The 143,096-nt window shown below is 44.5% G+C and overlaps 7 protein-coding genes across 8 annotated transcripts; 3 read left to right on the top strand and 4 right to left on the bottom strand.

Annotated features, from left to right (window-relative positions):
* Positions 1 to 26,058: 26,058 nt before the first annotated feature.
* On the top strand, positions 26,059 to 28,569 carry irak1bp1 (interleukin-1 receptor-associated kinase 1 binding protein 1). The gene is made up of 4 exons (XM_068753765.1): positions 26,059 to 27,474; positions 27,919 to 28,000; positions 28,072 to 28,202; positions 28,290 to 28,569. Exons 1-4 carry the CDS (start codon positions 27,203 to 27,205, stop codon positions 28,549 to 28,551), a joined length of 747 nt encoding a protein of 248 aa, XP_068609866.1. The 5' UTR covers positions 26,059 to 27,202; the 3' UTR covers positions 28,552 to 28,569.
* A 109-nt stretch (positions 28,570 to 28,678) lies between these two features.
* On the bottom strand, positions 28,679 to 30,867 carry si:dkey-261l7.2 (uncharacterized protein LOC569751 homolog). Of its 2 annotated transcripts, none has more exons than XM_068753763.1 (7): positions 30,747 to 30,867; positions 30,364 to 30,490; positions 29,950 to 30,039; positions 29,698 to 29,792; positions 29,301 to 29,461; positions 29,101 to 29,220; positions 28,679 to 29,028 (listed from the first exon to the last, which is right to left on the bottom strand). In XM_068753763.1, exons 2-7 carry the CDS (start codon positions 30,486 to 30,488, stop codon positions 28,912 to 28,914), a joined length of 708 nt encoding a protein of 235 aa, XP_068609864.1. In that variant the 5' UTR covers positions 30,489 to 30,490; positions 30,747 to 30,867; the 3' UTR covers positions 28,679 to 28,911. The 2 variants fall into 2 exon arrangements, with proteins under 2 accessions (XP_068609864.1, XP_068609865.1); XM_068753764.1 differs by having other exon boundaries at positions 28,694 to 29,028; positions 29,101 to 29,217.
* Positions 30,868 to 34,002: 3,135 nt separating this feature from the next.
* On the bottom strand, positions 34,003 to 56,709 carry phip (pleckstrin homology domain interacting protein). The gene is made up of 40 exons (XM_068753455.1): positions 56,616 to 56,709; positions 56,442 to 56,500; positions 56,314 to 56,343; positions 56,104 to 56,163; positions 53,329 to 53,479; positions 53,037 to 53,135; positions 52,682 to 52,842; positions 49,598 to 49,819; positions 49,112 to 49,212; positions 48,812 to 48,882; positions 48,420 to 48,520; positions 47,897 to 47,937; positions 47,329 to 47,427; positions 46,193 to 46,349; positions 45,699 to 45,833; positions 44,628 to 44,756; positions 43,796 to 44,021; positions 43,400 to 43,534; positions 42,667 to 42,850; positions 42,462 to 42,564; positions 42,222 to 42,359; positions 41,896 to 41,993; positions 41,600 to 41,807; positions 41,381 to 41,491; positions 40,949 to 41,056; positions 40,220 to 40,344; positions 40,032 to 40,114; positions 39,814 to 39,925; positions 38,129 to 38,190; positions 37,877 to 38,032; positions 37,354 to 37,474; positions 37,143 to 37,268; positions 36,959 to 37,034; positions 36,488 to 36,565; positions 36,203 to 36,355; positions 35,838 to 35,990; positions 35,525 to 35,733; positions 35,187 to 35,428; positions 34,806 to 34,949; positions 34,003 to 34,703 (listed from the first exon to the last, which is right to left on the bottom strand). The coding sequence occupies exons 1-40, from the start codon at positions 56,653 to 56,655 to the stop codon at positions 34,003 to 34,005; spliced, it is 5,508 nt and encodes a 1,835-aa protein (XP_068609556.1). The 5' UTR covers positions 56,656 to 56,709.
* Positions 56,710 to 59,699: 2,990 nt separating this feature from the next.
* hmgn3 (high mobility group nucleosomal binding domain 3) lies at positions 59,700 to 64,964 on the bottom strand. The gene is made up of 6 exons (XM_068753927.1): positions 64,809 to 64,964; positions 63,482 to 63,535; positions 63,210 to 63,239; positions 62,075 to 62,125; positions 61,615 to 61,716; positions 59,700 to 60,472 (listed from the first exon to the last, which is right to left on the bottom strand). Exons 1-6 carry the CDS (start codon positions 64,821 to 64,823, stop codon positions 60,431 to 60,433), a joined length of 294 nt encoding a protein of 97 aa, XP_068610028.1. The 5' UTR covers positions 64,824 to 64,964; the 3' UTR covers positions 59,700 to 60,430.
* Positions 64,965 to 69,572: 4,608 nt separating this feature from the next.
* On the top strand, positions 69,573 to 74,618 carry enpp5 (ectonucleotide pyrophosphatase/phosphodiesterase 5). The gene is made up of 3 exons (XM_068753636.1): positions 69,573 to 70,456; positions 70,886 to 71,062; positions 72,306 to 74,618. Exons 1-3 carry the CDS (start codon positions 69,586 to 69,588, stop codon positions 72,710 to 72,712), a joined length of 1,455 nt encoding a protein of 484 aa, XP_068609737.1. The 5' UTR covers positions 69,573 to 69,585; the 3' UTR covers positions 72,713 to 74,618.
* A 4,915-nt stretch (positions 74,619 to 79,533) lies between these two features.
* Positions 79,534 to 86,350, top strand: clic5b (chloride intracellular channel 5b). The gene is made up of 6 exons (XM_068753482.1): positions 79,534 to 79,665; positions 82,186 to 82,295; positions 82,379 to 82,504; positions 83,132 to 83,238; positions 83,467 to 83,648; positions 84,994 to 86,350. Exons 1-6 carry the CDS (start codon positions 79,615 to 79,617, stop codon positions 85,156 to 85,158), a joined length of 741 nt encoding a protein of 246 aa, XP_068609583.1. The 5' UTR covers positions 79,534 to 79,614; the 3' UTR covers positions 85,159 to 86,350.
* Positions 86,351 to 94,096: 7,746 nt separating this feature from the next.
* Positions 94,097 to 129,273, bottom strand: runx2b (RUNX family transcription factor 2b). Its single transcript, XM_068754172.1, has 7 exons — positions 129,216 to 129,273; positions 111,627 to 111,886; positions 110,230 to 110,386; positions 108,222 to 108,326; positions 99,595 to 99,762; positions 97,014 to 97,175; positions 94,097 to 94,575 (listed from the first exon to the last, which is right to left on the bottom strand). The coding sequence occupies exons 1-7, from the start codon at positions 129,271 to 129,273 to the stop codon at positions 94,097 to 94,099; spliced, it is 1,389 nt and encodes a 462-aa protein (XP_068610273.1).
* Between the last annotated feature and the right edge of the window lie 13,823 nt (positions 129,274 to 143,096).

The following is a 143,096-nucleotide window of genomic DNA, read 5'->3' as shown; positions in this document are numbered from 1 at the left end:
TTCCCGTAGCACGTAACCATGCATTGCTGCACGCCCAAAAAGGTGCCGTGAGGCCAAAAGTCTCTGAGCTATAAGCATCGTCTGTAAACCGAAAAGTCTTAAAAGGATTATTATAAACACAAACAAGATGCCTAAAATGCAAGCGCGTGTGCAAAATGCAGGCTTTTCTATTTGCATGTGCAAGAGCAAAGCCTCGGAATTCATTTTGACTAAAGGGGTCTCATTATCAAGTTCAGAGCAGATGTATTGTGCACAGCACTTCCCAGTGTGCAGAGGTGCTAAGTGAGGCGTCCTGGAGGGATCAGACAAGGCCTAGTCCGAGCAGCCCGTTAATACCACACATTCTCCCCCCCCCCCCCCCCCCCCCCCGAGCCCCGAGTAACTTCTCCAAGTCGCCCTGTTGTCTTTGTCTGTCAGCAGCCTCCCCTATGCACACAGACCAGCACTACTGGCACAGGGGCACAGAAGTAGCCATAATAAAGTTATCTTGAGGTAAACAAAGGCTGAAGGAGGGGGGGATGAAAGAGGAAAAGACAGAATAAGATGGAGGGAGGTGTTATCTGTGGTCATCGGTTAGAGAGGGAAGGTGTTGAAAGGAGAAAGCCCCAAATCCTAGACATCTGTATCTGAAAGAACAGGAAACGCACATTGACACAAGCAAAAACCAACAACCCCCCGTAACAGACACAGCATCATCAAGCACATCAGCCCCCCCCCCAAAAAAAAGTCAGGACTGATGCGATGTGCGTGTAGCAGCAACAGCAGCCACTGAGGCGTGGAGGTGACATCGCACAATCTGGATCTCTGATATAAACACAATCAGATTTTACACTCTGTGTGTGTGTGGGGGGGGGGGGGGGGCTATAAAGCCAGTGGAGGTAGAGGTGGAGGTGGAGGCAGGAAAAGGCCAAATCACTCACATACTTTAACGACGGCAAGGAAAAGGAAAAAAAGAGGAAATGAGTGGAAAGGTCTAACAAGAGCTGTTTGTCAGTCTGTGAGTGTGTTGCAGGGGTGACAGCACATTGGCAACACCTCCAGAATTAACACCTTATTATTCACACATGCATAATTGTCTGCGTGTGTGCGTGCGCGCGCACATGCTTGTTTGCTTTAGAGGCAGGATTATGAGACGGACAAAGAAGGAAGTGTGTATGAAGGGCAAACATGTTGTTTGTCATTTACTCGATTCACAACTTCTTTAAAGTCAAATTGTAGTATTTGTTTTTTACTTATAATTAGATGTTTCTGTTATAGAGGAGGTATTTATATTGTAATTATGATTGCACGGTCTACAATGCTACGTTCTCACTGGCCGGACCAGGAATCTGGAAGTCCACCGTGGGATCTCCCAAGTCGACCTCATCATCCCCTTCGGCATTATTTGGATCGTAAAGGCACTACATACAATCACACATAGATACACCTACAATCACACATACACATGCACATACAATCACACATACACATGCACATACAATCACACATACACATGCACATACAATCACACATACACATGCACATACAATCACGCGTACATGCACATACAATCACACATACACACACACGGTGTGTTGTGCATGCCGGCTAAACAGGCTCAACTTTCATTAAATGAATAATTAAATGTGGGATGAAAGGTCATGAATCCGACCTGCTGCCACTTCCTCTCACCCTGAAAGCCATTCATAACAGCAACTCAACAGCCCCCCCCCCCCCCCCCCCCCCCGCCAACTCCTTCCTTCTCGTCATCTATCTCTCCTCCTCCCTTCTGCTCTTTCTCCTCATCCAACAGCAGTTGCGTCTGTGTGTGTGTGTGTGTGTGTGTGCGTGTATCGCGCTGGTCTTCCTGCACACAGAAGATAGGAGTGTGTAGGTGTTTTGTGCATGCTTGTGAGTCATGAAGGAGTTTGCGTGGGTGAAGCCGTTCTGTCGGACGGTCATCTATGTGCATAAACAGTCGTTACCTTAAACGTGCACCAAGGCAGACAAGCAGCTGACCTCTTAATTACACACCATTACAGAGACAAATACACACATCCATCTGCTCCCTGTGTTTCCTGTCTGATATCACAAAGTGTATCCCGAGTCCTGATTATTACCCCCTCACTTCTGCTCTTTCTCTTTGTAGTCAGCTGGCTCTGACCAGTCGCTGTCCGGTCAGAGAGGCCGCGGTTATTTATCACCCGACAGTAAAATGCGGCGGACTTGCCGGGCACTCCGGTCCTTATTAGTGAGATTTACAGTGTGCAGGAAAGGCTCTTAAGGGGGGGGGGGGGACTCTTCTCTAAGCACCATCAGCTGTTCATCTGATAACACCCGCATGACTGAGGCGGTACGAGAGAACTCAAACACACATGGCCAAAGGAAGAGCGGAAACGTGCCAATTTCCTCCTGGGTTTGAAACATGGTCTGGACTGACCTCACTGGCTGTACTGGTATTTGGTCAGAGTGTGGTATTTCAGGTCTATTTAAGGAGCTCACTCCCAGTGCCACAGTGTTAGAGGGCAGAGAGCAGATTTAGCCTTAAGGGCCTTACATTATTGCACAGCATCTCATTTTCTTAAAAACAATATTTAATTGTTTAAAGCTATCTAAATAAAGCCAGTAATCAATGTGTATGTTTATTGATTAATCTAATACAAGATAATTAGTTTGGAAATATCAGAATCATGTCAAACACTGATGGCGTTTGGGGTAGCAATCACAGTCGGAATTTCAGGATAAGGGGACTGGACATTTTGCCAACGCGCCCATTATAATTAAGAGACTGAGTTTACAAAATGTCAAAATCTATTTACAATATATGTATTAATTTCACCAATAATCATAATATCAATTTTCTGCATCATTATCATTGAAGAAACAAATTAGTGGAAGCACTGATGAGAAACGAGGGTGAGACATTATTCTTAATCATAGCTATATTAAGTAATGACAAGAGTTGAGAACCAATGTTAGTGTTATAATAAGACACACACAACTCCGACTCAATACTATTTTCCATGTCATAAACATGCTTCTCTCATTTTTTGCTAGCCTCGCCTCCAGATGCGCAAACAGTCCGACGCTAATGTGCCGGCGTTGGCAACATTAGATCCTCGAACAGTGCGAGTGTCAAAGATACTTGGTGTTCTTGTCATATCTCGTGTCACTGAGCAGCAGACCTGCAGGCCTCTTATCGGGGCTCTAAGTGCTGGAGAGGGTGAGAAAAGATGAACAGGATCTGCCGTGTGTCTCTGACACGGCCTGGGGGGGTTCAGGATCTGGCCTGATAGCAGCAGATACCATCCTTTGTCACTTACTGCATGTGTAAGTGTTGTTTGACATGGATAATACAGTTGCAATAATTACATGCTGGTTTACCGCCATGCATAAGAAAAGTCAAGACCGCCATACCTTCCATATATCTCAATCATAGTCCTCACAAACGTCAATTTTTAATGCACACATATTTTATGAAACCTCAAGCGTTCCGTCCTCTGGATCTCATCATTGCATGACTTCCTGACACAAAAGTGACCCTTTATCTGCACCGTTCTGCCAAAAGCGATAAGCAGAAATACAAATAAGCTAGGTTTCATGATTTTGAATTCCAATCAAAAGGCTAAAGTCGTGTAGTCGCTTTAGTAATATTTATTTGTTTGGCAGAATGAGTTCGTTGAGAAACTGAAAAGCTCTGCTGCGGCCAGCGTGGTGCTGCTTTCATCGCAGCAATAGCCCAACTGGACAGGGAACTATTCCAGGACGTGAACTTCATTCAAGAATTCTGCTGCGATGTTAAATGCATGAGGCCACAAGTCCAATCTTGCGGTGCCATTTTTTGCCATCATCCATATGCAGGAGCTTCTTCCGTCCTCCCGGGCGGCAGCAGATGTGGACTCCAAACGACGAGATCCGTTCCTCGGAAGCCGAAAGAGGAGTGTTCAGGATCAATTTCTCAAGTTGTTTTCCTGGCCTCGGCCACGGGTGCGAAAAAAGGACTTTTATGCGAGTCGGCTGTTGCTTATGCGTCCCGTATTTGCATTTGTGCGTGAATGCATTCATGCGTGCGTGAATATGATAACTACAAAGATTATTATCTCAGATTCAGTTCCTCAGCTCCACTGAGGCTGTCAAAGAGACAGAGAGACAGGATGAAAGGGCAGGGAGAGACCGCAGAGGAAGAGTAAGTGTGTGGATGTGTAAATACAAGCGGCCTACATTTACATGGCTGAAGTTAATCCCTACCCCTTTGAAGCCTGGAGTATCAGTGTCTTAGGAAAACACTCTGAGGAAAGGACGCCCGACTGCGTATCGGTGCGTCCCAGGGAGAGAAAACAGACAAAGATGAAATCATTAATAATTCCTTTATCAGAGTCCCTCCTCTCCTCCTCATCCTCCCTCCATCCTTCTTCTGCCTCGCTCAATCTCCCCCTGTCAGGCTTTCTTTCACTACTTGTCTTATAGCGGCAGAATGATGAGGTCTGGCAACTCCAGCCCTCATACATTTGATAATGAGGCTCTTCATTAATGCGATACCGACTCCTCTCCTCCTCTTTGGGTGCATGTGTGTGTTTGCGTATGCTTTCCCCTGTCTTCACTCTTATCGCCCGCGGAAACAAAAAGGCCACGTCTCCTCGGAGAGAGAGAGAAGATTATACATCAACATGAAACAGCTGAAGGAGAAGAAGAACAGAGGACAAATGAGAAGAGAGTGAAACAAGTACATGATCGCTGGGCTAGAAAAATGGAAGGTCTTAGCATTAACAAAAGAAGACGTAGTTGCTGTCAATAAAGCTTCAAAATTCAATTTCTCGGTTGATTATTGACCGATGTTTATGGAATTTGACACAGGGTGTGAGGGGGGGGGGTCTCTATCTCACCACTGAATTTCATCTGGATCGGATCCAGAAGCAGGTCTGGACACACACTGCCTGCTTGAGAACGGAGACATTAGGGACAACTCTGAAGTAGTTAAAAAGTTTGAGTTTTGACGTTTAGCGTTTAAGTTATTTATTTGTGTTCAAATAAAGACTGTTGCTCTGGAAAATGTCATCTGGGCCGCGGCTGCTGAGAGAAACCCACAGAGCCGCGACACTGATGAAACTATCAAATGTTTAATGACAGATTCACCAAGTCAAGTAAAAGCATGCCGTCATCTGAAAAGAGCAGGCGTTTCAGTTTCAACATTTCTTTGGCGCTGTTCTGGTCTACTGCTCCTAACCGCATCGGCGACCTTTGACCGCAGGACCTCCACGTCACCCAAAAATGACGGTCCAAAAAAAAAAAAAAAAAGACACGCGGGACCGTCAGACAATGCCATAAGGTTAGATTTTCTTACCTTAGTCCGTGTTCAGACACAAAAACACAATCGTGTGCAACGACACGCAACGTACGCAGCGGTTGAACTAACTTTAAGACGCCTCGTGACATTTTTTTTATTTAATGCGTGAGAGGGTGCAGAGAAAGAGGGAGATAGAGTCAGAGGGAGACAGACAGATGGAGACAGAGGAAAATACTCCATCGCCATCGTGTCTGCAGGAGCTGGTATCTCCAGATAAAATAATCTGGCTATTCTCAACAACACTGGGAGGAGGGCATACCTTTGAGGTGACACGCTCCAGTCAGTGTGAGAACGCGTGCATGTGTTAATTACATATAATGGATGAAGATACGGTGTATTACGTCACATTAAAGATGCTTCTCTTATCGGAAACCCGAGAGACGTGAACCACGAGATGAAGAAAGACAAGACTGTTTGGCCAAAATAAGAGAGGTGGTGTCATTAAGTGTGTGCGTCCCCCCCCGGACCTGAACACACGCTCGACTCAAATGCTTCAAAAAGCTCAGCTTGGTAATTTTCACATTGCACAAATACACTTTTGCGTTGATTATATATACATATATATGATTCAGTCACACAAAACATGAACAGGAGACTTTGGATGCTACGGCCTGAAAGGCTGAAATGAACCCAGTGTCAGGACATCACTGGAAACTGGCTGCCATGCGCGGTGGTTATTTCTGCACTGTTAAAAAGGACGGAGAAGTTCTTTCCTTTGTACAGCAACAGTATCCATGCGGTGAACTAACACTTGTCTTGATTGTTTTAAAAGGATTTGGGCTTATGTAACACGAGTTAAATGCTTTCTGATTTACGCTCTATGGTATAATCTTGAGACGAAACCTCACGGATTCATATTCTTTTAGTAGCGAGCCCCCAAATCTGGTTAACCTCATGTTGGCCCGGGCAAAGATCGGTCCATCTCTGATGTTTTCGGAGAAAAACAAGGCTCACTGGGAAACACGAATGCTGAATGGACTATTTGTCATGACTGCCACCGATTTTATGGGATATGAGAAGAACAGCATCAACTAGCTTTAATCTTATAGGCTTTTATTACCGCCGCCGAGGCAGAGGTTATGTAATGGCCGGCGTTTTTCTGTCCGTCCGCCCGTCTGTTTAGCAAGATAACTCAAAAAGTTCTGGACGGATCTTGATTGAATCTTCAGGAAATGTGAATGTTACCATAAACAGATGATTACATTTTGGTAATGACCCAGAAGAGATCCTGAATTATGGATCAGTACTTTATTGTTTACTCCTTGCCATCTACGGTCTTTGATATAATATTCTAGCCATTTGCCAAAACAAAAAAATTCTAAATAATGGAACATTGTATTTAACAAAAAAAAAAAGCTGTTTATTCATTTTAAAATATTCCTAAAGGTCTGTTTAAAGGATTCACAGACCACATTCAAATACATTCAGATGAAATAAAAAATCAATTTCTAGCTTCAGGACCCAAACGAGGCCTTTGGCTGCAGCTGTTGCTTGGCGACAGACCAACAGAAAAGGGCCAGTGACCTATTTTGGATGCTGAGCCACAGCTTAAACAACCGCCGTTGCTGCCGGCACCCACCAGCTCCGTTTCCAAGTGTTTTAGTGGCTCAATTTTCTCTGTCCCGTTGCAAACAGAATGTGGGCTTAAGGCCAGGAAAATAGTCATATGTTGAAGTTGTGTCCAACTGTTTTAGAGCGCCGAGCTTTGATGGAGATGGTCAAACTCTTTATGACTCCACTTCTGTCGGCATGAATTATAAAGATGAAAGGTTCTCTTACTGTTTTGGTAAAAAAAAAAAAAAAAAAAGCTTCTGTATCAGTGACGTGTACGAAAGCAACGGATATCTTTGGTGCCTCCATCACAGACACTGGTCTTTGTATCAATGGAATTGTTGCCGTAGCTTCAGGCATAACCAGTTTCACTTTTCAGTGAACAGTCGAGACCTTTTTTGGTCTTGAGAAGCTGCAGCATTTATTAGCTCCGTCTGGCTGCCTATTGAAAAATAGAAATAGAAAAATGTTCCCCTCTGTTCAGTTCACCTTTCTGCTACTCACTGTTTCTACTAGAGTGGAATGTAATGTGTTAACGTATATGCCAGCAATAACCACGCTAATGCACAATGAACTGAACCAAGTCAGAGCCCTTGGAGGAATAAAAGGTCTGCATGTATACTCTTACTCCCCCTGTGGGAACTAGTTAACTGCTAGTCAGCATCAATGAAGTTGTTACTAATTCTCAGCTGCTACACTGACAAATCACAGGGTTGAATTTTACTCAGATAAAATCACAGATGATTTTAGAAACATGGGCATCAGATGCCAGGAGAGGGCAGTGCACGCATCCATCCACTTACTGCAACTCGAATGCTGCCTCCTGCCCGGTATCATAACAGGACGCTGGGGGGCAGGAGGCAGGCTGCGCCCTGGACAAGGATGTAGCCTAGAAGCATACGTATTTGTACATTTTATTCATCGTTTCTGAGTGAAATCCAGAACTTTGACATTAAGCTTTAAATTCAAAACGGTCATATTTGAGCTGCGCAGAGCAACGAAGCAGACAAACCAGCTCTCTACGGGTCACAAGGGAGATGAGCAGCAGTTCAGATAAAGATCAAACAGATCGCAATTATAATTAGGATGACATCCCATGACATGAATTGAACGAGTCATTCTTGCAAATCCATTTACGGAATAATCCTCTTTCTTGTTCGCTCTCTCCCGCTGTTTGTCCCTCTTTCTCTTTCAGGTCCTTCTGTCCGTGGTGCTGCAGAACCTGGACCTGTGTCCCTCAACACTGAGGTCCACGTCGCTAGCATTAGCATTTTGTTTTTGTCTGCTCCTGCTCTGTCTCGCTATCACTTCCCTATCCATCTCCTTGACTCGTCTCCGACCTGCCATTCTCTCTCTCTCTCTCTCTCTCTCTCTCTCCCTCTCTCCCTCTCAACCCAGCCGGCCAGACAGATGGCCGTCCACCATGAGCCTAGGTTCTGTCCAAGGTTTCTGCCCGTTAAAGGGAAGTTTTTCCTTGCCTCCGTTGCTCTTGTGGGTCAAGTTGGGTTCTGTGTTTCCCTGCAGGTCTTTCCCTGCTAATCCTGTAAAGTGCCTTGAGATGACTTTATGTTGTGATCTGGCACTATATAAATAAAACTGAATTGAATTGAAAATAGTAGCACACTCATCTGCAGGCACTGGACGGCATGTGTGTGTGTGGGGGGTGGGGGTGGGGGGTTGCTCCATCTGTGTGTCTGTGCAAGAAAAAACACACACAAATGTGTGTCGGTTAGTGTAGGCCTGGTTTTACCATCACATTTCTTAAAAATGCTCCGCTCTGTATGTGATGGTATCCGAGCCTAATATTAACAAACCATCCACATCTGACCAATCACGACTCACCGCGACCTCACCATCATCATCCTCATCATTATTCTGGTGTCCTCTCGTATGAACTGAGCTCCTGCAGCTTTGAGGTTACAGAATGAAATGATGAATTACAGACTCAAACCGACAACCTCTGATGTGCATATGTGAAAATGTTTAGTTTCTGAAGTGATCAGAATCTTTGGAAGCCAAATGTTTAATCCTTAGTTCTTCAAGGTTAGGATGTCATTAAGTGGAAACACAGAGCAGAGACATCATTTAAAGGAAGTGGGGGCGTTTAGTAGCTAAATAACCAGGCTTGATCATTAAACCTGGAGAACGGAACTTTCAAATAAACGAACATCCATTACACCGGAGCCCTTGCCAGACTGTGGCGTCTTTACTGTGCCGGCGCGCTGGTGGCAATTCAAAGATGGGTTTGCCAGGAGAGCTGGAAAAGTCTATAGTTCGATTATCTGTGCCGTCAGGAGGAGGAAAAAGTTTAGATCCCTTCAAAAATAATGTCACAGTGGCCATCAGAATGAAAGAGAACTGCCCACCAGAGGTCAAAGTGACACCCACAGCCAGAATTCTATGAGGGAGCTCAAACAACAACCTGATTACCCCCTCCTATGAGACAGGGGTAAATCCTCCTTTTACAATACTGCCCCCCAAGGGTGGAACTGCTTGACTCCTGCCCTCAAAACATGCACCTCTTTGGCCTCCTTCAAAACGGCCCTAAAAATCTCATCACGACTCTCTCCGGATCAATCCCCCACCCCACGTCTACCTACGTTGTACATATTATGTGTCTTTTTAATTTATTGTTATTTTGCATCAATGGAGTAATTTATTTTTATATTATTGATATCGTTTCATGTCGATGAATTATGTCTAAATAAAGCCGCCTGACTCAAACGTAGTGGAGTGGATTTCCTGAGAAGCTTAAAGTGGAAATACTTCAGTGAAGTGGCCGGTGTCCAAGTGGCTCTAAATGGCACTTCAGCCGAGTCCTTTCATTATTCTATTATTGAGTGATAGAATAATATTCCTGCCCTCGGCCGAGGTGGCGACGCATGCAGAGGAATGTGCACGGAAAACAAAATAAACCGATTTGAAGTCGGACTACAAAGTGGGAATCGTCACATCGGCCGAACCGCATGAAACAATAACTATTAAGTCATCCTCCTGCTCTCTTAAAATCCGTAATATGTTGAGTCTGTTAATAGTTTCCTCGCTGAGAAGGGGACACGATGAAATGTGCTGACAATCAAAGTAGCATTTGGTTTATTTTCTCTCCTAATGGTTACCCTGTATGCATGAACGTAAAACATGAAATGAAAGTCACGGCAGTGGCTTTAGTGCCAAGCAGTGTGTGTGTGTGTGTGTGTGTGTGTGTGAGAGAGAGCATTTTTACACTGTTGGGTTTCAGATCTATCCTGATTGTTTCCTTCCACAGCTTCCCTTCAAAACGTTTTCATGTTTCTCGAGGGTGAAACTTTATGTTGATTGTGGTCTCGAGGTTTGGTTATTTTTGAGAGCAAATGCGGAGGAAATATCCCAAACATTTTAATGGCTTTTCTTCAAAGGAAGTGGACTCTCTGTTGAATTTAATTAACAAACAGAATTGAGATTGGCCTCAAATGGCTTGGTTTTTACTGTGCTTCTCAGAACTAAAACACAAAACCACATTTAGCAGTCATCAAGTCCATGAATCACCACATCACTTTATTTGAGTGCAAAATTAGGCTAAAATGAGAGAAATCTTTATAAACATAGCGGGACATTTCTGGGACAAGCTTGACTGAACTGCAGGAATTCACACCCAAGACACGGCCCGAAGCTCCAAGAGCTTCTATTGCAAAAGATGCATATGGAAATTAGACCGTTATATTATTGTTTGTGCTTTGAGGCACAATAAAAGCATTGCATGAGTGAACAACTCCTAAACCAATAATAATGTTATCAAAGTCGCTCCAATTGCTAAAGGTTTGTTTTGTAAGGAATCTAGAAATACAGATAAAATAAACGTAGGACCATCATCTTTGGAGTAAATCACAATATAGGGGGACTGAGGTGCTCGGCGGGGGTCTGAGTGCTTTATGGGCATACAAGCAAACTGAATAGTTACTGTACCTTATAAGAAACATTGCTATAGTGATCAGATCTCTCATCTAGTTTGGGAAAGTATTGGGATTCCCCATGCAGGCGGAGCTAACCCCTCTGTCTGTTGCCACTCTCTTCCTGCTAAAACTACCTTAAGTCCCTGTTTTCTTTCTACATAAATCAACTCTTTTGAACTAATAGTAATCAATATTAAGTTTATGTGCTGCTGATTTCTCTCCCTCACGCTCAACATGAAATCTATCCAGGTGTGGAAGAGTTGAGTGAAAGAAGAAGTACAGTAACGTGGCTGCACGTGTGTAAGATAGTGACACCTGTTTGTGATGTCTCTATTGGTTCACCACAGCATTGACCAATGTCCTCGTGGGCCGTAGATTTAAATAGAACACGGATCACGATTACTGTTCCTCAGAGGGTTAAGTTTAGGTGAAAGAAGTGAAATATCTCTCTCTCTCACACACACACACACACACACACACAAGCGCGCGCGCACACACACATCTGCTTTGTTCCTTTAGTGCAGCAGCTGAAATTCCCATTAGAACTCAAATCGTAAAGCCCCATCATCATCATCATCACCGCTGCCTCCCTTTGGTTTTTTCCTTTGTTCTGTTTCACTCTATTCTTTCTTCTATAGGTCACACACTATCCTCTTACAATTTGTATAAAACAGAATAGAAATGTGTTTACGCTTAATTCCTTAAAGCAAAACTGGACGTATCTTCAGGCATGCGCAGTAAAAACAACAGCTAGTAAGAATTGAGTTTGTCCCTTCAGGGCTACGTCCCAGAACAAAGATGGGAAACGTTTTATTCTCCAACACACAAAGCCCACTAAAAGGTCCTAATCCATGCAACAGCATGAGAGTGTTACTGAAATGTGTTAGTGTGCAATGGAAACATCCACTATATGGCACATTCAAAGCATCGAAACTTCAGTGGATGTTTTGCACAGAGGCGACGGCAGTGATGCACAAAGCAGAAATCACATCAGTTGGTGACGCAAGGACACATCTTGCCAGCTCGTTACATTCACTTGGTCAGTGGCGTTTAACACACAGAACCACCTAGTGAGGAACATGCCCCCCCCCCCAGAGTGATGAGCAGAGGAGCCGAGAGCAGGTCAAAAATAACCTGAAAGACAAGAGAAAGAAAAGTATTTTATAAAACAAACATTTAGAAATGTGACAAATGGCACATTACAGTAAAAAAAAAAAAGAAAAAAAAAGGGTACGGATGATTTTGCTTGTTTGTGCATGTGCACATTCCAACTCCTGAAGTGGTGTTAGGGTCAAAGGTGAGGATTGCAGCCCCTCAACAGCCCTCCTAGGGGGCTACCCTCACCGTCACACACACACACAGATACTACTTTTACCATTTACTCTATTTAATTAACACACATGAGCAACATACAGAAAGGATCCCTTCATTTCAGTGCGTCTGAGCAGCCTGAGTCAGCAGCAGCAAGTTCATCAGTTTAGATCGATCTCTGTCTCCAACACGCCAACCAGCTCCCTGGAACGCTCGCTTGGTTTAATATATGATGTCGTATTGTTCGCATATAATATTCTAACTATTAAGTTTTATTTTGAGATAGTTAAGTAATTCACTGAATTAAAAAATGATTGGCAATATGTTCAGGTATTGGCTAAATTAATGTTGGATTGATTTCTGTCCATGTTAAATTGACTCAAAGCGCCACCTGCTGTTGTGGAGGGAAACTGCTTGGGGCATTTGGAGGGGGGGGGGGGGGGGGGGGCAGTCTGCAACGCTGTAGAGAAATTGTGAATTTATTTTTCTATTCTGTCGTGCTTGTACTGTGTTCTATATTTGCTTCTGAATGGCACATGTTGCCTTTTCCATGAGAACGTCTGTGTTTGTTACTTGTTACTGTGATTGTGAGAGAATCAGATGAAAGAATGTTTTTATTATTCATATCTATTTTTGGCAGGGAACCTCCTCCATGTTAAAGTGCCACAAACTACAGATGCTTATACATATATATATATTCAGAACACTATCCAGGTAACTTGAGCCCCGCCCTCCACCAACTGTCACCTCAACCTCTTTCCCTTTGATTGTGTGAACTTTCAGAAAGAAACACCGTTTCCATGTCAGCTGCGAAGTGAAAGTCCCACCAATGCTTTTCATTCATTCATCCAACTCGCTCACTTTCCTACCTTTCATCCTGTACCTACACAATCTTACACACACACACACACACACACACACAACCGACTCCCCTCTGCTCTGCTTTAAAGCGCCGCCTATCCAAACAGGAAAGTGGCCTCTGCCCCGGCAGCAGTGGAGGCCACAGCAGTGAAGATTTCATTAGTCACGGCTAACAGGCTAATTATCCGCTTCAGCGCACCTGTAAAACTTAACTGTGTGTCAATCTCGCACAATCACAGACACTGCATATGGGTGCGTGGGTCTGTGGGTCTGTGGGTGTGAAGCAACGGCGTCTGTTCCTGTGCTCATACGTGAGAAACCGTGTGCCAGCCAGGCTTCTGAGGGCGCAGGAGCATTTAGAGACGATGGTGACGATCATCAGTTAGCCCAAGTCTCTCCCATGCAGTTGCTGCTCGGTCTTTGTTTTCCATTCGGAGTTGAACAGCAGGTTGTGGTACGTTCCGTTTCAATTTGTTCAGGGCTTATGGTTCCTCAAAAGTGCACGTCACGGTATTTTCAGGATGTGAGATTTGCGTACAGCTTTTATGTTGCTGGTTTGGCTTCTCTTGATTAGAGAAGAGGATTAGGAGACGAAAATAGCACCAAATCAAATTTATTCTCCCTTTTGATGGGTTCTGGGTTTCTGCCTTTAAAATACCCTAAAATAGAGCGATGGAAAGCAGCCGCTGCTGATGTGCACGAGGCTCTTTGAGGTTCAGGGAATTTCTCACCATTTCACTGCAAGTGCCAAAAACCCGCATCCTGCCACACACACACACACACACACACACACACACACACACCGACGCCGGTACCCCCTGCCTGGCCGTCTCTTTGTAGCCGTGTTGTGATTGTATCAGATGGAGCGATGGAGGTTAGGCGTACGGGGGCGTCAGAGGGGCATGTGTGAATTAGTAATGTGCCCATGCCGGCACCGCAAAGGCTGGAGAGATAGGGGCAGCAGAGCTGTGCTGTATTCACACACACACACACACACACACTACCACGCTGTAGGGAGTGGAACTCTAGCTCCCTGAACCTCTTTCATCCCACTGAAGGTGGAAGTGAGTGCAGCCACGGTTTCCTGAAGTCACAGCGAGATTCAGCTCTATATCCTCCACACAACGGCAGGCCCACCGGCACAGAGTGTGTGTCTACAGTGTGGTTCAAAGGGTCGGAGCACACAACGTTGAGCTGAGCCGTCAGCGTGTGATCGCTGAGGCCAGATGTAAGACGCATCCCAGTTTGAATTATTTCATTCTATTATATATATCGCCCCGTGGACGTCTGGGTATTCAAAGCCTGGCTTATCCTGGAGGCTACGACTCGAGGGTCCTTCAGGATCCTATCATTGAGTCTCCATGGGTGGGGTGGTTCTAGACAAGGGTCAGAAGGAGCAGCAAATGGTGTCACTTCCTCTAATGCCAGGTTAGAGGTCAAAGGGCGGCCACAGTGGACCACTGGACGGGTATCAGGCCATATACGTACAGCAAACTGCACAGTTATCTCCATTTACAGAACTGCTGAATACTTTATCCGTTAACTTGTTTGTTTGTTCATTCATTTAAATTTCGACCATATTAATTGACTGTAAAAATATTTTTTATATTTATGTATAAACTAGGTTGAAAAAAGGACTTAAAAAAAATGCTTTGACCTGTGTGAAATCTGCTCGGTTTCAGTAAACTTCATCCAATGTTCAGTCAAGTCAGGAAATCTATGGATTCAATCTAGCGCCCCCCGCAGACCTTCATCTTGTGTGTTCATCTTCCTTACAGAGTTTGAACCTCTAATCTAAAGCACAAACCTGTTTGTTGCTTTCTTATTCATAATGTGCATAGCAAGGATTTAGTGGCAGTGTTCACATTTAAACAATATCTGTCTGTTCCCTGTTGTGCCACTCGGGTAACCTTTATTTAAACAAACAACAATCAATCCTTCATTTATAAACCCAGGTTGAGACTCGAGGAATCCACGAACCCCAGAGCAGGTTGAAGTCAGCAAGTTTAGGAAGAACAATAATCCTTTAGCGATTCCTCAATGGGGAAATTCTCTTTACACTTAACACACACACACCAAGTTCAGAGGACGTCCTGCTGCACAGTGTGGTCCTGGCAGTGTAAGGGAACTTCCTGGCAGAGAGAGAGAGAGATATTTATCTCCATCTCCCTCACACACACACACACAGGGGTGATGAAGGATCCTACCTCACCTCGCTCTCGTCTCCATCTGATTCCGGTAGAAAACACCTGAGAAAACACCTCAAACACACACACATGCACAGTGGCCGGAGTTGCTTTGCCGCTGCTGGGCCAAGGTAACCAAAAGCCCACACAACAGAACTGTTGTGTTAGAGGTGGCCGTGGTAGCACTATGCAAATAAATAATACATATACCTGAACTTTTGGTGTTTCATTCGTCTGTGCCGCTTTTCAATTAAGGCCCTCCTCTTCCTCAGTCCCATCCATCCATTTTCTCGTTTTCAACAATCAAATTTATTTTTGCAAGGTTGCATAATAAATCTGACCCAATTTTCGCTTGACTCCTCCCTCTGCCAACAGGAAGACACCAGGCGTCCGACAAAGTGACTGACACAGCAGAGCTAATAGTTCAGGGGGGGGAGAAGACAAAAAAAAAAAAAAAAACAACCAAGAGGTGATGTTTGGTTTAGATTCAAAGTCGGCAAGGTGTACAAATATCTCTATCTGAATCTGAGCTTTCCCGTTCTGTGTGTTAAAGTATACGGAATGTGTAGGAGAAGAGAGGTGGAAGAGGAGATGAAGAAATAACAAGATAAGGCAAAATACAGTCGAGTCATTCATAGAGCTTGGCTGGGAAGGCGGTGCTTTGTGCAGAGGTGAGAGAATCTGAGAGGCACACTTTAGGATCAAGACGTCTTAGAATAGCAGCAAGAATCACATATTTATTTATTTTAAATCGCCAACGATCTATATGTAGATACAGATACAATATGCAGTGTGTGTGTGTGTGTGTGGTCTCATCCTGTTTAGGAAGGAGAGAGAAAGATTCTTATTTCCTTTGGCTGTGAACCCTTTCTTTTAACTACATTTACCCCCCCCCCCCAAATTCACCACCCTGGTCCACATGTCTCCCGTAGAAACCCAACTAGCCAAATCCATATTCAAACACCAGGCTTTCAGCATTCACCTCTCGAGCTTTAGAAAACGTGAAATATTGTGTCGCTCTGCTGTCGCTCCAGCAGTCGGACAGATCAGGTAACAATGCAAACACACTGTGTAAATATACTGTATAAATAAACTACACAACACAGTGGCAATGTGAAACCGGAGGTTGTTTTACACTGCAAAGCCACAAATGTGCTCCACAGACTTGTTTTTTGTTACTGCCAATATTTCTCCAGCACTCTGATTTTGTTGAGATGTGTATAAGTTAAGAAACCGCCACCACTAATATTAAAACAAACAAGTGAAACGGTTTCCTGGTGAACAACAAGCAGCTGCAGGAACCACCTGGACTCTTTTCTGCACAGTGAAGCTGCTAAGCTGATGGATGACCTGTTATCTGAGAAACAGTTATAGAATGGAAAACTTCCCTATATATATATATTTCCCGACAATAACCTTCAAGCTACTTTCCTACTTCTGTTCTTACGTGACTCTTACATCTGGGTCGACTGGGATATTTGCTAATTGTGAAAGCCAAAGGCAGCCCATGCTGCAGTAGTTAGTAGCTACCAGAACAGGTTCAAGGAAGGACAATCGGTGAATCGGCCAAAAAAAAGGTCACCGGTGACCACGACTCATTGTTTGCAAATGGAGGGAGTGAAGGCGAGCGTTCAACTCGATCTCGCTGAAGAGATATTGGACCACAAACCAAACACAAACGGAGTGCATCGACTCTCAGCCGCAGATTGGTGGCTAACCCAGTTCACCAGCAGAAGATCCACCAATTAGTATTACAACTGGACTGGCAATGGAAAATGGTCGCCTGGTTTGATCAATCGCGTTTCCTTTTTGCATGATGCAAAGGGCCAGATTAGGATGTCCTTGAAGGAAGGCGGGTCTTCTGCTGCATTGTGATGTTTTGCTGTCGGCCCTCGGGTCCTGCCATTCATGTTGATTTTGCTTTGACATGCACCACCTACCTAAATATTGCTACAAAACCATCCACATCCCTTCACGGAAATTGTATTCCCTGACGGCACGGGCCTCTGTCAGCAGCGTAATGCGTCCTGCATCGCTGCAACAAGTTCAAGGCGTAGACACGGCCTCCAAAGTCTCCAGATTTCAATCCAGCCTGGCAACATCCAGAAAAAGATCATCCATCCCTGGCACCAAAAGAGGGAACCACAGAAATGAATTGTTGCCATGCCCGCAAGGGTCCGCATGACTTCTGTGGTCATTCTAGCATTCTAGCAGTTGTAGATTACAGCAGAATGGCAGCTGTGATGTGACACAGATGTTCCTTTTGTGTGTGCCCCCCCCCCCCCCATTACAACGTTAATAAGGAACGCTTTTAAAGTAACAGGCACAATACAATCTTTGTCATATTGGTGAGACCAATAGGATGGATACATACAGAAGAGAGAAAGAGCAAAAGCTGCAGTTTCATTCCCGCCATCCCAGCTGACAAATCCGCCAATCGCTTCTCAAATCTCAAATTAAGCCTCCATTGGAAGCATGAACACACACAGGCTCTCACAGACTTGCACAAACATCCCATAACCAACACAAGCAAACATCTTCAGCCACCTTTCCTGTTTCGGAGCGTGTCGCGAGCTCTTCAAATAATCTGGCAAACTCAGACATGATTCCGCGCCGAGGTAAGTTGCTCCATGGGTCGTGAACTGCCCCCCCCCCCCCTGTACAAGGAGCGCTCCTGACCTGCGTGGTCAACTGTCAGCGCCTGTCACACTTCATGTCCGGAAGCGTGTGCAGATTCTGGGCCTAGCGTTGCACCTGATGAGCCGCGGCCCCCCGCGTGGAGCACACGGGTCTCATTCTTTCCACGCATGCTTGTTAACATGTAGAATTGTCTTTGCAGCGGCCGTAAAGAGGAGCGCGCAGGTAACACAAGCTGGCCAACATTTTCTCTGTCTGGCAGCTGCTGGCGAGATTTGCCTCATAATTTAGTAACATAAACCCCAAAAGTAAGACATTGCTATAAAAAGGACAATTTCACCCGTCTTCCTTCCTGTTTCCGTGTGGCCCCTCCGGGGACGCCTGGCCGGTAGCGATGGGTGAGAGATCGAGGAAGGAGAGAGTGAATGGAAGACTTGATATGAACTCCATCAACATAAACCAGTCGTCGCTTGGTTTCCAGGTGGACGGTGGTGTTCAGTAGAAGATGACAAGGTGCATTTATGAGCCATGTCCAAGCAATGAATAAAAGGCGTTTCGGAAAACCCAGGAGGAAGCGGGGGCGAGTGGACCGAACCCAAACTTCAGGACGTAAGAGGAAGTGGCAACAACAAGTCAAATTTGGTTCTATTAAACACAGCCAATGGATCGTTAGACGATGCTGCCGATTCTCCCTCATTTCACAAAACCTGGCGATTCACTCAGCCATAAAGTTCAGCTCTGGGACACCGACTCCCTCCCAGAGCGATTCCCTCACACACGCCACACTTTTACTCTGCAGACGTTTAGTTTTCATTAATACATGCAAAATGACTTGTGAAATCAGATCAAGTAATTTGACTATTGACTATTTGACTATTGACATCGCCGCCATAGTTACGTCGACAACCGGATAAAGAATGTATTTTTATTGTTTAGTTGTGTGTTTTAGTTTTCAGTGAAATATAAACTGAGGATCTATAGTTCTGACTCCTCCTCCTCCTCCTCCTCCTCCTCCTCCTCCTCCTCCCTCCTCTTATACCTCCTTTCTCCACTCTGGAATTCTACTCTCGCTCTATTCTAATAAATCTGAAGGGGCCTTTTCCTCTTTTACAGGAACAGCAACTCATTAAATGGTTGATTTCAGATGGCAGAGTGTGAATGTTTTGAGTTAACTTTATTGATCTGTGAGCGGGTCTGCGATCCAGAGAGAAACGGACGCCCCCTCAGGCACATGGGCAGTAGATTTACACCTCTGTCATTTAAAGACGCAGCTAAACCCAGATGGCCACCGGCCCACGCTCTCCCCGTTATTGTGGTCATTTCTCCTGCACACATATTCGCTTAAATATAAATGCTTGCGGAAGCAATATTTTATTCACCTACCTGCATGAATTCTCCTCCGAGGAGTGTAGGGCGCCCGGTTTGATTCGCTTCAGCCAACTTGGGGCTTAACTGTGGTTCTCTGTAGCACATAAAAAAAGGTTGCACGGCAGTCATACAGAGCAAATAAAAATCATTCACAGGCTTTTCTGTTTCACTGGACTATACAGTATTTATATATATATATACATCCAGAAAGATGGACATGCTACAGAGTCTTGTGTGGTTTAAAGACAGGCATTTTTGATGAACTCCACAAGCCAAATTTGAACATGGAAACACAAAATAGCTGGTGAAAATGAAACCTGGCTGACTGGACTGTAAGAAGAAAGACCTCTAATCTTGAAATATGGAAGAAACCTTTCCAAGCTCTTTGAGCTCAAGCTAACGAGAACTCAGGGGAAATCGAGGGGCCTTAAAGACGTCAGATTAATTAAGGAGCCTTTGCCTTTCAGATGCCGCAGCTCGAATGTTGCCCCTCCCTTCATCGTATCAGTCAGAGAGAGCTTGGTCTGGTCATATGACATCACTCCCCGAGTATGAGACGTTTTCCCATAAACCTCTCTGTTCCCCAGGGTTTCCAACCCATGAGATCAGGGAATGGGCTGCGTTTCTTACCGTATACTGCTTGTTTGGAGTCAGGAGTACGTTGGACTTTGTCTTACCAACAGGTCTCTGGGAGTCCAACGTGCAGGACATTTATTTGATTCATCCAAACTCTCGCTCTATCCTATTAAACTGTTTATATTCTCTCCACCCTCTGCCTGGATGTCTCCATCTTCCCCCTCAGGGCTGAAACCGTCCAGGCTGTAAGGTCCCTCTCTTCCCACAACTGCTCTCAATAGCCCCTGTGATTGCTCAGCTGTCAATCACGTTATCATCAGACCCACACTGAGCCAATCGGACCTGCCGGCATGCACACACACATACACACACACACAGTGGAGTGGAGAGATGAAGGGGGTCCTGTCAGCACCTGCTGGGCTTCACCGGACAATCTGACACGCACAACCCGCGGGGCACTGGCTGTAAAGGTACCACTTTAATTCTGCCCCTATTTACTCAGCCTCCCTCCAAGTTGCCTCCAACCATGTTGAGTTAGCGGGAGGCTCTCTGGCCTTTAACCGAGGGACGCACGGGGCAGCTCAGAACCACGATTTAAAGCACACATGCGGAACAAAGGGACACAGAGGGCCACGCATATATAGGACAAGCCAGGGGAAGCCTGAGGTCATACGGTTTGTCATACGTGTACAGAAACACCAACATATCAACACACACCTAAAGTCAGGTATTTTCTCTCAGCGAGGGAATCTTACAGAAATATATAGACTCAATTTAGAAGGTCCCGTCTTACGAACGCAAAGCCCTCTCAATTAATTTCATCTGTTCCTGTCCAAAACCGCATTCTCTCCCTCTCCCTCACACACACACACACACACACACATACGCACGCACACAAACACACACACACACAGTCCATTAGGCTCATGTGTTGGGCCCAAAGCACAGCCCAGAGTGCTCTTTCATGGCTCCATCATTACATCAATAAGTCTTCACATTAATCTCCACCCAGCACACAGGCCATTACCAGACCAGCCCCTCACCACAGAGGCTCTCCTCGAGGCCGACGCCGGCGGAATAGTAGTCAAGTATATTCAGGATACTCGATAAACACACGAGGCGTGTTCGGTTTGTATCGTTTTTCCGAGGGATGTGACTAGTTTTGAGACCGGTTAAGTGGCAGGAGATGAATTACGTACACCCCCAAGTAGGTCAAATGCATGAAACTATATCTTGATACATTTTGCCATGTGTGCTCTGAAAAGCCCTCAGACGGCCGTTTCAATACGGAGCCCGGAATTATTTTTGAGGAGCCATAGTTTCAATGACGACTCGCCAAAGTGTTTGCAAATCTGTGTAACGTGAGTTCAAGCCATTTTAACGAAGCCCATTAGAGTAGAAAAATACCCGCAAACTTCGAGAGCTCGTTGTTTCTGACTATATCAGCGTTCTGGTCTGTAATTAGAGCTCCGGTGAAGAAACGGCCAATAATCAATAAGACGAGAGGACAAAAGGCGGCTGCCGACAAACGCAGCATCGCATTCCAAAACGAGCAAAAGGAGACAATACTTTTCTGCAGTCAAAAAAATATCAAGCAGCAGCAAAGCAAAAGAGAAAGAGGGAGGCTGGAAAGGAAGAAAGAAAAGTGGAGTGGAAGTGAGAGGAGGGAGTTTTTAAGCCCTCATCCGTCTGGACAGGAAATGGGGTTCTTTAACCTTTGACCCAGAACCACTACACATATATACGTTTATCCGCCTGCCTGTTGCCTGAGAACAGGTTCTTTCAGACCCCAGTTTGATGGACAGATGGTCCTTGTTGTCATGGCAGTCCTTGCAGGTGTGCGTATGCGGGGTTCCCTGTGCCCCCAAGGTGCGATGGGGTGAGTGCTTTTATTCGGTGCCAACGGGCAGCCACTGTTCTCCCAGGAGATATAAGAGGAATGATGGAGAAGAAAAATAGAGGGATGAATGAAGAGAAAGGGAAGGAGAGGAGCATCGGCCTGGATCTGACAACAGCTGCGAGGTTTCGTCCTGATAGGAGAATAAAATATTTTTAACCTCAGAAACCTCTGCCGTTGGAGAAATGGCAGCCTCAGCTGGGATGACCTCAGATATCATTCCATCGCCTTCTTTTTAATACTCCTTTCAACGTCTCCGGCCGTAAATGAGGAGGCGGAATGAGGAGGTACAGCATGGAGTGAGTTAAGCGTTAGGGCCATGGGTCACGGCTGGAGAATCTCCCCTGAAGGCGAATCGGCTGCAAACGAGGTAATAATGTTTGGAGTTTCTGAACCCCACATATTTGCTCGTCTGCAGATTCTGTTCCATACCACACACATCTACATTTACACTAAGGATGCTTAAATGCAGTCTGTGGTTTGTTATTTGAAGAAGAAAAAAATAAATAAACAGTAGAAGTATAAAAAAGAATCCTAAACTCTTTTTATTTCAGAAGAATTTTCAAATCAAATATTTTTGTGTGGTGATTTGAAGCTAAATGGATACATTCTGTCAACTGTTCACTTTATAGGTGCTGCTTTAACTTCAAATTAATGAAAGTTTTTTCTGACAAAATATGTTTCATAAGAATTAGTTTTGAATATTAAAAAAAAGACTATATTAACCTAAAAAGGTTTTCTGAAAAGAAGTCGCTGCTAAAGCCGAAACGGAAAGGAAGTGAAAGAGAAACAAATCAAATATTCTAAAACGCGCACCCACACACAGCCTAGAGTGTGCGTGTACAGAGACATGTCTACAGCAACCATCCAATCCCAGGCCTTGCTGTCTCTGTTTGTTTTTGTGTTTATTCTGGAATGTCAGACATCCGAGGACAAAGCAGAGATGAATTCTAAAACCGCAGAGCGCCCAAATCTCAACACACATTATTCAATTCTAATGCGTTATAAAAGGTCTGCAGAGGCACTAAAACCGGTGCCGATTTTCAAGGCCCTGGTGCACTTTAAATCTGAGACGTGCAGAATCGACTGCTTTTGTGTGCAAGCCGTAACATTTGGTTCCAGGAAGTGATGCATTGCTATACAAAAGCTGAACATGAAACTAAAAAGAAAATGCAGGCTTGAGGGCTTTAAGGCTTTTCACAGTTTAAGAAAAGATCAAGAACCTTCTCATGGTCGTTTCACGTCAGAATTTAAAGGAAAAGATGACTTTGATGCTTTTTCAATAAAAAAAAATCTATTTGTCCAAGCATGCAAGAAATAAAGGATTTTTGTGATCAGGTTACTCTATCTTATGAAACGGAGTTCCATATAAAACCATACTTAAAGTAGTTCATCTGTCGGCTGAAATGTGGTGAGGAAGAGGAGAAAATGGGGGGGAAGACAGATGAGGGCAGGGTGTCGAAAGAGTTGTCTGATTTCTGGCTCTGAAAAAACTAAACATAATTTTATAGTAACAATGAACTTTGTGTGCAATATCACCAGAGCCTCCATGAGGGGAACATGTGTCGCAGTGCGGGCATTTGTTTGACTCTTGAACGTGTGTTAGCTGCGCACTCATTAGGGAACAGCCTCAGTGCCCGACTAGCTCCAGTTACAGTAGTAAATGCAGCCTTTGAACTTTTAATAGAGCCCTGAAACTCCACCAGCCCTAAAAAAAAAAAGAAGAAACATACAGATCTCCTGGAAAAAAAAGAACAAATATATAATAGACTGAGGTGGAAACGGTGCAGATCAAACCGAACTATCACGTTTAGACGCGCATACAAAGGCGAGAGGAAGAGCCTGCATGAGAACTACGCTGATGTAATCCAGTGTCACACCGTTAACACTAATGAAGCGCAGCATATATAAACACACACCTGTTGACCTGTTGACCCGGATGACTTGGAGCGTTCTGCGGCAGAAAGCATTAACGGCATATCGAGTATCATCTCAAAACGCGCTCTGGTGCGCTCCTCATTAGGGGGCGCCGCTCGCACACCTGCGTGCGTCCGAACGGTCAAACGAGCGCACCGCTCTGCGTGCGCGTGATAAATGTGGGTGGGCGTTATCACGGCGAGTGTCTCTGTGCGTGTGTGTGCGTGCGTGTGTTGCAGAATCGGGCTGGTATTCCCTTGCAATAAACAGATCTGGGGGCTTTACGAGGTACTAACCATGCGTGGGCCTAACATGGAAACCTCTCATCAGTCAAGCGTAAAATGTGCCACAAAGTGGGAGCCGAGCGGGAAAGGTGCGCCATTGCGCCCCGCGCGAGCTCAGTGAGCGTTCAGGGCCTCGAACAAAGAAGCTGCGGCAACAACGATATAAGCTACTATAGGCGGAATGCGTCACGAAAAGCGCACAGGTGCCACTAATAAATGACTCCAAATAGTCACGTGACACGATGCGCTATCTTTGTGTGCGTAATTCCTTTACGCGCTCTTTGCTTAAGATGACAAACTATCCGCTGATTGGAAGGTCAGACGCAGCGCTGGGAACGAGGAGGGCCGCGGACAGGACTGTTTATTTGACTACGAGCTGCTTACAGAGACGGACAGTCCGCGACAGCATGAGAAAACACATCCGATAAAACACCGACACGCAGGGCACGCAGAGCCCGCAGAGCCCGCAGAGCCCGCAGATCCTTTCCCAGGACGTGCGTAATGCGTAATTCTTCTGTTTCCGGTTCAACACAGCAAAAAGGAGCGACTTGATTTCCTCTTATCTAACATCATCTCTTTGGGGGGTTATTTTGTTGTTATTATTATTATTTTATTTTATTTATTTATTTATTTTGGGGGGGGGGGGGGTGTTTTTGCTCACCTTGTTCTTGACATATTCATTAATAGGACGTGCCATGCTATTTTGTTTTAATCAAAATCACAAATGAGTGTCTCGTAATTCTCTTTGCAACATAAATATAAAAGGAATCGAGACGATTCGGTCAAGACACCGGGAGATTTAGATTTTTAGTAGTTAACTTTAAACAAGAGATCCTGTATTTTCCTCTCAGGTTTCTGTGTGTTGAGAGAACGGCCTCTGGAGCCACAGCGGAAGAGTCAATAAGAGCACCTGGAAGGGATATCCGGGTTTCTTTTTATAAATATAACCTCGTTCATGAACAAGTAAAACAAAAACTTAAAACTATGAAAAACAAATGCTGGAATAAAACAGATTTTAATCTCATTTATCTAATGACCAGGAATTTGTAGCTGGAGCGTTCTGAGCAACTCCTGCTGATGAATCAATGATCGCACCTGAACTTTTTGTTAAACGGAATGCTTGTGTGTGGGGGGGGGGGGGGGGGGGGCAATAAAACTGCTCATTGGAGGAATGCGGAGATGTAAACAATGAAAACCTCCGTTTATTGTGTTTTCACATTATTTCAGCATCTGGTTGTTGTTTTTAGTGGGGGGAGATTTGCAAAGGGAAATAAAAAAAAAAGTGAAACTTTGCTTTTCTTCCCTCGTTTCACAATAAAATCCCAGACAGATGACAGCTATGGACAGACAGAATGCTCGCTGCGTGTTTGTATCGCCTTCGCCCATAAATAAGAAGAATAGAGAGAGAAAAGTCATGGCAAGAAAATAAAACCGTGATAATAAAACTGCGTCGGCTTTAATTGCGGGCTTCGGAGAGACGCAGAGGGACTCCAATTATGGCGAGCTTGATTACTTCATCTGAGAGAGAATGAAATGCATCAACAGATTCAGATACCATTACGATTACATCATTCTTTTTTTTTTTTTAAGTGGCAATACTCAACATCAAAGAGTCCCAGACTCTCGTCGCCCAACATGCAGGGACGCAGCGCAGAGCAAATCCTCCGCAATTCAGTCGCCTCAGTTTTTTAGTTTTGCAAGTAACGCTTCTTTTTTTAGGGTTTACATAAAGCTTTAGAACACGATTACATGACATGCACCACAGACAGGGCTATTAAACTGATGCCATTGATACAACTGTTGGTGCATGCAGGATGAATAACTTGTATTTGGCGATAAGCAGCTGTACTAAATAACCCCTCTTATAGATTTAGTGTCATTATGAGAACCATATTCCTGCAGAACTCTCCATGAAAATGTTCTGGCCCTCCACAGAGATTTAACTGCAGCGCCATGCGTCTCCTGTTCCCGCATCTTTCTTGGCTGAAGTTGCTCTTCGGATCTCGAGTTTTACAGAACATACCAAGGTGCCGATGAAACCAGAGACAGTAACAAACAAATGCGGACTTGTATTTTTATCTTGTGATTATATAAAGCCCATTTATATTTATATTTCACAGACGATTACTCTGGGGAAAACAAGCACAACTTTGTTGTTTAAAGGAAACCAGCTTCCACAATTGGGTCTCTTTATTTTCTTTTCTTTTTTTTACAGGTTTCATAATAAAAAAAGAGAGCAAAGGATACAATTTGTCAACTTTGGTTCTGTATGTTTATTTTATTTTACTGTTTTTTTGAGTATACCGTTATTACCGTAATATTATAACCATTGCTTATTGGTAAACATACGCACATTTGTATAAGTCATAGACACATGTCTATTCAGTTTGGTTGAAGACCACAGCATGGAGGAGTCCGAACCCATCGCTTGGGACGCGCTGCCCTGTTTTACACGTTTTTCCGGTGTACTTTGGTGCCATCTGCTGACCAAACACTGACACTGATTAACCCAAGTTATTTATTCTGCTCTGACTGGGAGAAAAAATAATAAAATATTTCACATTCAACATTTTGAAAGCTGAAGATGCAACGATCTGCACAAAAACTCACGCACCAGTTCACCGCTGGTTATTCGTGGAGCAGCTATTGGCTTCTTTAAATGCAGGAAGGTGTTCAAGCGCTCCTGACTTTCATTTTTTAAATCTTGTGCTTTGCAAGTTGCAAATATCTAGGATTGTTCTGTGGAATGCAAAATGTTAAAATTAGATAAGCAGATAAATACACTAAAATTAGTTCGATTTATTTAGGCCTTTTTAGTGTAAAATTACTATTTGAAACGGAAAAAGATATATACACACATACACATACTGTTCTCCACTACCCAGCAAACCATTAATTTTCTTTCTGTCTTAGACATTTGCTGTCACTTTTTTCAAAATAAATCAAATGTGTCTTTCAAGAACTGCAGAAAAAACTAAACTGGATGTTTTAAATCTTCGACGTTCTTTACCTTTATTGCACCAGGACGTGCCTTGAGTATTCTCTCTTTTGCAAAGGATATCATTTATTTTGGAACTTGCGTTGTGATGTCCAGTGAAACATGAAATACTACTTTTTTTCCCTTGTTTTTTTTTAAAATCAGCAAAATGTAAGAATCAAAAAGGCTCCATAGATCACAATGCAGTGTTCTCTGTGGACGGTCCAGTGCGCGTTTCAGATAATAACAAGTTAATACCCTGACATGATTCCAAGAGGATTTGGTGTGCTTTGTAGTTCTTTGACAGAAGTAGCCTACAAATCCCGACGAACATTTCGCCCATCGCCGTAGCAGCGGGGGGGAACTTTGGTTTGCCTCTCCGGTCATGGACAACCGGAGTCGAGTCTACGCCGCGATATTACCGGAATTATCAATCGAGCACGAGAACGAGCACGAGCAGAGGCTCGGGGTGCGAACCGGCAACCCTTTAGGTCCCGTTAGCCGGGTGAGGGAGCTCCAGGTCAGCGGCTCGGCCGAAGCTCGTTGCCCGGCGGACCGGGCGTCGGTGCGGTTCGGTGTGTGCAGCAGCAAAGAGTCCGTTAACGAGGTGACCGACAGCGTCTCACGGCGACTCGACTACATCCTACAAGCCGTCAGGTGAAAACGCAGACACGGAACAACCGGAGAGTCCGGTAGAACAGAGCGCTTTAAGCTAGCGCTGCGTCTGCGGTTTAACGTGAGCGTTCCCATTCACGTAGGGCTTACGCCATTAGCGCCAGAGGAAGCGTATCCGCAGCCGGAAGTATCGCCGTCGTTAGAAAATACGGTTTATTTACGTCAACTTTCACGTTTATATCACCTTCAAACAAATGTCAAGGTCATAAATAGTTTGTTCATAAAGTATGAAATATTTCACTAATAATAATAATAAAAAAATAGGAGCAAAAGCTAAAGTTCGGCATCCAAAAGTTATTTCTTTTTTTTTTTAATTAGCAACGTACTTAAAATGTAATCTCATTAAGATGTGAGTGTCGTCAGCGTTTGTGAACATAACGTCCCGTCTCCTCTCCTCGCTTTGACCCTTCCCTTCCTTCCATTCAGACAACACGGCGTCCCCGACGAGGACGCCTCGGTCAGGAGGCGTCTCCGCCGTGACGCAGGCCAGTATCGTATGGACGCAGAGGTGGAGCAACAATCCAGATGTGCCGCCGGTACCTTTACCGTCTCACCGAGCCTAACAAAATGTCCCCGCAGGCCGTGGTCACCTTCTCCGACTTTGAGAGGATGGAGCGAGCGTGCGGCGTCCTGCTAGAGAAGCTGGATCAGCGCGTCTGCGTGGGAACGCCGCGTTTCTACCACAGCGACAGCGGCCTGAGTCGAGTGAGGTGTGGGGACGCGCGCGTCTCGTGCTGCGGTCGCGTGTGGACATTCGGCTGCTGTGATTATGACTGGCGTGTCCGTCTGCGTTCCAGACGGCGTGCTTTCGTGTCGGCAGTGGAAAACGCTCAGCAGAAGGCCCAGGAAGTCGGTCGGCTCCTCGGGCAAACTCTGGGATCCCCGCTGCTGGTCAGAGAGGAGGAGTCGAAGGAGTGGAGGAATGAGGAGGAAGAGGAGGGTGGCGGGGGCCACGGTGCGGCGCCCGCTCCTCGCGTTCCCGGGACACCCACAATTACAGTCTTTTCACGGGTGTCTGTGTCCTTCAGCCTCAGAGACGGAAGCAGGAAAAAACTCTGAAGCCAAAGAACGGGTCGTCAAAGTTCGACATCGTCTCAAGTATTCGTTTTTTGCGACTTTTCAAACGCTACTAATAAAAGCTACGTGGAAGAAATGTACATAGATTTAAGGAAAAACGATGTTATTTAAAGCATTTGATATATTTTAATAAAACGAAACAGAAAAATCTAAAATTGCTTTTTTTTTTTTTAAATCGGTTTTATCAAATTAAAATACTGTAATTTTTATTTTTTTACATCTCGCAAAAAAAAGAAAATAAAAGCGGGGCACCCGGGAGCTGCAACTCCAAATCAAGGGGAAAAAAAAAAAAAAGACTTGCTCACATCAAGAGTAGAAAAGTCTCGGTCTGGAGACATTGCATCAAAATTCCTCGTCTTGGTTTTCATCCTCGGGGAAGAGCTCTCTGAGCCAGGGCTGCATGACAAACCGCTTCCCGTCAAAATGGGTGAAGTATTCCTCCAGGCTGGGGATGTCCGGCTGGAAACATCCAACGGTGAGACCGACGTACAGGTTGAACGTCATTTACGTGCCCCGGCCTCCGGTACCTACCCTCGTCCCGGTGACGCGCTCTAGCTGCGTCTGAGGCAGGTACGCCACCAGCACAGAGGAGGCCCGAGGCCCGCTGAACAGCACTTTGTAATGGGGCGTGTTCTCCGCTTTGAGGCCCTGCTGGATGAGGACATGTTCACTGGTTCATGAAACGAAAGGTTAAACGAGGAGGACTCGTTCGTAGAGTGTCGGCCGCTGACCTCAGAGTTGGAATACACTCGTTCAACCCACGCCGAAGGCGCTCGTAGCTCGGGGTCCCAACTCACAATGACCCCGATCATGTGGCCCCTCCTCTCCATCACGACCTCCCCGACCCGCAGAAATACAAACGGAGGGCGAGGGCTGCGCGCTTCCTTGGACGCTGTGGGAAGACAAAAGGAGGAGTCGAACCTGCGGGTTGTTTACCGTTGCGTCATATTTGATGTTTTCACGACTCGTTGGTTTTGACGGAAAACGAAATTTGGCCTTTTAATTTAAACTCGGGAGAAACTTCAAAAAAATACAAGTTACTTTGACAAGTTGGAGTAAAAACTTTAAAAAGGGTGATTGTAACGACTAAATTGATTTACCGGTACCCTTATTCTGAAAAGCACAAACCTCCAAAGAAGCCCATGTCGTTTTCAAAGATCATGCTCTCTATGCCATTCGGGTCTTCTTCCACGTCGCCTTCCTGATCCAAGCCTACAAATGACCTTTGGAAAACAAAGCCAGTGTCGTACAAATCACCAGCTTGTGTGTCTTTTATTTTTATTAACACGTCAGAAAGCACAACGCAGGAAGCAAAGCTTGATGGGATGTAACGGGTCCAGACATTCAGCCATTTTCTAATCACACACGTCCCGTACTCACTGGACTTTGGACATCTGCATGCTCGCCCAGTCCATCCAAACAGTCGCGTTGAGGAAAGATTTCCTCCATTCTTTCCAAATGTGAAGCAACCTGAAATTAAAAAAATAATGCAATCATTCTGGACCTACAGGATAAATAATCACTACCCAACTCCAAAAAAAACGTCCCACAAAGTCCTAGCAAGTTACCAGACCCATAAATCACAATACTGACTTTTATATATATATATAAACAAGCTATAGAGTACTGTATAGCTAATCTATTTGTTGTTCTGGCACGGTTTTAATGAATGACGTCATTCACTTGACCGAGTAGAAACCCAATCTGTAACAAATACACCACAAAACATAGATTTTGTATGTATAGTGATTTTACTTCAGAACAGGGGGGGGGGTCCGGGGGGGGGGGTCCTACCGTGCGGACGCGTGGAAGCGCTGCACCGCCGTGGAGCCGCTCCACCTGCAGATGAGATACTGGGCGGGCACAGCGGAGAGGAGCAGCGCGATTTGAAGCAGCGCGGCGCCCGTCAGCTCAGGCATGACTGCCGGGGACAGAAATGCGCGTCAGGCGGATGCGGGGGGGAGGGGGGAGGGGGGGGGTGCAATCATATCTAAATCAGTCCAAAGTTGTTGGGTCAGCCACAAAAGTCGGATAAAGCGCCACGGAAGCTGCTTCTGATGTGAGATTAGAATCCCGGACAGTTGAAATTACTTTATTTGACAGGTATGAGGTGAGTCCGGTCGGAAGTGCGTGAAGTGACGCGTCATACGCCGGTCAGAAGTAGTTATGACGCTTACCTCGTTAAAGCCGTTTCTCCGGTGAACTGCCAGACATGGCGAGTCTGCGCCTTCTGAGCAGCTTCTGTTTTATTCTACCTGACCCGCGCGCCACCTGTAATGTTTACATGTTTGGGGCAACGTGTCAGACAGACGGGCTGTCCAATCGGCGCGGCCCACGGGGCGAGCGGCGGACCTATCGCTGCTCGCCACGTCAGGACGAGGGAGTGGCTTCTTCTTCTTCTTCTTCTACCGCAGTTACCGCTCCGAAACGCAAGGAGGCAGGAGAGTTCAACTTTAAAAATCAAACATGGCTGACAGAAGAAAACATTTGTTTTTATTTAGAAAAACAAAACACAGTTACTGTAACTTAAAATGTTACTGTGATGAATAAAATGATTTTTTTTGTGTGACAGTAAACAGCAGGAGGGGGAATGTTTATAAGGAAACACAACTGTTTATTTACTTAAAATATTTGTATGAACTAACAGGACAGCAGTACAGTACTCCCCTACACATACATTCTAGCCATAAGCTTCTCTTTTTGCATTAATTACTTTATATATATATATATAAAAGTATGCAAATTAACAAAGACATCCTTTTCAACATGAAATAGAACTCTTTCTCCTTCCTGTTCTGTTTCCCATCCCTCACCCAATTAAATCTTAAAAACGTCCCAGAACAATTCCTCCCACTGCGCACGCACACACGCACACACACACACACACACACACACAGGAATAGCACATCTCTGCCTCACTAACACACAGCCCCCTGATAAATGTATGTATTCATGAGCTCTGCAAAGAGCAGCAGTCGTTCAGATTTGAACTGCTGAGATGGAATTTCTCAATAAAATTATTTTTATTTCACCCTGCCCTGGGATCAGATGCGTTTGATTTGAAATGACTGGAAACACCAATTCTTGCTCATGAAACAGTGACGTGCTTTTAAGGCCCATTTGAAATCGAAGTTGGCCGAATGTGAGCAGCAATACTAAAATCAGCTCTTTTACTTTGACATGTTTGGTAAACGGGCGACGTGAAGAAGAGGGGCGAACCAGGCTGACGTGTGTTTAGATATAGTCCCCTTATCAATGATGCAATCATGTCTTCCACAACCTATTCATGATAATCTGTGCATAATCCTAAATATGTTGGTTGTGATAGACGCCACTCAATATATTATATTTATGCCCCTGTGAAGTTTGTCTTTTGTTTCTACTTTTGTGTTTTCAGCAGTCTAAATCTGGAATGAAAATCTTTAGATTCACCAAATTAAAGAAACGTTTGTGATGTAATATTGAAAAAAATAAAGTTGTTAACAGTTCTCTCAAAGCAGTGTGAGGAGCGTAAAACGCCGAACTTCACAGATCTAGTTGCTGAAACGTCGTCCTGTGTGGGAGGCAGACAGAAAACACTCAACGCCTTCTACGTAAGAGATCTACACACTAGAAAAGTGCTGCAGAACTTAAAACACATTCACAAGCCAGATTCCAGAACTTCATTAAAAGAGAACGTTTGGCTTTGACGACCTCCGAACGATAAAAACAAAGTAATCATAAACAGTTTGATGTTCTATAATATGCGACAGGAAGTGAACCGTGTGTATTCGGTCAGACAAAGGAGAAGTGGCAGATTTTTGGCTTCCAGGCTGCCTGAATGAAACCGAAACATGGTTGAGTGTTCAGACAGAGAACAATGTTAAATGTCCCTCATAAATCAGATCGCTCATTTTCCAGGTCAGTGAGGAGCGAGCAAGGAAAAATAAAGAACGGGGGGGGCAAAAACCAAGGATTCCGTATGGCGGAGTAGCAAAAGGCACGAGACCAGAAAGACAAACACAAGATTAGCCGCTCTCTGCTTTCCTTCCACGTGTAGTCTGATCCGGTTTGAGCTGATTCCAGCTCCCGTTAGGCGCGAGAAAGTGCCAGAACATGGGACAAAATAGTTTGTGGTCGCCATAGAAACAGATTCACATGTAAAAAGTAATTGTTTTTTTGTTGTTATTGTTAAAAAATTTAAAAACGACACTATATGCCTGCATCTCGAAGCCCCCCCCCCCCCGGCTGTACCTCAGGTATAAACTGTCGGTTATCGGATAACGTTTTGACATGAATGAGGGTTTTTACGACGGCGTCCTTTTTATCGACAGCTATAAATAGAATTTCTTTGAAAGGTTTCTGTATGCCGCTGTTTGCACGCTGAAAGTGAACGACACACTCATTTGTGTTACAAAAACACACGTGCTCCTTCTATCACGCACCCATTCGCATTGTCACAACTTCATACACACACAGGCACGTGTACTTTACAGGGCAGGGGGGGGGGGGGGGGGCAGCACACACATCCAATACATAAAGGCACAAGGTATTGCTAATGTTGAGGATGCGTGGAAACATGATCTACCGAGACGTATAAATAAACCGCTTTCAACTGTGCATCCTTTTTGTTTTTTGTTTTTTGTCCTCAGCACAGCAAGAACTGCTCCTCGAAATAAAAGACGCTTTTCTTTCTAATCAACATGCAAAAGAAACCCGCCCACACATCCACAGTAAACAAAAGCTACAGGTCTACAGTACCGACAGCGGTACGCCATTTTGGTATTTTAGCGCAGACGGACGCTCAAATCAGCCGACGTGTGAGAGTTCTGATCATCAAATCTTAGAAAAAAAGAAGAAGAAAAAAAAAGAAAAGAGTGGGACCAATGGAGAAGAAGGCGCAAAAGACTCCAGCAGTGTTTAGTTCATCACAGACCAAACCATTTCAGCTCAGTGGGCATGGGGGGGGGGGGGGGGGGTTCTTGGTAAGTCCCAAAAACAAATAGCAACAGGGAGACAAAGATACATCCAGTTCTCCTGGTGGCGTTTTCTTTTTCTTTTCCGAGTACTAAAACTCTGTTGGACTGCTGTTTGGTGACACAAACAGTGTTTAAGGTGAGACGAGGGTGAAGAGCGGTTCAGGGGACAGTCTCCGGACCTCCGGACCTCCGGACCACCGGCCTCGGACCCGGCCGGCTCCTATGGGATCCAACATGGACCAATATTGTCAAGAGGAGTTGGACTGAATGGATGCGTGCCGGCCGGTGTAGCAACATGCTAACTGGGCCGGGAGGAAGGAGTGGACCGATGACGATGCTCGTTTCTCCTTTTTTGGCCACCGTTGATTTCTCCTCCGACCAGCCTCTCCTCCTCCTCCTCCTCCTCCTCCTCCTCCACGTGAGCCCCGATATCGCAGCCTCCTCCTCACGTCGAGTGGCCGCTCCGTTGCCTCCTTTACCAGCCTATCAGGTTGGCTTTCGCTTTTTCTGTCAACTTACGAACGCGTCCCTTTGAGGAGGTGCCAAAGGTGATTGATGAGTCCTCAAAGAGTAGCTGCCGCTGCTCCTCCTCGGAGTCCTCCTCCATGTACCAGGCAGACCGCCGGCCCTGATTACGTGTGCGCATTGACCCACTGGCCCCCTCCCCTGCCTCCTCCTTTGGAGATTCCTTCTGATTGGGACGAGCAGGGACAGGTTGGGGAGGAGGCGTGACCTCCTCATTGGTTCTCCTGCTGCTCCTCCTCAACGGCAACGGCTCGGGCGATTCAGCAGGAAGGGCGGCTTCATCGGTTTTTACCACTCGGGGGCGGCCGCGCCGTCTGGGCGGCGATGCCACGGCGGAGTCCAACAGCATAGATGTGTCCTGCGACGTCCCGCCTTCATCCCCTGTTGATTGGTCGAGATCATCGTCTGGCGTGCAACTCCTGCGGCTCCCGCGCCTGATCTCCTCCAGGTCCTGCTTGCTCTTCCTGCCTCTTTTCTTCCCGGGAGGGCGACCCCGGGGTCTGGAAGGACTCCCGGGAGCCGTGGCTTCGGGGGAACTCGCTTGAAGGTCCGGTTTGGGCTTTCGCCCCCTCTTTCCAGCTCCGACGGTCACATGACCGCCGTGGCCATTCAGGTGGACTGTGCTCTGAGGGGAAGGGCTACTGATAGAGTCTGAGAGGGAGGACAAAAGGGGAAAAAAAACACGCATATTTAGAGCAGAAAGGTGACATGAAAGGGCTTTTATGGCTTTAATCATGAACGTATGGATCTCACCTGGGGTGTGTCGTACGGGAGTCTTTAGCTTCCTTCGGGTGCTTCCTCCGCTGCTGCTTTCTGCCGTTGGTGAAGTCCCCTTTTCGGGCGCCGGCGGCGATGAGGCCGACACAGAGTTATGAGTCCTCAGCGAGCGAGTGGACTCTGTGACAACATGTTAGACGCGGTTAAACGCTTGATGATCCCACTCTTGTTTCAAAGGTAAAATAAATAAGTAAGACAAACATTTCCACTCATATCTGTTGGGAGCTACATGCTACACTGTATCCTGGTTAGGATTAGCAACAAGCTAGCTGGCCAGAGAGAGTGCGGTGGGTGAACTAATGCTTGAAAAACACGAGTTGTTTTAGTATTATTGCTCCACGTGTAACACGAGCTCACCTGCTACGCTGGCTGCGTTATTAGAGGCGCTCTGCGAGGAGGATGACGAGGGTGGATTGTGCGTAGAATGGCGTGCTGCACTCCTTGTTCGCCCTGCAGCCGCGGTGTCGGCTTTCCCGTTGACCAGCTGAGGGGGCTGTTTGGGGGAGATGCTCTGCCTCAGAAAGGAGGGCCGTGAAGAAGTCGGCGATGGCTCCCTTTTACTGGTCACCCTGGACGACACGCGTCTCTTCCTCTCTGGGCTGTCGACAAAGGGCGCGTGGAAAGAATGCAAATATTCACACCTGGTAGGAAACGAGAGAGCTCAAAAACAGAAAGAGCCACTCCGTTTCCTCTACCTGGATGAAGTGCTGCTGGCTGGAGATTCGCTCCTCCTCCTCCTCTTCACGGCGTGCCGCGTCTGTCTGTCCGTAGCGTGTCGCGTTCGTCTGTCAGTCCCTTGCCTGGTCAGTTTATCCGTCAGGCCGTGGATGGCCTTGTAGTCGTCCAAGATGGAGCTGACGTGTTCTTCAAACAGAGCCGAGAGCCTCAGGCTCATGCTGTAGATCTGCAGACGCGATAAAGGATCAAGAGATGCTGATTCAAAGGTCAAACTAAAAAGGGATGAAAGCCTCAAAGTTGTGTGTGCGTGTGAGGATGCGTGTATCTCACCCGAGACTTCTTACTGGGCGTGTAAGCTTTGGAGTTGCTGAAAATGAGCCGAACGTCTCTGCAGAGCTCGATGGGAGACTGGTACTTCCCTTCCGTCAGCGCGCTGAGAACGGTGCCAAAGTCCATCGGCGAGTCAACTATCTGCAGGTAGTCCTGGGAGAAGCGAACGGGAGTTTGAAGACGTTTGTAATTAGATGTTTCAAAAGACTCATTAAGGAGCGGAGGAGAGTGAGAGACGGTAGGAGTACAAAGATGAAAGCGATTCAGGGGGTTGGGGGGATTTTTGATTTGAATTATCTGGGGAGTGTCAAGTTCACAGACAAGCGACACTGGGAAAAGGAGGCCAAGCGTTTGGGCTCAGGTACCGGGTACTCTTGTAGATCCACAGGTTCTCTGAAGGGCTCCGAGTCTTCACACTGGAAGATGAGATCCAGCAGCTCCTTACAGCGCCCTTTCCATGCGTGAGGGTTGTATGAATGGGGGCGGGCCCGCAGTTTCCGCTGCATGGGTTGGCGACCCTACAAAAACAAGAAGGATGCGCATACAACGCTAGAAGCCAATTCCAAAACGGTTTGATTTAGACGCTGGATTACGGGACAGTGACCCGAGAAAGCTGAACGACGTAGATGGAGTTGCTGCCATAATGTTACCTTATGGTTTCGCGTAGATGTTCCAGGAGTATTGGTATCTTCATCCTCCTCCTCCTCATCATCATCATCATCATCATCCTAAATAGAAAATATCAACAGAAACCATTAATTAGAGCAAAAAGATATATCTGCAACAGTTTTTAGAGAAACTAGAAAAGTACTTGGAGAGCGCAATCCTCCGCCAAGCGGCTCATTCTCCTCCTAATTTGCATGATAGTTCATATCGGACCCCTTTATGACTGTGATTTTTGGTGAGCGAATTCAATGCATATTTGACAAGATATATATTTTTGGAAAAAAAACTCATTTTTGTATCCAGACAAGTATCCGGATCGCTCTCAAAATTGAATGGGATCTAAGTTAGACCAAAATCCATCTTTAGATTTTTTTCCCCTCCATCAAAATCCATTCAGCAGTTTTTCCCGTAATCCTGCTAACAAACAGACAGAGAAACACAGGCAAAAAGCTCACCTCATCTTCAGAGTCAGAGAAGGTAGCCTTCTTCAGAGTTTTGTAGAGGGGCCTGAGATCTGTCAGACTTTGGTCCCTGAGGGGGGGGAAAAAACAGGAATAAGATGCAGAAATGTCTTTTGGCAGAGCAAATGTCGTGGGTTTAAGTTCTTGACCTCTTTAGAATTCAAGACAAAATACTTACTTAATGAATTGCAGCATGAGATCAGAGACAAACTTGGCTGTGGTGACGATGAACGATCCGGGCTCGTTGAACGTTTGCGTGTTGTGTTCAATGTAACGCACCTCCCACATCAAGGAGGACAACCGTCTGGAAAGGAGAAAAAACAAATGTGTTGACTGCATATTTACTTCAGCCTCTCACACAAACGCGCACGCAACATGATGGGACTTACCTGTAAAAGCGGTTCACAAGCCTTTGGCGCATGGTGCTGAGGTCCGTAACGTAGGCCACCACTGTGCAGTATGTGGGATACGCTTGTAGGTCCACTGGGAAGGCAAACGGTGCTGCGACATCTGTGATTGTGGGATGAAGTGAACACAGGAAAAGAGGAGTTGTAAAAGACAAAGATGGATATGCTATTTGGGATGAAATCTAAAATATTAACCTCACGCATTTATGCCTTTTTTTTTGCCCAAGATTTCCTACTCGCAGATGAATTCATATTCAAGGCTGATGATTGTGTAAGCGTGACTTGCTCTTACAAGGATTGGCGCTAGATGTCGATGCTTGCCACTAGAGGGAGCCCTCACGTCAACGCTGTGTGTCGTTACATCACTTAACAGGAATTTAATATGTGGCTCAACGTGTGAGCAGCTCATTTCCTGTAACATGTGATCTGCGGCCACGCCGGGCTCCGGCTGACGAGCTCAGATCCGACTCTCGTTGATTTTCACACTGGCTTTTTGACATCATACCGAGTGTACAGAGCTGGTCGATGGCTTTGATGATGCGTTCACACTCCTCTGCTCGTGTGCGGCAGCCCCATTCTCCATCCAGCGGGACGTACAGCAGCTCCTTCTGTTCTTCTTCTACTAGCGGGACGCTCAAGCCCAACTCGTCGGGGAACGTGGCTGCACAGGGGCGAAGAGACGGAAACTCCCATCATAAAGGAAATTAAAAAAATAATTTGAATAATGTGGATCAGACAGTGGATCAGAGTGACCTACCGTCATCGGGGATGGGCTCCATGTCCCAAGGACTCATCTTCTCCGTGTCTCCATTATCCCAGCTGGATGAGAAACAGCACTAATCATCATCATCATCATCATCATCATCGCATCCTTGAGTTTACGTGTTTGTAGCTTTTATACGTGATTTGTACCAGTAGTTAGCTCAAAGCACGGTTATCATTCTCTATCCCGTTTCCCAAACAATGTGGGAGAATGACCACTGAAAAGCAACTTAAACAGACATTATGGGATGTCACCGATGACGAAAGTCCAAAGGCAGCAAAGCAAAGGGCAGTGATACTCAGTGTAAATATCTAATTCAAACTGTCAGGCAGGACTGTTTCATCACATCTCTTGAGTAATTCAAATCATGAGGTGTGTGTGTGTGTGTGTGTGTGTGTGTGCAGATAATGGAGACATCAAGTAGCTCCACAATTGTCTGGAATTTGTCCCCGTTACTTGTGAACCTTTTGAATGAAGGTGACGTCAGATTACAAAGTCGTTCGGTGCCAGGGACCAAAGGGAACAACTCTAAAGTAGACAACGTGGGAACAAAGGTTTTATGGCTTCGTAATGTGGAGCTAAAATAAGTGTCTCTGTAGTCATTAAAGTTGTGGTAAATATTAGTATCTCACTCACACACAATTGTGCATCAAGAGGGTATCACGATTTTCTCACTATTCTTTGAATCTCAGCCAAACGGTGCGATCTATCCTTGGAACCTGGTTCCTTGGTTGCTTGTTTTGTCAGTAACCATGCCAACCTTCTAGTCCTGCCACCATAGCATGTCTGTGAAGGCTTTGCTTATACATGTTTAATGTTCAGCAGGTTTGACAAACACTAAATATCAAGCTGACATTTCTTTTCTGACGTGGTTTAGCAGCACTTCAAAATGAGTTTATGATTTTTATGTTTATGATTAATATAGTATTCATGTCATTATGTTAAAAAATAACGCATTAAAATCATCCCATAGGTTGGAAGAACTTGTAATTAATCAATCAACCCAATTGTGTTGGTATGGTGAAGTTACAAGGGCCACCGTTTTATTGTCATGCACAGTGTGAGTTAATCCCACAGAGGACGCTTCACAAAAGGAATTTAAATGCGCTGCTATTTTTACTTTATGAACCATTAAGGCATCAGTTCCGACATATTTTTTGTTTTCTTTCAACAATTCTGAAGGTGTAGGTTGTAGATAAGAGAATTTACAAGAACAATCTTCCTATTTGGTCCAAGTCCTTCAATCAAGAGTCAGATTTGAACTTTTGTGGTTTTCATTTATGACCACCTCTCCCCAGTTTATATATATTCAGTATATATATATATATATATATATATACTGAATATCAAAAGCAACCACAAAGGAACACGATGGATTTCTCGGTAGCTCAGTAGTTACTATATGCTAACTTAATTACTGCTTATCAGCTGATGTTAATCAGTCCAACAATGATGAGTTTCTCCAGACATTTTCAAGCTGTGGGAAAAGGTGAATGCAGAAATGACTGGTCACTCAAAGAAAAATGTATTTTTGCGACTGGGAGAAATTAGTATCTCTTTGTTTAATACAAAATAATTCCTTGTTAATTCAAAAAAACGTTTCACAACTTACAGGTGTGAAAAGAAAATTAGTGTAGTGAATTGTTGCATCTTTAATTCCATTCGAGTTGTGACCTTACCAGACGTTGTAGCATTGAAACAGGCTGTCAGGGTACTGCGGCTGGAAGGGCTCTTGGCTCTCAATGGTTCCGAACCACCAAGCATCATCAATCACTGACCGAAATCTGTCACCTGCACACATCACAGGCCGTTCAGAAATAACAAAAGACATTTGTAAAATGTGACGGAAAATATATGTGATAGATTTGTTTTTTTCAGCCAAAAAATAGTGATTGACCTATACTCCACTGCCTCCTTCTGGCATTGTCGAACTGCTGCCGCAGTACCAGGAAGTCGATGACATCAGGCATGTCGTGATATCTGCAAGAGAAGAATGCACACGCTAAGGCAAAGTCATCTTGGACTTGATCCGTTTCATGAATGAGAATCGGTTTAGGGAGAGCTATGTCACATTGGGATGCTTACTTCATAGAGAAGGATCCTCCCGTCAGTTTGCCAGTGTCGGGGTCCAGGAAGGAAAGTTTCAGGCAGCACAGCGTGGGCAAGCCGACCTCGTACTTGATGCCAACGATCTTCATCAGTTCCTGCTCCTGAACGCAAGCACAAATAAAGAGACGAATGAAGAAGTGCCTTGTATCCATTTCAGTGCTGTGTTGCGTTGCGTTTCCTCATCTGAGACAGCGGGAAAGGGAAAGAGTTATCGTTCAGTGTTACCAACAGATTCAAGCGCATAAGCTTGTGAGGACAGTTTCATACATATGAAGCTGTCGTCTCTGCATATTTTAGCTAAGGTGCATTTCTTTTTTTAGGATGGAGAAGGTATTAAAGGAAACACGACAGCAAAGCCAGACGATTATCTGCGATACAGAATAAATGCCAGTAAAATGTGCGCGTAGTTTGTTCATCAATGTTTTACTGAGGATGACTGACCATTATTTTAGAAAACGAGCACTCTCGAAAGAGAAACATCGCTCAAACACTTCACACGCTTCAAAATGACAGTCAAGATGTGCAAATCCAAACGAGGGCCGGCATCTGGCGTCGGCCACACGTCTATAAATAGGATCTAAAATTGCACTTTCTTAATGTAATGCCAGTTTGTCCTGCAGTATGTCCTTCTCAGCATCTGTGGGTGAATCCAAAGTGTTTCTCTGCAGGCAGTCTTTAGTCCGTCTGAGTCAAACTCTTTCTTACCCGGAGCTCCATCTTGTGCCAAGGCTGCTTCTTAGGATTGATGCTGTAAATCTTCTTTTGTTTGGCCATTTCAACATAGGCTTCATGGCCTTGTCTGAAGTAGTATAGCTGCACAAACACACACAGACACACACATCAATATGTCAATTAAAATATCACAGAAAGCTGGTTCTTGTTTATTTCTCCAGTGCAAAGATGTAACTCTATCAGAAAATGTAAAACTTTAAAATATTTAAAAGCCCTTTTCAGCTGCGAATGATAGTCGAGTCCGTCTTGTGAGACTTGCGATTACAGCCTCGTGGGGCCGCTAAATTTAGAGCAGACTCTGTAACAATTTAGAACAGCTCAGTTAAACAGGAGCCGGTGTTTTGATATCAGCTGATATCTGGTACACACGACGTGGACGCTGAAACAGAAACCAGCGGAGGGTACCTCGTCGCCCATCTGGGGTATGTAAGGACATCGCCGCGGGACTGTGTCGGTGATCCATGCAGAGGGAAGCCATTCCTCCAGGGTTAGGCCTTGCTCCTGGAGCTCTGTCCTCTGAAAGAAAGTAACAGTGCATGTGCAAATGAGCCTCGACAGTGAAAGCGACTTCACTCTTGGAACCACAAAAATCAAGTTCGTCAGAGGCCATCCCGAATGACGGACCTTCCTCTTCTCGTTTGGCTTCATCTTCTTTGGTAGCGTGTCGTCTTTATCTGCTTTCTCTTTCTTCCGTTCTTTCTTCCCATCCCTCTTCTTGTCCCCGTCCTCCTCGGAGCCGCTGCTTTTCTTTTTCACTTTCACGCTCTTCTTGGGAGGTTCAAGGTTGATCCCTGCGTCGGCGGTCCAGTCGGAATAATCGCTGGAGTAGTCGCTGCGACGGAGATTGTGCACGCCGTGTGTTAGCGTTCATTTGCATACGCGGCATCCACAGGAGATGGCTGATCCTCTTCGCGTCTCACCTTGAACTGCTGTGGTCATCCGGCCAGGGCTCTTTCTGGTCTTCCTCCTTCTCCTCGGAGGAGGAGTGTCCGTTGATTTGTCGCACCTCTACCTCTCCCTGTAAACACGTTGCGTCACGTTTACACTCTCATAGATCAAAGGATGAACAGAAAGAGAACAGAGTCAGTGAAAGGGAAAGTCTTCAGAAAGGTAGTCCCGTGCAGCAAAGCATTTATCTATCGCTCTCTCTCTCTCTCAGAGGTTCGTATTCATGTTGTATTTGGCAGTATGGCCGACCCATTAGTGCGCACAGCACAATAAGATCGCGGCGTCACGCTCCAGTTACCTCTGACGTGCTCTCATCATCATCGGCTGCCTCAGCGCTCTGGCGGCTCGTCTCCTCCATGGCGGCGCGAGTGTGGTAGCCGTGGTTACCCTGGCTCCTCCTCCCCTCGTCTGCTACGTACTCCGATGTGAGATGAACCTGCAGGGGATGAGGGACCAAACTCAGATGATATGAGTACTGATAATGGGAGGGTCATGGCAGAAGCCTAATTCTATCCCTGTTGGTGTCTGACTGACTGACCCTGCTCTCCTTGGGGAGGGAGTGGATGGTACGTCTCCTCCTTTCCGACTGATACACATTGATCTCCTCCTCTCCTTTAGCTTCACGCCATTTCACCTGTCTCCTGCGCAACAAACAAAGACACACACACACACATCGTCATTCATTTTATTATTGTTCAAATCAGGCTCCTGGCGCTTTAACCCGATCTCGGTGTCGCTGCTACCTGACTGAGGCATCCTCCAGCTCCGGGACCAGGACCCTGCGGCTCCAGGCCACCAGGTCTCCCTCGGTGGCGATCTGGCTGCGAGGGGCATTGCTGTGCATCTGGCGGACGCCCTCGATCTGTCCGCTGCGGCGCAGACCTACGTTGGGCGGAGAGTGCACCTCTGTGGGGGAGCCCACTGATCCTGGGAGGAGGAGAGGGGAAGCAGCGATCAAAAGTAGTTCTGTGGGGGGGTACTGTCCTGCTGGTAAAAATGCATGGAAGGTCATATTCAGATACCAAAACATCAATAATTACTAACGACTCACTGAAATATCTATTATCGTTTCCTTCAACCTGAGGTCAAATATTCAAAATGTTTATGATCACATCACTTTCCTATGTACGCTATCTAACACAGCAGCAGCCAGTAGGACGCCAGACTATTTGAGATCTGAAGTATGATTTCTTCACACACACACACACGTTTAGTTTATGAATATGAGTAGTGTTCACATCTCTCTTAGTTCCATTGTGTCACCTCACTCAAACGGCTTGTTTTGTAAAATTACAAATTACGCAGGCTGCACATTTCATGTGAAACCAGTTTCACATTTTATAATAAATACTTTGTCAACATGCAAATTCCTTAGAGTTTATAAAGTATTTTCCTCCATATTAAGGGCAGAACATGAAGAAGGTATTTATTTAAATTCATGAATGTGAGACGTTTCTGTCACAGACGCAGCCTTACCTCTGCTCGACCGATTATTTGCAGAGGTGTCATTCGTTCCCAGCCTTTGATCCTGTTCCTGCTGCAGCCTCTGAATCATGGTATCCAGAGGGCTGGATCCATCCACTGCCTGCTCGCTCACCACCTGGTTCAAGCCTAAAGATCACAGGAGAGAGTCAGAGGCTTGAAATGTGAAAGAGAGGCAGGAGATTCTGTACATCTCAATCAGCTTTAAAAGAAAAGAGGAAAAACAAGTCTCCTTTCAGGACGGATAACATTCCTGTGATGCTGCATAATCAAAGCCTGATTGTTGAGTTATAATTAGAAAGCATGACCGCCAGGTAAAGGTCTAACCCGCAATGCCGGAGCCATCAGAGCGATAAGATACTCCCCTGGGTCCGAGTATAGCCTGTGTACCTGAGGAAGTGACCCCCATTTGTGGGATCAGCTGCTCGTCCCTGCAGCCCTCCCTGCCGGGCACCAGCCGCTGGTACTTAGTGGGGTGGGGGTTCCCGTCCACATCAACCAGGAAGGGCGGGGGCATGAGGTGTGGCGCCTGCTGAGTCTGCTCATCCAGGACGTAGTTGTTGGCGTCCCGGATTAGCGGCCTGTAGTCGGTGTGGTAGAACATCTGGTCGGCAATCTGAAAAGTAGCAAAGAATGTTCAAGAAGATTTTCAACCATTAGTTGGTTGATTTGTTTGATTGTTTATCAGCAGGATTACTCAGAAGTCTTTTCGCAAATTGGTGCACATTTTTGTGGAAGCATTGTTTCGGTGCCAAGGGGGAGAAATTGTTTTTAAAATAGCCGTAGATTCAGAGCCAGTTTTTATTCATTTTCACTACTTACGCAACAACTCCTGAAACAATTCCCAGAAAAAGTGTTTGAGCAAGAGCCCATTAAAAGAGATTAACCCTTTAATTCCTTTAATAGGGTAAATATTGCAAGATAGGGCTTTTATAGGTGATCAGTTATTTATAAGGGTCTACAATAACCACATTTTATAGTGTGTGTATAGTGTGATGCAGATTCACTGTATATTCTGGATCAGATAGATTAAAATATGTATTCGTAAAGGGTGATATTTATTTAGCAATTTACAGTATATGACTACCAGCTGAGAGAGTCACGGCTTGCATCAGTTTTATCGACATTTCCAGAATGAAATCATCTTCTTTTGGTCATTTAGAGATCCAGTCCAGGTGTTTGGCAGATGTGTAGAATTGCTCGACCAGGTCTGTTGCTTTACCTTGTCATACTTGCTGCTGGAGCCAAAACCAAAGATGAGCAGGTGTCCATGAGAGTCGGTGGCTGAAAAATGCTGCCCATCTGGACTGCATTTGCAGTCAAACAACGCTCCGTGCCCTTGGCCTTCAATCTAATAACACAGATATGAAGAGAGGGAGACAGATGAGCAGCCAGACAGCCGAAGCAGGTGTGTGGCCAGGTAGCAATCTGATGACTTTAGAGCATGACTTCTGTATGCATGTATCTACTGCATGTCAAAATCAGGTTTGATATTAATTATATTTTATTTAGTACAGTACATTGCACAATAATTATTCTGGTCGGGATGGACGACAGGCAGACACAGAGATCCTGGTCCAAATCCTTCAGTCGCTATTTCTACTTGATCTTGATGTAAGCTTTGCTCAAAAAAAGCTCAACTCATATGTTGAAAATGAAAACTTGAAACTATTGAGCGCTCTCGTACAATGTCATCCAAAAACCTTTCAAATTCGATATCCCCTAAGGTTGCTCACCACCTTTGTACAGTATGACAATTTCTGACCAGACTTAAAGGTTTCAAACACGGATTTTTTTTAAACAACACAATATCGCCATCTGTGATCGCCACCCAGATCCGGCCACTGATCAGCTTGTTCGGTGACTCACTTGTTCTCAGACTATGACTAATCCTGTCCTTGGTTACCATAGAGCCCGAAATACAACAGTGGCCACAAAGATTAACCCACAAGGTGAATACGTGTGGTTGCAGATGCACAGCGGTTTGGTCTTGTGGCGTCCGTGTCCCGAGCTCAGGCCGGCGGCCGCGCATTAAACGGCAGGAGTTGAGAGAGCGCAAAGAGAGAAAGCAATGAAGCAGCCGAGGTCCAATGAGAAGACAGGAACGTGCAACGGAGAAGGAGCAAAGACTAATGGAAGACAAAATAAAACCTGTGTGTGTGTCATAGGTGTAAAGGGGCCAAGTGTCAGGGTGTGGTCGCTTTCAGTTATAGTGTAAACACATCCGAAGGGGAGAAAGTGAAAGCAGATAAAGAGACAGCGATGACAGCGGCCGCACGGTGACGAGACCCACCATGTTGAAATAGGAGCGAATCTTGACTCCCCTCGCCAGGTCCCACACAATGCAGTTGCCATCGTGCCCCGCTGAGAAAAGGATCCGTGGATCAAACGGGTGTGGCTCCAGCACAAACACCTCGTCCTCGTGGCCCTGTCATGAAACGATACGAACGTCGAGATCAGACAGACGGGAATCCTCAGCATTAACCAACAGGCTGTGAAACTGTCAAATGAATATTACCGTTCATGCCAAGGTTTGCATTTAGCTGGTTTTTCTTTATGGTTTGAATGTTATTGCTTTCAAGGCTGCTATCAAATATCTAACGTACGAGGCAGAGTCTCGCAGCTAGCGAGAGAATCTGATTTAAACAAGCCAAACATCAGCAGCAAATGGGTTCGAATCAGACGGTGAATTTTAGCGTTATAGTGATACAGAACCTTTGCTAAATCTCTCACGTCTCGTTGTTCCACGTGTTTCTGTGCGTGTACGTGAATTTCACCTCTACGTACCATGAGGACATGGACAAGGTTTCCGGTGGTGGAGTTCCACACCTTTAGCGTCAGATTGTTGGCGGCCGTGATCACTGCGCCGTCGTGGCGATCCCATGCTACCATGGTGACCTTCAGCTTGGTCACCTTGTCTTCCAGTGGAGGAGGGTTGTACTTCCTAAAAGGGAAAGTGCTGATGTCACGTTTAGGTCCGTTTGCTTTACTGCGTATATGAATATAGCACATGAAAGCAAATAAAAGGCAGAATGTAAAACGGTTCAAATGTTCGAAGACCGAAGCTGATCCTTTTTGCCGAGCTGCCGATCCAAAGCTTGTCCAGCTGGTTATAGAAATGGATTGTTCACAGTGCGTTTGTTCCCAGTTAATAAGGAGCTGCGCCGTCTGACTGCGTGACCTTTATCTCTTCAAAGATTACAATGATCATTTACAACAGTTGCTGTTACTGTTTACAGGTGTCACATTAGGAAACCAGCTAATGTTCAAATCTCTGTTCTGAGTTCACATCATTTTTTTCCAGGGTTTGAACACAACAAATGAATTTTATTTCACCTCATATAGTGTTCTTTTTCATACATTGAAAGATGCCCATTAATAAAAATAATAATATTATTACCGATATTAAGATTTGTTATCATGTGATTTAATGTTTCTAATGCATCACAAACGACCACATTTTCGTGAAATCTCCCCGTCTGGTGTTTCTTACGTTCATTAAATGGCCTGGTGGCGTCTTCGTTGACTGTGTGTGTGTGTGTGTGTGTGACGGCTGCAGTAAACGTACACTGTCTGGGATCGCTCCCGCAATCAATCACCGTGTCACGCCACAGGTGTGAAGATCTAGTCTTCCTCACATAATCGTTTGTGCAGTACCGGTAGGTTATCACAGACTCAACAAATTAGTAAATAAGTACAAGAACAGCACTAAAGGGCCTTGAGGACATTTTCACGTGTTCCTACTGACTCTAATTAGGAACAGGGAAGGTTCTCGCCGTTTCTACAAAACATGATTTTTACCAGTCCTGACTTATAACCTGAAGGATCTTGCCAGCCCACGGCTCCGAGATGAGAACACAGCGCCTCTGGTTGACGAGCGCGCGCACACACACACACACACACACACACACACACACACATACCCGGGTAATTTAGTCTGCATGTCCAGCAGAATGCTCCTCCAGCCCTGAGGCTGCAGCTGCCAGATTCGTGCCGTACCATCTCTGCTGCCGCTTACAAACCTACGACACATAAACGCAAAAAAGATATGTGAGGACAGAGAAGCACGGCAGCTGAAATGTAAATAACACAGCTTTCTGCAGTACAATGAATGCTTTCATCTCCACACATCGGGATGTAATAACTGTAAGTATTCATCCCCGCTCTTTGTACATCGCTTCCTTTCACTGCTGGGATTACAGCGACCCCGGGGGGGGAATAACCGCTGATCTTATTTTCCTGCAAACTCCACATATACACACAAAATGTAACACCCCGCGAGGAGATGGCATGTGCGAGTGCATGTATGCACCTTTGTGCATGTGAGAGAATGTTTCAGAGAACATATTAGACAGCAAGTAAAGTTTGTGTTGCTGCTATTTCTAACACCATCCAGTTACATCACAGCATCCCCGAGGTTCCATAGGAGGAAATATTAACACCTTTTACTGTATGTAGCCCCCCCCCCCCCCCCACACTGTTCAAGCTTACCTGTCACTGCAATGGGAAAACTGGATGCTGTCAACTTTATCCTGTGTGAGAAAAATATATATAAGAAAAGTCAGACCAGCCCAGCGATCATTTCCCCGGCTAAACCAGTGTTATTGTGCATTCCCAACAAATAGCGTTTACAAACAAGAAGCCTGAACTCAAGGTCAATGTACAACCTTTCCAGAGCATATCTCAGTGTCACCCCTCCATTGATTTTACTTGGTTGCCATGGAAAACGATGACCCATCGCTCCAAGCCTGAGACGACTCGGTAAAAAATATCTTCTGAGAACGTCTGAGAGATGCACTTCAAAGCTTTGGGAACGGGAGGCGAGTGAGGGGTTAACTACCGTTTTGTGTGCGTACGTATATAAAGTCCGCGTTAAACTTGCTGGCGGAGCGTTTCCCGGTAGTCTCTGCCACCGCTCTGTGAACGTTTGCATGAATGGGTGTGGCAGACTGGAGAGGTGTGTTAAAAGTACAGCCCATTCACCATTTAAGCAGAACAACTATTCTTGACTCACTGTATGTGACTCCAGCTCGGAAATCTTCTCCGGTTGACCTGACCCAAAGTAGTACACCCTGATAATGTGATCCGTGCTGCCTGTGGCCAGGAACATACCACCTATAAAAAAATAAAATGGGTGAAGAATTATCATTACAAGCCTAAACTTAGTCGGGAAAAAGTTCTGGATCAAGCAGCTGCGTAAAGTCATTTCACGCATGGTTTAAGGTCAATAACAGATATATTTTTTATCAACTGTAAAGCGCACTTATTCCACATTGACAGAAAGGCAGCAGCTCACTAGCGCTTGGTGTCTGCCGTGCTAGCGCTCCAGGTAATGTGGGCTAATTATGCTAATTGTATCGGCTCTGTTGTCATTTCTGCTCTATCGACGGTGAGCTGGGCCTTCACCTGCGCTGAAGGACGAGCACATCATCTGGACACCGGGTCTGGAACGCTCCGTGAACTTGCTGGGTCTCTGACTGGACCAAAACACACAGAGAAGCACACGTTTAAAATGGATCATGCTGCCGGGTCCGTTACCGGCGGGCATGTCAGCTGAATCTCAGGCAGTTTCAGCAAATATTCAATATTTAATGCTGAAATGTTGAAAGAATGTTGTGCAAAATGCACATGACTTTAACCCCACTAAGAACCCAGTTACCAGTAAACAAACTCTGTGTGTGTGTGTGTGTGTGTCGTTTTGCTGACCCAAACTTGAGTGTTCGTGAATCCCACTGCCAGAAGCAGATGGTGCCGTCGGCGCCAGTGGACGACAGGTAGCGTTTGGAGCCGCTGCACAGAGGAGAAAACTGCAGACAGAACCAATAAGAGGTCGGAGTTCAGTACGGCGGCGTATATCAAACAAGAAAAAACAAAAGAACAATTCATCCAAATGAGATCAGAAAACAGCCTCAGCAATCAAACCAAACTTCCTGAACACCATATGAAGGAACGCTCGGCAGTGAATGTCACGTATCCTTCCTTCTGTTGGCAAATCCCTCGACAAGACGAAGCGATCCAATCAGAAAAGTCAACGCGATAACGGGGTGTTGGAGTCATGACAAATAACAAATGCAAATATCTCCAAAAGTACAGAAAGTACAGAAATCTGCCGACGAAGAGTTTCTTTCGGCCGGAAACGAGCCTTCCAACCAAATCGATGCAGATGACAGGACCGCGACTCTCCCCCCCTACCTGCAGGGAGGTGATAGAGGCTGCGTGACCCTCCAGGACAGCCAATGGGGCGCAGGTCTGTAAGCACCACACTCGGATGGTCTTGTCGCATGACCCGGCAGCAATCATGGTGTTCTCGTAGCTGACGGCCATGTCGGAGATCTCGGCAGCGTGGCCGCGCAGCGTGGCGAGCAGCCGCCCGTCGTCCGTTCCCCAGATCTTAACGAGGCAGTCGTCTGAACCCTGGGGGGGGGGGGGAGCACCGCCAAAAAAGGCGAGAGAGGAAAAACGGCTTTTTAAACAGTTTGAGATGTGGCGCGCGAGTCTGCTTCTGCCAACTTGAATTAAAAGAGTTACTAATGCTAATCATGCAGCTACATGTCCGCTATTCATTTGATATTTGCAGCAAAGACAACAGTGATGCAGCAGACATGTCAACAGTTCGGGGTGTCTGAAGGCAAATAATAGAATAAACCAGAGTTTTGCTAAATTACCAGGAAGTGGTTTCACTTTAAACACAAATACGGGACGCGCAGATTTCAAAGGATAAACAGTTCACATTCAAAGCTTCTCTTTCCGTAGAGAAACATTACGTAAAGAAGAACTTCTCTGCCAGAATGAAATGTAGCTTAGTTAATTCAGAAACAGTCAGTATATTTATTGGGTTTTTTCATTTTGCGATGCCTGTTTTTTAATGCATTTGGTGATTCCCAATAACAGGCGCTCAGTCTGCAGGCGACAATGAGCCGGACGACAAAACAGAAACACGATCCGGACAATCGAGAACAGAGACTGTTCACAGCATTCTGAGACAGACCGGCTGCTCTACGAACACTTCTCAGTCGAGCTGAAGTGATCTCAAACTGCAGAGGAACACTAATGATCAGGCTTTCTCTGAGATATCACGGCCCGATCTGACAAAGCTTGTTATGGCTTCCCAGGAAAAACCGTTTGGAATCCCTCCAATTACCACATTTATTCTGTAATAAACTAAGTAAAAGCTTAGCCACGGTAGAGAGGAAGATAATAGCAACACTGCCATGACTTGTGTTCCTAAATCTGAGCAGGAAGGCAGCTTCTGACACCAAAGTGAAAACGCAGACCCCGAATTAACGTGGAAACAACCTTCATGGAATCAGATGAGAATTCCTGGCTGCCATCCAGCATGTGAGAGGTTAAAGGGATTTTACATGGTTCCAGATCTGTCTGTGTATTATTTTACCATCTGAAATTAAAACCACAGGTAACCTAATGTCATTAGCGCGTGTTAGTGTGGCTTGTACAGAGTGGAGCTAACCGAGTGAGGGGCCAGTACAGGAAGTTTAATGTAATGTTAAGCGCATTTACAAAACGTGAGCGCATGATTTGATTAACATTTTGATCTGTTCATTCACATCTGTATTTCCCCCCCCCCCCCCCCCACAAAGTCTTTACTGAAATAGGCCACACCCACCATCATTATCAGGAGCGATGCCAGAGGAAAGATAAGATGAAAACGCCGACCTCCTAAACCTAAATCAGAAGCTCTTACTCCGTCACTGCAAGAACCGAGTCTGACCGGAGCGGTTATTCTGTGAGGGCCGATTTAAAACAGTAAACATCTCCTCGGTGATTCAGACGAAGCTCAAGGACAAATAGCGGCAGCGACGAGATGGAAGGGAAAAAACAGCCCCGATGAAATCCATAAAGACGTGGCGTTCGTCAAACGTCTTCCTGCCACCTCCGCGGCTACGCTAGCTAACGTCACCGGGACAAGCGACGCACGTCGCCGTGTGTGATCTGTCCTTCCCAGCAGTCATCGTAATCAGCTTGCACCCCATTGCAGGGTAAAATCACCAAAATCAATGTGGCCATTTGCCAAACAATTGCTTAACCAATACATTAGAGCGTTATCATTGATCATGGCTCATCGGGAGTGATCAGAGGAGAGATGGGGGGGGGGGGTCAAGAAGTAGGAAAGATAGCAAATAGTATATTCTGTTGTACTGTGTGCAAAATGGTGTGTAATCCATTTTCCACTCACTTTAGTCCAGTCACTTTTTTCACGAGCTAGATTTCCTGTTGAAATAATAAAATTACTCTATCTATCTATCTATCTATCTATCTATCTATCTATCTGTCTATCTGTCTATCTATCTGTCTACCTGTCTATCTGATAATAGTGAATGTCCTTCACTGCAGCAAATTTGGAGTATTATAAACAGAATACCGGTAGATCAAAAAATATATATAAATAAAAATGATCATGTGATGAAAGGAGACAGCAAGAGCGAGAGAGGAAAAAAACATGCAAAGATGAAAAAAAAGAAGAAGAAGAAGGCGCAAGTGAGGAGACCACGAGCAAATTTTAATTCTGGCACTTAGCCAGCACCTCAGAGGAAACATTTTAGCCGGTTATGATGAGAAATAGCAAAAAGGAGACAGGGAGGGAGGGAGAGAGAGAGACGAACAAAGGAGGGGCAGCGCAGGATGAAAGACTGGGGAGAGGAGAAGATAGAGAAGGTGGAGAGTGAGAGATATCAGGAAAAAAAGAGACAGAGTGAGTCAATCTAACCCCCCCCCTCCAGCCCCCCTCCCCCTCAGCAGCCAGCCATTTTTAGAAATTGAAGAAGTGAAAGCTGAAAATGGTGCATGGCAGCCGGCAGCGGCCGACTCAAGGATCCGTGCCCGAGGATGACAATAATACACCAAATGAACGTGAACATTCGGTATTCAACGCTGTAGAAGCTTCACAGCACGGCTGCAAGGTTCAGCCAGAGGGCAAAGGTCAACTTCCTACTTTTAAGATGATCATGATCCGTGTCCTGTTTTTCAAAATACAATTATTTACCCCTTCTATCCCGGGATAGCCGTTCAGTAAACGCTCTGTCCCACACTAAGGTAAACATGAATTCCCTCCTGTCGGAATGGAGGAATGGTAAGACAGCGTGTAACAATCAAACACAAGCACGCACGTTTGGTGACTCCAAACAAATGCATTGGAGCACAACCACACACACGCGCACGTCACACGCGCGCGTCACACGCAGCGCGGCGGTCCGGCCGAGGTGAGCGCAACGCCATGCGGATCCAGACGCACCCGAAGCCAAACGCGCCGGTCGTTACCGTGAAGATGCGGCGCCCCGTCCTGTCGAAGGTGACGCAGTACACGGACGACAGATGTCCCAGGATCCTCTTGTGCATCTTCATGTGCTGGTACACAGCCGTGGGCACCAGCTGCCGGAGGCGGTAGGAGCCGTTCAGCCGACGGCCAAAGCTGGTATCGACTGAGATGATATACACCGGTGAGGACGCCATCATCATCATCATCAGGAACAAAAAAGATTAAAGAGATGAAGACCACGTACATCTGGTGTTTCATCCCTGAGCGTAAAATATATTCCGATTCATAAAACTTGCTGGCAACAAAGAACTTGACAAACAGAGATGTGGTTCAGCGTGTGAGACGTGTTTTCTTTACCAATGTTAGGCGGGCTCCCGTAGATAATGGGAGGCTCGGGGGGGCGCCCACAGTGCAGCGCAGCCAGCGCCGAGCCTTTCCACACAACATGCTTGCAACCTGGAGGAGGACAAACACCGGGAGAGCACGAAGGCTCACATCACACAGAGTGTAGTGGGACTCGCCTGCGTGCCCGCCTTTATATTTGCATGGGCATAAGAAGCGAAGGATTTGCACATGAGGTCGACGAAAGACATTTGCATTCACGTGGATTCGGGATTGCTAGCATGCTACTTCCGAGCGCTGCGCTCACTCTTGCTGGTGCGGAGGAGGTTCTGCCTGCCGGCCCCGAGCAGGCTGGTGAGTCCGGGCACGCTGGCAGGGACCTCCTTCTCCAGCAGCGGGCAGACTCTGGAGCAGACCTGCAGCAGGTGGTCTGCACTGACATGACGGTATAGCTTCACCTGGACACACAGTCAGGGCCGACTTTTAGTCATACTGGACAGATCACAAGAGATCAAAGTGCTGTTAGCGTGAAATGTTTTTGCCGCTTAGAGGAAAGTGGAATGGAAAAGAAAGCCACCCCAATTAGGGTTAACATGGAGTCACTTCATGACACCAAAAATAACTAGTGATACAAAAAGAAACATTTTTAATTATCTGTTAAAAGGGGATTCATTGGTTATTTACAAGTGGCGGACTACAGGCTGCATTATCTGGCTGGAGTTCAATCGCTTTAAAACGCTAACACAAAATCACATCTTCAGCCAAAAACGAGGACGCCACTCCAAACGGCTGCAGGTGTGCAGAACGTTTCAACATTAAAAAAAAAAAAAAAAAAAAAAAGATGATGACCTTTTAAAAACAATATCTATAAATGTTCTCTGGGAGTTTCATCCGTAGTCAACTGAGTGGAGCTGATATAAAAAAGATGACCTTTTTAACTGAATGATTCACTCGCAGACTGCAAAAAAGCATCGTTTCAAATACAAATAAAATGATTAGAGCGTAAATTACTGCATCACTATTATTATTTTTATCAATGTGCTTCTGCAACAAAATAAATGCAAGGAGTGGCGTTTTGTATTTTTGCCTTTTGAATGCACATGAAGTGACAGCAGAGAGGGGGGGGGGGGGGGTAGCATGCAGCATGAAGCAGAATGAAAACCATGCGCTCATGAACAGTGTTAGACTCCACTGACACACCAGTGATGCTCCTACACCAGAGACAGACACACACACACACACATGCGCACACACATGCGCTCAGCGAAACAAATATGCAGCACGCATTACTTCAAACCAGACACGAGGTAATCAGCTCCGTCTCAGATGCATCCGATTTAAATATGTGAATTGGGTCAAATAATCTTGAAATGTAATCATTACATAAAGACAGAAACACACACACACACACACACACACACACACACACACACACCAACAGACAAAGTGATATCAATTAATAATTGCTCCATTTTGCTCCCTCTTTAAAGGAGAAGCAGAACACAACAGCAGCACCAGACTGCAGACGGCCCCGAGCACAACTTCAAATTGTAATCTTTAAATACAACACACACAAAATATAAAATCAATAGATTCTTAAATCAGGATAGCATTATATCTCATGAAAATTAGCTATCGGTGAAATGCAGTTTTTTTTTTTTTTTTTACGTGTAAATAAAAATTATAAACTGGTGTATATATAGTTATAATAATAACAGGATGCTATTTTTTACTCAAAAACATGCTCGTATTTTTTTTGTATCATTAATTTTATACTTAAAATTACAACAATTACATATGTAATCAACCCATCTTAATTAATTACACACAATTAATAGCATTAATTATTACAATGTCATTGCAGGAAGCGTTCTATTCCTCCCTGCTGCCGAGCCCAAACATCAACCTTTGTACATCTGAACCGAGATCCGGCGCTGCTGCCTCCAAACACACGCTTTTCTATTTGGTCTCATAATTAAAACCCTCCGCAGTATTCTGTGTTCTTTTCCCAATAGACGAGATTATGCACAATGGACAGGAGGCAGGCTGAGCGGCTGAGAATGGGAGTAGGAGGAGGAACGGAGAGCCAAGCAGGAAAAGAGAGAAAGAGAGAGAGAGAGAGAGGAAAAAAACCCCACAGGCAGGCGGGGAAACGCTGTCGATGTTTGTTTTCCTTTAACGTTTAGATTTATATTTTGGGAAATGTACAATTCATGCGATCGCGTCTGGGATTGTTCATCCGTCTGTCGGCGTGTAATCTAAGAAGAGAAAACCTTGTGCTATATTTCGGATTAAACAGGCCACAGGTCATCATTATTTGCATATTTATTTTTAAATAAAACTTGTGATATCGGCCAAAAAAAAAAAAGTAGGTATGTCCGCTTTAAGCAGAGTGGCAGATAAATATGCACGTGATGATTGAGCCCCCCCCCCCCAGTGTAAAGGGCGCTTTCTGTTTGTTTAAACAGTCATTATCCTGATAATTAATACGTCCGATTATAAGATATCAGCTCAGTTACCTCTCATCTCCAGATACACTGATCTGCCTCTTCTCGTCCATCCGATCTGGCAACAAAAAAAATAAAAATCCCCCCCAAAAGCGATCCAGCCAGCCCCCCCCCCCACTCAGATGGAAGCTGTGATTCCAGCTTTACTCAACATTCCTCTTATATTCTCCTCTAAACGTCCCGTTTTCTAACTCCTGCCCCCCCCCTGAGTGTTCTCAAACGATGGCTCCTCCATCTCTCTCTGGGCTGGTGGCTCAGGGAGTCCCTCCTCCGGATCCCGGCGCTCCTACACCACAACGCGCTCATGACGTCCCAGCGTTTCACGCAGGTTCCAAACAACCTTTTAGGTGCCCTAAAAACTCGCACAGGACGGTCGGGATTCGACCCCCTTTTGGTTGCCCCGAACTTGCAAGCCAGTTCTTTTTCCTCACAAAAGGTTTTATTTTTTATTTTTTATTTTTTTTGGTAGTTTTTTTTTTTTTTCCTCTTTGCCACCTGATTTAAAAATTGCGGGAAATTCAATTTGTATTTTGCTGCTCTAAAAACTTTTTCCTCCGCTATAGATGCTCCCTTACCAGATCCTCATACGTCCCGGGGTGTTCCTGCCCCGTCCAGTCCAGCCTTATGGGTAGAAGCTGGGACGGGAAAAAACAGACCGTCATCAAACCGAACCACGAACGCATCGAGCGATGTTTTTAAAACGCTATTTGATCCATCAACGTAGAAGCGACATCACAAAAGTACGAGCTGCGGGGAGAAGCATCTCCGCGTTGCCGCCTGCTTACCCCGTTCTCCTCCACCTCGCGTATCAGGGTCTGAAAATAGGATTTAAAAAAAACAAAAACGCACAATTACACCCCGTGACGATTCCGGATATATTGTAAAAATGATCCTAAAATAGCAAAACACCAACCTCTGCTGCTTTCTGACACGGCCCAGCCTCTAGGAACCGGGCTATTAGGAAGTACAGCTCTGGTACGGGTGGAGGGAGAGAAGAGGACGGGGGGCTGCGTTAAAAGAGGGCGCCGAGGAAACTGGGGGGGACATTAAGGCACCCGTGACGTATATTCCGATGTCCTGTACTCACCAGAAGTCAACTGCGCGATGTGTGTACTGTCTGTAGCCATTTTGGTGTTGTTTGCCAGGGCAGCGCCAGAGCCCGTGTGGTCGGTCTAGGTGGCTGCCCTGTAGCTGTCACTGTTTATCCACCAGGAAGAGGCTGCCTCCATTCGGCTCCGCTAACGCAAAGTCCCGGCTGCGATGCGTATTCCTCCGCGGGGCGACGAACTAGTGCACGAGACGCGGTTAACACACACCCCCCCCCCCCGCAAAAAAAAAAACGTTTCTCACGGGAAAATAATCAACAGATAACAGACCGCTGGACCGAATACGACTTTTAATTAATTTTAGCAGTGGAAGCATGGGGAGTTTGGTTCCCCCCCCCCCTCCCCCTGCCGAAAGAAAAAAGCGCAGGGCCTACTGCGGAGGAACACGGGAGGTGTGTTCTCACGCACGCTACTGTAGGGGGAGGTAGAAATGGCAGCCTGCTTACATGTGAGGAGAGTTTTTGCTGCATAATAGCTGCTACATCGTATACAAATTATATGACGACTTCACTACGGACGAATGCGCTCGTTGTTAAAAGTGTATTTCGGATTTGAGCAGCTAAATTTAAAGTTGTATTTTTTTTATTTATTTTTTTTAATCTGTAGCTGCGAATGTAGAATATGGCTCCCGAGTCTGAGAGGGATTTACAGCCGACCTGACGTTAACCACGTCGGCCAGGATTCATTAAACGACCCGGTGTTCTCGCCGCCCTCGCTCGTCCATTGCCCCGTAGTTAGTTACTGTGTAACAAGATGTCTGGCTAACACACCCACTCGCACTGCTCGCCGTTTGCTGGCGAAGTCGTCCATTTCTCTTCTGCTCGGCAGTAAAATGGGGGAAGGGTTGTAAAGGGGGGGGCAGCTTAATGAATGAACCCCCCCCCCCGTGAGTTACAGGAATTTAATGGAAACGAGAGATACTCATTTATTAACGAAGGTTGAATAGAAAACAACAGCATACTTACTCTTTTATTTTTAACAAAGCTGCAAAACTAACAAAAAAAAAAACCCTTAAAATTCCTCGAAATAAATAAAAACTTTTTGCGTGAACTACTTATTTTATAGAATAAATTATGCTATCAATAAACAGCAGCAGGGTCGGACTGACCTTATGACCTGTTATTCCTCTATAATTTGAACCAATGTCAATAAAAGCATGATTAAATAATTACTGTTGTTTATTACTGCAGCACTCATTTGAAACTTATTTGCAACCACGTGATAGTTAAATAAACATTTGTTAAAGCATGCCACAACCTGAAATTTACATCCCGAAATTTCTTCTGCAAGTGCCTGTGTGGGTTATTGATCACATAAAATAAGTACTCTTAACATTGTATTGTGAATTATATTTTAATTAAATAGAACTCAACGTTCTCTTTATATATCATCTCATCTGGCGGCAATATGGGGGAACTTGGGAACAGTTTGCAGCTAGAAGAGGACTACTGTCATTTGCCATCTATTTCTTGTGTTGTTTATTTTTTTAATGGGATTTAGCTTTGTTTATATTCAAGTCTTACGAGACTTTCAGAATACATTTCTTTATAGTCTTCATTCTTGCACCAGTTAACACAGACATATTGCTTCTTATCATTTAAAAAGAACAGCTTAACTCAGTTTCTTCATAAAGAGGATGTGACTCAACTAAAAAAAAAGAAAAAAGGCAACGCGTAGACCTGCATCATTAAGCACACAAAGTTGTGTGGAGGTGTTTGTTTTGTAAAGAGACGTGTCAAACAGGAGTCCACACTCATTCCCCTAAATCCTGTTTGATGTTGTGCACAAGCAGGTAGTTTTTTGTGTGAAATTTACTTAGCACGTAAATATTTACTGTGCCAACCTCTAAACAAATATCATACTTGATTTTCAGGAATTATATAGAAAATGCAAGCATCAAGTTATTACACTAGATTCTGACAGAGTCTGGTCAGGTGCAAAAAGCTGCATGTTTCAAACCAGGTCGACTTCCACTTGGATTGGACGAAAATGGAAGGAAATGTTGCCTACAATAAGTTTTATTCTACACTCCAGGCTGTGATCAGAGGGTGTCTGTTGGTGCCCTCGCACCGCTAACCTGCATCCACGAGGGCGTTGAATGACTTCTTTGGCCCACAGACCAAAACCATTCTCAACAGGCACTGAAATGCATTGTGAACTGGAGTAGGAGCCGGGGTTTAAAGGCCTTGTCTGTCACCTCTATATAACTTCTCCCCGTGACCTCTGCTGCTGTTATTGTACTGGCTGGTGTCACCACAGGGAGGCAATCTCACCCAGCAACACCTAAGAACAAGGCCAAAGAGGAGTCAAAGGTTATTGATGGCAGACACAATATTAAAAGGTGAAAGGTATTCGCTATAAGTGACCAAGTAAGATGTGTCCGAGTCTGCCTACCTGCGTATGTTTAAAATAAAGAAACAAACATTGTCGAACTTCACAACTAAATTCTCATTTGTTAATTGAAAGCAATTAGATATAGAATCACGATGTGCAAATATTTCTACCAGTGATGCATCATATTGTTGACCGTGTTGGTTCCAGACTATATATTAAGTCTCTTAAGACTTAATGTTAAGTCAGACATCACTGCAAAAGAAATGTTAACTCCACATCATCCGTTCATGAGTGTGAATGACGGCTTGTCCCTCAATGAAGCTTCACTGGTCCCACCAATGTGGCAAATGCTGACCTTTCATTTCCTGACACAGCAGTTGTATTTAACAGACACGAGCCCCTAACCACCTCTCTCTCTTCCTCACACACACACACACACACACACACTGCTGGCTTTACGCTGGTGTCAAAAGTAGCTCGAACCATGAACACAGGGAAAAGTTGCTCTCCAAACACACATCGAATACAAACTGCATGCATTCATGGAGTCTTACAAAAAAATGACCTGAGGCTTACAAATGTAAAGTATAGCTCCAACAGAAATAATGTGTCGGTGTCAAATTCGACAAAACGGCCATGCATTGTTTATGTAATACGTTAAATATAGAACAAATAAAGAATAAATGAATCAGAGGGAAGACAGAAAAACAGGGAAACTCCCATGTGACATCAACTTTTCATTTTATTTCAAAATATTCTCCCAACAGGATGAAACTCAAAGAAGCCCAGAGGGCCCAAAGCCAATAGAGCCACCTAGAACCGAAGCACCACTCATTATTGCTATGTCACTCTGTTTCAGGACAAGGCTTTCAGAGGGTGGGGGAGAAAGAAAAAAAATGTTGGGGGGGGGGGGGGCAAAGAGAACTAAGTCAAACACAGAGACCCATAAACACATTTGCTCCAGAACACTCATATACAAAAGGAGCTATGTGAAACAGAGTGGTAGCAATTCTAAAAACTGGGGTTTTTACTGTTAAAAGGCTGCAGATGATCTCCACGGTGACGACGAACCGGTTCTTCACAACTCTGCTTTTAAACTGCTGACAAACATCCACTGAGCCTCGACATTTAGCACGAGGAGGGGAGTGTCGATAACAATGGTCAAATGTTGTGTTTATGGCCATCTTCAGCCACGATGAAGAGCATCTGCAGCCGAATGATACGTTCATCATTCCGTCTTGCTGCTTCTGAGAGGCGACACAGAATGGAGGAGAATAAAAACATATTCTAGGAGCTGGAAGGAGGATGAATATGTGAGGATGGGGGGGGGGGGCGCTGGTTGTCCGTCTCTACTATCACAAGTCTAAAAAAAATTTCTGCATGGTACAAAAATTGTCAGTAAAAAAAGATGCTTTGCTGCCATGGAATCAGAGGGGGTGGGTCAGTGGACACACCCGTGTCCTTATGCCTTCTCCTCCGCCGCCTCCTCCGCCGCTTCAGTTACCTGGATGGAGAGAGACGGGAAAAGACTTACAACACGATGCGGACGCCGACCATCATTCACGTCCCCCAACGGATTCCAGTCGGGGGCTGGGAGTAAGTAGCCACAAAAATCAGCTGCCATGGGTTCTGCTTTGAAATCCTGGCGCTTTTTTTTTTATTTACACAAAGCAAAAGAAATCCAAATTCCTTTAAGGTCTAACGCCAGCTGACAGCAGACAGGTTTGATTTCAAGCGCTTTTAGGATTTCAAACTCTGACGCAATGCTGTTACGTCAGCAAATCAAAAACACCAATCGCTTCCGCTGTATCCGGATATCTTAGAACCTCAGCATATAAAATCTCCAATACCTGTATGGCTGAGTCCCACAAGGAAAGTGTAAAAAAAAAAAGCAAATGTGACCACTCACCATGATTTGATGGTTTGTGTGGCTTCCAGCTTGTAAGGCAGAGCTCTCTTAAATTCTACAGCACAACACTGTTGTTTGTACATCTATAGTGAAGACATTCCTAAATTCCTTCTCAGTGACTTCCAGAATTCCTCCCGAGACTCGCAAGAATGAGGCGATCACATCTCCTTCTAACGTCTAACTTCTTCTGCCTGACCACTGGTGGAGTCAGCTGTCTGGGATTACAGCGATCCAATCGCATTTCCCGTCACAGCGAAATGCAGCCAATGATCCTGCTGAACTCAAAAAGTTTTCTTTGGCCCAGCTTCACTGCACATAAGTCTGCCAGACATCCTCTTTCCTTTCCTTTCCTTCTTCTTCACTCTCGCAAAAGCATGTCACAGCACTCCAAAGCACAATGTCCGTTGCAAGCAAAAGGTTAGTGGCTAAACACACACTCGGATTAGGCTGGATTGGAAGCACTCGACCATACCCTTAACTCTGACTGTGTCACTCTGCCCTCTGACTGACATCAAGGAGGGAGCCATGCTTCTGACCGAAGACACACGGACAGACGGACGAGACACATAGATCTGTGTGCGTGTGTTTGTTTACAAGTGTCAGCATGTAATGTATTTGTGTTCATGTTAACACACACATTTACAAAATAAAGGGAAAAAGATGATTTTAATGTCTCGCACTAAATGACTGCAAAATTGCTAATTTCATCAACAAGTTGTTTTTTTTTCCCCTCATACCTCATTGGTCTTGGCCTCTCCATTCTGGGTGGGGCTATCGTCCTTCTTCCCTTTAGCTCCACCCTTCTTTGTTGCCTTCACTCCTTTATCATCTGCCACCTTCTGCACACAACAAATGCTTACAGATTGCATGACAACTTTTGTACTATTTAAAGCATGATCTCTGAAATTACTTGCCATATGAGATTATTTAGTAATTGCCCCAAATAAATACCGGTAATCCTATTTTTTCTTTGAGCACATCGGTTTTTCTTTCTGTGAGGCATAGGACTGCGATCTCTGGATATAGCAATACATTATTTTAGCATGTGAGGAGCAGTGTTTGTGTCTGGTTTTTTTTGTTTTACATCTAGCAGGTTGATCATGAATGTGAAGTACAGAGATGAGGTGTAACCGAGTACCGAAGTTTCAAATACATGGAGATGTGAATAAATGATTTTGTGCAGTGTGTGCACTGTACCTTGGTTACAGTCTTCTTGGGCTTGGCCTCAACCTTGAGAGGAACCGTTTTCTGCAAATAAGTCAGAATTCATTGAGACTGAACAACCACACAGCTTTGGGTGTTAATTATCTTTTGCCTCATTCCTCTTCATGTTTGTGGAGCCATTTTGAGCCGGTTGCTGAGTGCCTATCGTCCAACAAATTAAACCCAAACATTGTTGTGACTAAGATAATTCAATTCATTCTTTCTAAGGATATTTATTTTAGTGTTACAAATCAAAGAGACTCTGCAAAAAGTTGATATGTGAATAAATGCCTGGCGATAGTGGGGTTTCATAATTATGGATACATGGAGGACATTATTAAGTGCTTTTAAAGTTAGAATAGTTCAATATCTTGTTAAATAATATATTTTAAAATGAGCTGATTTCAGATTGAAGTCAGCAACATGAAATGTCAAATCAGGAATCATGCAAAAAAAAAAAAAAAGCAAAGAAAAAAAGGACAGTTGGCATGTTTAAATGTGTCACAGCTGTTTGACATTTTGGGGATCATGCTTTCTCTCTCTCTCATCTCTGTTGTTGTTAGATGGTTAGCTTAGCTTAGCATAAACACTGGGAATGAACCAGGCAATGCTTTAACTTCCTGGAATTCCCACATCTACAGCTAAAGCTATGCTAACTAACGAACATGTGGAACTGAACATTAGCACAGCTCCTGCTGTAGGGAACACATCAGACCCATATTAGGGGCAACAGATGTGTCGATATTACTTTGTATAAAATGTTGCACAATGTTTAAATCAAATTGTTGCATTTTCTGTTGAAATTGATACATTCAAAGGGCAAAAAGTAGCAAATATGTAGCGAAACACTTGCCCAACTATGTCAACATCACTGACTTCTCGTTTAAGACTCAGCAAGTTAGAGGGCGAGCATATTTCCCAGGATGTCAAAGTTTTTCTTCTAAAGAGAACATGCAAAATACACAAACAGATACAAAGACACATGGACAGGGTGTTACGACAGACCAGACTGAAAACACACCAACATAGAAAAAAAGGCTTTACTCTTTCATGCTTTTTGGTGAGGCCAGGGTGAGGAAGAGGAGGACAGTGACAGAGGTGAAGACAGGGAGAGGAGAAAGCGACTCACCTCTGAGATTCTCTCTGACCGCCTGGTGGGCTACCGGAGCAAGGGATGATCAACGAGAGAGAGAGAGAGAGAGAGAGACAGGGGCAGAGGGAGACAGACAGATATCAGTTGTACCTTTGCGGGCTAATCTTTACCTGATGCTGTCGGCGTTCTACTCATTAACCCATGTTTCATTCCCACACACACACACACACACACACACACACACACTCCAAAAACTACACAGCACTCAGAAGCACACAGAGCAAAACAGGTCCGACTGAAACATTTACCTCTCTTTTGGTGACTTTGGAGGACTCCTTGCCTTCAGGCACATCTGGATTCTGCTGAAATACCACAGGAAATCAAAAGACTTGAAAGAGTTTAAATGTATAGACGACAATTACTTTTTTATAATTTAATTTGGTATTTTAATTCATTTTGGGGTCTCTTGTTAGGATGAAAATATATTCTTGTCTGGGGGGGGGGGGGGGTAATAGTGAGTCTGGGTGACTAATTAAAAAAAAGGGGGGGGGGGGGCGTAATTATTTAGCATCAGAAAAAATGTCAAAATGTCAAAATGGTCATAAAATAAAATCTAAGGGCTGTTATTATAGAGGAGCATATCTGACAGGAAACCACTCACAAATACAGTAATATATAATTCATGTGTAACTGGAGCTGAAATCATTTAATCTGCAGCAATGATCATTATCCGATAATCAATAAGTGAATACAGCCAACAACCAGACTGTGTGTGTGTGTGTCTTTATGATTCATTCTGAAACTCATATTATGAACATGTGAATATGGTAGAATCAGGCTGCAGGCAGGTGAGGACATGTAAAGGAGACCCCTCCCCCCCCCAGCGCGCACGCGCACACACACACACACACACACACACACACGCCACCTCCCACCATGAAGAAAATCATGTTGGGTAGCCTGCAGGTTGGCATTCGTCATTTGCATATGGACGACCTCCGCCCCTCGAGGCCTCCCATTCTCTGCCCTCAACGGTGAATCTGCGCGCAGACAATGGCAGAAAGTCCGTTCCCATGCGCGCGTTTATTCAGCGCGCCGCTCGGACAGTGCGCGGCCCGCTTAACAACAGCGGCAGTTGTTCCTGATCCCTCCTTTCTTTCTCCTTTCTCCATCTGGATTCGTTCCATCGGCTCGGCGGTTACCGCGCGTCACGGCTATGGAAACCCAAAATGAGGTGGCGAGATTACGCGCTATTCGGCATCGATAATTATCACCAAATGCACATCTCCTACGGGGAGAATTACGCATCCATCCATCCGGCGGTACCGTCTGACATTCGCGAGTGCGCACTGTGGAGAGGGAAGTGGCGTAAAGAAAACGACAAGAACGGCCATTGAATGAACGCAGGGACATTTATGGAGTCGAGACAAACATTTTTGGTGGCCGAACGGATCACGTATAAGCAAAGACGCGTAAAAAGCGCGCGGGGGTGGGGAAGGTTGCGGGCGAAAAAACGCGCGGATCGCCTCACCTGCATCGACATCGCGCAGCGAATTGTTTTTTTTTTTTTTTTTTTTTCTCAAACGCAATAACCAACTACAGCGGAGTCGCCTCGGTGGCTTCCACGATACTCACCTTTCTCTTCGGCATTTTACGCGTGAATTATTCTCCACCAAGCAGGAAAATTAACGTCAAACCCAAAAGCGCAAGAGAGGCGAATTTGAACTACCTCGAAATAGAGGATCAATATCTAAGCACCTTCGATAATATGTTGATTATAAGCACTCCCCAAAACTCTCTATCTCCCACAGCCATTGGGTGGAGGGGTCAAAATCCTATTTCTCGCCGTCTTCCCATTGGCTCGTCCCCGTATCTATGTAAATACCAGCGTCCAGGGCATTGGTTGAGAGTTTAAGATGGCGCGGCTGTGATTGGCTGCGCGCTCTTTGCGCACCAGCGCCCACCAGGCGGCGATGGCTGAGAGGGAAAGTGGAGTTCAGGCCAATGGAAGCGCCGCCGACTCTCGGTGGATCTGGGTAATGTAGGATAAAAGGGGGGAAGAGAACGATGTAAATAAAACACAAAGGACCAGAAAAACGGCCACAATGGCACAATGTCGGCCATAGCTGCGCTCCAGAAAGATGGAGGGACTTGTGTCCCCTGGTCTATAGAACTATATGAATCACGCACAACAATGGTGGTGCACATCATTTATTATGTTCTGTACTGATAGAAAAATAACACAATGTTTAGGATCTTTTTCCAATTAATTGTCTCTCACAAAGTTGACCTGTGAGAGGTTTATTTCACAATAAAGACATTCCGACCAGCAGAGATAATATTCAAACTTCAGGCTGAAACGTGAATCGTGACCAGGTCGATTTCTTGTCCAGCAATGGGCCTATTTGGTTTGTTTAGGCAAAAATAATCTCATAGCCACATTTAAAAATAAAATGATTGAGGAATATACACCAGTATATTTATTAGAAGAGTGTCTGAAATAGTTCTTGACTAATTTTCTGTTTGTTTAACTTCTTCCACAACAGTTGAACCATTTTTATGTGGTGACTTGTAAGTTGTTGTGACATCACAAATACTTCATACAAAATTAGTTTGAAGTGAAAAGTTTAAAACATGTGGTGTAGCTTTGTTAATAACTAGTGGAAGTTTGTATTTACCTAAATACACAATTTGAATACATTTTCTGTGTATCCACTAGAACAAACACTCCGCTCTCTTTCCTCATGATTATCATGATCTATAAAACAACTTCTATGTAGAAATGAGCCAAAGCAACGTCAACGTTCTCGTGCAACATCACAATCGTGATGATCTCACAAAGAGCAGAGCTTCCCTGCCCAACAGACGAAGCCCTTCATGTCTACATGTTTGTGTTAAAAGTCAACCCAGAGCACACACAGGAGCATCAGCTCAATGGAACTGACAACGCATGGACAAGCATGTAGAAAGACACAGAGAAGAGGAATGACACCAAGTTGTTGTTGTTTTTTGTATTGAGATCATCTTAGTCACAGCTGTAGGCCCTTCTCATAGTACACGATTGTTCAAAAATAAAATAATTAAATTACTAACGTCGATCATTTCGTCCTCGATGGGCATGTAACGTTGAGTTTTCTGGGAGTATCCTTAAGCAAGTCAGTCAGGATAGTGGCTCCGTCACGCTTTGGCACAGAAATCGTTACAGCTAAGTGGTGATCTGTGTGTATGAGCACAAGAGCCTTACCCAGAATCTCCCTGGAGATGCAAGACAAAAAGCTCAGCATTCATAGGGGGGGGGGGGTTAGGGTCAGTCAAGTTAGCCCTCCATATACCAGGTTAACTGAGTACAAATGGTACGCCATCACGGTCCAGTTTATTCTGGAACCAGGGAGTGCTCATGCTGTAAATGTTGACATGCATGCTGGATTGTCTCTCTGACCCAGCGGGGGCAGCCTGGACTGAGATAGTGATCTACTCGTGCATTCTTCTACTTGCTCACAAGTAGTTGATTGGTAACCCCATCATCTGCATGGCCGGGGATTTGAGAGACAAGTGCCCAAAGAGAGAAAAGGGGCTTCTTCACCACCCTCGTCCTGTTGGCGGAGAAAAGGGAATAAAGGGAATAAATCAATCAATTTACTTACGGAGTATTGAGCAGATAGGATAGAAAAAGACAAGAGCACTAGTCTGTTTGTGATTGACACATGTGCTTGCTAATTACTGTACTTTGTTTGAAGAAACTAAAACGATTCTTATTAAGTCTCAATCCAAATCATTTACATTTCTTAGATGCAGCAGAGTTATTTAATTAAATTTACAGTAAAAAAAAAAAAAGGTTTGCCATCATGCAGTCATTTCAGTCCTAATTGGTTAAATGTGTGTCATCAATTTAAGTAACTGTGGGTTAAAGAGTGAAATAAGGAAGCAGATAATAATGTATGCGCTTGCAATGTGAGAATATGTTCCCATCTTCCTGTCCTGAAATGCCTCCAGAGGCCGACTGTGAAGACTAAAACTGATTTAAGATTGTTTTAAATGGCTCATAATGGCCGTGCTCCATGGCAACACATGCATATAGTGTCCACTCTCCACCCAGAGTGGCCCAACATGAACAATTATTGAATTTATTTTGTCCAGTTTGTCAAAAAGCATTAAAAAAAATATTTGAAACACGCATCATCCAAATTGCTAAACGTGTGCCTTTTAGCAATTTTGTATGTCATTTCTTTTATAAACTGGTCACATTCTCTCCCTCTCTCTCTGTCTCTGTCTCTCTCTCCAAAGCCAATGTAAAAATATACATGTATTCTTTTTTCTCCGTTAGATGAAGCTGCCATTTCGTCCCGATCAGGCTCTCATGATTTCTGCATGCATCGATCAGAATGAACAGAATCATAACCGAGCCGTGGCCTGACTCGCACCTCGCTGCTCTGCAAGGTGGATGTGCCATCTTGTGACGCTCTCTTGTTTAAAGATGGCATCTTATTTTTTTTTTAAGACAATCAGAAAGGCCACGGCACCTTTACAGAAGACTCGACTGACACCTAGTGGACAATGCGCGTCATCCTTGTGCAGTGCAGCTGTAACAGGATCGCGTTACATTGTAACATTTAAGAAACACGGATGGAATTAGAGCAACAGCATGCTTTGATGTCTCTGATGTTTGCGTATTTTAACCCCTTCTGTGTAAAACTCTTTAGAAACATTTGATCGGAAATGAATTCCACCATGGCTGACACCATGACGTCGATTTATGATCTCGCCCCCCCCCCCTCCCGCGTCTCTTCCTTGTTCCACAATCCACATTACGTCATTGACACCCAAGAGAAACGCGCGCTTGGAGCGAACACTGGACAATCTCCTGCGCTCGGATCTTGTACGATTACGCATCAATTGAAAAAAAAAAAAGGTAGCCAGCGGCGTGAAAAGCACCGGAGCCGGTTGAGAGGCGGGACTTCCAGGGGCAGACGAGCCGTTTGTTGTTCGTCTGGGGGGGGGCGCCGGTTGCGGGATCAGATAAGGAAGGTGAGATTGCTGACGCCATAAAATGCGTGGATGTCGTGCGTGTTTCTCTCATTGCGTGGCATTATGTGAAATGAACCTGCTGGTGCGTGTGCGTCGTGTCCCGGTCCGGACGTACAGCACTAACGCGGCGCCTGTTTACGCGTTAATGACGGGCTGTCATTACTTTACGCAGAACTTACAGGCGTCTCATTCCAGCTCTGCAACATAATTGCCGTCCTGGCGTTTCTCTTCGTGTCGAGGCAGCTCCCGTCTGACTCCGTGTTATGAAGAACCTGATATCAAATAAAAACATCCATATTGTGCAAGACTTTGGATCTGAGCCTTGATTCTTGGTAACATGCGCTTTAAATGCGTTTCGCTCTGACATTAGAGTCTGTTCTATGCGCTGACGGGCTGCAAATGATTATTGTTTTTTTTTTTAATGATCTATTTTTGATTAATTCGAGTCAAATCTAAACCGAGGCAGCTCAAAAGACGTTTTCACTTGCTAGTTTGTGTAGGCAATAATATTTCATATCCTAATACTAATATAAAATAGAGTTTTTGTTTGTTTGTTTGTTTTCATCACACTTTGACAACAACACTAAATCTGTCCAGGATTTTACACACACATTTTTTGGTGCTATCTCTTGGCAGGACAGCCATTTGTGCGGCTCTGCTTTTACTCATTAATCATCAACAGTGAATTGTGTTCCTGATACAGATTGTGTCAAACTCCACGTCTGTGTCGGTTCTCAGTCATCCTCAGGTCGACTTAAATCTGGAGCAGAAAACAAACAAAGATCCTAAAACCACCAGGACAATAACACCCATGAATCCTCAGGGGTTATTAGCATCTTATAAGGGGAAGGGTCGTCATCTTTTCTCCTCTTCTTTGTTTTTGCATCAAATTCCATTAATCCGGTTAACAGGAAAAAAAACAACACCCTCAAGAACATTGGCAGCAAAGATTTACATCAAAGGCTCCACCTATTAGAAATCCATCAGCAGCTCCCAAAGCGATTGGTGACAGCTTCAGCCAATGGTTCGAAATGACTGACTATTTAATTACGACATCGCAAATCTATAAGAAAATTGTCCAATTTTAGAACCTGGAATAAATAGCAGATCATTAATTCGACCTTATAATCAATCAGCTGCTGGATTATTTACTTATTATTACGTTTCTAGACATTCCTCAAACTTTTGAATGCAACAAAAATACTTTGCTGCAAATGTTTTTTGTCATGAATGCTAATAAATATTTTTTTTTGCGTTTTTTTAACAATTGGTCACGTTGAGATATACATACCGGAACACCCCCTTGTTTGTGATCACATGTAATTAACCGTAATTCTAATTCCAAGACGTGTGTGTTTTTGCAGGTCGCCTGGTCACACCCCACACGATGCTGCTCCGCTTGCTGCGAGGAGGCTGCGGCCCGCTGTTCTGCCTGCACGCCCTCCTGCTGCCTCTGGTCTCCCTCCGCAGCTTGGATCAGCGCGGCCTCAGCTCGCCGGCTCGGCCCAAGCTTCTGCTGCTGTCCTTCGACGGCTTCCGCTGGGATTACATTCTCCGAGTCCCGACCCCCAACTTCAACAGCATCATGAATCAGGGGGTGATGGTGCAGCAGGTGGAGTCCGCTTACATCACCAAAACCTTTCCCAACCACTACACCCTGGTGACGGGGCTGTACCCCGAGGCGCACGGCATTGTGGCCAATCAGATGTATGATCCTGGACTGAACCAGTCGTTCTCCACAAACACGGGCGATATTTACGAGTCCGTGTGGTGGGAGGAGGCGGAGCCTCTCTGGGTTACCATCCAGAAAACTGGAGGGCGTAGTGGGGCCGCGATGTGGCCAGGGACCGATGTGAAGATCCACGGCATGTTCCCCAATCGATACCTCCCGTACAATGCCTCAGTCTCCTTTGAAACCAGAGTCGAGCGGATCATCGAATGGTTCTCAGCACCCAATGCAGAAGCCGTGGATTTCGGGGTTCTGTACTGGGAAGAGCCGGATGAGAGCGGGCACGACCTGGGTCCAGAGAGTTCGTCAATGGATGATGTCATCGCAGGGATTGATGAGAAGCTTGGCTTCCTCATGAACGAGCTTAAGAAGGCAGGGCTGTACGAGAAGGTGAACCTGATAGTGACCAGCGATCATGGGATGGCGCAGCTTTCCAGTGATAAAATCATCGAGCTGGATGAGTACGTGAGCAGAGACCTGTACACCCTGGTGGACGAGAGCCCAGTGGTGGCAATCCTGCCGAGAGAAGGTACCGCTTAAAACATCTGTCCTGCTCAGCTGCCAGTTAGCGAGAGTGCTGCGTGATATTTTGGGAAATATGCTAATTTATCCATCTCACTGAGAGTTGGAAGAGAAGATCAATACCGCTGTCATGTCTGTGTATTAAATGTGAAGCCGCAACTGGGAGGCGGCGAAGCAAAGCATAAAGAATGCATCTGCCAAAAGGGTACAAAATCTTCCCGTCAGATATTCTGCATTTCACTAATTGGATGAACAAGAATAAAACGTATAGTTTCACCCGGGGTTTCATGCAGGATCGGAGGATCCTCTCATTTTATTTCTCGGCATGACAGATGATAAGTACGAGCACGGCACGCAAAATGTCAAATATCTCCTTTGATGTTTACATTGCTGTGCTTTAAATTCTCACTCTGTTCTATTTTGCTGTCATTTTCAGGGAAGCTGGATGAGGTTTACAGCAAACTAATGGATGCCAACCCCAACATGCTGGTGTACAAGAAGGACAGCATTCCCGCTCACTTCCATTACCAGCACAACGACAGAATTATGCCCGTCATCATCGAGGCCAAGGAGGGTTGGACCATAATGCAGAACAGGACCGGCACGTTCATGTGTAAATATGCGACTCTCATTGCGCTGCTTCTTGGCAGTAATGCTGAAATGGTTTCAGGTTCTGCCTTCTCTATTAATAGCTTCACCAGAGATTGTTTTCAGTCAGTGAACCAAAGCCGGACGGTTTTACTTCAGCTTTAATTAACAAAGAAAGACATATTTATTTCCCCATAGAAACAGCAGGTGTGTGTGTGTGTGTGTGCATGAGAGGTTTTCCAATAATTATTCTCGGAAAACTGTCACTTTTAATGAGCCCAACTACGTAACAATGAATCGGATACACAGCTATTTATATTTGTAAATATCTACTTTGATGTTACTACGAATATAAAAACATAGAGTACATGGGCTGTACAAATGACCTTTGGGTTTGGGTTTTAGACTTCATTCTTTAATCCCAGAATTAGTCATTTCCTTGTTTTCTCTCACCGACCAACCAGTGTTTCCAGATAGGACAAAACAAGCAGGAAGGAGATCGCCTCTGTGTCCAAATCTAATTGCTGTGTTCACAACATACACGAAACACGATAGCCTTCGATAAGGAGACACGCCTGCCTTTCACAGCTGTCTGCAGGTTTTCAAATTCTTTTCGTCCCCAATATCTTTCATTAAATATCTGATTCCTGCTTTTTGGTACCGAATGGCAGGTGACAAAAAAAAAAAAATTACGGATGGAGGGACTAATGCAGTACTTCTTACTTTAAGTATTTTTTGCTTGAACACCAACATCCAGAGTTTTCTTCCCTGGGCCTCAAGCAACTCAAATACCAAGTTTGAAGTAGATCTGATGAACGGCTTTCACAATAATCGAAAATATGGACCCACTGAGATCCATCATTGCCAAATCCACATTAATCCTTCCCGTTAATCAATGAAATGAGGGCTGTGGTGGAGCCTGCAGCGAACTGCTGACTGTCAGATGTATGAAACTGCTCAGAAGGTTAATGCTGTCCTGAATATGTAGTATTATATTGCATTACAATGTAGAAAGCACCGGTGAGTTTGCAAAATACAGTGATTTTCCAAACTAAGATATTTAACGATCAAATTTAATTTGTTCTTTTTTTATATATAAATATATGCTCAACACTTTGGTTTTATGTCTTGCGTCATTAATAAGTTAATTTCCCTCCTCGTGAACATTTCTTAAAGCAATTTGCAAATATCTTCAGTCTCCTAGCATGAAACCTGTGCACACTCATCCTCATTCATTTAATGAATATCTATTTGTCTCCTCTCTCCAGTGGGAAACCATGGCTACAACAACACCTTACGTAGCATGCAGCCTGTGTTCATGGCCCGTGGGCCAAATTTTCGCCAGGGCTACGTCAAAACCTCGATGCGGTCCATCGACGTTTACCCGCTCATGTGCCACATCCTGCGCGTCCGCCCTTTACCCAACAATGGCTCCCTCCTAAACGCCAGAGATCTGCTGTCCCAGGAGCCGCCTCCGCCCGCGCCCAGCATCCCTCCCAGCGTAAATCAGGATTCCTACGCCCGCATTTTGGGCTCTTTCCTCGGTGCAGTGGTGGTTGTGGGGTTTCTGGTCGTCTACATTAAAGAAGTGACGCTCAAACAGCTGCTGCCCGCGCTGAAACACAGGAGGAGGGAAATGTCGCAGCCGCTACTGCAAGAGGACCTGCATCTGTAGCCGAAGAAACAGAAGTGAAGGCGGACATAAAAGAAGAGGAGGCATTCTCCCCACGGTAGTCCGCGCTGCCCAGAAGCATTGCCTACATGCCTCCGTTGTGCAGTTTGTTTTATTAGTTGAAGACAAAGGGAGTCTTAATCTCCTCCAGTTGAAGAGGTACGACCTTGCAAGGGAAATGTCTAGGATGTGCTTCTGGTTCAGGCTGAATGAGGCTAGTGGACCTTCGCTTGGTCTCGATGCTGACTTTACTTTGATTGTGATTTTGATCCAATACCATCATATTCTTTTCATGGTCACTTAAGTAAAAAAAAAACAAATCTGAGAGTGGAACTTTGACCTGTGGTTCTGTTGTGCATTAACCTTTGCTGACCAGAGCCTTGACCCAGATCACATGAATCTATTGGCATCCTCAAAACAAACTTGTCTTGGGGACTGACTGAAAACGATGTCCACACAACCCACTGTACATGCTTTATCATGCCTTGGCACACAGACTACGTCATTATCAGTGGAGTTCTTAGCTTGGAAACAATGACTTGTGAATATACGGAAAACATTGTCGTGCAAACGGGCCCTCGATAAGTGGAAGAAGGGCAATTCAGATGCCATTCAAACATCCAGTCGGCACGTTTACTCCTTGAAAGTAGCGTTTTAGGCAGCAGTAGATTCATTTCTGTCAGTATTGGCTCTGTGTCTGGTCGACTTTTACCACCAATTGTTCCACTTGTGGTCAAGGACTGATGTTTGTTTTTTATAATTATTTTTTATTGGCTTTGTAACCTTTGTTTATGGGATGGCTTAGAGATATACAGGAGATGGGGAGGGTGGTGGTGTCATCATATGGTGCCTTGAGCGCTGATTTACATGTTCGTTTGAGGTCAGACTGTCGTGATCATTCAGAAGGGCGCTCAACTTGTCTCTGCGTGTTGGCTTGGGGGGGGGGGGGGTCTTTATTTCTGAATGTCACATCTCATTTGATGTGCCGCCGCTGTGGGCGAATATATCTGTTACCAGTTGACTTAACTTATCTGAGAACGCCTGTCAAAGGTGTGCAGTCATCGATGCTTCAGTCGACTTTGCAGTGTTTTCATTTGGAGGACATCATTCTGTGTGACGCTCCGTGTCGCCCTCCTGCTCATACGTTGACATCATTGTGGCTGTTTTTTAATTTTTGTGAAATGTGAAGTGCAATTGCTATTGGACAGTATTTAGCTTTTGGAGATTTAACGGTTTTGTTGTTGTCGGGTTGAGAAAACGATATTTTGACATGACTGCAAGAACTGTCCCCTGAGTCGCATTAGGATAGAAATGAATCTGAGTGAAGGGGAACTTCAGATGCCTTCTTATGTCCTGTATAATTTGCACTTGTTGCAGGAAGCTTGTATTGGAAAAGAAAAGACTAGGTCTCTCTTGCCAAAAAGCATCTTAATTAGCATAACCATAGAAAATCAAGTACAATCCAAATCTTCAAATAGATGAAATAATATTTTTTCCCCAGCATGTTAACAATTTGTTCAACAATTTTCTCTGTACGTGTTCAGATGCACTGACAAATCTGTGTCCAGAAATGTGACAGACATCACTGTGATGCATACTTTTTACAAAATAATACTATGATTCATAAATTGAGAGCATTTATATTGGAATTGCAAATTTTCTGATAATTGCCGTGTTTTATGAAAGAAGTGTCTGATCATTTTCCCCTATATTGTTGACAGATACGTGAAATGCAACCTAATATATTGAAATTATTGATTTGGAATTGTTCAAGATAATTATTAGATGAAGTCTATCTGAGTTTATTATTGGATTTGAATGTAATGTATATTTGAATGTACGTTACAAATGAAATCTTTATCATGTTGTCAATAAGTGTTCTGAGATTAAAGGGACTACTGTGAAAATAAACAAATGTATTTTGGATTTATTTTTTGTGCCTTTACACATTTGTAGTCAGACCTCCGCCAAGCAGCTCATTCCCCTCCTAATTGGAGTTACAGCGTCCACATGGTGATCTGGATCATCATCAAAATGTTAAATTGTTACCATAAATTGTTCTTGGTATCTTTATACACCAACCATGAAAAGTAAAAGTGAATCGGAGTTGATGTGTATTTTTAACTGATTTTTGAATCCATAAATGAAGATTTTAATGTTAAGATTTAATATTGTTTTCCTGACCTCATTCTGGATCAGATCCAGAAGACATTTTGGATTATTCATATCGGACCTCTTTATGACTGACTTTTGGCAAGTGAATTGAATATATATTTTAAAAAGGTATATATATTTTTTTAAGCCTCCAGTATAAGTAAATGGGAAAATAGTTGTTGTTTTTTTTTGGGGGGGGGGGGGGGGGGTTTAATGGGATCAAAGTTTTTCCTCCAACAAGATCTATCTCATAGTTTTCCATAATCCTGCTAACAGTCAGGAAAAACAGACAAATGGCATCAACATTTTAACCTCCTTGATGGTGCTGCTTATTAAAGGTTTCTCAACTTTACATGATTTTTTTTTATTACAACGCAATATAATTCTCAGGTTCTGTCCACAGCAGCTGAAACTGACATTTCCTGACTGCACGTGTGTCCTTGAAGGCGCGGGCCGTGCTTTTGCGTAAATCACTTGTTAACTTGCAGGCTCAAAGGTCTTTTATGAGTTACCGCTGGAATTTGTCCAGGTGCTCAGTTAGTCTCGGGCAGGCGGATTGTGTGCCACCAGTCTGGCCGCTTCAGCACTCCTCCTCTACATCAAGCCTCAGATAACCCCAGAAAGCATGGACAACATCAATGATACGGCAGAAGAGAAAAGTGTGAATGAAGAGTGCAATGATGGGGCTGACAGTCCCGACCGAGAGCCTGAACCTGAGAAGACAGGTGAGGTGAAGAAGGAGCCGTGCAGCGAGGTGCGGGTCCACGCACCTGCGGAGAGAGAGTGCAGCCCCCTGGACGACATGGACACCAGAGAAGGAGACAAAAAGAGCTGCGCGTCCTCTTCACCCAGCGGTGGCGAAGCTGTCCGAGACGTTAAGGAAGAAGTGAAGCCGGAGCCGCAGCCTGAGCTGGAGCCGGAGCCAGAAATGGACGTGAAGGTGGAGGAGATGAAGGTAGAGGGGGTGAAAGTAGAGGAGCTGAAGGTGGAGGAGGTAAAAGTGGAGGAGCTGAAGGAAGAGGTGGTGATAGTAGAGGAGCTGAAGGTAGAGGAGGTTAAGGTGGAAGAAGTGAAGGTAGAGGAGGTTAAGGTGGAGGAGGTGAAAGTAGAGGGGGTGAAAGTAGAGGAGCTGAAGGTGGAGGAGGTGAAAGTAGAGAAGGTGAAGGTAAAGGAGCTGAAGGTGGAGGAGGTAAAGGCAGAGGGGGTGAAAGTGGAGGAGCTGAAGGTGGAGGAGGTAAAAGTGGAGGAGCTGAAGGAAGAGGTGGTGATAGTAGAGGAGCTGAAGGTAGAGGAGGTTAAGGTGGAAGAAGTGAAGGTAGAGGAGGTGAAGGTGGAAGACGTGAAGGTAGAGGAGGTGAAGGTAGAGGAAGTGAAGGTAGAGGAGCTGAAGGTAGAGGAAGTGAAGGTAGAGGAAGTGAAGGTAGAGGAAGTGAAGGTAGAGGAGGTGAAGGTAGAGGTGAACGGCGAGACACACGATGGATCCAGGCGTTCATCTGCCTCCCACGGCGAACGGAGCGACGACCCTCTGATCCAGCCGAGGGATCACGACGAAGAGGATGCGATGCTGATGACTTCCAGCCACTCCCACCCAGACACCAACCAAGACCCTGAGCCCATCACCAAGCCGGGAGCGTCCGCCGAAGACAGCTTGAAACCTCTGGAGAACGTCACCTTGGAGAGCAGCGCGTCTCCGGCTGACCCCAGCCAGCCGGGCATATTTCTCTTTGTAAAGGTCAGAAACACCGTCTCAAGGGTTGTAGCGTTACTGCAATATTATTAACTGTACTATAACAAGGATTATTATTGCATTGACCATCCAGAGCAGTAGCGTTGTCATATTGTTTTTTTTTTTTTTATGGATGTTGATATGGAAGTGCCAAAGACAAGACTTCTCATCAAAAGCAGAATTAGTGGCAGAAGAATTCGATTTCTTCAAAAATAAAGAAAAAACATTAAATCGCAAATTGTTTAGCGTAAATGATGCATGAAGAAAAAATAAAATTGAACAAAAATGGGTTAAATAGGTCATAAACTCAACTTGTTTATAACCAAGTTATATTGTTGAAGCCTAAAGGTTATTCACATGTACTTTTTTTTAAGCCCGTGACTGGAAGAGAGTTTACTGTGATGATAATTATAATGTTGAACTGTGTTGTATTTACAAATATCGGTACCCAGTATTGATTTCATCGAGCCATTGTGGCAATGATCTCTCTCTCAGGATCCGGAGGTGGTCTGATGTAATAATTAACCGGCTTGCTGTATGACCACAGAAACCAGAGGTGAACTCCACACAAGAACAAATCCAATTGTGTGTTTTGCGTGTCTGCGATAGAGTTGCTGTGTGAGTCGCACACTATCAGCACATGCAGGGGTCACTTTGCTGATTGTGCAACAGAGACAGTGCGAACGAGCTCCGGGTTTGGCCTACAGAAGGCCTTGTTTATGGGGCATGATAGTTACAGCTTGAGCCGAGTCTTTATTCTGGGTTTATGTTTGTCAGCAGAGGTAATGGGTTCAGATGGACATGGGTTCAATTTGCCCAGATGAATTCCACTGATGCTTCCATCAATGCATTTACTTCCGGATCGATTAGTCCGTGCAGCTTGTTCTCACCTCCTCATCCTCTTCTGATGCTATTATTTCACAATTATGATAAACACTGTCATAAACCCAATCGAGCCGTGCTATAAAACCAGGGAATAGATCATCTGTCCTTGTCTGGCTCCTCCTCCTCCTCCTCTTCCTCGGCTCAAAATCACAATAATGCTTAGATTGAAAAGGTATTTTGAGATGTCACCTTTCAGGAAGTGTGTGTTGACAGGAGGTGAGGGTTCAAACGCTCCCCTCCACCTTATAAAGATAGACCATGTTACTGGTTGATGCTTGGGTGAATGATTAGCGCAACAACTCACTGATTTAAGCTTCCTTTTGTCCCGAGAGGATACCGAGGCCATCTCTTCTAAATCCTTTCTGGTTATGTGATCATCAGGGATTCAGAGTTTCTTAAAGGAACAGTTAGAAATTTAAAAAAAGTATTTAGTTATTTGCTGTCCTGCCAAGAGCCAAAGATACTATAACAAAATCTACCTCCCAGCATCTTTACCAGTCGTAGTATACTCTGAATATATATATACACATACTAAATATAAAAGCAATGCTTTCGTGTCATCAGGGTCTTTGGAAGAAGATGAAATGAACTATTTTCTAATGATCAGAACGATATTCTTGTTCCTCTCCTGTGATATGGAGGCACATTCCTCCATATCACAGTGCTGGAAGGTTCCTCAGCCTTTGGATGAGCCAGGCAAGCGGCTTTCTGCTTTATCGAGTGGACAAGCTGCAGTCAGGGGCTGATAACTAGACAGCATTCAGAGTGTGATGCTCCACTATTATGTCACTGCCCCTAAAAATGATAGCTTGACCCTCATAATTGGTCTCCTCATCCATGAAAACCTACAATGCCAGTCTAATAGTTATTCCAAAAACGTGGAGAAATGAGCACTAGTATTCATAGAAATATTGTGATCTATAATCCGGATCCGTCTAGAAATTTAACTCACATTCCCTTTGTTTAACACTAATCCCTGCATAATTTTTTTTATCCACCTGAAGGCCAGCAGCAACACCAGAAAAAAAAGAAAGAAAACACCTCATTGGTGGATGTAATAATCATAAAATCTGCTGACTAAGTATCTCCTCAGGTCTTTACCTATATAAGCAGGACTATAAAAGACTACCCATATTGCAAGAGATATTCTAATTAATGATGGCAAATTTGGTTGAAAGAACCAAAATCATATAATTACACGATTTCTCAGAAGCAGCGAGTGACTCATTTTAATTTCAAGTCTTAAACAAAAATAAAAAGATACAGAAAGTATGAAGTGTGTCCACATTGACTCAGTACAGTTGTTTTTTGCTCTGCATGTTGGTATGTCAGCCAGGAGAGGGGGCTGCTCTATAAATAGAAACTATTTAAAAATGAGCCCCCCCAGCCCTCTCTCGTTTTTCTGCTTTCATCTGACATTCAAATGCACTGACGATGACAGGTTCTTTCTTTTGTAGTCCTTTTACCAAATCAAACAGCTAGAGTGGATCAATTTCTTCTATGTGTGCTGATAAAGAATTTTGTTGGCAGAGCTGCTTTTCTTTTTAGTGACCTATTTAGGCCATTCTTCAATAAACGAGTGCCAATTCCTGCCTTAAACCAAGGCCAAGAATGAATAATTCAGACTGGGCTCTTCTCCACTGGTGATTGAGTATAACTTGCGAGTCAAAACATGCATGAAATATCAATTTTGCAGGGCATGCTTCCAAAACCCAGACATGAATATCATTCCAGTGAGACATGAGGAGAGAGATGGGAGCGAGGGTGATGATGCTGATGTTTGTGAGATGGAAAGACAGGGATGGCTGGCTGGATGGAGCTCCGCCCCCCCCTGCTGCACTAGACTGACACCTGTTTTCCTCTTTGTACCCGTGAGAGGTAGCTCAGCTCTCCATCTGTGTCCAAATCAGAGCGAGGGATCTGCCGACCACCTGGAGTGTCTAGATCTTTAATGAGGGAGTAGAAAGCATCCTCTTCAGGTGTGAGGCATCGCTGTCAGCAGAGAGAGGACAATCTCAGATACGTTTTTTGTGTGTTTTTTTTCTTTTTCTGGAGGATGTAGACCTCCGAGGATAAGCAAAAGACAGTAGTTTCAAAAAAGCGACTAAAGAATCCAAGGTAACAGCCAGTTCCAGAGATCATGTCTACTAATGGTCAAGACAGAGACCCTGATATCGAACTATTTGTCAAGGTAAGACAGATCTGCGGTTGCAGAAATGTTACTGAAGCAACACCGCGTCCTGTGGAAAGTTCATGTAACTCAATAGTAGAGGTAGAGTTACAGCGGCACTGGCGCACTGCTCTCTACGCTGACCCGGGATTGTTGTGACACTGACACTGAAGCTGCTTGTTGATGGTGGGAAGCTCCTGTGGTTATTTCTGGTCATCAGATGCGAAAATGGAGCTAAAAAAAAAAGACGAAGGGAGCAGCTCATAAATGCAACCTTCACTAGATGGAGCGTTGTTTTCTTTGTTATCCCACGCTTAGAAGCACTTCAAGCCCTGTGGGAAATACTAGAGGCAGGTGGAAAAGCTCATCGCTACCTGGATGCACTGACCCAATTATCTAGGGAAGGCTGCCTCCCAGGAAACCAGACAGCTAGGCAACAGAAAGCGCACTGACACTCCGGTCATCAGCCCTTCAAACCCGAGTGTTCCCAACCTCCCGCCATTGTAAGAGCACCTAAATCCATCTCTGAAGCAAAAAATACTCACCAAGATCTATTTTCTTTGCATTTACCGGTAATCAGTCATTCCAAGTTATTGCTTGTTCAATTAATGTCATTCTTTTCAAAGCCAAACTCACTTTTGCCTCGATGCAAGGTGAGGAGAGTGAAGTTGAGATCTGATCTGATGCTTCCATAGAAACTGGCATCTGAGATTTTAATGCAGCTGGATTGGAAATATCCTTCATTCCCGCTCCATGTCTGCCTCTGCCTCCTCCAAATTAATGGATGTTTGATAATATAAATTACATTAGACGTGTTACAGTTTGACCTGTGCTGTTTCTTTTGGATAAAGATCTTATGTGCGAGTTATTTGAGAATAAATTGCAAAAAAACAACAATGCTTTAACTGTACATGATATAGTACGTATATATGTAAAGTATCACTGGACAAATTCGATGACAAAGTTCTGTTGAATAAAAAAATATTTAAAGCATTAATTACAATCAAATTTGGAAACTCAGCAAACATGGGCATCTTCCTTATTTACTGGATAATGGTATACCATCATGTATTCCTGTTGACGCACACACGGCCGGGTCACGTGAAACACGGCCCACAGGCCCAGTTGTGTGTACCGGCTTTAGTTCTTCGTGTTCTAGAAGCTGATTGGCTATTATCAGCGGCTGCGTATTGTGTTACGCTTGTGCCGCCGAGCGCTCTCTCAACAATGCACTGACAGAAGTGTCACATGAGCTCATGAAAGCGTGACAGCGCTGAGCATCAATGCACGGTGTGCATACAGTCAGCTCAGCTACTGTCAGACTGATGTCTCTGTGTTCTGGGCTTTACTGGGAGCAACAGTGTACTGAAGGACACACACACACACACACACACGCACTGACTGCAGCGGAATTGGATTTGTCTGTGAAATGGTTGCTGGTGTCGCGAAGTCATGGAACGATATCTGTGATATCTGTATACATTTACAAATCATAACGTCGTAAATTAAATCCCAGCTCACCGGTTTGACCTCAAGGTCATTGCACCCTTTGTGCTGTGGGTCGTGCTTCCGTCTGCGTCGGCAGCTCTGTGCCCCGTTGGCCAGTGACCCGGGTGATCATGTATAATTCAGCCGGGTCAGTGACTCGGGTGCCACAGCTGATGTTCTGCTGCATATTCATGCATGAGACTCAAGGATGATAACATGCAGAGTCATGTATGTCATGTAACAGTCATGCATGTGATTGCAAGTTGTTTTTTTTTACGACACGTGTGGTTGTAGAATGACATATTTTAGAGCTGTAATCTAGTGGTGTTAAATAATAAGACATTTGAAATGAGTTAATCACAATGACAGACTGCTACTACTGTATACGTGGATAAGTTTAAAGTTTTTTAAATTACAAAAAAAAAGACAAACTGTAAACAAGGCGACAGAAAGCTGCACTTTTGCTCGACTCTGACCTTATCGTAAATTTCACTCACATTTCACGCGAGTTTGCGTTGTGTTTACATTCACACACGTCTTTGAACTTGTCCGTCAAAGTCAAAGATAACAGCCATTAAATCCAACAATTTACTTTTCACTGCAAGTTATCCCGGTTCTCTAAAGGACAGCTTTGTAACAAGGAGGGAATTTCCAACTTTATGCATTATTAACTCTAACCTCTCTGTTAATCATACTACTACTTGATACAGCAAAAATAAATAAATAAAGGAAAAATATTACAACATAACTTTAAGCAGTCTCATCTCAGTTTAGTGCTATAAATTCTGATCATTTTTATTTTGAATTCATTTGATGAATATTTCCTCCATTTGTAATTTTTTTTAAATATCTTCAAATGATCGCATCTTAGAGCCTGAATCATATTTCTGTCTCTGACTATTACTTAATTGAATGATCTATTATCAGTTAATCATATAGAGGCTCTAATGATGTCTCAGCTCAGATAATGTTTCATTCCATTTGGTGCTGTTGCTCAATCCCTCTTTGTTGCCATTGTGCGTCACATATCCAGTCGATTTTCTTTGCATGCAGGCAGGCAACGACGGCGAAAGTATCGGCAACTGTCCCTTCTCGCAGCGCCTCTTCATGATCCTGTGGCTCAAAGGGGTCGTGTTCAACGTCACCACCGTCGACCTCAAAAGGTTAGGATATGGGGAGCCAAAAAACACTCCAGCGTGCTCCCGGGTTTCTTTATTGCATAGGTTCTTTCTTGCATCCTCTGCAGGAAGCCAGCAGATCTGCACAACCTCGCTCCAGGCACGCACCCTCCTTTCCTGACCTTCAACGGAGAGGTCAAGACCGATATCAACAAGATTGAGGAGTTTCTGGAGGAAACGCTCTGTCCTCCAAAGTAATGCAACTGGACGGTTTTACAGCACATAGTTTACAGTATGAGATTATATTACCTACTGCGCGCACACGCACACACACACACACACACACTGTTTTCTGCTGGATTTATTTCACTTTACTGTTGAAAGGGCAGGAAACGTTGCAGTCCAATAAAAGTGAATATGTGCCATTTGAAGAGGGATGCAAACTCATATATGCCTTGCTGTTTATGTTTATAGAAGCTGTAAATCATTAATGCATGAGTGTATACGCGTCTTGGGCACTTTTGCATGTTTTAATATGTGAAAACAAAAACCTTAACTATATGAGCTTCACTGACTGCAACCACGTTTCGAGAGCTGCCCCCCCCCCCCCCCCCCTTAAAAATCGGAACCAGTGAGTGAGTAGCTGCAGAGAAAAAATGTCAGATTTACTCAATATTTCATTCATTACCTGCAAAGTTGGGGTTTATCTTTACATCACAAAGAGACCTTAGCATGAGAGCGCTCGCGGGGCTTGCGGCCAACTTGGTGCGAGTATGTAACATGTTTTCAGTCTGAGCAGAGTGCTAGTCCAGGTGTTAATGCTATCCAGATGGTTTAGTCTGTTCTTACTACATCTCCTGCCTCCCCCCCCCCCTGCTCAGGTATCCCAAACTGGCTGCCAAGCAGAGAGAGTCCAACACAGCTGGAAATGACATCTTCGCCAAGTTCTCAGCCTACATCAAGAACACCAAGCCAGAGGCCAACTCTGGTGGGCTGCTCATTTATGCCGTTTGCACTCACAGGACAACATGAACTGAGTTTATGGCAGTCATTAATGCATTCCTCCACCAGGTCGTAGCAGAGGCCCGTATGTGAATACACCTCTGTGTATGGGTTTAGTTGTACTGCCACCTAGTGATGTTATCGCCACACAGGCCATGTCACTTTGACTTTTAACAGTCTTGCTTACATTGTCCTGTTTGGGTTGTGTGTTTAGTCCTGGAGAAAGGTTTGGCCAGGGCTCTGAGGAAGCTGGACACCTACCTGAACAGCGTCTTGCCGGATGAGATCGACGCAGACAGCATGGAAGAGGAGAAGTTCTCGAACCGGTGCTTCCTCGATGGGAATGAGTTCACCCTGGCAGACTGCAACTTGCTGCCCAAACTGCATATAGTGAAGGTAAAGAGGGCGAACGCCTGAGAAATGATTGATGAATGTGGATGATACCATTAAAAAGAAAAAGAAAAAACTTCAAAAAAGATGAGTATGTGATTTATATGAGCTTGGACATCAAGTGCTCATTTTCAAGTAAAGAATTATAGCTTTAAAATGTTAAACTCTCCTGCAGTTGGCAGTTATACAGCAATAAAAAAGGTTAAATGGTTCCAGCGTACCCAGTAAAACTGCTTTAGGCCCGTCACTCTGGGAAAAAGGCAATAATTGATAATAGAACACACAACAGATCAAATGACAATTTATTAGCAGTGCATAGTGCAGGCAAATAGTTACAAGCATTTGCACATCTGCTTCTACTTTTTGTCTGTTTGCAGTAGTATTTAGCAAATATCTATTTTTAGAGCGAGGGGCATAGGAGATGAGTGAGGAGATCTAAAGTTAGCAAAATGAATTCCCACACATTTGTAGAATTATAGATTCGTTTTTGACTTTTTGGTACTTGCCATTACAATTCGAAACTAAGATAGTGATCTTTATATATATTCCCTTCTAGCAGTGTATTAACACCAAATAGGAATGCTCACTTCTATAAATGGCGTCACAGGATCACACGAGTTTAAGTGAGTCACTTGGTTGATTAACACAGACTTACACTGCTTCATTTAGCCCTTCCTCCAATTCAGAAACAACATCCTACCGATGTACGGCAGAACACATGAAAAGTACCACAAATGCACGACTCAAAGGAAAGTTAAACTCAATAAGTTGTAATAACAAAGCATCAAAATCAAAATCTCACTTAACATAAAAGATGAGATGAGACGTGACAAACTGGCACAGTATAAAGGGAGGCACAAACAATTTATACACCAGGTAGGGGAACACAGGTGGAATTAATCGGGGCGGGATTGACAATCACACAAAGGGAGGAAGTCAAGCTCTGAAATTAGGGAGGATGGATGAGTGCCAAAATAAAGCAAGAAGTGGGAGAAACACATAGACACAAGACAAACACTAAACATAACCTAACACGACTTCCTGTGAGCATGTTAGCAGCAAAGTGTCAGCATTAGCAGGCGAGTGCTGCTAGAATTTACTTGGTTTCTCTTGCTCTGATGTCGATCTCATAGAAATCATCATTGGGTTCATTGGAGTTGATTGATTTCGACATTTATTAACTGAAAAGCTGAAAATTAGACAGGATGAGGTGCAGCAGGGTGCAAAAGAGTCAGCTGCAACAACTAATCTCAAAATACCATCGACTTCCTGAAGGTGGATTTTAAATGTCTGAAGAGGTAATCCAAGTTGGTCTGCAGTCCATGTCAAAGTCGGAATTTATCTCTCCTAGGTCGTCGCCAAGAAGTACCGCAACTATGACATCCCCTCAGACATGACGGGCGTGTGGCGGTACCTGAAGAACGCCTACACACGCGATGAATTCACCAACACCTGTGCCGCCGACTCTGAGATTGAGACGGCCTACAAAGATGTGGCGAGGAGGCTGGCCAAGTAATCCGCCCACTGTAGGAGCTCAGACCAAAACAACCAATAATACACAACACAGGAAATATATCTTTCATTGACTCCTCTTGAGTCTTCCTCAGTGGCATTTCTATGAAGTAGAAAAGTTACAGATGTTAGGGATTACAGACCTGAAGTGGTGCAATCTACAAATCAAAGTTTCATTTAATGCACAGGTTTTAAAACCAGATTCAAATGTTGCTGCTTGTGAAACTTCTGAATATAACAAATCCGCTCCGACGTGAACACGTCTGCATTTATGTCACACAGAGATCTCTTTCATACGTACGGCCAAACACTTCACTAGCTGCTGATGGCAGGGCGGTTCATTTTATTTACTCCTCAACCCGCAAAAGTCTAGTCTGACTTCAGTGTTTATTATCAATCTTTGGCGCCACATTGATTCATCCGCGATTGGCGATTGATGCTAACTGCTGAATATGACTGTTGCAATGCGATCCGAAGATTCATCATCCGTTGCCTTACGATGATGCTGTAAGATTTTAAGTTCCTATGCTAAATGCTAAACAACGTTTAGAGATTTTTTTTAGCCGAAAGGGGCATTAATAACTTAGAACAAACCTTGTTTCTGACTTGTTTGCATGCGTGAATCCATTTTTTACCGCGCCTTTATTTGGAAGTACCAAAAATCCACGCCAATGTCACCCATGCAGTAACTCATTCTGAAAAGTGCATTGCAGCCAGAGTTGAGACATTTGTTCTGCCTCTAGCTATTAGTGTTCGGTCTACGTATTGATTTTGTCTTGAGTTACACATGATATTATGAATGGAGAGAGTATTTATTTAGCAGCCCCAATCAGGCCTGATTATGGAGAGCCATTAGTGCTGTGATGAAAAGCATCTTCCAGGCCAGGTCCGCAACGGTCAGGAGCCCTGCCCTCCAGCCCTTCATCAAAGAGACGTTTCCTCGTCTCTGAGGAGTCTGTCAACATCCACAGCCTAAAGTTCAAGTTCAAAAGTTTCATTGTCCACGCAGACGAGGATGGAAATTTGTTTTGGGGGCCTATCGTCTTTGGCTTGGTGTCAGGCTGCAACTTTAGCGAGACTTTCTTGAAGAACCATAAGACTCTTGTGTGGTTTGGACAAACATGTGATATGAAATTGGAGGATGATGACTGAGAGCCATGTTCATCGCAAAGCGCTGCAAATAAAATAATATTTTCACAGATCTGCTTCGGCCTTTTCTTTTCTTTTCCACCTCGGTGATCAATCAACAACAATGCGGCCCGGGGGGGGGGGGGGGGGGGGGGGGGTTGCCGTGAGGGGAAGGGGCGAGCGCTGTGTGTCTCTTTGATAGCGAAAGGTGCTGGTGGATCCTGGATCCGATTCCTGCAAAGGGTTAAGAGTGTATGGCTAAGTTGATTATATCCAGTGGTGAAGGTCTGTCTCTCCATCTGTAAGAGAGAGAGAGAGAGAGAGAGAGAGAGAGAGAGTGATGACCGTTGACAGGTTTAAATAGAGGCTTCCATGCCAGGGATCAAACGCCATCCCTCTTCTCCACTCTCTCATTAAGACGGAAAACCCGAGCGCCGCCATCCGATCTGTCTCCATTTTTCCCCTCAAAGGAGTCTAACTTGAAAGATCTGTGCCTGTCGGATTTACAATGGAGGGCGAGCGGTGTTTACTGAGACACGGCCTTGCCAGAAACAACAGTCAAAGAAAATAAATGGAGACGGCCTAGTGTTTCCACAGGAGTAAGGAAATATGGAACGAGACTTGCGCCTTGCTGTTTGGTAATTAGTACCTAAACATCCCTGTCCTTGGATCCCATTGCTCACATCCAACGTTTCTGCGAGCTGGATAATATACAGTGGAGCATTAACGTCAAACACGTCTGGTCACGAGGCCTGGCACGCCACATTAATCTGTTATTACACTCCCGGTGGATCTGGCAGTGCCTGGCCTTGGATTGGCCACCGTAGCGCAGGAGAGTCCATGTATAGCTGACAGGGACTCACACACAGTGTACTTTCATAGTCAGGGTTAGTAAAGCTTTCTGACTGAGGCATAAATTGTCTAAATTGAGTCTTGCTTTGAGACCCGAGCTGATTAAAACAAACTGCTTTGACGTGTGTGTGTGTGTGGGGGGGGGGACCTACCAGAATCAGACCTGTGATCCAATTAAGAGCCAGACCCGTAGACCCCAATGCTCCGCCAGCTTCTGCTTGCTACATAGATATTGCACCCAGGGGACAGGCACATATGTTTCAGGTGAAGTGGAGACCCTGTATTATCCACATCATCTAACTGCATTAGCAGAAAAGGGCTTTGTGTAATCTAACACGTGTTTTATTTAGTTTTCAATCAAATCCATGTTCAGTTTCTTAGATCTAATCCAAAACGCAGGATGAGGATTCCTTCAGAATAGCAGTAGGTTTTGTTAAACCTTCTGGATTGATCAACTCCAGCGGCGAGGTGAGAGATCCGCGCCGTTCTGCACCATGAAACACACCTTCCGATCACCGATCAGCCTTTTCCTGCTCCCGGCTGGGTGACGGCTGACATGGGACATCAACATCAGCCCGTTGAGGAGGTGACGGCTGAGGCTCCGCAGGCCCGAGGAGGAAGCCTCTAATCAGAGGACAGGAGATCATGTTTAAAAGAAGAGACAGGGCCGCGGGGGGGGGACGGGTCCTCGTCTCTCCCACTCAAGAGACGGAGAGCATCTAAGAGTGTATCACATTCTCAGCAGGTCCTCCAGCCCTCCTCCGCTCGCCTGCCCGTGGAGGTTTGAGTGACTTGTGGTGAGGCTTGATGGGGATTATTGATCTGCCCGGCGTGCGCCTGTGGTTTCGGCTTAAGACTGACGACCTCACCAGAGAGCTCTTCTTGGCTGTCCCGGATCAGCGGTGGAGTCGTGTGGAGGCTGGGGCTGAGGCTGGCCAGGTGATCAAGACGTTACCCCGTGCCTTTTAATAATCAGGCACATATTTAGGCGGAAGATTGCAATAAACATATCTGATGAGGCTTTTTGAAGAGGAGTAGTTAAAATGACTAACAATATCTGACGACAGCTGAGCCCATGCAGCGGTATTTATGCTCTTGGGTAGCATGACTGGGCAGGGTTTCTTTTCCAGTTGTGGACCACATGAAATAATCCACGGTCACTGGAGAAGGATGTGGACACTGCGCTAATTAGGTGAGATGATGATGTCAGGTATTGATACCGACTAGTGAGCCAGAACTTTTCCCCTCCGCGCTCCGTTCCAACGCTGCGGTGACCACGCTCGCCGTGCGACCACACTCGCATCCACATGTCTGGATCCTCAGCAGCCCTCACACATTCGTTCGCGCCGTCCGCCGTGCATGCGCTCACTTTATCATTCATAGCTGTGTAAATCATCACTTCGAATGCAGGAAACGCGCAGCATTTTATTTTCCAGTCATAAACCCTAAAACGTGCCTCTAACAAGAGTTATGATCCTCGGAGCCCGAGAGGATGAATGTCTAAAGCAGGAGCAGACACGATGGCGGGCATCCCTCACCCCCCCCCCCCCCTTTTTTTTCTGGCCTGGCATCCCCGTGCGTCTATGGTCGTGTGGTGGATTTTCCGAAAAGCCCCAACATGATCCAAATGTCACCAGGGTTGTATGTCATTCAGCAACGAACTGAAGCTCTGCTCTGAATTACCAGACCATTAGTTCTCAATTAACACGCACCTGATGAAGTTTTAACAGCCCTTCATCTGACAGGAAGAACACATAGTACGGCTTCACGCTTGGTTTTTTAAAAATGTTTTGGCCTGGCCGGATTCTATGGAAAAAGGCCTGTTTTGCATGACTATTTGGCCGAGCGGAGCTTTATGCCGTCTTATGTTCTGTACGCTCAGACGCGCTACAACAGTTTGCCACTTTTGACAGTTGAGCTCCAGTGTATAATTTGAAGCACTGACATAAAGTGGAGGCCTTGGACAAAGAGGCCTTTTGTTTGTGTGTTTGGTCGCTGTCCATGGTCCTGACACTCGCATTTTCACACAGATTCCTTTTCTTCAGGAGGCGTGGCCGGTATCGGATTGCATAATCCAAACTGGCAGAACTCACAATGCGTAGGTATTTTATGTTTCATAAGTGCACTTTTCTCTGAGTTGTGTTTCAGAAAATTGCTTCATGGAATCAGACGTTTTCAAAAGCGAGCAAAACGCAGGCTTTAATCTCGTGATGAATGGAATCTGTTGCTGTTTTACAGTGTAAGAACGTCTTTGAGCTTCTGGGCTCTTCCCTGGATGCAGCTCGATTGCCAATTGATCATTTCTTTTATTACAGGTCAAATGACAAGTTACTGTTTACAACCTCCACACCGGCCCCCGATCTATGAGGGGGGGCCGGTCTATTTGACTTTAAGTTATGGAGCACATGCTTCAGGCCACAGAGACGAGATGCAGGGTGTTGAAACTTTAGTATGAGTACCACTAACATAATAAGAGTGGTCTGGAGACACATCTCGGCTGTATGGAACTCCAGTTGGGTGGGCCCCTCGTCCTGGTGCCGGTGGTTAAATAAAAAAGAAAAGCCACTAGAGTGCGCCAAAGTACACAAGTATGGTTGACTCTGAAATTCCCCTTGGCTCAGGGAGGAAGGTTGCTCCATTACAATCAGATCAAATTAAGATCAATCCTGCGGGATTCAGGGCGTGCATGGACTTTTGCTAAAAGATGGCCTTCATCTAAGACATCAAAGGCTTTGCCCGCTGCCATTTTTATGCATCAGATGACATCAGGTCTGGAACGTTCGCGGAGGTCAATGCTGATTGGTCAGTAACAACTGGAAAAGTTCCCCACCGAGAGTTTATCTCTGGACAAAATAAGAAATGAAGTTGCAAAGAGTCCTGTTTGGGGCACAAATAAAGCACACACACACACACGCTTGCGGCCATTTCTCGATTGAGTGAGATGGAAACATATACAGCTCTGTGGGGTATGGAGCCCTGGGGGGGGGAATCATTTCCCGCCTGAGCTGCTTCCATGAGACGTGTGTAGAGGTCAAGCAAACAATTGTACTAGTCTGTCAGCTGCGTGTTTGTATTTGCGTTTGTGTGCAGAGACATCTGAATGGAATAGTGTAAACTCTGTATTCCCTTCCGTTGTTTGCACGTCACAGTGATGGGGGGGGGGGGCACATTTGCTTGCATGACTACTTACAACCTGGTATAAAAATCAAACTCAAATCATCGCTGGTATCAGATGCAACCATCAAATTATAAACGAGACAACAAGGAAAAAAACAAAAAAAACCTCCATGCAAGCCTCTCCTTAGTGAGTCTGCCTTTTTGTTGCCGCCTTTCCTGCATGCTCTTGTGGGACATTATGCTAATTTCTCTGGGTGTCTGGGTTGCAGTGCTTCTCCAGAGTTCATTATTATAATTGCTAGACATGGCTGAGAATGCTGCAAATGGGAACCTGAAACCAGTGGGAGATTTTTCCATGAAATCTATATTCAGGGAAATCCCGAGAACCTTTCCCAATCTGAACTTTAAAAAAACACATGGGATGGCGACGCGGTGCCTCTCGTCTCTCTGTTCCAGCATGTGCATGTGTGTGCGCACACTTAGATTGGCTCTATTATGTCTTGGAATAATGTAAAACAGCTTCCTTGCTGCTCTCTGTCTCTGTTTCTGTCTCCATCTCTCTGGTTTCCCAGTGAACCTTTGAAATGAAGCCATGGCGGCAGCAGTGGCAGTAGTTGTTTGGTTGAGCGTGCCAGGGCCCCAGCCCACCTTAGTCCCCGTCCAAAGACAATGTTAGTACAGACAGAACGGCAGACCAGAGATGATGCCGCAAAATGTGCTTCCTACGTGCGACACGCTGGAAGATCTGCTTAGCTGTTTCAGAATGGATTTAACAAGGGATGACACGGCTATACGCTCTTAGAGATTTCAGACTTGTGTTGGCCGATTGTACTTATATGGAAAATCAGCACACGGAGAAATCGAACCCTAAATATAGAAAATAGAAACGAGTTTCACGCAAATGCATGAATCTCTTCAAATATCGCCTTCAAAAAGTAATCTTACCTGATAAGAGATTTAAAATGTATGTTAAAAAAATGCTTCAATGTCACACTTGGCTAAATTGCATATTATGAGATGACAGGCGTCCAAACTGACTGTAGTGTCCCAATTCATGCTCGTGCTCAGGCATGCTTGAAAATAGGCAGGGAAACTAAAGCGTTTGGTTTTCCGAGCTAATGAAATAAAGTGTACATTTTCTTCAGCATAACCTAAATATCAGAGGATGTGGTGGATAATGACATATTTTACCTGGAAAAATAAAATTCAGCAGAAAGAGAAGCGTAAGAGGAAAAGTTACGTTACAAAATTCCTATTTTATTCTTAAAATAAACAAACTGTACAAAGCCAATTTCAATCACTGTTGTCAGGTCTGATTGTCCCTTTGTAAATGATGATCTTTATGAAACGTACCAACACAAAAAAAACAATGGCGTCACCATTGGTTTCAATTTCCTGACAAGGTTTCATGAGAGAAGAAGCATAACAACAGACACAAACAAGTAAACGTTACATAAGAACAGGGTAAAGGTATGGTTCCAGGATATCATACATGATCATTAAATAATGCAATGGTTTCTGACAACAGCTTGCACGCAACATTTCTCCAGGTAAAAAAAAAAGAAAAAAAAAGAAAGGATGACCCTCCTGTTTTCAGAAAACACAAACAAAAGCAGATGAGGATGAAATGGGATGTCAGTGCGGCACCGATGAAGAAAGAAGCAGATGAAATAAAGTCTGGTGGTCAAGCGTAACTGCCCAGGCTGAAGTAGTGAGGAAATGTACGGAGACATGTTCAACTCTGTTAGCTGAGTTCAGAGCATCCTCTGCACAGACTGGGAACAAGACAGCGTGTGTGCGAGCGTCCAATCAAAAGCCTGACGTCTGATCCCTGAAACAGGGCTGTGTGTTTATCAGCTTTTTTTGGAAATTGGGTTATTATATTACCTACAATACTACACACACACACACTGAATATCCTATCGTAAGGAGGCAAGAAAAGTTATTATTATATATATTTTTTAAATCCCAACTGCTTTGTGAGATCAGATTTGATTCCAATGTAAATATCTTGTTTGCCCAAGTGCTATCCATTCTGCATGAGTGTGTGTGTGAACCCAGCGGTGTTACACCTACACCGAGGACCGAAACCAAGAGCCCTGCTGGCAGCTAGTTGCAAGTGCTGCTAGAAATAAAACAAGAAATAAGTGCTTTATGAAACAAACAAACACAAGTTTCACATATTTTTTTGGTTAGTCGTTTGCTGCCAGCAGCTGAATCCAATCCCCTCTGTTTTCTTCTTTTTTTTTTTTTTTTTACACTTTTTCAAAACGTTTCTAAAAAGAAAATCTCACATAGCAATTTTATCAGATCATAATATCGCCCTCGTCCTTCCGAAGCCACAGAATGAATTTAGATAATGAGCCTGGTTGGTGAGGTCGATGCAGATCTATTTGGAAAACTGTGTTAACAAGGCGACAAAAGGAAAATAAATAAATGTGAAGGAATGCCAAAGTCCTTTTAGTCTTTGACTGATTTCATTTCCGTCTCAGAGACCGAAAAAGAAAAAAAAATGAAAGAGACAAACAAAGACATACCAGTGTGTTACACACTAAAACAGATTTTCAAAGCCATCTTTTGCACAGCTATGATTGAATTGGCATGTTTTTTTTTGGGGGGGGGGGGGGGGCAATTAGCCTAACTGGATATGAAAAACAAAAACAAAACATACATGCAGATTCATCAAATCTGTGAGATTGGAGATCATCCAAGGATTATTCCAGTCCTGAGGAGTTCAAGTACCATAAAATAACCTGGAAATCAGACCTTCTGCACTGGAGTGCGCTCAAGCAAAGGCATGACCCTACTGTAAGAATATTTGGCCTATGTGTCAAATCTACAGTTTCATATTGGGCATACATATCAGTGTGTTTGTTAGACTAGACACACTCTCGGAATCGAGAGCTGAATTTCCCCATTGAATAATAATTTTTCCCATTGAAGCTGACTTTCATGGTGTGTTGCCAAGAGGCACTATGCGAGCTATTGCTCAATAAATACCAAAGTTTTCAATCCAGCCAACTATGTGTCATCGCCTGGTGAGGATGTTGGACTCTAAATGTGTGGAGCAGTTAAACTGGCAGTTGCACCAGAAGAACCATGTCGCAATACTCTTTGGAAATCACATTTCATACTCAAAACCATTTAAATCTTTGGGTGCTGCAAAAAAAGAAGAAAATTAAACCTTTCTCTCGCTCTTTTAAATTACCTATAAAAAAAACCCACATCAATTTTAACTTAGTAATATAGATGCATCAAAAATATTCAGATTACACTTCTTTGACTCAAGTTTCAAATACAATACATAATTTATGGCTTTATAAGTTAAAACAAAGATGCTTCACCCACAATATACAAGTTAAATAAATTGGTTTTAAGCAAATTGACTGTCCATTCCTCTTAAGGTAACGTGTGTTACTGTCATCACGCGCTGCTCAGTGCCTAACGTTCATCTTTGATATTGCCGTAATACAAAAACATGCTCTGCAAAATGCCTTAGTGAAATACAAACACTATACAAAAAAGGCAGTCTTTTACAAATATTGATGAAGCGTCCCTTATCTTGTGGATTATAATGAAAGTGAAATAATGTCTCATCCACTTGGGTCTATTAAAACCGTCCTTATTGCTGTGAGACTCATGTTCAGCGCACGTGCCAGGAGGACAACTCCGCAAAGGTCTGGCCTTGTTTTTCTTTTTTTTTTAATCTCAAACTTAATTTCCAAGCAAAAAGTACAAATAGCTGATGAGAGTTTAAAAAAAATAATTTCCCTTTTCAATTAAAAAAGGTTTGTGCTTTCAAACCATGACATCACTTCACTGCCAACCCTAACCCCTAGTTGTCTTCAATATGGCCTCCACACTGCTTCATCCATGCGGCCTCCCGGATTGAGAATGGTCGGGGAATTGCTGTGGCTCCCGTCGCCATCCACTCCGCCCTCCGTCTGGCTTGGCAGGTTGGGGTTCACCAGGGAGGTACCTGTGGAGGCGCTAGTGCAAGGCGGGACCATCCTGGAGGGTGAACGGTCCCCGCCGGGAACCATGGAGAACTGGTAGGAACCGGACGAGGCGCCGTAGTAGAGATAGGGTGTACTGCTGGTCTGAAAGGGTCCACTCTGGCTCTGGGTGGAGCCCGGATAAGGAGGGGGAAGGTAGGTGTGGTAGTGGGCGCTACCCAGCGACATGCCAGAGGTGACGGGCGGCGTGTAGGTGAAGGTGGCTGGGTAGTGCATCCGAGGGCTGGAGAAACGGCTCTCTGTGAGGGAGGAGAGTCCCGGGAACTGACGATCAAACTGACCTGGGAACGGGCTTAGGTCAGACGAACCTACACACACACACAGAAAAACATCTCATCAGGTGTTGACATCAAGAGTGCGACAAATATTATCAATCGAGTCTAAATAATTGCCCTTCTTTCCAGTTTGTTGGTCTTGATTATGTAAAATGTGGTTAGCACTTAATATAACAAATAAGTCTATTGAGACATGAGATCGGTTAGCTAATTTACAAAAGACTCTGGCTAATGGATTTTGTGGGTTTGGTTATGAAGCAGCATTTGCTTATAAATGTCGTGATATTTGTCAACCTGCTATCTTTCGCTTCTCTTTATAAGTCTTGAGTTTTTCCAGAAAGTCGCATCACTCAAGTCCAGCGCGTGCACCATGTTTGCGCCTCTGTGTGAGTGTTGGTGCATGCTCATATGCATCTGTAAAGCTGTTTATGCATGCAAATGTGTGTGTGTGCGTGTGTGTGTGAGAGTGGGGGGGGGGGGGGATGTGTGTGTATATGTGTGTGAATACTGTATGCACATAAAAAAGCAGTTGGGATGAATCAGGAGCTGCACATGTGGAAACACTTTGAGCAGAAACAGTTTCCATGAGATCCATAATGAGGCAGGGCTGAGCTCTGATGTGGCTCCTCTCCTCGCCTCCCATCGGCTCCAGTGTGTGTGTGTGTGTGTGTGTGTGTGTTCGTGTGTTACGCGCGTAACTGAGCGAGTCGAGAGGGAGCTGCTCCATCTCACCCTTCGTTCCTCTCTTTGCTTCATCCCTTAAAAAATACCCAGAAACCACTAACTGGCTGTGGCGAGCTTCGCACTGGGCCCAGAGTTTTAGGAGAATAGGAGGTCCTCTCCTTCTTGCTCTGCACCCCCCCCCCCCCCCCCCCCCCCTCCACCTCCCATCTCCTCTCAGTGGTTTAGGCCAGCCATGGAGTTCTTATCATAAATCACCAGGCGTCTTCCGTGTCACCATGTCTGCTGCGAGAGGACAGCGGGTGGTGGGGATGAAGGAGAAGGGGGGGGTGGGGGGGGGTGCAGTGTTTATGTACAGGGAGGAATTGTGAAGTCGCGTTTGTCGCTTGCTTTAGCATATGCTGCCAATTAAGGCCTTTAGACTTCCTCTTTCCACAAGATTTGTTTGATTCTGATAGAAATAGTAGGTGATTGTCTCCACTGTGGAGGAGCAGTGTGATCTCAGACCGGCACTGTTCAATAAACGTCTGCTTTTAACATTTGGACCTATTTTAGTGCTCAGAAGGGGCCCTGTGATGATGAGCCAGATCGAACTTTATTAGTTTAAATGAAACCAGAGGGGGACAATGTCTAAATACTTGGGAAGAATTTTACAAACACTCGCGCTTCACCTCTAAAGCAGGCGTTTAACTTGACATATTACATTTTGCTATAGCAATGTTAGCATTGCAACACATGAGCCGCGTAAAGGTGTGTATGGCGAGGAGGGCGGGGCACGTGGTCGCAATGGGGCATCCAATCAGCTTCTGCTTGTACTTGTCGGCATGCTTTGCGGCTGGATACTGTTACGGCGGAGGTGTCGACATGATCTCCAGAGATCTGAGGGTGTTAGTCACATCACTTAGGAGGCATTAAACGCATGCAAGTGGGCACAGACAGCAGGGGAGTTCTCGGGCCTGCGTTTGGGAACGTGCTCGCACATGCAGGTGCGTCGCGCCGAGAACAAAGCCTAACGTTAGAGAGATGAAAGCCGGAGGGAAGGACCAGCTTAATCAAAGTTGACAAGGCAGCTGGCTGGATTTTCAGCCCTTTCTAATGCGGAGTCACACGGCTGCATCGCGTCAACTTTGCTTGGGGCACACTCGCACAGGGGAGGGCGCAGTGTGTTACACAAGAAAACAGAAGGGGGGGTAAAGAAGTGCAGGAAAAAATTGATGGCAGAGAGTCAAACAGGTGTATGGGGGGGAGAAACTTGTCTGGCGGCATGCAGGGAGTTTAAAAGGGCTTTCACACTGGGGGAAAACAGAGACAAATTGGAACGAGATGCTTACTGTTACAGCAGACTGGCTAATGCAATTACCCAGAAGGGTATATCACTATAAAGATACTTTATATGTAAGTCACAAGCCTTTTTATCCTGGGGGCCTGCTGTTACTCATACTCCTCGGAGATCAAAGGCTGGGAGTCCAGAACAAAAGGAAAGGATTGCTTTTTCATTTAATGTCGTTTACGGCATCCGGAGCCTTCTCTGGAGAAACAGCTGGACGGTGACAACACGCCCCATTTCCCTCATTCATCTGAGAATGAGTTAACAGCAGCTCACTGTGCAATATTACTCCAGTATTTTTTGTGTTTTGCAGTATTTCCTCTCTGTGCATCCACACCTGTCTCTCTCCCCTTGTCCTCGACAATTGTTTCAGGAAGTACATATCAACTGGACCTTCAGTGGGAGCTCTGCCAGTCGTAATGGGACCAGGAGAGCATGCAGATTTGCAGAGTGGTGGTTCTACCTGGCAATCGTCGGGGAACATCACTGATGGCTGGCAGGCCCGTTCCACGGCTGGACGAGAGAGGGGTGGTGGAGTGGACTGAGGGGGACGCCATGGGACTCAGGTAGGACGGGTACGTCTGTTCATACGACCACGGAGGAGAGGACTGGGACTGGCGAGGGTCTGATGGGGAGAAATGGAGCGAGGGAATGGACGGTTAGAAGGAGAAAATCAAGCCAGGAAGACATAAAGAGAACAAAACAGACAGGAAAATAAAGCAAGAATAATTACCAAAGAAACAGATTCAAACGATTTAATAAAAAAAAGAACAACAGCTGTAGCCATTATTAGTTTCTCTTATGTTTAGAGGTAAGTATCAGTTGGGCACGTTATAATATCCTCAATAATGACAGATCTGATGTTTACCTTCGTGGACAAGATCTTCCTGTTTGCCTTATAAAACGTTGAGCTCGCAGCTGAGGCACAGAGAGCCTCGCTGGCACACACCCAAGGTGTAAACACACCAGCAGACAACTAAGAAAATAACCGCTGCACACATTTACTGTGCTGCAACGCAAGAACAGAACATGAATGTTGTTGAATTTGTATTTTTCACAGCTTTTTTTAATGTTGCGATGACAATTATTTTTATTCTAGCTTAGGAGTAGGGCAGCTCAGATAATTAGAAAAAAAAACATTGCAGTATTTGTTGGGAAAGTATTTTTTGCTACTCAAAATATGCAGTTTAAAATTGAATTGAATTAAATTAATTGATAATTTGCTTTAATCAATTCTATAAATAAATGGTGATGCAGCAAAAAATATTTAGCTATTAATAGTTATAATTGCAAGGTTGAATCAGATAAAGAAATTACACATTTAAAAAAGTGGTTGAACAACAATAATGCATAGGGCAGAGGTCTAAATGTAACTGATAATGGATGAATGGGAATTAGAGCAAATGGCAAGCTAATTTCTAAAGAAAATATTCATAAAAATGTCCTCAAAAGCACTATGCAACCAACTTAACATAAAGTGACACCGTGATAATTACGGCATGTAAGACAGAATTGTAATTATTAGCATGCAGCTCCTTAGGCCTGTGGTCTAGACTGCAGTAGTTGTACTACAGACGTTGGAGAGGGATGGCCTATCTTTTTGTGAAAACGTGTACCGTCGGAAGGGCGACCAACCGCCCTCACATTTACACACAAGTAGACCCATTCCTTCCTGAGACCACTGTGTGGTGCTGGAAAGCAGATGCTAATTGTAATAACAGCAACATGAAACGTTCCCATAACTAAATAATTGAATCGAATTAAAAATAATTGAAAAACAATGGATTTCTAATCATGACTTCTATTGTTAATTTTTTCAAATTGATAGGGTCAATTACAAGGGGCTTTTTTGTGTACATCTTTAACGTTATATAATGATATAAATGTGTACCAATTTTGAGAGAAATACATAATTAGCTTTTTTTTTATTATCTTTGGGGGCCTACCTTTGATCGTTTTTGAGAAACCTTTGACCCACTCTTGGAACAAATTCCAATATCTCCCAGGACAAAGATAATTCATGTCCATTCCAGTGTGTAATACTTCCCACTTGCTGCCACACCGCTACGCTGTTGATCCCCGCTCCAAACGATCCACTGAGTAACACAACAAAGCCATAAAGTAACTAAGAGTCACACAACCTGCGACGAGCCTCCAGAGGTGAAGGCTATCGGGTAGCAGCCATTCAACCATGACAGATGGTGTTACCTACGATACAGACTGACAGGCAGAGAAAGACAGGCGATCTTGGACACAATGTCTGTCGCACACTGCGCTGGATGTTCTGTGGTTGCATCGTGATGTGCCCAATCCTCCAGTCGAGGTTTGATATTACACCTTACAAACAGCGACTGTCACCTCGTTTGTGACTCAGACTGTGACTCAGCCTGCTACCGTATCAGACATGCTTGGTGCACAATGTTAACGTCCCAAGTTGTTCAGTTCATTCTCTTATTTATACACTATTTTGCGATTTTCTTTGAAGTTTGCATGTAAACTATTAAAAAAAAAAAAAAAAAAACAGTGAGAAGGTGCAGCACTACAATATATAACATGTAGTCTTCTTTAAGATTCTTTTCTTATATTTCAGAGTAAAGTGGAACATTAGGTTTTACTACTGTTACAAAGCTGATAAAGACAGAACTATAAGTGAGATCAGGACCATCGAAGGTTCAAAAGTGCATGTGCAATAATAGTGAACTATTGCTTGACCTTAAACTCTTATAGCCTTGGAATCAGGCGTAAAGAATTTATTTTACATGCCCAAATAAACATGATAACCGTAATAAGTTGAAGTGTAACATTATTTTCATTCTGTGCTGGCTGTCCTGTGCAGGGAAATAATGTATTGATACCATTTTTGAAAGGAAACCTCCCATATATGACATACCTCTAACCATCTGAAGGTGCTGTGCAGTAAATGGGGTTTTGTGCTTTCTCAGGGTGTTAAGAGGTCAGGATCAGCAACAGCACTGCTGCTCTTCTGACACGTAAAGAGGGTGGATTTCAGGGTCTAACGTTAACGTGGCGGATCAGATGCTCACCTGTGATCTGTGTCTGTCCCTGTGGGTTGAAGGAGTTGGCCACTGTGTTGAGAGTCGGGCGTGGGCCTTGATTGGGAATAGTCACCCTCACCCTCATCCTTTCGAGCTCACTAAGGCGGTCTGAGAAGAGACCAGTCTTGGGAGGGTCCTCGAGTTTCTGACGATGCCCTGAAGTCACATCCAAATACAGTATTTTACTGAGCCAGTCATAGTAGTTACTGCAGCGATGTCGCACGTCAGCCATGTTTTTATGAACGTCAGATGACGCTCAAGGACAATCCACCCTGTGTGAATAACGATGTCAAGTTGTTTGCTGTTCTCTTGGCGCTGTTTGTCAGTTATCCATTAAAACACACATTTAATGACACGGTCCTCCTGTGTACCGTGACTTACTTGGTAAACACAATTTTTTTTCCCCAAACAAAGAGCTGGCCTTTGGGAATGGGATGTGACATCCTGGTAATTAAGAAAGCCAATTACCATGTGTCACTTTCGCGTGAGGGGAAAACAGTTCAGACGGGGTAGGTGCTGTGCGAGAAGTATGATGAGTTTTCACTTGAGGCTCCATCCTCAGTTAAACGCGAGCTCTCACGCCATCGCACTATTATCCCCACAGGAGTCGAAAGGTTTGCCAAATACATTTTACCCGCTTGTTTCCTGCATTCCTCCACTGATAATGTTCCGCTCTCTTCATACCCTTGATTCTATTTCTGATGCTCTCTGAGACGGATGAGGCTAGACGCCGCCAGTGTGCAAACACATTCCCCCCGCAGATCGCAAATACATAGGCTGCATGCGACAACACAAGAACGGTGTCACATGTCCTGCCTGCGTGAGCCAATTTCTATCACAGCCTTGTTTTAGGAACAGCAGTGCAAACCTACAAGGGGACCAGGTGTGGACTAAAGGTGGAGCAGAAAGAGAGGGCTGAACACACGGTTGTTTTTATCGCTGGCACTGGTCTGTGTCAGTGGGTCTGTCTGGTCTTGTACTAGTCATCCTGTAAAGGCGGCTAAGTAAATATCAAACAGAGGAGAGTAGAAACTCCTGCCGTGCTTGGCAGAGCTCCAGCTGGCTCAAACAGAAACACTGAGCTCCTTCAGAATCCTGCCCAACCTGCCTGTACTGGGAACAAAGCCCTGGCACTACACCTATGACACTGGGTGGGTGATTAGGAGGGCAGGGAGATGTCTGCAGAAACATTTAGTGAATCACTATTACAGAGATTTAAGATCCAAGCACGCAGATGCGAACAAGGAGTGATAATGGACTAATAGTCCAACATGTGCACGAATCATACCCCCGAGTGCCCACCTTTCTCTCTCTGCTGGCTACACTGTCAAATAATCAGTAGTCACATTTTTCCTCTACTGCAAGAAAATACATTTCGGCCTTACGAATGCCTCCTTAAACCACAGGAATCCTTAAAACAAGCTCTTTTATTCTGGAACAACTGTTTGGAACCTGCAAAAGAATCGAGGTTGGCGGCAGTTAAAACACAGCCGGCGACAGTCAGACAGACCCATGATTTTTTATTGCGATGACGTTACCGGGCTGGCATCACCCAGTTCAAAATAAATAGACAGTCCCCTCATCTGCTTCATTGCGTAGCTCCTCTGGAACGCAAATAATACCTGCAACTTGAAAACCTTATCTCATTGCAGATTTTCGTTTTCTGCCTCATGACATAATTCATGACTACATTTCATTAATATTATTCCCCATCGTTCCTGTGGATATTCTGCACCACTTTCACTGGCATTCATTCATCTCTGTATGCAATCTGTGCCCAGTCAATCATAGCGTTTCCATTTTCAACAGACTGGATTTCTATTCTAAAAACGTTTCGGGACACAGTGCGGCCTTTGTGCACAGCCAGTCTCCTAGTGATGGGAATAAATAGCAATGGGAGACCGAAGGAGATGAGGGGAGACAGACGTGAGGCGGGGGGGGCACGTGGAGAGGAAGACACCCTGATGACCACTAAATTAAAAACTCTGGATGGGATTGAACCAATGAGGAGACACGGGTTCTGTGAATAGTGCTGAGCACACGCAGAACAGGGAACGGGGAAATAGTTAGAGGGTTTAAGATTTTGGTGCGTTTGAGGGATATCCCAAAATACAGACGTTTACATGCGTTTCTGAGGAGCTAATGAAAATTCTGACGCACGTGACAAACCAGCTTCCTGATACCGACAAGCTACACTTCAGCAGACTTCAGTCTCCACCCTGGACTACCATGCTGTCAAGAAACCTATGGATGCAACGCAGTTGAAATCTTAAAGCCTTTTTCCTCCTATAGGAATGCGGCATGTCGACCGCCACATTAAGGTCCAATTTACACTCAAAAGAGCCAGACCTCAAGCCCATTCGTTTAGCGGGCCTTGACAGTAAATACAGTTTTTCAAGAGTTAATTACACCTTTTAGAAGACCACTGTTGCCAAACACAAGACGTCTCAGCTGTTTTATCGGAAACATAGCAGGGCAGACGAATGAGCCGGGGGTATTTAAAGGAATGGGAAAGGCGGATGATTTCACTGCCGTAGGGAAAGTCCCTGAGATTCCCATCATCCCTGTGAAAACAGCGGAGATTTTCGATAGCGCCTGCCACTTCCCTGCCCAGCCAGCGGCCGGAAACGTGGACAGATTCGGACCAGATGTGAGCACACACACACACACACACACACAGATACATGGAGACACACACATGCAAGTATGTGGACATATGCAAACACACGCCTGAATATTTAATCATGCACATTTGCACAGACGCATCATGCATACATCTTCGGACATGCACATGCAATTTAGGATCAGACATGTACACACATGAAAAACAGATGACTAATGATAAGCTAACGCCGCTAAAGATAGCGTCTCCAATCACACAGTTGCACACTGGTTCTTGAATAGTAATATTGCAGCCGTCCAAGAGACATACGTCTGGATCCAGTTGATCGGATTGCACTTAGTAAGAGCTGGTAGGCAAACAGAATATACGTCCAATGTAATTAATGGAAGTCTCACGGCTACAGCTTTGCATTCACTGCGCCGACCGGAGACTAAGATTACACCGAATGTCTCTGCGAGAAGATGTCTTCAAAATGACAATCTCCCACCACCAGCAGCAAATCAAGTTTCCGCTATCAGTTAGCTCAGGTGGAAACTCTCCAGCCTTCTGCCTATAAGCAGCTGAACACGTGATGAAAATGCAGACCGCCAGAAAAGTCAGAATAAAAGGGACAATTTATAAATTCAGTGTCACGTCGTGCCCTCTAAGCTCTCCTGTCCGGTTTATGACGACTGGGTGCGACTGGATGAATGCATCTTTGGGGCTGATTCATGCTCATTGAATCGGCCAGTGTATGTTTGTGTGTATTTATTGCAGATGTGTGTCAGTCATCTCACGGTGGAACAGCCAGTAAAGTCAGCAAACGAATACACTGGCTCCATATTTCACTTTTTTATTTGGAGCCCTCACAGTGGCCATGTTGTTGTTGTTGTTGTTTTTTGTGTGAGCGGTCAGAAACAATGAATTATTTCACGTGGCAATCTGAAGCTGGCAGAGCGTGACTCGAGGGCAGACGTGCAGAGTGTGTGACGCCCGTCTATCATGGGGGGTCTGGTAAAAAAGGGAGAGGAGACGATAAATGTAGAACTGAGTATGAGGGGAGAGGGAAAAAAAGGAGGAAGTGAAAAAGTGAGACGCGAGAGAGGGAGAGCGAGACGAGGCGGCTGTTGAAGGAGGGAAGGAGACGAAGAGAAAGAGGGAGCCAGGCTGTCGTGGAGTGCTGCCAGCCGTCTGTGTGGTCCATGCGTTCCAGCCTGGAGGAAGCAAGCCAGGCAAGGGAAGGGCACACACACGCAAACACAGACACACACCGACGCACACACAAAACAATTCCCAAAGGTGAGACATTTATTCATTTATTCGGCACAAAAAAGATTATATACACTGCTGTATGACTCTGTACAAAGTTTAAAGAGTACAGTACACACACACACACACACTTCTCTGCTCACATTAAAGTGGCTTTATTCACGACAGGAGAACAAATCCCTCAGAGATGTTTTCAGTTGAAGCTCTGGGCCAGCCATGCCTTGATCCTCTTAATCTTTGTCTCTTTTTTTTTTTACTCTTCACTTTTTTCCTCGCTTTCTCCCTCTTCATTCTGCTTCCTTCCTCCTCTCTGTCTCTCCCCAGCACTGAATGATTTTGTATTATGCGCTGTAAAGGACTCTTCAAGGAACTTCATAAGACATTCAACTGACTGACTGCCTCTGGAAAAGCCGGCACTACTTTTCGTCGTCATGTTTTTTTTTTTCTCCTCGTCTCACCCTATTTCATTCCGTTTTCTCCTGATGTTTTGTTGAGTTTTATTTGTCCGGAAAATAAATAAGATGGTTTGCATTATCTTAGTAGTGCGGTATAATGAAATAAGCATCAGTGATGATGTTAGCATTTAGCACTATTGGAAGAAACAATCCCACAACCTTACAGCAGGTAAAGTAACCTTACGCGCTCACGTAAAAGCATGCATACACGAAGACGCTGTCCCACGGTGTCGGCATGACGGCGATGGTAATCTCGGTATGTTCAGTATTTGGGGCATGCATTTAAACGTGCTTGGTGTCATTGCTGAATTGCTAGATTTAATACAACATAACATGCATTAACATGTTATACTTAACCCTGAGTTAATACCACAGGGTCATAATAGCTAGCTTGTCACTCTCACTAGCTGAAAACATTAAGCTCTGAACGTGCAAACAGTTTCGTGCAGCTGAAATACAAATTTCATCTGCTAATCACTCTTAATTTTGGAAGTCTGTCAATGGATAATAAACCTGTGGTTCATTTTAGGAGCAATTTCAAACATTGGCTGATTACCTTCAAGGCTTAATTAGGTCTAACCCGAATGCAGTTCTGTCATATTCGTTCCTCTCATGAAGCAGACCACAATAATCAACAACAGCCACGAGGAGACGGCATCAGCTTCCAGTCCCACAAAATCCAAATGAGGGTATTTGCATGAACGCAAGCTCTAAATATTGGTAATGAAAACAAGCAAAAAACTATTTACAAGACGAACTTGTAAAATGAGCCTCACAATTGTTTTTATATTGTACTAATTTCTAAATTGCAAAAAGTTGAAGTTATGCGCCTCGCTCTCAAAGTAGCCCAATTTGAATATTTGTCAGCAAAATAATAATTTTGTTGAATCCCAAAAATAGCAAAAAGACACATCTCTCTCAAACGGGAGCGATGGACAGAGCGGTAGCGACATAGGGTTAAAATCCATTGTTGTGGAAGTATACAGAAACGTATCTTCAAGTATCATGTACATACTGTATGTGCAAATTTGATTATGTGTGTGTCGCAGGAATAGTTTGGCTTGGCAGACGGGTCTCCCGAACCACTAATATTGTCCGCAGGCCTGTAAGTAACCAGGGCCTCGCCACCATACTTGTTAACACCCTGACCAAAATCGAACCAAAACACGACCATGTCCCCAAGCCCGGAACCCCCAGACTCAGCGGCTTCAAACTCCAGAGCGGCAGAGACAGGCCTGACCGCTAACCTCCACCACCGACGCACAACACACACATGTCACTCACACTCAGTTATGCACAATAACCACGACAGTATTCCACAGTCAGACCCAGCATGTGCGACGCCACAATGTTTTTTTTTGTCACCTCCAATGTTTGTCATCAATTAAGCATAATGAGATCAGTGGCTTTGGACAGAAAGCCCGGTGAATTTTGTTATTACGGTTCAGGAATCATCACTTAGAAAGTCAGTCTCAGCCGGCTGCGGCCACCGTCAAGAGCAGCTGGGAGTAGACAGAACCACCTATAAAAGCATATTGGTTTAAACAACCACTCCCTGTCTATTAGCTCAAAATGACATTTAATGACGCCTTATTAACTCTGCTCCAAATCAGCACAGTGGCTACACCGGACTAATGACGCCCATAACACCATCCCTCCCGCCGAAACATGTCAAATGGGCGTGCACATGCAAATGGGAGCTTGAAGACAGACATGCATGCACTTTGAGTCATGTCCATCTTGAGAAAACAGATCTGTGCATGTCTGCACGCATGAACACACCGACCGACACGCAGGAGTTTGCGGCGGCAAACCACACAGAAACCGAAGGCTGTCAAACGATTAAGCACAATGCATGCCACAAAAACCGAGTCAGCCTCATGCTAATGGCACAGTAGCCAAAGGGACCTAACCAACCACTCGAAAAACCGTCACACACGTTAACACGTGCGCACACACACACACACACACACTATGACTCCCTGAGGAGAATCATACCACAGATCTCTGTCGCCTCAATATTCGTGTAATTAATTTGGACAATCTCAGGGCTTTGCGCTCTGTTTATTCCTGTGCGGTCTAACTTTACCCCCCCCCCCCCCCCCAGCTGATATTAGTGACCTACTGCTGGGGGAGAGATGACATCATTCAGGTAGACTCATAAGGCTGATCACACAACCCAATGAGACAAACACAATCAGGGAAAGTGAGGGAAAACCGACATTAACATCGGGAAAGGTGTCAGATAAATTCAATACAAACATATAAAAATGACTCTTCATTTGAGCTTTTCAGCCCACGAGCCAGCCCATGCATCGACTTAACTTCCAGAAGCAATGCTGCTTTTGCAGGGGAGGGCCACAGAGTGCCTGTGTATGTCAGATTCAAGACAGCCCACTGCTCTCTCTCTCTCTCTGTCTTCACGTGGACCTCTGCTGTAAGGGCCTTGTGTACCACAGGCCTCCTAATTACCCACTCGTTTAGCACAAAATAGAGCTGTAATGGCCAACAAAGCCCCCCTTCCATGTGTCAATGAAGCGTTCACAGATAGAATCACAGTTTTGGAGACAGCCAAGGCTCTCAGTTCCTCTGTGTTGAAAACCTGGAGGAGGGGAGGTGCGGTTGAGAGGGCACATGTGTGTTTTGCCACCCTAAGACCTCAGCTTAATGACCCCTGAGAGGGAGACGTGTTCTGGCTGTAGTTGTTGGCTAAATTACACCGGCGCTGCATTTCTGGCCGCTTAACAGTAAACTAAAGAAGTTCAAGGGGTTACGGATGATGCCATACTCTTTATTGCCGAAATTGCCATCCTGAGATTGAATTTGGAGCGCACAGAGTTCAACTTGAAAGCCTTGCCCCAGAGCACAGTTTGGTTTGGTTGGAGACCAAGGGAGACTAATAGGTGACAGTGTTTAGGGTCCGGAATCCCCTCACCTGATGTCTGCCATCACCTGTAAGCTCACTCCACATATGTCCAAGCTTCCTGGAACACTTTCTGGACGCAAATATAAGACTGCAACTTTGTTGAGACCAAACTGAGGCTTTTCTAAACAAAATTTGCTCCGATCCGACTCCCATCTGCTCGCCACCAAATAGCAGGACTTTGTTTGTAAGTCATCTGATGTGGGGGGGGGGGAGGGACAGCAGATGCACAGGAAATGCTTTTGATCAAACGAAATGGTTGGAAAGCAAGGAGGGATGGATGAGAAAAAGTGTGGGTGATTGTGAGTGCATGTGCGTTTGATGACAAGCATGTGCCTTCGTTTCAGGGTGCGTGTTGATGAACAGGGAACGCTGAGCGTCGGAGTTTCTTTTTGGCAACAGAGACTGATGGCAGCACTAATCCCACTGTCTCCCGGCTCCTCTGAGTCTCTGTGCACCCTGGTGCCACGTGTGACGGGGCAGGCAGGCGGGCGGGCGGGCGGCTGGGTGGGTTGTTTGTGATGTGATATTATTCATTGAGACGCCATGAGATGAGAATATGCGTTTTTATGAATAGGGAGAAGGGTTGGGGAAACAGCTGCATGCCAGACCAGTTGGCACTAACAGCTATAGTAAATTTTTTTCCCCCTCCTCAGTTGTTTTTATATGGGCCATTAAAATGAGCTGATGCTAGCGTTCTGCTACCCAGTGTACACTCTTTAGGATATTCTGCCTCACTTTTAATTTCTCTTTTCTCCATCAAACTGTTACATGGGAGGTTGAACCGCTCTCTGAGAGGGGAACTCAATTACAGGCCTGTTGATTTCTAATTAAAAGAGCCGCAACTTTTTTTCACTCAACTCTTTATTTATTTATTTTTTTTAACCTGTTTTATTAGCCCATCACTGTTTCTGCCAGGCTAGCTGCACAGCCACACTCCACTTATTGTATCATTTACTCATCCTGGGTCAAAGAGTATTATAGCCTCTGACTCTTGAGGGGAGCCTTCTAAAGCTTTCTGGACCATGAGTTATCTAGACTTGTGCTTACGACTTCAAATTTCTGTGTTGCAAAACTCACGTTGCAGGGTTTCAATAAAGCGAGAGGCAGGATGGGTCTAATGATAGATGCTATTTGGTGGAATGAAAGGAAATTTAGGATGCAGTCATTTTAGGCTTTTAAAGTCAGGAAATGCCAGCTGTTTAACTATTCCTTTAAAGATCTGCTGCAAATCCTCCGTACCTTTCGAGCACGGTACTTAATAGTTGTGTACCCATTCAAAAGGCAAATTAAAAGAAGCTTTACATTGCTTGCATCTATGTCATATTCCCATGATGAAACTGCATGTGCGTGCCTTTGTACTCACTCCTGGGCTCACGCGGTCCGTCCACGGTGACCTTTATGGCTCGGTGATAAGTGGCCACTTGTGGCGGGTTGGTGAATACCGTGATTGTCAGTGTGAAGCTCTTGCCTGTGGTGACATAAAACAACATTGAATGTAATTCCATCTGCAGAGACAATGACCTACATTCATATCTAAATCATCTGCAAGTCACAAGTGTGTTTGGCGACAGCCAATACAAACTGGGCAACATCAGCTTTAAGAGGATCAACGGCAGACGACGAATTGGCTGTTTTACAATGTCTATCTTTGGCTGAGCCTGAAAGGACAATCAACTGTAGGAGCCAGTATCTTGTTATCCAGCATGTCTCCCAGTCGAACGCCGCGTGAGTGGGCGAGAGGCATTTTAATAGTCACTTCCTCTCTCGATAATCCCCAGCAGTTGCTGCCTCGGGGGTTAAGTGTGTATGTGTATGCTCTTATGTCGTCCACGAGGACCGCTATGAATCACGGCGCAGAAGCCAAGTCAGCAGCGGCGCTAAGGTCTGAGGTATTTCAAATGTGTTAAGTAACCATGGCTACGCACAGGAAACAGGAAGTGGGGGGGGGGGGGGGGTAGATTTGCTGCAGCGACTCACTGGAGCAGCTGTCTACTCAGCCTCAATGGGTGTCCTTCCAGCCCATGCTTCACACTCTGGTGCAATGTAGACATTCTTTTCAAGGAATCAATACGATCATTCGGGGGAGGTAGTGGATCACAGGTGCAGCAGGTGTTCCACAGATCACGTTTCCTAGTGGCATGTGCTACCTGTGATCTATTGAAGCAACCCCATACACCGTAAATCAATTACTAGTAAAGAGACGATCATCAGTACCTGATCGTTCTCTGGATCACCTGTCCTACACACCGCCCAAACCATCGCAGCCCTGCAACCATCAAGCCATCGCCTGCTTTTCTGTGCACCATGACCCTATAAGCTATCTGACATCCTATCGGTTTGCACGACTTGTACTTATCTTCGTCATCATTACCTGGTATTCATTTCAGACACCTCTATCTCCCTTGGCTCCTATGTCACTTCCTGTGACCAGATTCTGTGTCACAGCACGGACAATCACGCAACGTCTCCGTGCCCACCGCTAAGCTCTACACTTTGTCGGCCCTTGTAGATCTAAATCCATTAATTCGTCTTCCGAACTCGAGGGCCATACTGGAGCCCAGCAGCGAACGGGCGAGAGGCGGGGTACACCCTGGACAAGCCGCCAGCTCATCGCAGGGGCACACACAGAGAGACAATCATTCACGCACACACTCACACCTATGGACAATTTAGTGTAACCAATTAACCTAATTTGCATGTTTTTGGTGGTGGGAGGAAGCCGGAGAGAACCCACGCAGATGCCTCACCGAAAGGCCTAAAGTTGGATTCGAACCTGTGACATTCTTGCCGCGAGGCAACAACGCCTACCAGCTGCGCCACCTTGTATTATTATCCCTCTATGACAGCTTTAACAGACAAGGAAGTTGAGATTAAATACGCATGTACATCCATGCCAAATCTCAAACCACGTGTGAGGTTATTATTTCGACAATGACAGACGTCCTAAGTATAGGTCGCTTTCCTTCTCTGTGCGGCGGCTTGATGACACACGTGATCTGCGTGAGACTGCAGCAAAACGCAACAGGTTGATCAACCTGAACTTATCGGGGTCATGTCAGGTGAACCGTGTAGGAAGTTTGATACAGGACAGACTGACTGCCATCAACACATTCTTATGCGGTTTTGTAAGCAAGTCTGGTCTCTTAAACTAAAAATGAAAAAGAAGATAGCTTCTTTAAATAGTTTTTTTTTCCCTCACCTATAGCTGAAAAAAAATGTCAAAGCCAATACAAAGGATGCAACATAATTCTGGATTCAGTGAAGAAAGGACGCCCGAGTTAGAGATCATCATGTGGTTGACGCAAACGACCGTGTTGGATGCAACAGCTCCTGCGTGCAGCAGAAGGAGCGCTGAGTGTTTCAGGCCTCACCTCGGCCACTGCGTCCAACGAAGCGGAGGTCGTTGAAACGTGCTACCTGGTTCTTCATCACACCCGAGGCATTGCGGAGCTCGGCAGAGTAGTTCTCGTCATTTCCCGCCATCACTGTGACTACTGTCCCATCAGTTATGTCTCCCAAAGCAACTACCTGTCAGGGCACACAGGTCAAAGTGTAGACATTCAGAATGTAAGGGATTTTACTCCCTCACTCTCTAATGGGAAATATGCAAAATAATATCTCCACCTGCAGCGTGAACGCTCTGTCTGTGTTCACGCCTGAACAGACTCAAAAAGAAATATAATAGCACAGAATTTAACAGAGGAATTCCTTCAGTTTAAAAGGCAGGATCTGATTGAAATGAATCCTCAGCTTCATTCTCAGCTTCACTGATTAAAGACTTCACCTCTCTAATGCGACAGGCTTGTTTTATATTAAACTATACTCTTCTACGACTTATGTTGATAAATGGATTTATTTTCTCTTCACTTCTCAGACGCAGAAACAAATTTGGCAAGGCCCCCCGTGTTATCATTTAGATTTCTGGATGCAGATGAAAGAGCATGCGTAGGCATACAGAGTAGCGATAATTATAGAGCTGCAGTAAGAACAGTTGAATAACACATATATTTGAAAATGTGTCACATCTGATTTGGAGCCAGGGTTACTGCTATACAAATTTCCACTTTGTTGTGTCTTTGATCAATTTTTTTTTTTTAGATATATTTCAAGTAATTAATAGGGTCTTTCCTGGGTGGGAAATGTTTCGGCTTCAAAAGCTCCTCAAGAGGCCTAAAATTTTATAAACATTTAAGTCTTTGCATCTTGTTTAAATATATATTTTTCTCTATGTTTTATTATGTTCATTATAAATCAGGTGAATGTGAAGACTAATGATAATAATAATAATTTATTGTCATTATTACATTATGACGAAGGTGCATAACGTTTTGTTACAATGTGAATGTGAGAATTTAGTGACATTTATTTTTTACATTTTTGGTACAAATCTATAAGAAGATGGAAACAATGCTTTTATTGTGGAGTCATAATTAATTTCGCATATATTAACCCAATAGTGCCAAAAAAAACCAACATATTTTTCTCAATATAAATATACAGATTATATTCTAGAATTCATGTTTGAGGTATTTTGTAGAGAAAAAACGCAAAAAAAGAAAAAGAATCGACGCGTGATTTAGAGTAAAACAGACACGAGGGAAAAATAAAAAAACACAACATTTGTCAAAAAACGGACAAATGAAGTGGATTTGTATAAAGTGTCTCCTTCTAAAACACAAACTATTCTAAATATATATAATTCAGTGGTGACAGTAAAGAAGGACTCCCCCCCTTGTAATGCTGCGAGCGCCACTGAGACGGGACTCACCTTGAAGGCGACAGGCAGCGTCTTATTGCACCGCCAGTGGGAGGGCAGGACCGAACACAGAAAGTTGGGGCTGTCGGTCCGGACCAGCTCGGCCGGGTGGTCGGCGATGATCTCGGCCATGCTGCGGTTTTCGTGGGGACGCAGTCTTGGCACCGCCGCTCCGTCCGGCTGCCCGGCTGGAGAGCTCACGTCGTTCATCTTCCCTGGGATCGGCTGGAGGCTGTTGGATGGCGGACTGAACCTCCGGCTGGCGCTGGGATCTACGGGAATTCGCATCACAACAGCGTGGATGATCAAAAAGGGTACCAAAGTCCTTCCAGCTCCTCCGTTCCTTCCCCTCTCACACGCTCGGGGAGAAAGTTCGGAGTGCGCGGCGCAGCGCGCTGAACCTCAGCGCCTCTGCCAATGGAAAATGGGACTTTGTGAGCGCACGCCGCGCGTCTCAACCCCTCTCCGCTGCAAACTTTAGTAGGCGCCTTCAAACGACATAAAACTGTTCTCTGGCAAGAAGAAAAAAAAATACCCCTTGAAAACTCGATGATGTTTTAAATGACAAGTTCTTTTTCTACAAACTTCTCTTGAGGGAAGCGTCCGTGCGCCATAACGCAGGCGCGTATAGTCGCTCTTGTACGGACATAAATAACATCAAATGTATGTCCACGCGCGTAATGGGTTGATGCAGTTACAAGAAAAAAAAAGCGCGTCGACCCAGATGATCGCGAATGTTTTGTCTGTCTCCTTTCAGTGAAAAGTCAAAGCGCGTCTCCAGGTGCGTCATTGAAGTCTTTGTGCCAAATTGAACGTCTCTCAAAAAGCCCGGGGGCGAAGTACACGCACAGTTTTCAAAGAAAGGGGATTACGATTGAACAACACTCACAGAACAATGGACAGAGCTATTAATAACTAACTTGACGTATATTTCCGTAATGATTCTCGCTCGTGCACGCGCTTTGTAAGGTTAAAATGTTGACGAAGTCGGGGGTCGGAAAGACCGGGGGGGGGGGGTCATCGCCGGTGAGATGAAGAAGGCGGAAAATAGAATCCCGTTTTGCAGCCGTAAATGTGGTTAGTGTTTGGAGGCCGGGGTTTCCCTTGCTGAGACTTTTTGCGGTTTATATAGCCAGAGCGCGCAGCAATTATTGCGCTGATGCGACTCCAACACGTGGTGTCTGGAGTCAGATCCATTCCCGCTGCCATCATCTATCACGCCTATACATGGACGACCGGACGGGTCTCTGCGTAATGTCTGTACCTGTATGAAACACACGCTTTCTCTCCATCCTCACTCACAGTTCGACTCTCGCACACGCTCAGCCGTACATACCGACGTGCTCCCGCTTTCCTGGACCCCCCCGGCGCGCTTCTTACTCTGTGGACGGTCATTTCCAGTCAGTAACGCGCGTCAGTCAGTGTTGAGTTGCGACCGATCCCGGGGGGGGGGGGGGGTGACCTTAGCCTGCGCTCCATGTGAGATAGGAATGAGTGCGTCACCGGAGAGCGGCGAGTCAGGTAGAGGTGTAGGTGTAGAGTTTCGCTTGGGCGCAGGGGAGAGCTGTTGCGCAGGTGTACAGGTCCGTCTACTTTACGCAGGCTTTAGTTTGCTTTCATTCACACATGTGGCCGTTTCTTTTAACACTCAGGCTCCTTTGAGGAGTTCAAATTAAATATAAAATGCCGCTGTACTTCACGCAATATGCAAAATTATCATGTAACTGCAATCTCCGTAAAGAAGACATGGAGATGAGACTCCGGGTCATCCAAATAATGCGTAATTACGCACAACTCGTAACCTTTTTGCATAGTTGTGGAGTACAAATAAGTACATTTACTGAAGCACTTCATTACATTACAAAAGTATATACTATATTTTATTTGCTTCTACATTTATTTGATGCCTTAAGTGATTAAATATTTAATATACAGCACATTATGAGGTTTAAAAATATGTTATATTTGCATCTTTGATTACCCAAGAGTAACCAACATAAACTTGTCTTTTCCATCATATAAAATAATAAAATTCTATTTAAAAATGAATATATAAATAATAATAAAACAGTGAAACCTGTATTCTGAATGCCTTTTACTTTCATAATACTAAAATAATTTCAAATCGGAAATTTCTTGTACTTAGAAAAGCAAGCATACCATGACTGCAACAGCAAAAAAAAAAAAGCAGAAATATTTAAATGCAAATCATTCCTTTGCCTAATCAATATAAACTAAATAAAAATAATTAAACCCATTTTATTAACTATAAGTCACACCTACAACTTCCAACTGTTTGTGTAAACTCTTTAAAAATGTAATTTTACATCTTATTTGTCTCACATTCAGCGGATGCCGCTCTGGCCTGCTTTGTCTTCTCCTCCTCTGTCTACTGTAGAGGGCATCATTCACCCTCTGTGAGACTCCATATCTCACCAGCGCTCACATTCACTCCACCCTGAGCACCCGTCAGTCTCCCAAAGTCTTTTTGGAGCACCACATCACAGAGCAGCATGTGTACTGCCACTGTGTTTTCCTTTTACGTCGCTCCTAAACAAACTTTTATTGCAGAAGGTCTTTAAGACAAAAGACCTTTGATACTACAGGCCCATTTCAAAATAAAAGGGACTTCTGGGAGGCACAGCTGTCAGGTTATTTGGGTCCTCTTGTGGCTTTTGCTGCAGTTTTTTTTATTTCTATAAAGTTGTATATAGCCTTATACATTTAAAATAAGATTTCTGTGTTGAGAGAGTATGAACTGAAAGTGACTTGAAATAACATGACTTCCTGTGTTTCTTAAATATGAAGTGCATGCACACGCATGCAGGCATGTCTGTTAGGGTTATATATATAAGTCTGAAAGCCCTGACATGCATCTGGCACCTCATCATGTGGACGGTGAGGGGGGAAAAAAAAAAGTGATTGAGTTACACTTCCCCTCCCTGTGCCCCAAACACCAGAAATATGGTTCAAATTGTCCAACATTCCCAAAGATCAACTCGCAATTCATGGATGGATAAATGTGAATAGTACTAATTAAATCTATAATAGTGATAAACATGGCCTTGCAGGAACCGTGGAGCCGGTTATTCCAGCAGAGTTAAGTTTCAGCTTTGATAACATCACCGTCTCACCGCTGAATACATTTGGCGTAATGTGGAAAACAGAATCTTGGTAGTGGAATTTAATTCAGGAAATGTTAAGGTTGAAATAACCCTCGAGTCAATTTCATGCCATCAATTTAATCTGCCTAATTATTCTTAATGCAGATCGAGAATTTTAGTTTTGGAGCTTTTTCTCTCCCTCTTTGATTTATATATAAGACACAACGGTGAGTCCGTTAAATAACACACACATATCATTTGTATCCAGAAAATCAGCATACACTAATATTTTTAGGCCAGCTAATCAGTGTCTTTCTGCACTCCGTTCTTGTCCCATCAGAGGCAGTGGCAGGAAGAGAAGAGCCTCATACCCCCCCCACACAAAACCCTTTCCCTCCACCCCAGAGTAGTCGTGACCTAAACCCTGACAAGCTCGGATCATCAAAGACCGTTAGTCCCATCTGACTCCGCTTTGCTTCTCTGCTGTACATCCAGCATCTGCCTTCCAGCTCTCTGCAGGATAGGGCCTGCGCTCATATACTGCCGTAAGGCCTACAGGTTTTGTGCTGGTCAGAGATGGGGCAATTCCGAGATGATCTATTGTTTGATCTCTCAAAGATGTTAGGGAAACACCAGGAGAGGCAATAATACAGAAAAATATATTAAAAAGACTTTAAATCTGGCTTCAGAGTGAACACAGGAACCTTGACACAGATGTCAGACCTGCCGTTCTCTGCATTATCAGTCTTAATATGGTGTAGTAATGAATCTAGCATAATCCGGCTTGTTCAGCGCGGCTGCTGCTCGCCTGGCGCGCAGCTGGATCGTCTCTCTCTCAGCTCTGGTATTATTCATCTACTGTGTTACACTGGCTTGGAGTCATTTCACAGTAGGAAACGTCACTAACAGAGAGGAACCACAATGTACCACATTAAACAAGATGTGCATTTTATGATTCACGATAATATAGCATTTCTGTCGCTCATCTTTAGACCTTGTATTCAATAAAAATTGAATTCAGCCGACACTCTCCGAGTCATTTTTGCTGTCAGTGTACAATAAAACGTCTTCTCTCTTTCCCACTCGTCACAAACACACTGTGAACCGCTAATATATGTCGCCTATTCACACACACACACACACACACATGCATCTATAATGTAGACAGCAAACTAACCATGCAGAATCTGTCTTCTATTGTCTTTGTGTAACTTCAGACTTTGTGACACACAGAATCCCATGCATGTGGCTATAATGGCCTCATCAGCCGGGCCAAGACACTCGTATTTGACCTTCATTAAGAAAAAAATCATGATAACTGAGGACAGCCTCTCCCTCTTCACTTGTATTTCATCATTCAACAGGAAAAGTACAGTCACTTAAGATTCAGGATTAGGGCTACATTTCACAGTCGTGCATTTTTCAAGAAACATAATTATAGCTTTCTAGAAGGACGGCTCTGACGAGGGCCAGGCTTTTTCTGCTCTAACGGGATGTTTCCATGTTTGGCAGGACCCCAGCCAACCAGCATTGCCAGCGAACCAATCAGCGAAGCCCGCCAGTCTAGGCAGCGAAGCGGCCAAAGACCAAGTCTATTGGCCAATCAGCCAAACCAACCAGGAGAGCAGCGATGTGGCCGTAATGCTAAGCTGCCTGAAGATAACGTGGAATGGCAACGGGCCAACAGGGGAGACAATGCGTGAACCAGCCAGAGGAGGATGACGATGGTCAGAAACTTTACTCCTCGTGATCTCATTGACTTCATTACAGTATCGCATCCACACACTGATCCCAGATCACCGCTAAGCCCTTAATGACTGTTTGCCACCAAGCCCGCGTGACATCACCATGAACTGTGAGGACAAGGACGGCACGTTCTGCGGTCAGCGTGTGTGTCTGTTCCGAGAACACTGTTTTCAGCGCGTGCGATCCAAGTTTTGGTCCAAGACTTTGGCTATAGAGTTTATTGTATTTATTCCTTAATGAGAAAGAGAAATGCCCGATATATTTCACTCAGTCCTTGAAATGGCAGGGAGCAGCATGGAAAGAGATGGAGACATGGAGGGGGCGGCGGCTCACTGCTTGTGGCAGGCGGGAGGCAGGGAGGGTATAAAGACAATTTCCTCTTTGCTCTTATTGCTCTGACTGTCTGCCGCCTACCGCCTTCATGGAGGTCCCTAATTGAGATCACTTGTACTTAAAAATAGGAACAAAAAAGGAACTTCTGTGGGCTGGGAGATGGAGAGGAGAAAATAAAGCGGTAATATGTGACGAAGGCTGCCATTAAAGAGTCCCAATGATAGATCTGAGCGCACAGAGCTGAGAACTCTTTCTCTGCCTGCCAGGGAACCTTCAGATGCTGACGTGACACACACCACCTGCTGTCACACCACTGGCACTGTGCATGTAAGTGTGTATTTGTAGGGTTTCTGCATATGTGTGTGGCTCTTTTGGTGGGGTAGGGCGACAGAACCCGGGGCTGCAACACTGGAAAGCATGGACATTTAGTTTTTCCACCTTTGTAAAGAAGTGTGTGTATTTTAGTTTTCTTTACATAGCTGCATCAAAAGATCTTCACAGTCATCAGGCAAAATTGGCTGCTCTTTTTGCACAGTCGGTGTGTTATTAGCTGCGCTGTTATTAGTCCTTCACTTTTAATTCAGCCGTTCCACCAGTCAAACTGGTCTTTCACCTTTCCCAGACTCAGCGAGCGTCCCCAAGGCGTACTGGTTTTCCCTACAAACCATCTATCACTCAATCAGGTCTGATTATGCCATTAATCAAACAATGAGCCCCTCTCTTCAGAGACCAGTTTGAAAGGATTGGCTTGAGGGAAGCTCAGCGTATCCAGGAGTGGTACCGGACCACGGCTGGGAACAGGAACCCCGTAAAGAGCGTTTTTCTTGGACCAAGACCCTCTGTAGGTGCTAAAGACAATACAGACACTCGGGCTAGGCCAACATTCCACTTTACACTTTTCCCTTCCTCTGTGTATTTCACTGGTCTACTTCCTCTCTGCAAACTAGCCGTCTAGTATCAAAATATTTATAGTATATCTGCAAGACATGCTGTTCTCATGTATCCGTTCAGCCATGTGTTCATTAAGCGAGGTAAAACTAATACCAGATTTATCAAGGGAGATTTCCCCTCTGTCCTCCCTGTCCATGCGGCGGGATTGAGGATGATTTATGTGAGGCAAGGAGGCACAGACGACATAGACAGAGGACTTTGTGGCAAGAAGCAAACAGGCCGCTGCTCGGGCGAGCACTCGCAGGGGACTATCGCCTGTCACGAGCGCATTTCCAGGGCTCTGGTGTCGAGACTTGAGGGAGGTAAGGCGGGACAGGCAATCGGCTAAAGAAAAAAGAGAGGAAAGAGACGGGACAAAAGGATGTATGTATGTGGAGGCAAAGAGGAGGAATTTCTAGGTGGGCTGGGTCCAAAACTGATGTAAAGAGCCGTAGAGGAGGGCCAGATGGAGGGTGAAAAAGTCTGCCATGGATGCTCAACTGCACACAGACATAAACATAGACACTGCAAACCCATGCCTTGAAATGTACCATATACTATAGATTTTTGTCTTGGAACATTTTGAATATACTGTTTGTTTTGTTTGGCCATCTGCACAGACTGGGCATTATAAATTTTACTGACAGTAACCGAGCCCAGATCTGAAACCTGAAGATGAGATCCTGGCATTGCTTTGCTGCTTATTTATTAATTTATTTTTTTTGGGGGGGGGGAGATCAATGTCAGAACTGTCAATAAGTCTTTCAGGATGTCTAGTTCTGAGACAACATCCAATCAGATAAACAGGAAATGAAAACACAGCTCCAAGCAGGAACCATGCACAGCCACAGAACCACATCGAATAATAGCGCTCAAACTTCCGAAGTCTTGGATCTCGTTCTGTCTTTTTTCCTGATCTTTTCCTGGTCGTAGTCCCAGCTTGGTACTGCTCCAAAAACACTGAGCCTGAACTCTACAACCTGGAGCCCTCCATACTACACCAAGCTCCAAACTACTTAGGGTAGATGTCAAAAACGACCCTGACGCGGCTCAGATGGAGACCATCTCGAGAGATCTTATGTGCAGCATCTCGTATGTTGCACGAAAAAACATATTAAGTCACTGCTGATGCAGCACACTTAGGAACGGGACTTTGGCAAGAACCATTGCCTATAATTACAGTAAGCCTATTAGGCTACTGGTCAGCGGTGACTCAAGGTGGCGATGTAGAGGGGGGAGAGGATGAAGGGTGGATGGAGTTCATTTTCATAACGTCCAGCCGGACATGTTTCTCAGACAAAACCAATCCCGCTCAGGAAAAGAAAACTTAATGAAATTTGCGGGGAGAAACATGATTTCACAGAAGATAAATCACCATTGTCTGATTATGTGACCCATAGCTTTGTATTTTCCAACACACACACACACACACACACAAACAGAACTTTACAGCTATTCCAAGACGGGGCCTTTTCATGTCATGTCTGCTCTGCCCAAAGCTGAGACCCAGATGACGCCAGCTTTATAGCGCCTAAATTGAGTCTCTAGCAGCGAGACTCATGGGCTGCTGGCTCCCACGAGGAACATTGGTTATGTTGTAAAACGCTGTCCGTCTAACATAATCTATGTTGTGGCGTCACGTTATGAGACAAAGCTGAGAATTTGAATCTCACAGAGATAAATAAAAAATAAAAACCCTCTCTGGCAACAGTTGGTTATTTGGATGTCACCCTCGGTATGACCAGTAAATCGGCGGCTCAGAATCTGCTGCCGCTCTGGAAGCACAAGATTTATGGGGAATGACTTCAAAAGAAACGGTCATCTTAAAAGTTTTAACTGGTTTCCATGGCGTCGCCGATCACTGTGATGGTGTTCTTATGTCTGAAAACTGTCACTTGTAGTTGCAGCGCTCATTTACTGACATTGAAAAAAACAATAATCTCTGAACGACCTTAGTCTCCCGCCGAACTGGTGCAACTTCCCGGGGGCTCAGCTTCGGCACAAACCACAGAACATTATCAAACAGCTCTTTAAAGCATCTCGCAGGTTGAGCAGAGCAACTACTGGCGGCAAGGAAAACCTTAATCGCACTTTAATGCAGGGTTAGAAGCTGTAAACATTGAACATTGCAAGATATTCCTTTTCATCAGTAATTGCCTCACACTGTGAGCCCGATGATTGGGTAATATTTATGATGGGCCCTTAGGGCCTCCTTCCTCTCAGTCTCTCTCATGTCTATAAAATCATTCACCCTTGGCTCAATTGTAGCACAGACAAGGTCCCATCAGATCCTGATTGTATGTATGCTTTTAAAGTGTGCCTCTATAATGCCTTTAATGTGCGCAGGCCATGTGCGTATGAATGCTACGTGGGTGTGTATATACAGGACGTGTGAGCAGCAGTAAAGGGGCCGGCTCGGAGACTCTGGTTAACCGGTCTATAATTTGGAGGCCCAGTGAAGAGTCCCAGCAGCCTCTCACTGTTTGTTTACCAGAGAGACCAACGCCACTGTTTCTGCTGCATTTGCAGGGTCCTGCAGGAAAAGGGTGTGTGTGTGCGTGTGTGTGTGTGTGTGTGTGTGTGTGTGTGTGTAGGGTGTAATGATGTATGGAACATCCTATTCAAGCGAATGTGACATTTTATAGAATAGGCAAAAATAAAATCGTAAAAGTGCATTGTAAAAAATATTTTGATTAAAAAACATGTTGTTAAATTTATGCCTTTTATGTTTATTTCCTTTCAAGGAACCAGTCCTCTCAATTAAGATGAGGAACTCTGACACTGACATCCCTCTGTCCCTTGTTTCATCTCATATGCCTTTATAAAATCAAGGTTACATTACACACACACACACACACACCATCTATTATTTCCTGAAATGGTAGCTTTGTCATAAATAAGAAAACAAAAAGAGGCATACTTCACAAAAACACCCTCACATTAAAAAGTGTTTGTCAGCAGAAACAAAAGACTGCTATTTCTGTTTGTGCTGAGAGTAATTCTCCAGAGACTGAGCTGCTCGCTTTCTGTCCCAATTGAGCTTCTTTTTTTTTTTTTTCACCAATCCTCCTCCCGAGCGGTAATAAAAAGAAAACAATGCAAATCAAAAGACTGGAGCTCCCAGCCTGTCATTTAGCTGTAACTTTGAATTGTCTTTTCTCTGTGTGAGCGATTTTCTTTCACAAACACACACAGACAGAAATGATGCTGCATTCTGAAATTCCATCACAAGAGAGGAAGAAAGACGGAGGCAGAAGAACGTTCAAAATATCACTCTAATAAAATATTCCTGCTCCTCTGGGATCCTCCTTTGCATCGGGAGAAGTGAAGTGGAAAATGCCTGTTATTGGTCTGCGTCCAAAGAGAGAGAGAGAGAGAGAGAGACCCATTTCCTTTGGGGAAAGACAGAAAATAGAATGAGCAGCGCAACAGTTGATGGAAAACTTTTAACTGCTACATCAAAATGAGCTACAGACGATTGTGAGAGGGCAGCTGTCGGGGTGAGTGACAGGATTCAGCTCCAGATGGGAAGCCTGCTCCGGCGAGGATCAGACGATCTGTATGTATACAGACTTTGATCAGACGGAGCAGCGCAGTCGGGTTGGATGTGTGTAAACTGGAACAGCTCAGGGATCAACATAAAACACAGCAGCTAGAAATTCTCAAAAGATGCCAGCCTCAGTCCCAGGAAGGAGCTTTGAAGCCACCTGAAATGTAATGTCGGGGATTTTGCAGTTTTGTAACACTGCTGTACAAGCACAAACTGTTCAAAACTTTTTTTCCCCCCTCAAAACAAAAGTCCCACAAACTCCTGATAAATCCTGGCTGGGAACATTTTATTCACCCCTTATTTTACATTTATAAGCAGTTACTATATAACTTGCTATAAAAGTAGCTTTCCAGATATATTCAAGCGTCTATACCTTTGAAGCATCCATATCAGGGACAATAATCTAAAACACATCTTTATAATAAATGATTTGTTTGTTTGCTGACCAGAGTTCTTAAAGAACTTTTGAATATGTTTCTCCTTTTTCTTCATTTAGAAATGAGGAGGAGAGGGAAAGTCAGAGGAGAATCACGTAAGAAAACGGGGAATGAATTCATTTAAAAAAACAGCAAAACAATTGGACGTCAAGCTCTTTTGAATCGACACGTGGACAAAGTTAATTTGCAGCACTCTGTAATTAAAGGCCATTAAATATAATTACAGCCTTGTTGCTATTGTTCATTGTGTCTTCATACACCGGTTACGGACGCTAGTAGTTCAAATGTCATGTTTTCTGTTACACTATGAAACACGATGATGCATCTACACTACTGGGCAAAAAGAGGCAAGCAAATGTGGTTTATAATATTTTTTATTTCTCCTTTATAAAAAACAAACAAGCAAGTGAAATACGTGTGAGAAACTGTTGCAGCATTATCTCTTTACGTGCTGCGTATGTTTTAGTGTGTGTTAGCTGTGCCCGTGTTTTTCTTCTAAACAGATGTTTGTTGTCTGGGAGTCTTTTGCCACATTTAAGCTGCTCGTCCATTTCTGACTGTTTCCCACAACTGGTCAGCGCCCTCAAATTTTCTGCTCACCAGTTTAACCCTGATATGCGCCTGTAAATTCTCTAGTTGGGCTAATCTAGTGACTCACCAACACTCAAACAGAGAATGACACGCAGACTTTTGTCTTCTGTTCTGGATTAATTAGCAAAAAAAAAAAAAGACCACTTTGTCTTTTATTTTTACTATACAATTTGCTCAAGTTTGGAAACAACCGTTTCCGTAAAATATTTGAGTTCTCCTTCACGTTAACTGATTGTTATCATCTCCCTGATCAAATGTTTTCACCTCCCAAGGAGGGTGATTATGGGTCGAATTCTTCCCCTGACTTATGAAGACATTGTCCTGGTGCATCAGGAAGCATGGACAAAAACGTGACTCATCACTACTGAGTGAGTTTCAGGGGTTCACAGAGTTTAGATGTTTACCAAGCCGTTTGAAACAGAAATCAAAGCCTCACTCTTCAGACACACATTTCATTTGGTTAGAAAACGCAATTAAAATCCTGCACACACACCCACAGACGTTATTTATCCTTGTGTTGTTTGCTTGTAGCGCTAACAAGAATCTCAGTGTGGGAAAGCGACAAGCTGACTAAATTTGGGATATCGTGATGTGTGCTGAAGTAAAAACCGAAGATTCAATTCTTCCATTTTTATTTTCTTTGCCATTAATATAAAAAATGTCAACGTTTCAAACACGCTGACACAGATACGTGTCATGCTTTTATATTTCATTAGCTTGATAATACAAACTGGTTGCCACAGTGTTCTATAAGTTGTTACTTGATGCTGAAATTCTAAATGGGGTTTCCAAATATATCCTCTTAAGTTTAAAGGTCTTAATTCCCATCCCATCTGCACGCTTGCCTCCCCCTTCTCTCTCCCCCCTCTCTCCAGGGGCCACTTTACAAACGAGCGCTACCATTTCTAGCTTCATTCTTCTCCCCCGAGACTTGTCAATATCAAACACACACATTATATTCTGAGTTCAAAGACTAGCGTCCCACTACACACACCTACGCACACTCTCTTGGCCCCTTTTGTGTCTCTGGGGCATATTTAATTTCAGTGTCATGCACACATTTGAATACATCTGTGCGTTTTTGTGCATGTGTGTGTGTGTGTGTGTGTGTGCCACAGGTGGCGCATTGCTGGCGACTCTGTTCTGATTATTGCGGTGACCAAAGCATCGCCGCCCGGTCGCATTTGTCATCATCCTTTTCCTGAAAGCGTGGGTGGGAGGGGAAGGATGGAGGGAGGACATAAAGGGAAGGCGTAGAGGAAGGAAAGGGAAGAAGGGAAAGGAGGAGGGGTGGGCAGATGATGGTAAATGGCCACCCTCGAGGTGCCACATGGGAGGCGGATTGAAAGCGCTGGCCTTGAGCTTTTACTGGATTCAAATCGATCCATCGTTTATATCTTATCTCTGTCTCTCATTTTCTTTGTTTTGGTTTTCCCTTTAATGTTTCTCGCCCTCTAATTTCCTCACGTTGTGTCCCTCACTCTTGCGCGAGCGAACGAACATGGCGCCCCTCTCTTCCGCGCTCACACATGTAGGCCACTGGAGTCGACAGACCACCATAAAAGGCTGGTGTGGGCGTCGTCGAGTGGGTGGGCACTTTGATTTTCAGGTGTATTTCATCCGATGTGTTCACACCTCAGTGCCGGCAGGAAGCTGATGTGTGGGCAAGTAATTTGAGCAAATTAGGAGACGGGGCCTGCGTGCTATTAATGACACCCCATACCCTCCGCTGCACGTTCACCTATTGTTCCTCGGCTGCACACACCTTTCTTTTCTTCCGTTCCAAGTCTCCAGGTCCCATCTGTGTCTCGTGCTCAACTCCCACCCTCTGCCCCTCTGAAGGCACACGCACACACACACACACACACACACACACACACACTGCGCACATGTGATGGGGGGGGTGGCAGGAGGGGGGATTGGTTCCAGGTGCCACTTTGAGTGAGAGCATTAATCAAGCAGACAGATCTTCCTTACACACACACACACACACACAAACACACACACCTAAACACTATACACAAACCTGTCTTCTAAAAAAAATCTAATCTAATTTCACCACAAGTCTTTTGTAAATGTGCGCTGAGCGACAAATGATTATGACTTGTGAGAAAGTGAGCGCCGGTACGAGCGTCTGGAGGCACGTCCTAACAAGGTGCACTTATCCTGTCAGACGACTCCTCTGACCTGCTGCCAAGCTATTGATCTCAGGGCACGGCGGAACTCTTTCATCCTCCTTTACTCATCTCGTTTCACCTTCCTGAACAAAATCTTCCACATTTACATTTTAGCTCGCGTGCTGCCGTGCATAAATAACCAGAAAAGTTGAAGAAGAAAAAAAACACCCCACATTTGACACATCCTACCTGCGCTGTTCTTTTCATAACCTGCTGGTAAGTAGGTTTAAATATTTGGGAGCTCGTCCTGAGTCAGAGGGGATACCGCATTCCATTCCGATTAAACTAACAAGGGGAAAAACCTGCCCTTTTCTCCGACATGATCCAGAACAGGTAAGGCCTTGTGTAGCTGCTGCAGCCGCGCTCTCACTTACAGGCTGAACCCAAACATCCAGGAGGCTCGACACTCCATATTTCCTCCTTACAGAAATACAGGGAGTAGGAGCACAGCAGAACCGGGAGAAACGGGGGGGGGCTCAACGATGCTCTCCAGTGGTTTTCTGTATCAGGTCCTCTCAAAGCCATCTTAGGAATTAAATAAGCAAATCAATCTCTTGAATGTGGAGAAAAGTGACCTGAAAAAGAAAGCGTGTCCAATTCTGGGATATAATTCCAGTGTTCTGTTTCGTTAAGGTGCAGCAATTCCAAGATAGACCAATTTCCAAAGTGTTAGGTAGTTACTTCCTCTCTAAGGGCTTATATCGGATAACACTAATTCACTCAGCATGATGCAATCAAAACGGACGAAGGGCTGGAGGATCTTGTTAAGTGTGAAAATAGCCCAGCTTCACTAACACAATGGCATTAAACCACCTGGTAATTAGGGCAAAAAATAAAAATCATAGCCACACACAGCATGGCGTGAGTGCGCACAAAAAACACAACAAAGATATTTAGGTTTTATAACAGTGATATATGAACATTTACAACGTTTAACAAACAGGTTTTACTGCTCCTTTGAGGACATTTTTCTTTAGTCTATTATCAACACTATGAAAAGACAGAAGTCTACAATAAGCATGTTGCTTAATCACAACAGTGCAATCTGCCCTGAGCTATGGGGGGGGGAGGGGGGGGGGTAACACAGAGTGCCTCAAGCATTTACACCCAACTGCCCGCTTCTTGTTGCAGTCTCCTAATCTAACTGCAACCATGCAGACTCATTTTCTCCCATTTTTCAATAACATGTTAAACTTGGAAGTAGAAGAGATTTTTTTTGCATGTGTTCAGAACATGCTTCATATTCAGTGTTTTTTTTCCCCCCCTTCACGTTTATCATTCTCATTGATTGCATTTTTATCACCGTCTCAGATATAATGGTTGTAAATATTTTCTTTGGCAACACCGTCACAGATTTAAAGAAAAGCGTCATCAACTTTCTGCTCAACTAACATCCACAGTGGAATTTCTTTTTTTTTTTCAGGCCATTCAAATCACAGCTCCTAGTGTTCCCATGACGATGCCATTGAAACCGCAATAACTGCCTCCAGCCTATGTGGGGCCACAATCAACCCACCATTCACTGTGAGTAGATACGAATGAAAATACAGACCAATTAATCTATCTTTGATTAAACACTGATCACAGTAACGCCCCGTGCCTCCCTGATTACCCGCAGGAATTATGCAGACTAATGTGAACCTCCAGCGCTAATAAGTCGTAATAGCTGGCGCAGAGTGCAAACACACAGCACCATTTTATTCCATCAATACGACCCTGGTGGGATTAAATAACATGTTTGCCCCAGAGCTACAATTAAGCATTGCTAAATAGAGTTCCTTTGAGCCCGGAGTAAAGGGAAGAGTCTTCTCTGCACAGTAGCAGCCAGTGAAGCGCTCGGATTTTTCCCTCTGGCTTTTTCAAATTACCTATTGATGAGTGGGCTTCACGTCTCTCCACGGCTGGGGGGTGGGGGTGGGTGGGAGGGGATGAGGGGAGGATGTCTGGTTCACTTTTAAGATGTCTCCAAGAAGCAGGCCTGTGGTTAGATCTAAGGCAACACTTATGCAACAGAAGCTGCCTTTCTCAAATACATATACGGTTTCTCTGCAAATGATCTGAGATTTTCTTTAGGGAAAGTTTTCCGTCCGGAGTCTTCAGATATTTGCCCACATCGCTCCTCCTTTCTTTTGATCGTGACGATTTGGGTCCATATGTGTCAGCCTTTCCACCCCCCCCTCTATAGCGCATATGTACAACTTTACTGAACGATAATTGCTCCCGAGACTTAATTGTCTATATGTAATTAAGTTTGTAATAGAGAAAAAAAGGGCTTTTAAATGTTCCCCAGAGACGCATGGTGGTGGTTAAGTGGGTGCCACACATGTTGAAGATCATTATACTCTCAGCATCTGATCTGACAGTCTGAACAGTTATAAAAAAAAATGTATTTGAGGCAATTAAATGAAAATTGCTTGATGTAAATGCCAAGACAAAATTTTAATGAGCACCCTTTTCTCAATTTGGAATATTTGCCCACTCCTTCAAGTCGGCTCAATTTACTGCTGGGAGCATTAGCTCATTTCTGAATTAAAAATGTCCTTTAATGCAAACCGACAAACAGGATTGAGCGATGTGGCTTTTCTGACTGAAGAAACAATAATTTGTAACTTGCGTTGTGAGGAAATTTGCTGATGTTGGACAGAATGATCCAGGAGAAAAGAGGGAGAAGGAGAAGGATATATATATAAATTCAACAGGCGGAAGACATGAGCTCAGTTATATCACGATAGCGGAAACGGACTGAAGTGAGGAAAAGATAATAAATACTTACAAATTAGCGTAAATAAATGTATAAAAAAACAATATTTTCTAAAAAGATCTTTCAAATAAATTAAATATTAAATATCACTTTATTTTCGGTTTGATAAACACTCCGATTCAAATTCAGTTGAACTCAAACTCAGATTCTATTTTTCTGCAGACAAAATAAAAAATGTTTAGGATGTCAGAGTTAGTTTTTGTCAGTTATACGACACACTCCAGAAAAGTGCATTTATTTATTTGAAATCGTAAATATAACGGAAAGCGCTTGGTGGTCTTCAGACCGCGCTGTCGGGGAGACCTTTTGTGGTTGAACCGACAGATTTACGGCCCCAGATGTTCACAAACAGGCTCAAGGTCCACGAGCTGTGGCGCGAAATCGACCAACAACGCTTTGTGAGAGAATCGACCAGAAACTTTCTCCACACCTGAACATCTGCTCCTCTCTGCTCCTCTCTCCAGCTCTACCTCGACTGGATTTGTGCTTTCAATTTCCTGCAGCGCTGCTCCTCGCCACTCGTTCTCCTGCACCCCCCCCGACCCCAGAGACACGCTGAGAGGTCAGGGGTTAACATAGTAATAGGCGGTGGTGATTGGTGGAGGAGCGCTCACTCTCTCCCAGCTTTCAGAGCGTATTAGGAACCACCCTGCTTCTGTGCGGAGCAGGAGCCCAGAACAGCTGTTTCTGACCACGGAACGACTTCTTAAAAACATCTTTTAAACATTTGATTTGGACAGAGAAGCGGAGGCTATGGACCGGAGCGGAGAGAGCCAGATGGGGGGGTTATTAAACTGAGCCCGTCAATTTCATGTGTCGCACAAGAATGGAAATGTTTGTTTAAATTTGAAAACTCAACTGGTAAACTTATTTATTTTGCTTATTGAATTTGCTTGTGTAAAGAAGCTGCCACAATAGAATCCGGCGAGCTCCAACACTGGAGGGATTCAGGCTGCTCTTCACAGGTCATTGGAAAGAATAAAGCGGACTCTGCTACTGTTCACAGGGCTCTGAGACATGTGGCTTATTTCCTATAGATCCACGCATCTCATATAAATAATAAGCCTGAGAATAAAAGGGTATTTGTGTAACTATTTGAAAACAAAGATTTTTGTGGGAGCACAGCACCAATGTGAGAGGAAGAAATATATTGTTATTAAAAATATATATATATTTTTTATCCGTTTAGCAATTTCTGGAGAAGCAATATTGTTTAAGACTTTAGCTCAAATGAATTATTGCAGCATTCCCACATTCACATCAAGGAGCTCCTGATGGCATATCGGAATAATGGCCGTCATTTAAATGCTCCCTGGAGGCTGGAGGAATACGCACCGATTAATTAATGGCAGGAGAATGACCGAACAATTTCAGGAAGCGATTACAGACCTTTCTAGGCAAACTAATCAATACCTCCTCACGATACACTACAGAGACACCCAACGTACACAATCCGGTAATCCCCACATCTTGTTCCAATGCTCGACTGTAAACGCTCTTGCGCAGCATCTGTTTATGTTTGTCAAAAATATCACCCATGCTTTTGTTTTTGGTTCCGCAATGGCATCGCTTTGTAAATCTGAGGGTATGTTGCACAAACATGTCATCTCCCTCTCGAAGAAATATTTATAAACATAATGTAAACTGGAATCTTTAAGTGCAGTAAAGTTTTTTCTTTTTCTTGTTTTTTTTTTTTTTTTGCCGCACTGAAAAAAAAAAAAAAAGCTGATGAGATAGCTGGGTCTTTCTTCCATCACAAAAGCTTGGACCATGATAGCACGGACCTCGATTACCTCAGCTGATCCCCTCCGCTCACCCGGACCCAAAATCCTTCAATCATGTCCTAGAAACTTACCCTCTTTACCCAAACATCCCTAATTCAAACCTCGGCACCTGACCCGAAGTCCTCTCCATGACCCAGAGCCCCTAAACCAATTTCAGTCACACCAGCAAGCGGCGAAGCAGTACTCACCCCAGAAGAAGTTTTGTTGACATGGTGTCACTGTGCTGAAAAGGCTGTTAGATGCCATAGCTGCCTCTGGCTGCAGAAAGCCCCACTTTTGTTCCTCTGTGGTTTCCTTGACCCTTGACTCGTCCTAAACCCAGAGCATGCAGCGTATCATGAAGGGGGAAAAAAGGGAAACGCCATCCACAAGACATGCTTTTACATATCAACTATTTGGATGACCACAAGTAACAACCAGGTCTGGTTTTATAGAGAAAAAAAAAATTGCAGAGGCAAATATCGCCTTTGTGGATAGATCAGATGGTGTCGGACTTGCTTGCTTGGCGAATGTGGTTGGAACGTACTTACTCGCTTAGCGCCTTCCTTGTGACTGGTGCTGGCCCGCGATGATTAACCATTTACACTCCAGGTCGCCCTCAAACACCAACCCCGAGCCGCACGTCTGTGGTTCTGTGGTTGTTTGAGAGGCAAGAAGAGCCTTCACACAACCCAACAGGCACCAGCTTTAAAACTCGTCTCTTTCCTGCCCTCCATGTGCCGTCACTGGAGAGCCTGGGTCACATGCTCGCTGACGTCATGGCAGCACCGCCGTTGAGTGGGACTGCCTACTGTTGTGGCTTTCTTCCCTCTCCTCTCCTCTCTGGCTCCCCTCCTTCTCTCTGGCGCGTGGTTCGGCAGCGTTTCCAGGCTCTCTGGGGGACCAGGGTCTGACGCTCCCATGAGTCAGGAGGCTTCAGAGGGGGGCAGCTTGTTCAACCGCCCATGCCTCCTCAGCATATGGGGAACAGCGCTCGCTCTGCTTTGCTGTCGCCTTCACTCTTTCATCCCCCTCCCTCTCGTTTAATGTCTCTGACTCGGCTGTTGCTTCCCTCAACTCCACTAAAGGGCTGCTGTGCTGCTCCTGTCTGCCTCTGAGCAGCGAGAGCTGAACTTGGTAAGGTTTGAGGGTGTGAGTGAGGAGCGAAAGGCTGGCTGGTGGTGTAAGACTGGGTGTGTGTGTGTGTGTGTGTGTTTGTCTATGCACGTGCAGCCGAAAGAATGGGAGAGAGGCAGAGAGACAGAGAGTGTGTGTGTGAAGTGAAAGCGGAGGTGGCGTGAAGCTGCTTATTTACAGAGGAGTGCGTCTACAGAGCTTCTTGTGTCACTTTTGCAGACTCAATCTTCTTTCGTTCTTTCTCCGAGAGCTTTTCTGCCGCTTCACACTCGTCACGTCGCCGCGCCACACGCAGACATCACGCCATTGTATCATAACTGCAATAAATCTGTGCGTGCACGCATGCAATCCTCTCCTGAGGTTTGACTGACCCTCACTGATACGACAGAGAGGGGCGATTCCCTTGACAGGCTGTAAATCACGGCCACCTGTCCTCTGAGGGAAGATGCATTCTCACCGTGTCGCTACTCCTCGAGGAGCAGCAAGGCTGGCCGTCCAGAACGCCGCAGAGGGCAGGCGGCTCGTCACGCTGAATGGGGAATCGTCACACTCCTCACACTCTAACCCTCACATGTCCTGGAGTTCATCTCTGATCAACGATTGAAGGCGCTTGTTTCCATTGATCAAAAGCCTCAGAGGAAGAAGAATGTGTGGGATGAAGCCAGGAGTTCATTCCGGTTTCAAAGTGAGTTATGTTGTCACCGGTCAGTGAGCGACCACGACAAATGATCAGTCTCAGGAGCTCTATCTGGAGGGTACTATTTTTTAGTAGCACCCTTCAATCAATCATTGCATTGATCGATCATTACAGATTTATTACAAATTGTGAACCAAATTACATAAAAATTGCCACGTAGTTAGTGTTGTTTTTGTGAAACTGATATTTGAGCCTCCACCACAATGCAATGGAGGTGAACAGAGTTGCTTCAAATAAAATCGGGCTTGCCATCCTAGACGCAATTTCCACATTACTGTGTGAAGTTTTTATTGGAACTGCTTTCTACTAAGGAAATAATCCCAGCGAGTAAATATGCCACGATGTGCGCTTATTAATGTTACTCCTGGCATTTTAAATCTATTTCTTAATTGCTGCAAGACTCCCAAATAAATCATTTCTACCTCCATCGTGCTGAGGAGGCAGTAGAGCAGTCGCAGAGCCTTCGAGTACCGCATGTCCCTTGTAATTTATTTTAGCTGCCAAAGTCTCCTCATTACATAATTTGAACAGGCAGCGTAGAGATGCTGTCATCACGTATTTTTGGATACAAGTTCATTTACATTACATTAAAAATTAAACTCCAGGTACTTCATGCACATATATATATGCTACACACACACACATATATATATATTTTTTGAAAAGCTGTTTTTTGCAACGTTAAAGAAAGAAAAAAAAAAATCCGAGATCCACTCTAGTATTTAACAGAGTCTCCATCAACACTCCCTGTAGGCTTCACAAAACATCCGCCAAGTAGTTTTTGTGTAATCCGGCAGATGCAACATTCAAGAAAAACTATTTCTGTCCTTTAAACATTTACACAGAGAAACAAACATGTTAGCAACGATGCCTTAACCCCTCTTTATTCAGCATCCGAAATAAATATGATCTAATATATTCATTTCAGATATGATTTAATGTAGTGTTGGAAAAAAGGGATAAAAAAAAGTGCAACAAACACAAACAATCCCGCCCAGACTCCACAGCACAACAGCATTTCCACAGGACTTTTGCCACCTACCTTATTTTTGTGCAGCGAAACATTTTCGTTGGCTTATTGGCGCTTTGTAAATATTTGCTGTCTAAAACAGGAAAATGCATTTTGAGTTGCAGAGCATGTTACAGAATCCTTCGGGCTCAGGGCTGCTCAGACACTGCAAACACACACACGGAGTATCACAGAGGGAGCTCAGTTTAATTGATCGTGTCATCCATGAAGTTTACCTTGTTGTTAAATACACAAAGAACGAGTCTCCTTATAATAATTGTTAGACTGTATGTTTTGGGTCACCGTGTGTGAAAGCAGAGACACGCTGTATGCGAGGACTAGTTTGCTACTTGATACCGAGTCTTTCATTTAAAGCCGTGTATAAACATTTTAGGTTATTGCTAACGGATTCCTTGCTGTCAAAAGCACTCAACTTTAGGACAGAGTGCAAACACCGCTTTGAGTTCCACCAAGCCACAGCGAATTACACACAGTTTGATGGGAATATAATTTCCACAGCGTGATTGAATCTCAAATACAGGATGAAAAAATAAAGCACGAACGTCAAAGCCGACTCACATGGTAGGAAAGCAAACTTCTTGGGTGGCACCGCTTGAGATAAACAACCCTGATGGCGAAAATTTGAACTACGGCGATGTTGTAGTCTCAGATATCTCTGCATGGATTCTTCAAGAGCGGCAGGGATTGAAACAAAACGAGGTGGATGATGTTCGACCCAGATACTGTAACAAAGTTTAGCCAAAGTCGGCCAAATATTGTCTTTAACTTGGCCAGCTTTCGGTCAGGTCAGCGGTTCACCCACCTTAGGAAAACCACAACAAAGCGTTTCCATCACTGAAACCCTGACTCTCGTCTGCAGATTTAACAGGCCTAGCCCCATATCGACACCAAAACACGCAAATTAAAGGTTTTGATTTTGTTTTTAAAAGTAAAACATGTTTTGGGACAATTGGCAAATAAAGCATTTAAACATATTTATTGAATTTATTCTGACCTGATTGGGAGGATTTTAGTGATTACATTGTTAGAGGAGCAAATTATTTTGAGTTCATGTAAAATATACTGTTTCTAGACATTAAAGATATCAAATCACGCGGTGTGTGAATGTATATAAGCAGTGGAGGGAGTTCTGTGCTAAAATGTCATGGAAAAAAAGGAGGAGCGGCTAGCTTTGGACGAGGCTTCATTTTGCTGCACAGACAATTTTGTAATATATGTTCCTCCTTGCTGTCAAAAAAAAAAATGGTTTAATGTGAAGGTAATAACGTTAAAGGCTGGAATATGATGTGAAATATAATATTTCATTCATTACTGCTTCTCCACTGGTGGCCGTATACTACGCTTGCAGTGCTTGTGTGTGTGGCGCTGAAGAGCCTGGCCATGCGCGGCGCTCTGGCCAAGGTCTGCCCTGAGGACTGCGGTCGATCGCCCACCCTGCCAGACACTTTCTCTCCTTTACCACTCAGGACCACACACCTTCACGTGGACTTACTTTGTTATCACAAGCTCTCACAGACACATAATAGAGGTATCATGTGCTGGAACGCGCTTACAGTTGCACATGCTATTACCCTTTGTATGCGCGGGGCCCAGTGGCGCTTGGTGCCGGAGACTTCCCCCCCCCCCCAGCTTTGTCACAGTAGACGAGCTGCTTTCACAGAAAATGATTTCTTGCTACAGATTAATTCTGGAAATATATTGGGTGGGGGGATATAATGATACCTAAGATGAGTTAAAATTAACTGTGACTCTGTGAGGCCGTCTGTTTTCGTCTTTCTGCACAAGCTAAAAATGTCACTACATAATTAGCCCCGAGCAGACGCCACACACACACACACAGGCGCGCGGAGGCATTACAGTATTAGAAAAGGAAAGGCTTATTAATAGCCCTTTTTGGCTTATTTTGTGTACTCTCTCTGGCGAGGAATCCGAATGCCCTGGACGGAGGAAACAGGCAGGTACAGTGATTCGCTTTAACAGGCGACATCTGTAAAACGCCAGGGGAGTTTACACTGTGGCCGAGCCCGAATTAACGTGCTTTCATTGGAAACAAACACCACTTGCAATCAGCTTCTGTTGGCCGCTGAACCGCTGGTGTGAATGTAAATACGTCCCTCCGGCGCTGCTGAGGTGGGACGGTGACCTGCAGGCGTTGGATGAAGCGAGAGCCTTCACCTCGACGCAGTCCAAAACTCATGGAAGCGCAGTAACGCGATCTACGTCGCAAGGTCGCCGAGAGGATGCTGATGCTCCACGTGAACCGTTCGGTAAGGCATAGTCCGATCTTAATGAAAAGTCGATATGTTTCTTCTGGAGTCGACCGGGAGTAGCTCCATCTTCCAGCGACTGAAGGCCCTTTCTTGTGGTGTCTGGACAGCTGTTTTTGGAGTCATAGCTTTGAGGGAAAATAAAGTCGGTCTTTAAGTAATAAGGGGAAATGTTTAATATCGAATGGCGCACACGCACAACCTAAACACATTAAAAATAGCTCTTCAAGTTGTGATTACATCAAATCGACAAAAAGGAGAAAGTCAGCTCGCCGGTGGAGGCGGCCATGAGGAGGCTGTGGGCTGACCACCGAGAGGCCGAGACATTTTCTTGGTTTTTTCCCCCCCGTCTCCATCCATTTCTCATTTTAATCAAACGCCTGCTCCAGGAAAAACAGCGCCGACCCACCCTGCAGTTCAAACAGCGAGGCCCGCAGAGACCCAAGCGATGATGTTCACTGACAAGCTGGCTTAATTTGTGTGCTAAGGAGATGGAGGTGGACTTCTATATATCTTTCGTCTTGGCATGCATACCACTCTCCTGCTATTTCCCCATCTCTGTGAAACCTTATAGTAAATCTCTGCGTGAAAAGCATACTGGTCGTCCGCAAGTCCCGCTGTTTGGTTTATATATACCACGCTGCGTTAAAGGCGAGGACAGGTCCGGCTGACTTCCAGCAGCTTCTTCATACCGGAGGTTGTCTGACCGTGACCGGAGGCCTTGTGATGCTCCTGCTTCAACCCGTGTTCGACTCTCTCCACAGCCCGCTCCTTTCCAGAGATGTTGCTACAGAACGACTGAAACCCTGTCGTTGTGCGGTCAGTTGTCAACAAGCTGAGAGATTTTACAATAGCTGCTCGGCTGAGGTCAGTAGAGTCCGACCGGCTGAACTGCTAAGTCAGCATTATAATTACAACGCATTGACGATGCAACTCCTCTCCCAGGTCAGGTGACGCCCTCCTGGTCACGTGATGTCACCGCTCTAGGCAAATGTCAATTACTGTGTGTCATACACGCAGCAAGTGTGAGGAGGGACAAGTTAACTCTGAGCTGGCCGTGACTAAAATCCGGAGGTCACAACAGTCAATCGCAACCTCAATGAGCTTCTACATAAGTTGTCCATTATGTGTCTCAGAAACTCAGTTTACATGCTGCGGAGAACAAAGTAGGCCTGATAAAGGCAGACGGCTCGCTGGAGAAACAAGCCTTTATGAGGAGGAGTTCGTCACCGTGTCACTGACAATGGAGCAAACAAAGGGCTCTGTTGTCTTCCCCAGCCGGTGGGTTATTTTTTTTTCATTCTGTGAGGCTTTTGTGATGGATAATTGCCTTCTTCACATGATTTTATAATGCTGGGACTTGTCTTTCAGTCAGTGTGTAACACAATAACATAAGTAAAAAAAATAAAAAGGGATTTAAATCTGAATTTTTGACATTGTTTAGAAGTGGCCGCTTTCCTTCATTGCGGTGTATAATTTTAGAAAGATGTATGAGCAGGACGCTGACTTGAACCAGCCATAATAGAGCCTGCAGTGCAGGCAGGCGGACGAGCTCCCAGAGCTCTTTGGCTGTATTGTCTCGAGATAATCATTTAAAAGTGCTCACAAAAGTCCACCAAAGTTTAGTTTTATGGCTTTATATCTTAGCACTGACTGATTATCAAACTCAAATCAGATGGGAATCCTCCCAGGGAATACTGAAACCAGATTTACATCGGATTAAAAAAACAAGTTAGCGTTACAACGTTCAGCTTTAAACATTTATATCACATCTGACATTTATATCTGTTCTTAACAATTAATAGCAGTAAAATAAAGCTGCTCAGTCAAGGGATTTATAAGATGATGTTTATCACCTGAACCTCTTTTACGACACATTCAATCTGCAGAATCCTAGTATAAAGAGATAGTCGGTATTCCTACCCCTCGGAGTGGTTTGGAGCGCAAAGACGTCTGCACATAAAGAACTCCGGGGCAATGTTTATAAAATGCTTCATACGCATGCCATTTTTTCTGACGCAGCCAAGATCAATCGAGGAAAAGAAAAAAATAGTTCCCTTCAATCAAATCACATTATAAATCACATTGTAATGCATGCTGGAATGTGACGAATCCAACCGTGCCTGTAACCATGCCTGCATTCCTTTATGTACCCTTAGTGCATACCTGCAGATTAAATATGCTTGTAAAATATTAAAGGCTAACTGCACTTCTGGGAGCATGGCAATAAACAGCTGACAAAGAGGTGGGTGATCTGTTGCGTTACACCGACAGAACTTTTCATTAACTTTGGACTTCAGTTTCTTGCTTACGATGCGAAGTATCCAAACCCCCATCATCGATGTAGTAATACCGCTGCATATACATAAAAGTTTACAGAACTTAGTAAGATCAAATTGTGACAAAATAATAGCAAGTATATGTAGACAACAAACTCAAAGTTTGAATATGTTTTTAACATTAATGTTAAAAACCTCATATTTTTATTAACATATATAACAGAGAGCAATGCTGGGCTAAACAGAGAATGATGACGCACTGCTTGTGTAACTTCTATAATCTTTTAGCGCTGGTGCACGTTAGTGCAGGAACCTGTAAGCAACATGCTATTGGCTCAAATATCTCCCAATTTCACAGAAATTGTGTACTCGGTTTTTATTGCGATGCCGAGTTGTTGTGTTCCCCACCCACAAAGCCAGATCGGCATAAATGCATACGCGTGATATGCGACATATTCAACTCTCTGATAGTAGCATTTATTTGCAGCAATGATATAATAATAAAAAATAAAATGCAACCAATCAGCTGTGATCAATAACTGTGTCTCTCTTAGCTGCACGGTGCACCAGCAGACGGTGCAACAGCTCAGCTCACTCAGCCTCTTGTTTCTGGTGGCATTATTGGCGCGGATACGCTGCCAGGCGTCTGAAAGGTCCATAAGTCTTACGCTGTCACTTCATGGTCCCGAATTACGTAATTGATCAAAAACGTATGGTTCCGACAGCGTCCCCCTGTTAATGAGATGGATGCTGGAGCGTGCTGGATGCTGCACACTCCCCTCACTCACAGGGAAGCTGTTGAGAAATAAGCACAAGACTGTGCAAAAAGCAAAAAACACATCAAGTAATCCAGATGTTGCAATTGGTAATCTGGAATTAATAAATGAGTCTTGACAGGATCGCAAGAATTTAATGTGATCCACATAATTGATGTCATCACGTCATGACTCAGAACTAAATTATTGGTCGGTTTAGTTTGAGTGGACTGTCTGTTAGCCTGTTTTGCAAATGTAATTGTTGCTTACTATGGAGAGGAGCTATTTTATTTTATGTTGATAGACACTGTTGTTTTACTATAGTATATTGGTTTTCATGAGCCACCCCAAGAATTTCTGTCCATCCAGAACAAATCTGGATGCTCCTCTGATTACTAGCCATTATTCCCTCAGATAAATGGAGTGGAAATGAAAAGTACAAAAATAAATCCTAACTGAAATGCATTGGCGTCACAATGTAGAGCTTAATAGGCCGTATAGCTCTGTTAATCAGAAACTCTGCAATCCATCTATTTAAATAAACAATACCGTTGATAACTGACTAATATATTACATACAATACTATATTCAGTACATTCGGTACATGTTGGAGCCATTTCTAAACAAGTTGTACTTCACTGTGTTTCCTGGCAGCAGGACATTTAATAAAGGCCATGCATCCTAAATCAAATGGTGACTTTCAGCAAGCATGTTTGACTCTTACACTCTCTTAATAAAGAACAAAATTAAACACTTTTGTTCCCTGTTAATCCAAATAGAGCTCTGCGTGCCAATGAAACGAGGCCTCTTTGGAGCAGTGCAGTCCCACATTGTTGCGTCTCCAGCAGGATTTTACAGATGGTGGTTTCGGGATGTGTATTTCTGAATTACAATGACTCCTTTTTTTTTTTTTAACTCTCACAACATTCCAGTAAGATGAAATGCTGGAATCTGAGGCATGATGCTAATTTGAAGACAGAATAAATCTATAAATCTGACTTAGTCTCTTGCCCGGGGATATACAGTCATGATAATTACAGGTTGACTTTACAGACATGCAGACATCTCTCATCTGTATTGCTAATAGTATAACCAGCAGGCTGCTACGTGCTTACACAGTGTCTAGCAGCAGGGGTGAACAGAGGTAAGCTGAAACAATAATATCATTATGAAGCTGAAACTGGGCGGCTCAAATTGCATTTTGTTATGACAAAGATTTCTTGCAGTTTTCAAAAAAGTTGTCTGTTTGTTGTTACGCTGCGTGTCAGCTGACGGATTATCCATTAATTAGAATTCATGAATTCTAAGATCACAGGCAGGAAGAAGATTTGCAGAAATTCAAACCAGATGCTCAGCCTGTGTCATGGCATTAGCTGGCAGCCAGAATTAAAACATATTTGTGAATACACTGCAGCTCTTTGATTGTCCCTCCCCAACAAACAAACAGCCCCCCCCCCCCTCCACTAGCGGCACAGCTATCTGCGGAAGATCTAACGCAAAGCATAACGGGCGATCTGGGAGGACAGTGCTGCATCTGGTTGTACTTAAAGCCTTGTTTTGCTGTGTCCTTCAAATTTGGTGCCACAGACCCGACTGCTCAAGAAGAGTTCATGCGAACACAAAACCAATATGTGGTGCCTGGAAGACTCCCCACAGAGGTCAGCTTCGGGACTCACCGGCCTAAAGAGACAAAAGAATCGGCATGGGGCGGATGAGAACTTTGGTGCAGGTCATGAAAGGAACAATAGAGAAGCTCAGCCGTCAGGAGATGTGCCAGCCATGTGGGGAGCTTTATCTCGAGTCGACACACAATGTAGGCTAGCTCAGATTTAATCTGCAATTAAAATGCGTTTCCTTTTCCTGTTTCTGATTTTATTCCTCCATGAAGCTTTCTCAGCTCACTGGGTGGGCTGGATGAGATCCACATTGGAGGCCAATCAGAACAGGTGAGTGTCTCACCCGGACCAATCAAATCCTCCTCTTCACTAGCATGTGACACATTTCTAGGAGGAACGTGCATGTGCCTGCTCCACTGACATCCTGGATCGGTCTGCATTTTCCGCCTTCTACCGTGGGCATTCGTATTGTTTTTGCATGGTCAGGCTTTTCCGGGTATTTTTGCGGCCTCCTGTTTGCACACCTGGCAGAATGGTGAAAGTTTGTCTTGGGTCATACGTGTTTACCCACCCCCAGGCCCCAGAGGTGACCCCCATCACGCCACTGACAGAGAGAGCAGCACTTGCGTGTGGCGATTTCCAAAGTGGTGAGGCTTGGAGTTGGGCCACGCTGCCTGTGCTGCTCTTCAGCAATCTGGCCCCGCTCTGGCTTGTGCTTGGAGGAGAGGGGAAGGGGTTGGGGGGGGGGGGTCTTGTTGGCAGGACCCCGCAATGTTTTCAGAAGCACAGAGTTCTGGCAACATCGCTCAATATGATGGCGAAAAATGCCTGCTGCTAATGAAAGCCAGCAGTGTCTCTCGTATTGGACTACAACCCAAAAGGCATTATGTAACTGAGATACCGTAAACATTTCAAAATTGTCTCTCAACAAATTATCAGTGTTTATTTTTTCCACATTATATCTGATATTTTTGAACCAGTTTGTAATTGAAGGAACTGCCCTGAATGTAGACTAAATTTCTTTCAAAAGCCAAGGACATTTGGCCTGTAATTATTTGTCTGTTTCATTAACAAATGCTCATTTGTCCAAAAGATTTGAAAAGGGCAAGAACCGGGTGTAGCTTTTGGATGTGGAGATGTTATTTGTAAGGATATAAATTTTTTTTATCAATAAATATTCAAAACTCAAAAGATTGACTCTGTGGCTGTAAGTCAACGTTAGATGTTTTATTTAGGATGTGTAATTTGAACTCAATCACCGTGACAAAATTAAGACCCTGCCTTATCCAGATCCAAACGATGCTTCTGGTGAATGTTCCTCTTTCACTCATGTTTTGATAGTGGTGTTTTTTGGCCTGAGCTCAGCGCTGCACCTACAGTACGTATTAGTCAAATATTTATCTAGTAAAAAAAAAAAAAAATACGTCGCTATATTGAGATGGGAATGGGGTAAGATGATTTAATGGGCACACCAGAGGGCCTTCTTTGGGTGCCAAAGTTTTGCAATTTTGGTGGTCTTCTCTCAGAGATCTGACACTCGAGAGGGTCGTTTAGGAGACCACGGGATGCTGTGATTCCAGACCCGCAAGGGGGGGACATGAAAGTGTGCAGATGACGGAAGGGTCTGGGTGGTAATTAGTGATAATCAAGGCTGATTTCAAAGGGTGACAAAATGGTTCAAAGTCTTTCACGTGATTTATTTACTGTTTCCCCTTGGTTTCTTCTGCACAGACAATTCTCTTCACAATAAAATCCAAAGTCAAAAAGGAAGAGATTTTTCTATTTATGAAACTTGTCAATGTACAATGTAATAAAGTGCAATTTGATTAGACAAGCAAAACAAAATAAGTCCTTTTGTACAAGATGTACAGTCAATAGTCAATATGGTTGGATTTTTTTTATTTTTTATCGTCAGATGCAGAAACTACCAACACCGGAAATAATTGTCCTTATTAGTTCATTTAGTCTATAATGGAGAAATGAAAGCATACAGGAATGGCGCCAGCCTGGCTGGATCAGGAGGCAGCCTTCATTTCCCTCTTTGAATGCAGTGCCAGGCAACATTTCATAGTGAAAGCAAAGTTTAAGGTGACCAATGTAAGTTCTGATGATGTTATTATTATCCTATAGTTATTACATTCTGCAGACCTCATAATGCTATGTTAAAGCAAAAAAAAAAAAAAAGAACTTGTTTCATTTGTCAAAAATCTAGAAGAGACGTTCATTCAGCTTGTCTTGTCCACCGTTACATCGGAATACGGTGGATTAGAGTGCTGGAGAAGCGCCGACAACCTGACAGAGAGCGGAGGACCGAGCAGAATATAAGTGCAGCGGGGCTGATGAGGAGATGAGCAGCAGGTGTCCAGAGCAGCACAGGTGATGTGGATGAGCTGATGACGGGCGTGGCAGGCAGTGGAACGAGAGCAGAGCAGGCGGGTGGAGCTACGTGGAGCAGGAAGCCCTGGCCGGGTTCCTGACAACTTGTGGTCCATGTAGCTGGAGCTGAATTTACCTGGTTACGGCACGACAGCTCAGAAATGCCATTAATATTCTGGGATTAAGTGGTTTTGGCCGTAGCGAAATTTTCCTTCAAAAGAAAGCCTTTTACTACCTGATTTAGGAAATGTGTTATGTCATTCCCTTTAATACCTACGCTCTTACCATGTCAAGGCTTGTCAAGGAAATAATAAATTTATCATTTTGATAATCCTCTGTGAACGTTCCCAATGGTTTCATAACACGGAGGAACGTGGGTGGCCTTGATTAATGACATTTGACATTTAGAACTGCGTGCATTCATAATAGTCATTACATCAGTGCTCCCTAATGGCGGTTCTTATTTTAATGGGCAGGATTACATGAAAGGCTGTGACGTTCACGTTGAATCTGTTGCATCTAATGAGAGACGAATGGTGAATGGAAGGGTCTCTGCATTCACAGGCACCACCCATCCCGCCAGATTACACAAATATCCTTTCCTCCACAGCGGCTGTGGTGATTTGTGTTGTCTCAGATACCACAAACCTCAAAATAAATGAGCATATGCAGAGCCAATTATTCAAAACCGTCCTCCAAATTCAGCATAATGCAAATTTTTCTCTGGAGCGTTAATTCTGCTGCAGTTTGAGGAGTTCTGGTTTCACTGTATCAGGGCTGTAAAAAGTGACTTTTGTTGTGAGAGCTCAAATGCCACAGGGGAGATATTTGAGGCCCAGTGTAAACTGCTACTACAACCTTTCTAAGCCGCAGCCACTATCTGCCCCGACCTTGTCTTATAATGAGGGCCAGGTTTTTCCTATATGGCCCTCTCTGAGCTGGAGTGAGTCCAACTAAATTGGGATGTAAGCTAATGTGTCAAAGTGTCTCACTGCAAAATGCATCTAAGAAGCTCATTATTACCAGGCTAAATGTCTTCCACGCGGGGATGTACCAGTATGATATAAATCCACTCCTAACAACTGCCTTCGTTTTAATTTCAATTCATTGTCATGACAGCTGCGAGACGCATCACTGATAGCAACGCATCTGGAGATGTGACCTATGGAAGGCGTGCCTGAATCCCATGGCTGCTGCCAGAAGAGGGAGATCCCCTGCTGAACAAAATCATCCAGATCCTATTCCCTGAGCAGCCGAGCCCACGTTAGGCGTTCCACTCAGTACTGATGACTGGGCTCTCTGCTGATGAAAGAGAGCAGAAAGCTTATTAAATATCGCGACTCATCGGCTCCTATGAGTAATGTGGAACGGGAATTAATGGGTGTAGGAGCCAGCGAAATGATAGAGGCAAACAACTGACAAAGAGGGCTTTAAAGAGAAACAAAGACATGGTAAAAAAAAGAAAATGCACACAACACAGGCACACACTCATATATGTAAGCTGACCGAATCATTTCATGCTACGCTACCTTGCTGTGTAATGTGCTGCAGCTGAGCAAGTATACTGCTCTTCTGAAACTCTATTTGCCCGCTTGTTAAAGAAAAGCTTTGCAAAACTGATTGTTTTTTTATATGTATTTCTAATGTTTAAAGATAATATGAAGCTCCGCCGATATTCAATGGCTGCATTATTGTTGCAGAAATATTCACAAGTTCAAACTGGGTGATTGAGGAGGGACCCAACCCGACCTCCATGGAGAGTTTGGACCTCGAACCTCCTCCTATGATAAGTTAGCAGGGTTGGCTAGATTGCTGCCCCTCTCTTCCCGGGTTACAGATTTGTTCACCCTTTTACAGAGCTATGTGTGTATTTATATTGTCTATGTATGTGTAGATTATCTACACAATCACCACCCGAGATACGTCTGTAAAG

This window comes from Brachionichthys hirsutus, chromosome 20 (genome assembly GCF_040956055.1).
Source record: "Brachionichthys hirsutus isolate HB-005 chromosome 20, CSIRO-AGI_Bhir_v1, whole genome shotgun sequence".
In the NCBI taxonomy this organism is placed as follows: Eukaryota; Metazoa; Chordata; class Actinopteri; order Lophiiformes; family Brachionichthyidae; genus Brachionichthys; species Brachionichthys hirsutus.
Note: the sequence above shows the minus strand (reverse complement) of the source record. Positions and strands in the feature narration are given on the sequence as shown.

Bases quoted from the DNA above. Each gene is read 5' to 3' on its own strand.
- si:dkey-261l7.2 (XM_068753763.1), bottom strand. From the start codon at position 30,488: ATGCCTGAGCTGACGGGCGCCGCGCTGCTTCAAATCGCGCTGCTCCTC. The intron at 30,040-30,363 runs GTAGGACCCCCC...TTTTAATTTCAG, and splicing joins CGCTTCCACGCGTCCGCACG to GTTGCTTCACATTTGGAAAG. The intron at 29,793-29,949 runs GTGAGTACGGGA...TGTTTTCCAAAG, and splicing joins ATGCAGATGTCCAAAGTCCA to GTCATTTGTAGGCTTGGATC.
- runx2b (XM_068754172.1), bottom strand. From the start codon at position 129,273: ATGGCATCTAACAGCCTTTTCAGCACAGTGACACCATGTCAACAAAAC. The intron at 110,387-111,626 runs GTGAGTCCCGTC...GTGCCCTGACAG, and splicing joins CGCTGCCTGTCGCCTTCAAG to GTAGTTGCTTTGGGAGACAT. The intron at 97,176-99,594 runs GTGAGCATCTGA...TCTCCCCATCAG, and splicing joins GGGACAGACACAGATCACAG to ACCCTCGCCAGTCCCAGTCC.
- phip (XM_068753455.1), bottom strand. From the start codon at position 56,655: ATGGCTACAGACAGTACACACATCGCGCAGTTGACTTCTG. The intron at 42,851-43,399 runs GTAAGGCTGCGT...TCCTCCTCCCAG, and splicing joins AAATAATCGGTCGAGCAGAG to GATCAGTGGGCTCCCCCACA. The intron at 36,356-36,487 runs GTAACATTATGG...TTGTTTTTGTAG, and splicing joins CATCTACGCGAAACCATAAG to GGTCGCCAACCCATGCAGCG.
- enpp5 (XM_068753636.1), top strand. From the start codon at position 69,586: ATGCTGCTCCGCTTGCTGCGAGGAGGCTGCGGCCCGCTGTTCTGCCTG. The intron at 70,457-70,885 runs GTACCGCTTAAA...TGTCATTTTCAG, and splicing joins GGCAATCCTGCCGAGAGAAG to GGAAGCTGGATGAGGTTTAC. The intron at 71,063-72,305 runs GTAAATATGCGA...TCCTCTCTCCAG, and splicing joins CAGGACCGGCACGTTCATGT to TGGGAAACCATGGCTACAAC.
- clic5b (XM_068753482.1), top strand. From the start codon at position 79,615: ATGTCTACTAATGGTCAAGACAGAGACCCTGATATCGAACTATTTGTC. The intron at 79,666-82,185 runs GTAAGACAGATC...CTTTGCATGCAG, and splicing joins ATATCGAACTATTTGTCAAG to GCAGGCAACGACGGCGAAAG. The intron at 82,505-83,131 runs GTAATGCAACTG...CCCCCTGCTCAG, and splicing joins GAAACGCTCTGTCCTCCAAA to GTATCCCAAACTGGCTGCCA.
- hmgn3 (XM_068753927.1), bottom strand. The intron at 63,240-63,481 runs GTAAATGTTTCA...TTGCTCCGGTAG, and splicing joins CCAAAGTCACCAAAAGAGAG to CCCACCAGGCGGTCAGAGAG. The intron at 61,717-62,074 runs GTACAGTGCACA...TGTTGTGTGCAG, and splicing joins CCAAGAAGACTGTAACCAAG to AAGGTGGCAGATGATAAAGG.
- irak1bp1 (XM_068753765.1), top strand. From the start codon at position 27,203: ATGGACAACCGGAGTCGAGTCTACGCCGCGATATTACCGGAATTATCA. The intron at 28,001-28,071 runs GTGGAGCAACAA...ATGTCCCCGCAG, and splicing joins AGTATCGTATGGACGCAGAG to GCCGTGGTCACCTTCTCCGA. The intron at 28,203-28,289 runs GTGTGGGGACGC...TCTGCGTTCCAG, and splicing joins AGCGGCCTGAGTCGAGTGAG to ACGGCGTGCTTTCGTGTCGG.